Genomic DNA, 144,179 nt, shown 5'->3' with positions numbered 1-144,179 from the left:
AGTTCCTGGTCCTGTGCCCATTATGAGGGGTTCCCACCATCCCTGTGCAGAGTTCTTGAGTCTGTCCACCCGCTGTGCCCACTATGAGGGGTTCCCACCATCCCTGTGCTGAGTTCCCGGGTCTGTACCCCCGCTGTGCCCATTATGAGGGGTTCCCACCATCCCTGTGCTGAGTTCCTGGGTCTGTACACCCGCTGTGCCCATTATAAGGGGTTCTCACCATCCCTGTGCTGAGTTCCTGGTCCTGTGCCCATTATGAGGGGTTCCCACCATCCATGTGCTGAGTTCCTGGGTCTGTACCCCCGCTGTGCCCATTATGAGGGGTTCCCACCATCCCTGTGCTGAGTTCCTGGGTCTGTACACCCGCTGTGCCCATTATAAGGGGTTCTCACCATCCCTGTGCTGAGTTCCTGGTCCTGTGCCCATTATGAGGGGTTCCCACCATCCATGTGCTGAGTTCCTGGGTCTGTACCCCCGCTGTGCCCATTATGAGGGGTTCCCACCATCCCTGTGCTGAGTTCCCGGCTCTGTACACCCGCTGTGCCCATTATGAGGGGTTCCCACCATTTAGGTTGATAGGGGATCTCCATGTCATGTGATCTCAGCAGTAAGAGTCCCGGATTCCTGACCCTCCGCACACCACATGTCATCGATGTAACTGTAGACGATGGCGTGCTGCTGGCGTCTCCTTAGAAGACGATCGTGTTCTGAGATCACTTCTATTATTACATCAGACCGAGAAATATCCAAAATATCACCCATTACCTTTCTTCCCTCTGAGAGGCTCATTTCATAGACTCGGAATGATGTAAACATCGCTATGAATATTTATATTTAATATAATCACACAAGTAAGTACACCCCTCACATTTCTTGTATCTTTTCATGTGACAACACTGAAGAAATGACACTTTGTATCTACAATGAGTGAGTGAGAAACTTATATAGCGCTACACATGCGAACTGAATCGCCTCTGGGCGCTTGTTTGACCATTTCTCCTCTGACCTCAGAAGAGGTGGGTTTGATCTTTCTCCTGAAGGCCGAGTGGTTCTCCTCCAACCGAATGGAGGTTGGCAAAGTGTTCCAAAGTCGCGGGCCCAGGAGCGCAAATCTTCTTCCTCCTTTGGACTTGTATCTGGTTTTGGGGATTTGTCCAGTGAGATGTTGTGTAGTGAGTGTACAGATTGTATAACGGTGTCAATTTTCCATCCCCTCAAAATAACTCAACACACCGCCATTCATGTCTAAAACTTCAGGCGATTCAGTTCGCATATACAAGTTTTTCACTCACTAAACCGCTGGCAACAAAAGTGAGGACACCCCTAAATGAAAATGTCCAAATTGGGCCCAAAGTGTCAGTATTTTGTGTGCCCGCCATTATTTTCCAACCCTCTTGGGCATGGAGGTCACCAGAGCTTCGCAGGTTGTCACTGGAGTCCTCTTCCCCTCCCCCATGATGACATCACAGAGCTGGTGGATGTTGGAGACCTTGCGCTCCTCCCCTTCCCCCCACAGATGATCAATAGGGTTTAGGTCTGGAGACATGCTTGGCCAGTCCATCACCTTTACCCTCAGCTTCTTTAGCAAGGCAGTGGTGGTCTTGGAGGTGTGTTTGGGGTGGTTATCATGTTGGAATACTACCCTGCGGCCCAGTCTCTGAAGGGAGGGGATCATGCTCTGCTTCAGTGTGTCACAGTACATGTCGGCATTCATGGTTCCCTCAATGATCTGTAGCTCCCCAGTGCCGGCAGCACTAATGCAGCCCCCAGACCATGACCCTCCCCCCACCATGCCTGACTGTAGGCAACACACACTTGTCTTTGTCCTCCTCACCTGGCCCCTTCCCCCCCGCACAAGCCTGACACCATCTGACACCAAATACCTTTATCTTGTCTCATCAGACCACAGGACATGGTTCCAGTAATCCCTGTCCTTAGTCTGCTTGTCTTCAGCAAACTGTTTGCGGTCTTTCTTGTGCATCATCTTTAGAAGAGGCTTCCTTCTGGGACGACAGCCATGCAGACCAATTAGGTGCAGTGTGCAGCGTATGGTCTGAGCACTGACAGGCTGACCCGTCCCCACCCTTCACCCTCTGCAGCAATGCTGGCAGCACTCATACGTCTATTTCCCGATTGCCGATTGCAGCTTTGTACGGGTCTCCAGCCAGTCGGCAGACATGTCAGCTGGTCGCTCGGGTCTCCCGGTGGGATGGTGGGGCGGGAGACCTGGGTGGAGCAGCAGAGGGCGCTGGGAGAGGGGGGGTGGGGGGGTGTAAATTTTGGAATGTATATGATAATTCAGATTTGGATGATGAATGGATCCGAATTTCGTTCCAGACGATATTGTCCAATCAGCTCATGCCAATTTTTCAGGGTGGGTTGGGCTAGCGTCCGAAAATATAAAATCCGACTTTGAATATGTAGCAATTGTCCGGGAAAAACTGTTAAACTATTTTTTATTCCTTTCGGACCGAGGAATATATAAAATTAGTGCCGGGCGCCAATCGGTTGAACGTCAGAAATATGGCGAAATTCCGCAATGAGCGAACGCGTCCGAAACGAACAAACGTTTCCGGGGTGCAGAATCTCTACTGAGCGGTTTTTAGGTGATTGTTGGCGTTTTTATTTAAACAAAGCATCTTAGCAGGAAGTGAATAGATGTGAATTCAAGTGTCTCCTGTTCTTGTTTTAGCCGATGGAGAGCGCGAGAAGAACGGATTTTATTGGCTCAAAATACACAAAAAACAATACAAACCGCTTCAGGCTCTCCTATTATAGAGTCTATGGCAGTGATCTCCAAACTGTGGCCCTTGGCTTTCTTCTATCTGCCCCTTGGGACACTATTCCTCCCACTGATATCAATGATGGGACACCATTCCTCCCACTGATATCAATGATGGGACACTATTCCTCCCACTGACACCAATGATGGGACACTATTCCTTCCACTGACACCAATGATGGGACACTATTCCTCCCACTGACACCAATGATGGGACACTATTCCCCCCACTGATATCAATGATGGGACACCATTCCTCCCACTGATATCAATGATGAGACACTATTCCTCCCACTGACACCAATGATGGGACACTATTCCTCCCACTGATACCAATGATGGGACACTATTCCTGCCACTGATACCAATGATGGGACACTATTCCTCCCACTGACACCAATGATGGGACACTATTCCTCCCACTGATACCAATGATGGGACACTATTCCTCCCACTGACACCAATGATGGGTCACTATTCCTCCCACTGACACCAATGATGGGTCACTATTCCTCCCACTGACACCAATGATGGGTCACTATTCCTCCCACTGACACCAATGATGGGACACTATTCCTCCCACTGACCCCAATGATGGGACATTATTATATAGCACAACTATATATATATATATATATATATATATATATATATATATATATATATATATATATATATATATATATATATATATATCATTATTATAATACAGGACTTATATTAATATTACTATTATCATAATTATTATTATTATAGAATTTATATTATTATTATTCAGGATTTACATTATTATTACTATTATTATTATTATTATTATTATTATTATACAGGATTTATATTATTTTTATTATACAGGATTTATATATTATTATTATTATTATTATTATTATTATAAAGGATTTATATTATTATTATTATTATTATTATTATTATTATTATTATTATTATTATTATTATTATACAGGATTTATATTATTGTTATTATACAGGATTTATATATTATTATTATTATTATTATTATTATTATTATTATTATTATAAAGGATTTATATTATTATTATTATTATTATTATTATTATTATTATTATTATACAGGATTTATATTATTATTATTATTATACAGGATTTATATTATTATTATTATTATTATTATTATTATTATTAATATACAGGATTTATATAGTGCCAGCAGTGTGCGCAGTGCTTTACAACACGAGATCGGACAGAACATTTACAAAACAATTCAGATATTAAATAATATTTCCATCCCAAAGTGATCGATGGCGCGGCGGAGATAACTTACCGGGATGGCGCGGCGCTGAGTGATGTCCCGTCCGATCCGCCCGTCTTCGCTGACACTGTAACACTCAAACGATACAAAGCGAAGCGCGCCGCCCCGCTGTCACATCCCATTGTCTGGCCCTCCGGCGCGCTCAGGGGCTCAGCATTGTCCCGCGGTCACTCGATGCGGCACGAGGACGCCGATCGCGGATGAAGTTACAGGTAAGCGTGCCGATGTCTCCGGCAGGTAATGTGAGCCCGGCTCTCCATCCAGCTCCTCATCACCCAATCCTCCCCCCCCCCCTCCCCGGGGGACACGCCCTGCTACCTGCGGGAGGGACGGCCGGGGTGTTGATGTCGCCCTGGAGACCTCGCCGCTGTCACCCACCTGATGCCGGTGACAGGGATGGGACTAGTGACAGACGGGATCCTGTCTAGCAGGTCCGGGGTGATTGATGACTCTCCGCAGAGATCACACAACAAAACACCACCACTCCGGAGCGCATCGCCGCTTACCTGACATTTGCAGAGCTATTCGTCCTGTGAGACTGCGTGTACATTCGTTCTGTGCGAATGGGGCAACATCGAATGTCACTGGGCTATTTCCTCTCCAGGTCGAATGTACTTCTTTCATAAGAAAATGATAAAAAATACTAGGGTTGTCCCGATACCGATACCAGTATCGGTATCGGGACCGATACCGAGTATTAGCGGGAGTACTCGTACTCCCGCAAATACGCCCGATGTCAAAATAGAATACTTCGTCCCCCCCCGCCGCCGCCGCCGCCAAAGCAACCGCCGCTGTCGTGTGTCGCAAAGCCGCTGCCGCGTTAATCACCGCGCGGGGAACATTACAGTCAGCTTTCGTTTGAATAGCTGTTTTCCTCGCCGTGCATAGACACTCCCCCTTGGGCGGATCTGTCCAATCGCGAGCAAGGGGGAGTGTCTCTATACACAGCGCGGCGGGGAAAACAGCTATTCAAACGAAAGCTGACTGTAATGTTCCCCCGCGCGGTGATTAACGCGGCAGCGGCGGCGGCATCATTTACAATAGGTACGGGGGACATGGCTGGATATGTGGGGGACATGGCTGGATATGGGGGGGACATGGCTGCGTATATGGGGGACATGGTTGCATATGTTGGGGACATGGCTGGATATGTGGGGGACATGGCTGGATATGTGGGGGACATGGCTGCAATATGTTTGGGGACATGGCTGTGTATATGGGGGATATGGCTGGATATGTGGGGGACATGGCTGGATATGTTTGGGGACATGGCTGCATATGTTGGGGACATGGCTGCATATGTTTGGGGACATGGCTGCATATGTTGGGGACATGGCTGCATATGTTTGGGGACATGGCTGCATATGTTGGGGACATGGCTGCATATGTGGGGGACATGGCTGCATATGTGGGGGACATGGCTGCATCTGTGGGGGACATGGCTGCATATGTGGGGGACATGGCTGCATATGTTGGAGACATGGCTGCATATGTTTGGGGACATGGCTGCATATGTGGGGGACATGGCTGCGTATATGGGGGATATGGCTGGATATGTTGGGGACATGGCTGGATATGTTTGGGGACATGGCTGCATATGTTGGGGACATGGCTGCATATGTTTGGGGACATGGCTGCATATGTGGGGGACATGGCTGCATATGTTGGGGACGTGGCTGGATATGTGGGGGACATGGCTGCATATGTGGGGGACATGGCTGCATATGTGGGGGACATGGCTGCATATGTTTGGGGACATGGCTGCATATGTGGGGGACATGGCTGCATATGTGGGGGACATGGCTGCGTATATGGGGATATGGCTGGATATGTTGGGGACATGGCTGCATATGGGGGGGACATGGCTGGATATGTTTGGGGACATGGCTGCATATGTTGGGGACATGGCTGCATATGTTTGGGGACATGGCTGCATATGGGGGGGACATGGCTGGATATGTTGGGGACATGGCTGCATATGGGGGGGACATGGCTGGATATGTTTGGGGACATGGCTGCATATGTTTGGGGACATGGCTGCATATGTTTGGGGACATGGCTGCATATGTGGGGGACATGGCTGCATATGTTGGGGACGTGGCTGCATATGTGGGGGACATGGCTGCATATGTGGGGACATGGCTGCATATGTGGGGGACATGGCTGCATATGGGGGGGACATGGCTGCATATGTGGGGGACATGGCTGCATATGTTGGGGACATGGCTGCATATGTTGGGGACATGGCTGCATATGGGGGGGACATGGCTGCATATGTTGGGGATATGGCTGCATATGTGGGGGACATGGCTGCATATGTGGGGACATGGCTGCATATGTTTGGGGACATGGCTGCATATGTGGGGGACATGGCTGCATATGTGGGGGACATGGCTGCATATGTGGGGGACATGGCTGCATATGTGGGGGACATGGCTGCATATATGGGGGACATGGCTGCATATGTTGGGGACATGGCTGCATATGTGGGAGACATGGCTGCATATGTTTGGGGACATGGCTGCATATATGGGGGACATGGCTGCATATGTGGGGGACATGGCTGCATCTGTGGGGGACATGGCTGGATATGGGGGGGACATGGCTGCATATGTGGGGACATGGCTGCATATGTGGGGGACATGGCTGCATATATGCATATATGGGGGGGGCATGGCTGCATATGTGGGGGACATGGCTGCATATGTGGGGGACATGGCTGCATTTGTGGGGGGACATGGCTGCATATGTGGGGACATGGCTGCAAATGTGGGGGACATGGCTGCAATATGTGGGGGGACATGGCTGTATATGTGGGGGACATGGCTGCATATGTGGGGACATGGCTGCATATGTGGGGGACATGGCTGCATATGTGGGGGACATGGCTGCATATGTGGGGACATGGCTGCATATGTGGGGGACATGGCTGCATATGTGGGGGACATGGCTGCATATGTTGGGGACATGGCTGCATATGTGGGGACATGGCTGCATATGTGGGGGACATGGCTGCATATGTTGGGGACATGGCTGGATATGTTTGGGGACATGACTGCATATGTGGGGGACATGGCTGCATATGTGGGGACATGGCTGCATATGTGGGGGACATGGCTGCATATGTGGGGGACATGGCTGCATATGTGGGGGACATGGCTGCATATGTGGGGACATGGCTGCATATGTGGGGGACATGGCTGCATATGTTGGGGACATGGCTGCATATGTGGGGAACATGGCTGCATATGTGGGAGGACATGGCTGCATATGTTGGGGACATGGCTGCATATGTTTGGGGACATGGCTGCATATGTTGGGGACATGGCTGCATATGTGGGGGGACATGGCTGCATATGTTGGGGACATGGCTGCATATGTTGGGGACATGGCTGCATATGTGGGGGGGACATGGCTGCATATGTTTGGGGACATGGCTGCATATGTTGGGGGACATGGCTGCATATGTGGGGGGGACATGGCTGCATATGTTTGGGGACATGGCTGCGTATATGGGGGACATGGCTGCATATGTGGGGGGACATGGCTGCATATGTTTGGGGACATGGCTGCGTATATGGGGGACATGGCTGCATATGTGGGGGACATGGCTGCATATGTGGGGGACATGGCTGGATATGTGGGGACATGGCTGCATATGTTGGGGATATGGCTGCATCTGTGGGGGGACATGGCTGGATATGGGGGGGACATGGCTGCATATGTTGGGGACATGGCTGGATATGTTGGGGACATGGCTGCATTTGGGGACATGGCTGCATATGTTGGGGATATGGCTGCATATGTTGGGGATATGGCTGCATATGTGGGGGGACATGGCTGCATTTGGGGACACATTTAAAAAAAAGTATCGGTATTCGGTATCGGCGAGTACATGAAAAAAGTATTTTTTATAGATTTTTTTTCTGATTCATTCTTTTCTTATGAATGAGTAATACTCGACCTGGAGAGAAAATAGCCTGGTAACATGAATGCATAACATTTGACCTCCTATAGAAATGTGAATCAGGGAAATACCACATTATGGCCACTAGATGGAGCTGATGGTAATCAATACTTATTTTCTAGATTCATCAGCTCCATCTAATGGTCACCATGTGGCATTATCGAGATTCGTATTTTTATCGGAGGTTGAATGTTATGCATTCATGTTACTAGGCTATTTTCTCTCCAGGTCGAATATTCTTCATTCATAACAAAATAGTGAATTAAAAAAAAAAAATTACTGACATTGGACCAGCACTCGCCTTTTACCTAGGACCCAAACTGATATGCAGTAGACAGGTCAAGCAGGCTAGGAATAAAGTTAATCAAGAAAATAACACAATATGGCCACTAGATGGGGCTGATGATCCTTGGGAATCGATACTTATTTTCTAGATTCATCGGCTCCATCTAATGGTCACGATGTGGTATTTCCCCGATTCACGTTTCTGTATGAGGTCGAATGTTATGCATTCGTGTTACTAGACTATTTTTTCTCCAGGTCGGAAATGATTTATTCATAAGAAAAAAAATCAGAAATACATTTTGACCACTGGATGCTCATGAAAAAAAAAATCCCAATAAGTGAATTCTGATTGGTTTGCGTAAAAGTTATCGCTTCTACAAACTATGGGATATATACTGGAATAAAAAAAATGTATACTAGTAATGGCGCCGATCAGCGACTTATGGCGGGATCGCGATATTGCGGCGGGCAACCTGACACCTAAGTGACACTTTGTGGGAACCAGTGACACTAATACAGTGATCGGTGCTAAAAATATGCACTGTCACTGTACTAATGACACTAATGGCGCTGATGAGGCTGCACTGATGGGCACTGATAGGCAGCTGTTCTGGGGTGTCGTTAATTTAACATTGGCACGGCTATAGTAACATTTAACATTGGCGTCTATGGAAAATCTTGGTCAGCTTGGCATGGCACGGCTCCAGTAACATTTAACATTTGCGTCTCTGGAAATTCTTGGTCAGCTTGGCTTGGCACAGCTCTGGTAACATCTAACATTGGCGTCTATGGAAAGTCTTGGTCAGCTTGGCATGGCACGGCTCCAGTAACATTTAACACTGCCGTCTATGGAAAGTCTTGGTCAGCTTGGCATGACACTGCTCCAGTAACATTTAACATTGGCGTCTATGGAAAGGCTCATGGTCAGCTTGGCATGGCATGGCTCAGTAACATTTAACATTGGCGCCTATAGAAAATCTTAGTCAGCTTGGCTTGGCACAGCTCCGGTAACATTTAACATTGGCGTCTATGGAAAGTCTATTGGTCAGCTTGGCATGGCACGGCTCCAGTAACACTCCAGTAACATTGGCGTCTATGGAAAGTTTCTTGGTCAGCTTGGCATGGCACGGCTCCAGTAACATTTAACATTGGTGTCTATTGAAAGTCTTGGTCAGCTTGGCATGGCACGGCTCCAGGAAAATTTAACATTGGCGTCTATGGAAAGTCTTGGTCAGCTTGGCATGGCATGGCTCCAGTAACATTTAACATTGGCGTCTATGGAAAGTCTATTGGTCAGCTTGGCATGGCACAGCTCCAGTAACATTTAACATTGGTGTCTATTGAAAATCTTGGTCAGCTTGGCATGGTACTGCTCCAGTAACATTTAACATTGCCGTCTATGGAAAATCTTGGTGAGCTTGGCATGACACGGCTCCAGTAACATTTAACATTGGCGTCTATGGAAAGTCTTGGTCAGATTGGCATGGCCCAGCTCCAGTAACATTTAACATTGGTGTCTATTGAAAATCTTGGTGAGCTTGGCATGACACGGCTCCAGTAACATTTAACATTGGCGTCTATGGAAAATCTTGGTCAGCTTGGCATGGCACGGCTCCAGTAACATTTAACATTGGTGTCTATGGAAAATCTTGGTCAGCTTGGCATGGCACGGCTCCAGTAACATTTAACATTGCCGTCTATGGAAAGTCTTGGTCAGATTGGCATGGCCCAGCTCCAGTAACATTTAACATTGGTGTCTATTGAAAATCTTGGTCAGCTTGGCATGGTACTGCTCCAGGAAAATTTTACATTGGCGTCTATGGAAAGTTTTGGTCAGCTTGGCATGGAACTGCTCCTGTACCATTTTTTCTGTTCACTTACCTGATTTATGCCTATATCTAATTTCACTTCCTCGTTTAGCCGCCACCGTGCTGTACATCATTTATTGTTTTGCATTGGCTCCAGCTTGGCATGGCATGGCTACAGTAAAATTTTACATTGGCGTCTATAGAAAAGCTTAGTCAGCTTGGCTTGGCACAGCTCCCTTAACATTTAACATTGGCGTCTATAGAAATTCTTGGTCAGCTTGGCATGGCACTGCTCCTGTAACTTTTAACATTTGCATCTCTGGAAATTCTTGGTCAGCTTGGCATGGCACGGCTCCAGTAACATTTAACATTGGCGTCTATGGAAAGTCTTGGTCAGCTTGGCATGGCACGGCTCCAGTAACATTTAACATTGGCGTCTATGGAAAGTCTTGGTCAGCTTGGCATGGCACGGCTCCAGTAACATTTAACATTGGCGTCTATGGAAAGTCTTGGTCAGCTTGGCATGGCACGGCTCCAGTAACATTTAACATTGGCGTCTATGGAAAGTCTTGGTCAGCTTGGCATGGCACGGCTCCAGTAACATTGGCGTCTATGGAAAATCTTGGTCAGCTTGGCATGGCACGGCTCCGGTAACATTTAACATTGGCGTCTATGGAAAATCTTGGTCAGCTTGGCATGGCACAGCTCCAGTAACATTTAACATTGGCGTCTCTGGAAAATCTTGGTGAGCTTGGCATGGCACGGCTCCAGTAACATTTAACATTGCCGTCTATGGAAAGTCTTGGTCAGCTTGGCATGGCACAGCTCCAGTAACATTTAACATTGATGTCTATTGAAAATCTTGGTCAGCTTGGCATGGTACTGCTCCAGGAAAGTTTAACATTGGCATCCATGGAAAGTTTTGGTCAGCTTGGCATGGAACTGCTCCCGTACCATTTTTTCTGTTCACTTACCTGATTTATGCCTATATCTAATTTCACTTCCTCGTTTAGCTGCCACTGTGCCGTACATCATTTATTGATTTGCATTGGCTCCAGGATGATCTTGGTCAGCTTGACATGGCACGGCTCCAGTAACATTTTACATTGGTGTCTATTGAAAATCTTGGTCAGCTTGGCATGACACGGCTCCAGTAACATTTAACATTGATTTCTATTGAAAATCTTGGTCAGCTTGGCATGGCACGGCTCCAGTAATATTTAACATTGGCGTCTATGGAAAGTCTTGGTCAGCCTGGCATGGCATGGCTACAGTAAAATTTAACATTGGCGTCTATAGAAAAGCTTAGTCAGCTTGGCTTGGCACAGCTCCCTTAACATTTAACATTGGCATCTATAGAAATTCTTGGTCAGCTTGGCATGGCACGGCTCCAGTAACATTTAACATTGGTGTCTATGGAAAGTCTTGGTCAGCTTGGCATGGCACTGCTCCAGTAACATTTAACATTGGTGTCTATTGAAAATCTTGGTCAGCTTGGCATGACACGGCTCCAGTAACATTTAACATTGGCGTCTATGGAAAGTCTTGGTCAGCTTGGCATGGCACGGCTCCCGTAACATTTATCTGATAATAGCGGCTCCTTCGGAGGGTAGTCCATCAGGTAGTTTATACCGTAGAACACTTGGATTTTGTAATGCGATGGAAGTTCTCCTTTAAGGCTGACGCATTCCGCAATCCCCGGGCCCCCGCCTGCCTTGTACCGGGATTATGTCTATTCGTCAGTGACTTGTGAAGAAGTAATTCAGTGTTTTTGTGTAAACCTCGGTCCCTTAAATCTTAAGTGCTCGTCTGTCATCGAGCCGTGTCATTACTAAGATCAGACACCACACAGCTATGTACAGCCGTAATCCCAGCCAATCGCAAGGCAAGGCGGTTACAGAAGACACGCCCCCCCCCCCCCCCCCGGAAATGAAGGCAGGACATTGTACAAATGCTGTCCAGAAAAAAAAATATATATATAGTAGACGCTAAAATAAATGTCCACACCACAAAAAGTCCATAGAAAATATTATATTTTAATTCTATTTATTTGGAGATTTGGATGTATCCCGAATTCTCGAATCAAAATAGAATTTCAACCAACCCAAAACGAAAATAATTATTCGAACTGAAAGATGAATTTAAATGCAAAATAGAAACAAATTGCAATAAATACAGTGAGGTATAGAAGTGAAATAAGATGTTAATTTCTACTTAGACTACTTTGGAAAATAGAATAGAATAGTATTGAATGTAATAGAATAAAATAAAACAGAATAGAAAATAAAAGAATAGAAAGTAGAAGAATAGAATAGAATAGAAAGTAAAAGATAAGAATAGAATAGAAAATAAATAGAACAGAATATATTAGAATAGAAAATAAAAGACTAGAATAGAATGCAACAATAAAATAGAATAGAAAAGTATAGAATAGAAAATAAAAGACTAGAATAGAATACAACAATACAATAGAATGGAAAAGTATAGCATAGAAAATAAAAGAATAGCATAAAATAAAACAGAATAGAAAATAAAAGAATAGAATAGATATTAAATAAATAGAATAAAATAAAACAGGCTAGAAAATAAAAGAATAGAAAGTAGAAGAATATAATGGAATAGAAAGTAAAAGATAAGAATAGAATAGAAAATAAATAGAATAGAACAGAATATATTAGAATAGAAAATAAAAGACTAGAATAGAATACAACAATAAAATAGAATAGAAAAGTATAGCATAGAAAATAAAAGACTAGAATAGAATACAACAATAACACAGAATGGACAAGTATAGAATAGAAAATAAAAGAATAGCATAAAATAAATAACAGAATAGAAAATAAAAGAATAGAATAGAAATTAAATAAATAAAATAAAACAGACTAGAAAATAAAAGAATAGAAAGTAGAAGAATATAATAAAATAACAAGTAAAAGAAAAGAATAGAAAATAAATAGAATAGAACAGAATATATTAGAATAGAAAATAAAAGACTAGAATAGAATACAACAATAGAATAGAAAAGTATAGAATAGAAAATAAAAATAATTGCAAAAAATAAAACAGAATAGAAAAATAAAAGAATAGAATAGATATTAAACAAAAAGAATAAGTCGAATAAAATGAAACAGAATAGAAAATAAAAGAATAAATTAGAATAAAACAGAATAGAAAAGATTAGAACGGAAAGTACAAGAATATACTAGAATATAAAGGAATATAATTGAATATACTAATAAAAAAATAAAATAGAACAGAATAGAAAAGAAAAGAAAACAATACAACAATAATATTGAATAGAAAGGTATAGAATAGAACAGAGCAGAATAGAACAGAAAATAAAAGAATAGAATAAAATAGAAAATAAAAGAATAGCATAGAATAGAAAAAAAATAAAAGAATAGTATAGAAAAGAATACAGCTGTCTTTGGAAATTCGAATTTCCAATAGAATAGAATAAATTAGAAAGAATATAGCCGTCTTTGGAAATTTGAATCTGGAAAGAATAGAATAAAACAGAATAGAACAGAAAGTACAAGAATATACTAAAATATAAAGGAATATAATTAAATATACTAATAAAAAATAAAATAGAACAGAATAGAAAAGAAAAGAATACAACAATAATATTGAATAGAAAGGTATAGAATAGAACAGAGCAGAATGGAACAGAAAATAAAAGAATAGAATAAAATAGAAAATAAAAGAATAGCATAGAATAGAAAAAAATAAAAGAATAGTATAGAAAAGAATACAGCCGTCTTTGGAAATTCTAATTTCCAATAGGATAGAATAAATTAGAAAGAATATAGCCGTCTTTGGAAATTGTAATCTTGAAAGAGTAGAATAAAACAGAATAGAAAAGAATAGAATAGAACATAAAATAATATAATAGAAAATAAAATAAAATAGAAAAGAATAGAAAATAAAAGAATAGCATTGAAACTAATATAGTTGTCTTCGGAAATTCGAATAGAATAGAATAAAATAGAAAGAATATAGCCATCTTCGAAAATTCAAATTATGAAAAGAATAGAATAAAACAGAATAGAAAAGAATAAAACAGAGCAGAATAGAATAAAACATAAAAGAATATACTAGAAAAGAATAGAATAGATTTGATTATACTAGAACAGAATAAAACTGAAAGAATATAGCCGTCTTGCGAAATTCGATTTTCGGATAGAATAGAATAGAACTATTCTTCGCAATGAATTCGGATCAATTCTATATTTTTGATTCGAATTGGATTTGAATACTTTGAATCTGTTGGAAAAATTCAAATCCAGTGGAAAACGAATAAAAGAAATGAAACTGATAAAAATGAATTTTATTTACGAATGGAACAAAACAAAGTGAATAACTTAATGAATGGATCCGAAACGAAGCGGACTCTTTGGTTCTGCCCGTGTCTATTCGCACGCACGTCTGTTGGAACGTTCTATTCCATGCGGGGGCGGCGCCCTCCTCCTGGTCGGGCTGCTAGGCAAGTTTGGTTGTAGCTCCTGCTGTAGCCAGAAGAGCGGTGATCGTTGGCTCTGGTCTGCTCAGGGCTGCACTGGCTGGGAGTGTGATTGCTCCTCCCGGCCTCTAGAAGAAGTTTCCGGAGCTTAGAGAGGAAGAATTTCAATGACCAGCCTGAAAAGCTTCCCTATAGTCCCCAGCTGTGAGCCTATAGGCTGATCCAGCCTAAACATACGTGTACTACAAACTACTTCATGGTCCCCAGCTGTGAACCTGTAGACTATTTTAGTTTAACCTTTTGTTTCTACAAGCTACTTCATGGTCCCCAGCCATTCCAGTCTAGTCTGCCTGTTCTACAAGCTACTTCATGGTCCCCAGCCATGAATCTGTAGACTGTTCCAGTCTAGCCTACCTATTCTTCAAGCTACTTAATGGTCCCCAGCTGTGAACCTATAGACTATTCCAGTCTTACCTATCTGCTCTACAAGCTACTTCATGGTCCCCAGCTGTGAACCTATAGACTATTCCAGTCTTACCTATCTGCTCTACAAGCTACTTCATGGTCCCCAGCCATGAACCTGTAGACTGTTCTAGTCTAGCCTACCTGTTCTTCCAGCTACTTCATGGTCCCCAGGTGTGAACCTATAGACTGTTTCAGTTTAGTCTATCTGTCCTACAAGCTACTTCATGGTTCCCAGCTGTGAACCTATAGACTATTCCAGTCGAACCTATCTGTCCTACAAGCTGCTTTATGGTCCCCAGCTGTGAACCTATAGACTGTTTCAGTTTAGCCTACCTATTCTTCAAGCTACTTAATGGTCCCCAGCTGTGAACCTATAGACTATTCCAGTCGAACCTATCTGTCTTAAAGATACTTCATGGTCCCCAGCTGTGAACCTATAGACTGTTCCAGTCTAGCCTATCTGTCTTAAAGATACTTCATGGTCCCCAGCTGTGAACCTATAGACTATACCAGTCTTACCTATCTGCTCTACAAGCTACTTCATGGTTCCCAGCCATGAATCTGTAGACGGTTCCAGTTTAGCCTACCTGTTCTTCAAGCTACTTTATGGTCCCCAGCTGTGAACCTGTAGACTGTTCCAGTCTAGCCTACCTGTTCTACAAGCTGCTTCATGGTCCCCAGCCATCCTAGTCTAGCCTACCTGTTCTTCAAGCTACGTTATGGTCCCCAGCCATGAATCTGTAGACTGTTCCGTCTAGCCTACCTGTTTTACAAGCTACTTCATGGTCCCCAGATGTGAACCTATAGACTGTTCCAGTCTAACCTATCTGTTCTGCAAACTTCATGGTCCCCAGCTGTGAATTTTTAGACTGTTCCAGTCTAGCCTATCTGCTCTACAAGCTACTTCATGGTCCCCAGCCGTGAACCTGTAGACTGTTCCAGTCTAGCCTATCTGTTCTACAAACTGTTCTTCATGGTCCCCAGCTGTGAATTGTTAGACTGTTCCAGTCTAGCTTCTCTGCTCTACAAGCTGCTTCATGGTCCCCAGCCGTGAACCTGTAGTACATCTTCCGAAGCTGACGTGGTTAAGGGACAGAGCTGAGCCATGAAGTTGTGACTTGAACCCTGAACCTGTTCCTGGGATTGGCTTTCCCCATTGGCTCTTCACTCCGCCTCTCTTCTACTGACCCGGACTGGTTCCTGACCACGTCTTGTCTCCGCTGATTCCCTCTTCATACCCTAGACCCCGAAGGGGCCAACACAGGTAGGCATCGGGTGTCGTGGCCCCAAACTGGATCAACGGCCATCAAAAGAAATCCGTCAGGACGCAGTCAGGCCGCGGCTTGGAAGATCTGATGAAGATGCGTCCCGAATTCCAGGCAAGGGGGATCTCCATAGCGGTAATGGGCGTGTCTCCGTAATGAAGATCCTCGCTGTGTTTGGGTTGAGGGCTTCTTTGGTTCCTTTTGTCCCGTCTTACCAAAACCTGACCTTCAGTCACGAACTGCTGTCCTGTCTTACCGCTTTGTGGCCACAGGGGGGTGGCAAAGCACACTAGAACTGACCATTGTCAAGGGCAATGTGAAGGAGACTGGGCTAAATAAATGCCCCACCCCCACTTCCGTGCATTCCAGCTCGTCCGGTTGCATTCTCCATAAGTAGGGGCCGGGATCTCAGCACAGGGATGGCGGGAACCCCTCATAATGGGCACATCAGGTGTACAGACCCGGGAACTCAGCACAGGGATGGTGGGAACCCGTCATAATGGGCACAGCGGGTGTACAGACCCGGGAACTCAGCACAGGGATGGTGGGAACCCCTCATAATGGGCACAGCGGGTGTACAGACTCGGGAACTCAGCACAGGGATGGTGGGAACCCCTCATAATGGGCACAGCGGGTGTACAGACTCGGGAACTCAGCACAGGGATGGTGGGAACCCCTCATAATGGGCACAGCGGGTGTACAGACCTGGGAACTCAGCACAGGGATGGTGGGAACCTCTCATAATGGGCACAGCGGGTGTACAGACCCGGGAACTCAGCACAGGGATGGTGGGAACCCCTCATAATGGGCACAGCGGGTGTACAGACCCGGGAACTCAGCACAGGGATGGTGGGAACCCCTCATAATGGGCACAGCGGGTGTGCAGACCCGGGAACTCAGCACAGGGATAGCGGGAAGCCCTCATAATGGGCACAGCGGGTATACAGACCCGGGAACTTGGCACAGGGATGGCGGGAACACCTCATAATGGGCACAGCGGGTGTACAGACCCGGGAACTCAGCACAGGGATGGCGGGAACTCCACAAATAATGGGCACAGCATCTTTAATCTCTTCCATGTTGTCCGGATAGATCTCCACCTCTCAAAGGTTGCCTTTCCCTGATATAACATATTACTAAATCCTTTGTTATACATAAAGCCTTGGCATTACAGTAGTGAGACACCTAGTGGCAGAACTACAATACAACACTGCTCTATTCTTTGTTTTACATACAGCCTTGCTATCACAGTAATGAGAAGACACCTAGTGGCCAAACCGCAGTATAATATATTGCTACAGGAACAAGCAAACCTGATTTTCCTTCTCCCACATGTGTATTTCTGTTGAAGTGATGAAGACCCTGTAATTAGTATTTTCCATACATAGGGGTGGATTCAAGAAGAAATTGCGCCTGTGTAACCATAAGTTACACAGCACAATTGCTTACTTGCCCCGGCGTAACGAGTGCTCCTGATTCAGGAACCTCGTTATGCCGACTGCAGCCTAAAATCTGCGTGGCATAAGGCTCTTATGCCCGCATATCTTAGGCTGCATTCTTGCGATGGCCGCTAGGTGGCGTTCCCTTTGTGCTCAGCGTATAGTATGCAAATTGCATACTAACGCCGATTCACAACGTTGCGCGAGCCCTGCGTACGCAAATTACGTCGTTTCCGTACGGCGGTTTTCGCGTAAGGCTGCCCCTGCTATTAGCAGGGGCAGCCAATGTTACGTATACCCGTCGTTCCCGCGTCACGAAATTTCAAATTTACGTAGTTTGCGTAAGTGATTCGTGAATGGCGCTGGACGCCTTTCACGTTCACTTTGAAGCAAATGACGTCCTTGCGACGTCATTTGCCGCAATGCACGTCGGGAAAGTTTCCCGACGGAGCATGCGCTCTACGATCGGCGCGGGAACGCGCCTAATTTAAATGATTCCCGCCCCCTACGGGATCATTTAAATTGCGCGCGCTTCAGCCGGCGCGCATTTTGCCGGCGCGCCCACGCAATTTACAGAGCTACTGCTCCGTGAATCAAGGGCAGCGCAGTAAATTTGCGGGGGCGCAGGGCAAAAACGTTGCCCTGCGCCTCCGTAAAAATAGCACAATTCTACCTGAATCCAGCCCATTGAGTTTATCCTGTTCTTGCGATGTGGTTGGGTCACGCGGTCAGCTGATCCTGAGGGCGAGGATTCTGCGCTGACAGTCGGAGTTCCTCCATGATAAGAGCAATTAATAAGTTACAGAAGGGAAATGTTGGCGGACTTTGTACCCCGAGAGGCTATAAACCAAATCACCCCCCCTCTCATATTATCTATTCAATGGGTCAACGGGCACCAATTAAAGAGGACCTGTCATCAAACACGTTCTGTTCTGGCTTTGGTCCGCGCATGCGGAGTAATATGTCAGTGTGGCCCTTCCAGGTATTTATTATCTCTCACAGAGAACCCCCAGGTTTTAAACTATGGGGGCTCATCATGTGGCCCTGCAGCTGTTGCTGAACTACAAGAGGCATTGCAAGCTGCTGACAGAGGCATGATGGGACTTGTAGTTCCTCCAACAGCTGGAGGGCCACGGGTTGAGCACCCAAGGTAGAGGCATGATGGGACTTGTAGTTCCTCCAACAGCTGGAGGGCCGCAGGTCGAGCACCCAAGGTAGAGGCACGATGGGACTTGTAGTTCCTCCAACAGCTGGAGGGCCGCAGGTCGAGCACCCAAGGTAGAGGAATGATGGGTTTTGTAGTTCCTCCAACATCTGGAGGGCCACGGGTTGAGCACCCAAGGTGCGTCTGATTCTGTTGTGCCTCTGGGATAGGAAGTGAAGGGAAATCTCCCAAAGGGACACAGAGCCCCCAACTTCAAGTCCCATGAGGCATTGCAAGCTGCTGACAGTGACAAGCATGACTCCCAAAGGTAGAGGCATGATGGGACTTGTAGTTCCTCCAACAGCTGGAGGGCCGCAGGTCGAGCACCCAAGGTAGAGGCACGATGGATCCTGTAGTTCCTCCAACAGCTGGAGGGCAGCAGGTCGAGCACCCAAGGTAGAGGCATGATGGGTCTTGTACTTCCTCCAACAGCTGGAGAGCCACAGGTCGAGCACCCAAGGTAGAAGCATGATGGGACTTGTAGTTCCTCCAACAGCTGGAGGGCCACAGGTTGAGCACCCAAGGTAGAAGCATGGTGGGACTTGTAGTTCCTCCAACAGCTGGAGGGCCGCAGGTCGAGCACCCAAGGTAGAGGCATGATGGGACTTGTAGTTCCTCCAACAGCTGGAGGGCCACAGGTCGAGCACCCAAGGTAGAGGCACGATGGGACTTGTAGTTCCTCCAACAGCTGGAGGGCCACAGGTCGAGCGCACAAGGTAGAGGCATGATGGGTCTTGTCAAACTAAAAATGTAATTTAGGCGCTAATTAAACTGCATACATCCTAAAAATGAACATGTGCTGGATAATAAAGATTACACCCCACTGTAATAATCACTGTTGTGCAATGCCAGAAACAGAAAAAAAAATGCACCAAAACAAAATCGCACAAAAAATAAAAATCCACAAAAAATGAAAAAAATAAAATAATATGTTAATACCAGTGTTATAGAAGTGAAAATTTAGTGGATGTAGATTCAAAGATAAAATAATGTGATCATCACTATTGTGCAATTCCAAAAACCAAAAAAGCACAAAATACAAAAGAAAAGAAAAAATATATATATTTTAGGATGTATGTAGTTTAATTAGCACCTAATTTACATTTTTTGTTTGACAAAACCCATCGTGCCTCTACCTTGGGTGCTCGACCTGTGGAGGAACTACAGGACCCATCATAAAATGATTTCAAAATATAAAAAGGCGCCAACCTCGTGTAAATTACGTGTAACAGCTGCCCCTTTAAGTGTGAATCACACTAATAAATCAAACAAAAAATGTAAAGTAGGCGCTAATTAAATTAAAAAAATGTGTAAATTCGGAAATCCGAAATAATAAATAATAACTATTAAATTCTAGTAGGTAGATTCAGGTAGGGGCGCGCAAATCTAGGTCGGCGTAGCCCAGCGTGTTTACACTACGCCGCCTTAAGTAAGAGAGGCAAGTACACGATTCACAAAGTACTTGCCTCCTTACTTAGAGCGGCGTAGTGTAAACGCGGCGGGCGTAAGGGCGCCTAATTCAAATGACTGGGAGGGGGGCGTGTTTAATGGCAATGAGGCTTGACCTCGCGTTTTTGACGTTTTTTTGTCACTGCGCATGCGCCGGGCGACTGCATTTCCCAGTGTGCATTGCGGTTACGTATGCCGCGCGGGCCTATTGATTTCGACGTGGACGTAACTCCCGATTCGCGGACGACTTACGCAAACGGCGTAAAAAATTCGAACCTCGCGGCGGGAAAGGCGGCCATACTTTAACATTGTTATTCCACCTCATAGGTGGAATAACTTTAGGCCTTCTAAGGCCTTACGGAAACGGCGTAAATCGACTGCGGCGCCCGGGCATACGTTTGTGAATCGGCGTACAAACTCATTTACATATTTTACGCCGGCCGCAATGGAAGCGCCACCTAGCGGCCATCTGAAAAATTGCAACCTAAGATAGGACGGCGCAAGCCGGCGTATCTTAGATAGGTTTAAGCGTATCTCTGTTTGAGCATACACTTAAACATACGGCGGCGTAGATTCTGAGTTAGGTCGGCTTATCTACTGATACGCCGGCCTAACTCTTTGTGAATCTACCTAGTGGTATTGAAATTTCCTTACAAATTTGGTTGTTAGTGAACGTAACGGATATGAATTTATCCAAATTTATGAATTTTTCCTAAAAAAACTAATGCCAAATCTAAATGAATGAAACATAACAAAAAATGATAATAATAAATAAAACGTTTCCCCCAGGAGGGGAGACAAGGAAGGCAAAAATATAAGCAGATTCTTCGAAAAATATGTTATGAGAGAATTGTTAAAGCCGAACTCTGTGTATAAAACAACAATCCCATCCCCCGTCCCCAAAGCTGATGTTTGTTATCGAATACAGAGAAGTATGTCCCGTACTCCACAGTCATGCAGATCTTCCTCCTGACCATTCTGTGTAATAACGACCGGGTCTTCTTTAGTCTTTCTTCCTTCAGGTCTTGTTGCCGCCCCTTTTTTGCTGACATCATTACATACAGTGCAGTACCAGTGACCACCAGAAGGAGCACCAGAGCACATTCCAACACTAGAGAGAAGCAGACTGTTGGCTTCTGGAAATAAGTAAATATTCCCAATACAACAAACATATTCTCGGGGGTGGAAGATAAATGATATATGGATGCCCAGAGTTGCCCTTTAACCACTTGACAACCGGGCCTATTTTGGCACTTCTCTCCATGTAAAAAAATCAGAACCCCCAAACATTATATATATATATATATATTTTTTTAGCAGACACCCTAGGGCAGTGATGGCGAACCTTGGCACCCCAGATGTTTTGGAACTACATTTCCCATGATGCTCCTGTTCTCTGCAGTGTAGATGAGCATCATGGGAAATGTAGTTCCAAAACATCTGGGGTGCTGAGGTTCCCCATCACTGCCCTAGGGAATAAAATGGCGGTCATTGCAAAATTTTTTCTTGCACGGTATTTGCACAATCATTTTTCAAACGCCTTTTTTGGGGGGGAAAAAAACGGTTTCATGAATTAAAAAAATAACAAAACAGTAAAGTTAGCCCAGTTTTTTTGTAGAATGTGAAAGATGATGTTACGCCGAGTAAATATATACCCAACATGTCACGCTTTAAAATTGCGCACTCTCATGGAATGGCGCCAAACTTCGGTACTTAAAAATCTCCATAGGCGACGCTGTAACATTTTTTACAGGTTACCATTTTCGAGTTACAGAGGAGGTCTGGAATTGTTGCTCTCACTCTAACGCACACGACGATACCTCACATGTGGGGTTTGAACAGCGTTTACATATGTGGGCGGGACTTGCATGCGTGTTCGCTTCTGCGCACGAGATAACGGGGACATCCCTTGTAATATGAATCAGTGTGACAGGTCCTCTTTATGGAGAGATGTGGGGTCAATAGGACCTCACATCTCTCCTCCAGGCTTACAAGCATGAAATCTGTGAAAAAACAAAAACAAAAAAAAAAAAACACAGATAACATGCCGACAGCCGCGATCGCGGCTTTGTTTACTTCCGGGTACCGGGTGTGACGTCATAACGTCGCGCCCGGGCCTCCGACGGTCATAGAGATGAGTCATCTCTATGGTTTCCAGGCAGCGCCGACCGATTCGCTCTCCGGGCCCCCGATGGCACGGGAGAGCCCGGAGACGCCCTGGATGGCGGCGGGGGGGGGGGGCATCCCCTCACGTTGCCTATAAGAACGATCAAGCGGTGCACCCATCATTCAGATATCACCGCACAAAGTCGAGGGCGTCATATGATGTCCTCCCGTGGACAAGTGGTTAAATTAAGAATGTATTAATACCTTAAAATGGTACTTTATGACCGGTTCTCCTTAAAGTGACACAAACAATATTCTCCTAAAATATTCCATACACATCCACTACTTCTTAATAGTCCTGTAATTTATTTTTCATTAAATTGTTTTTTATTGTGTTTTTTTCCCCCTTGTAACATCTTCCATGAGCTCCTGGAGCCCACCCCCCCCCCCATCCTAATCCCACTTCCCTTTGTTTGGAACGAGCAGGGCATATTAGTTTTAGTCATGTACACTGCTCTAAGAAGACTACACGTCCCATAGTCCATCACAGGAACAAGCAAGGCAGGGTGGCTACCTTCCCACATACAGTATGACCAAGGGAGGGTGGCTATGCTTCTACCACAGTGGCACAAAGACAGGATGGCTACCTTCCCATATACAGTATGACCAAGGGAGGGTGGGGTTATGCTTCTACCACAGTGGCACCAAGACAGGGTGGCTGCATTTCAACATAATTGTGCTGATGTACACGGCTCTATGAAGACCACACGTCCCATAGTCCATCACAGGAGCAAGCAAGACAGCGTGGCTATGCTTCCCCATACAAGGCAGGGCGGCTACCGTCCCACCTACACTGGCACCAAGGGAGGGGGGCTACCTTCGCTAATACAGTGGGACCAAGGGAGGGGGGGCTTCATTTCAACATAGTTGTGATGATGTACACTGCTCTATGCGTACTACACATCCCGTAGTCCATCACAGGAGCAAGCAAGACAGGTTGGCTATGCTTCCACATACACTGGCACCAAGGCAGGGTGGCTACACTTCCACTGGCACCAAGGAAGGGGGGCTACCTTCCCACATACAGCACTACCAAGGCAAGGGGGGGGGGGGCTCCTGCATACAGCGGGGCCAAGGCAGGGGGGGTGGGCCTGCCTTCTCACTAGGGAAGTACCGATACTATTTCTAAAACTGAGAAACCCCAAAAAAAAATTAAGTATTCGCCGATACCACTTATGTAGGTCGCTGGGGGGGGGGGGGGGTCATTGGGAGATATGGGGGCAGAGGTGACAGCTGGTGGAGGGAAGAAGGCAACAGGCAGAAGTGAGAGCTGGCTAGAGGGGAGGAGGAGGCGGGAATGGCACATGCCAGAGAAGACAGCTGGCCGGAGGGGAGGGGGAGGAGAAGGCGAGGATGGCATGCACCAGAGATGGCGGTTGGCCAGAGGGGAGGAGGAGGCAGGGATGGAACCCACCAGAGATGGCGGTTGGCCGGAGGAAGCAGGGATGGAACCCACCAGAGATGGCGGTTGGCCGGAGGAAGCAGGGATGGAACCCACCAGAGATGGCGGTTGGCCGGAGGAAGCAGGGATGGAACCCACCAGAGATGGCGGTTGGCCGGAGGAAGCAGGGATGGAACCCACCAGAGATGGCGGTTGGCCGGAGGGGAGGAGGCAGGGATGGAACCCACCAGAGATGGCGGTTGGCCGGAGGAAGCAGGGATGGAACCCACCAGAGATGGCGGTTGGCCAGAGGGGTGGAGGAGGCAGGGATGGAAACCACCAGAGATGGCGGTTGGCCGGAGGGGAGGATGCAGGGATGACAGCCGGCCAGAGGGGGGAGGCGGGGATGGCACCCGCCAGAGAAGACAGCCAGCCGGGAGGAGATGGCAACCGCCAGAAAAGACAGCTGGCCAGAGGGGAGGCGTGGATGGCAGTTGCCAGAGAAGACCGTTGGCCGGGGTGGGGGGGGGGGGGGGAAGGAAGAGAGGGCGTTCTGCTCCCAAGCCGACGTCCCTTCTGGTATCAGAGCATTTGTGCGAGTACCGATACTAAGCATTTGCACGAGTATCGGTATCTGTGCAATCCCACTTCTCACATACAGCGGAACCCAGGGAAGGGGGTTACGTTCCCACCTACAATGGGACCAAGGCAGAGGGGCTGTGTTCCCACATACAGCAGCACCAAGGCAGGGGAGGGGCTATGTTCCCACATACAGCAGCACCAAGGCAGGGGGGGGGGGCTACGTTCCCACATACAGGGGCACCAAGGCGGGGGGCTACGTTCCCACATACAGGGGCACCAAGGCCGAGGGGCTACGTTCCCACATACAGGGGCACCAAGGCCGAGGGGCTACGTTCCCACATACAGGGGCACCAAAGCAGAAGGGCTACGTTCCCACATACAGTCGCACCAAGGCAGAGGGGCTACGTTCCCACATACAGTGGCACCAAGGCGGGGGGGGGGGGGGGGGGGGGCTACGTTCCCACATACAGTGGCAACAAGGCGGGGGGGGCTACGTTCCCACATACAGTGGCACCAAGGCGGGGGGGGGGGCTACGTTCCCACATACAGCGGCACCAAGGCTGGGGGGGGGGGCTACGTTCCCACATACAGTGGCACCAAGGCTGGGGGGGGCTATGCTTCTACATACAATGGGACCAAGGCATGGTGGCGACATTTCTACATATAGTGGGACCATGGTGATTGAATGTAGCTACCCTCTACCAGGAAGTCAGATCACAGTTTTAAAAATAAAGAAAAGAGGCTGAGAGAAACAGAACTTGTATACTTTTTTATTTTTTTTTAAGTATTGTTAATTAAATTAGAGTTTAGTGCCACCTTAGGCTCTGTGGATAATAATTAATACCCAAGCATCTCCTTAATGTCCACGGCACTATCGTATTAAAGTGAGCTCCCCTACAAGGGAGCGGCCATCTTTCAGCACTACCCCCCAATGGCAGTTTTAACCACTACAACATCATGGAAGCCGCCGGGTCACGCCAAGTCACCTTCGGACAGGCGCAGCGCATAGACATTAATATAAGGTCTATTTGTTAAGATTTATAAAGACCCGGTCCAATTAGGAAATGCTGGAGACTACAAACATCGCACAGAAAAAAAAAGACAAAAACGGCGAGCGATGTTTGTACGATGAAATGTCATTGGCAGTTTTTTTTTCCCATTCTACACACAAAAAAAACGTCATTATTCCGTCAGAAAACAGAAATATTCAATCGTTTATGAGAGTCCAGATGTGCGTGGCGTGCCCAGCGGGTAATCTGTCCAATCGTTTTCAGTCCTTCTACTTTCTCCATTAAAGTAAACCAATAGATCAGCAATCTTTGGGCAAACAGCGGCAGACTGCTGGCCAGTGTACAGTCAAAATGGCCGACACGCCGCGACACATGTTCCGCGAGATAAACTTAAGGTTGTAGCGAAGGTCCAGCAGGCGCAGCGCCCATATTGCGCCCTTTAAGGACAGCCAGCGAGCTCCGCATCATTAGTCCAGAGCGGAGGCCCGCATGGCGTCCACATTTCTGTCCATGGAAGACAAACGCTTTTGGCGGTCTTCGTTGAGTAACCCCGCGCCTTCAGCCTAAAAGTACTTTCTGCATCCTGCGCGCCGCCACCATGGCTTCGTCCTCCGAGTCCGATTCGCTTTGGGAGGAGGCGGAGCTGCAGGGGGAGGAGCATTCCGGGGAGCAGAGATAATGCATGAGGGGGAGGCGGTACTTCCCACAGAAATCCACAAACTTGATCTGACGCACGCACGAGTCGAAGTACACACCTGCCGAGGGGAGAGGAGGATTTAGTAACTGGAAAAATAATTGATTTAATGCCGATAGAACAGAAAAAAAAAAAACACATCAAATCTGGTAATAAACGCATTACAGAAAAATCACTTAAAGTGGAGTTCCACCCACCTTTACAACTCTTCAGCATCCCTCACTAGACTGTGCACTGCAAACTAATTGGATATTTTTTTTCTCAGCACCTACTGTATATCTGCTGTATTATTTTTCACTTCCTCCTCCCTGGTCGTGGTCCGTCACATCATTTCCTGTTTGCAATGCCTCCTGGGAAGGGGCGGCAACTTCCTTACACTGCCATTGCTATGGAAACCTGACCTGAAACCTATTACACTGCGTGTGCTGCACCGAGCATGTGCGAGATCTGCAAGGAGGAGATCCAGGAAGAAATACAGTCTGGCTTCAGATGCCCACACTTAAGATGGCCATGGCCTGCTGTAAGTTTATAAAATAACAAACTACTGCTATAAACTAACAAAACGGACCTTAGTTTACTAGAATACATTAAAGCGGGGGTTCACCCAAAAAATAAATTTTTAACATCACATTCAGCCGAGTTGTCCTAATGACAATCGGCTGTTTTTTTGTTTTTTTTTCGTACATACCGAATTTTCACCGCCGCTTCCGGGTATGTCTTCTGCGGGACTGGGCGTTCCTATCTGATTGACAGGCTTCCGACCGTCGCATACAGCGCGTCACGAGTTGCCGTAAGAAGCTGAACGTTGGTGCGCAGGCGCCGTATAGAGCCGCACCGACGTTCGGCAACTCGTGACGCGCTGTATGCGATGGTTGGAAGCCTGTCAATCAATTAGGAACGCCCAGTCCCGCAGACGACATACCCGGAAGCGGCGGTGAAAATACGGTATGTACGGGAAAAAAAAAAACAGCTGATTGTCATTAGGACAACTCGGCTGAATGTAATGTTAAAAATTTATTTTTGGGTGAACCTCCGCTTTAAGCTTGTGCATTATAGGGGTATTTTTATTTAAAAAGTATCATTTTGGCCCCGGAGCACCGCTTTATTATTTGATGTAGACTAGCACAAGTATCTGCATTTATCTTTATATTCGCTTCCTGCCATTGCTGTACAATCTGGATCTACTGCACATAACTGTAATGGAGAGGGAGAGAGAGCAAAGTCATGACTACAGTCAGTGTGCAATTGGTGACCAAGCTGGAAAGCGTCACCAAATGTGGAGAAAAGTGAGGAGACAGAGAAACAGATTTATGTCAGCTGTGCATTTAGTGGTCTAAAGTTTATATCTGGGGCCCATTGATATTGCTGCAGTGCGTTCAGTCACATGCGTTGTGCCAAGGCACTTCGTTCATTGGAATGGTCTGCCTAACTTATCGGAACACGCCAAAAAGGAGAAGGAGAAGAAAGACAAAAAGGAGAAGGAGAAGGAGAAGGAGAAAGACAAAAAGGAGAAGGAGAAGAAAGGACAAAAAAGGAGAAGGAGAAGGAGAAGGAGAAGGAAAGACAAAAAGGAGAAGGAGAAGGAGAAGAAGAAGGACAAAAAGGAGAAGGAGAAGGAGAAGGAAAGACAAAAAGGAGAAGGAGAAGGAGAAGAAGAAGGACAAAAAGGAGAAGGAGAAGGAGAAGGAGAAGGAGAAGGAGAAGAAAGACAAAAAGGAGAAGGAGAAGGAGAAGGAGAAGAAGAAGGACAAAAAGGAGAAGGAGAAGAAGAAAGACAAAAAGGAGAAGGAGAAGGAGAAGAAAGGACAAAAAAGGAGAAGGAGAAGGAGAAGAAAGACAAAAAGGAGAAGGAGAAGGAGAAGAAGAAGGACAAAAAGGAGAAGGAGAAGGAGAAGAAAGACAAAAAAGGAGAAGGAGAAGGAGAAGGAGAAGAAAGACAAAAAGGAGAAGGAGAAGGAGAAGGAGAAGGAGGACAAATGGGAGGAGAAGAAGGAGAAAGACGAAAGACAAAAAAGGAGAAGACAGACTAAAAAGGAGGAGAAGAAGAAAGACAAATGCAAAGGAGGAGAAGGAAGAAAAAAGGAGGAGAAGGAAGAAAAAAAAAGGGAAGGAGAAGAAAGACAAAAAGGAGAAAAGAAGAAGGAGAAGTAAGACAAAAGAGAAGAAAAAGTGAAAAGAGAAGAAGGAGAGGAAAAAGAGGAGAAGGAGAAAAGACAAAAAGGAGGAAAAGGAGAAGACAAATAAAAGGAGGAGAAAAAAGACAGATGAGAAGGAAAAAAAAAAAAAAAAAAAAAATAAAAAAATAAAAAAAAAAAAAAAGGGACAAAAAAGGGGAGAAGAAAGACACAGAAGGGGAGAAGAAAGACACAGAAGGGGAGAAGAAAGACACAGAAGGGGAGAAGAAAGACACAGAAGGGGAGAAGAAAGACACAGAAGGGGAGAAGAAAGACACAGAAGGGGAGAAGAAAGACAAAAAAGGGGAGAAGGGAAAAAAAAAAAAAAAAAAAAAAAAGACAAAAAGGAGGAGAAGAAAAAGAAAAAGATTCAGGAAACAGATGAGATTTGCTGAATGCAGAGTTGGGATTGTATCGCACCCCAGTGCGGCACGGCACGCACTGACAGCTTGTTCACAACTGATGGGCTGCTTAATGCAACAGGCCTCACAACACGCAAATGCATGAGCACTGCAGCGCACTGAGCGGCGCTGTGAGTGAATCTCACTTCTCACCTGCACACTTGGGGTTGGGACATTTGCTGGACAGGTCCAGGTATCGGACGAGGTTCTCTGGAAGCTCCCACGGGGTGTATGGGAGTCCCCGGCTCCTGATGGTGCGTCCGGCCAGCTCCAGCAGCGTGGGCGGGGTGTAGGTCAGATCCCGCACAAACCTCACTACCAGCGGGTTCCCGCGCAGGCTGAGCTCCTGCAGGTGGACCAGACTGAGGATTTCCCTCGGGAGGAAGGTCAGGAGGTTGTTGTGAAGGCTGAGCGACCGCAGAGAGTGGACCCTGGAAGAGAAATGGAGAGGGTCAGTTTGCCCAGAGGGGGGGGGGGGGGGCACTAATAATAAAAACCCAACAGGGGTTCTAAGAATAGACTTTACATATGTATATAAAGGGGGGGGGGGGTGACAACACACACACTCTGAAGCCATCATACTCACTGTGCCAGCTGTGGCGGGACGCTATGGATGCGATTGTCGCACAGGACCAGGCAGCTCAGGTAGGGCAGGTTGGCGATCTCCGGCGGGATGTGGGAGATGAAATTTCCACCCAGATAAAGGAACTCCAGACTGGAAGACAAAGAAGAAGAAGAAGAATTATGTTACATTAGATCAGCAAGATACTCCAAGGTTGTTACATTGTTTGGCTCAACACTGGAGAAGCAATTATTATATCCAAAGCAACCAGACGTTACAGGTACGGCACACGTCCCATCACTACAATGCCCGTTATACCCAGACGTTACAGGTACGGCACACGTCCCATCACTACAATGCCCGTTATACCCAGACGTTACAGGTACGGCACACGTCCCATCATTACAATGCCCGTTATACCCAGACGTTACAGGTACGGCACACGTCCCATCACTACAATGCCCTTTATACCCAGACGTTACAGGTACGGCACACGTCCCATCACTACAATGCCCGTTATACCCAGACGTTACAGGTACGGCACACGTCCCATCACTACAATGCCCTTTATACCCAGACGTTACAGGTACGGCACACGTCCCATCACTACAATGCCCGTTATACCCAGACGTTACAGGTACGGCCCACGTCCCATCACTACAATGCCCGTTATACCCAGACGTTACAGGTACAGCCCACATCCCATCATTACAATGCCCGTTATACCCAGAGGCTACAGGTACAGCATGTCCCATCACTACAATGCCCGTTATACCCAGACGTTACAGGTACGGCACACGTCCCATCACTACAATGCCCGTTATACCCAGACGTTGCAGGTACGGCACACGTCCCATCATTACAATGCCCATTATACCCAGACGTTACAGGTACGGCACACGTCCCATCACTACAATGCCCGTTATACCCAGACGTTACAGGTATGGCACACGTCCCATCACTAAAATGCCCGTTATACCCAGACGTTACAGGTACGGCACACGTCCCATCATTACAATGCCCGTTATACCCAGACGTTACAGGTACGGCACACGTCCCATCATTACAATGCCCGTTATACCCAGACGTTACAGGTACGGCACATGTCCCATCATTACAATGCCCGTTATACCCAGACGATACAGGTACGGCACACGTCCCATCACTACAATGCCCGTTATACCCAGACGTTACAGGTACGGCACACGTCCCATCACTACAATGCCCGTTATACCCAGACGTTACAGGTATGGCATGTCCCATCACTACAATGCCCGTTATACCCAGACGTTACAGGTACGGCACACGTCCCATCACTACAATGCCCGTTATACCCAGACGTTACAGGTACGGCACACGTCCCATCACTACAATGCCCGTTATACCCAGACGTTACAGGTATGGCACACGTCCCATCACTACAATGCCCGTTATACCCAGACGTTACAGGTACGGCACACGTCCCATCACTACAATGCCCGTTATTATACCCAGACGTTACAGGTACGGCACACGTCCCATCACTACAATGCCCGTTATTATACCCAGACGTTACAGGTACGGCACACGTCCCATCACTACAATGCCCGTTATACCCAGACGTTACAGGTACGGCACACGTCCCATCACTACAATGCCCGTTATACCCAGACGTTACAGGTATGGCACACGTCCCATCACTACAATGCCCGTTATACCCAGACGTTACAGGTACGGCACACGTCCCATCACTACAATGCCCGTTATTATACCCAGACGTTACAGGTACGGCATGACCAATCACTACCAAGACACTGACATGTTGCTGTAGACCATGGGTGCTCGACCTGTGGCCCTCCAGCTATTGCCTCAGGTTTCCTACCCTTGCCATCAACCATGGGTGCTCGACCTGTGGCCCTGAAACTGTTGCCGAACTACAAGTCCCATGAGGCATAGCAAGGCTGACAGTTACAATTACCCTCAGAGGCATGATAGGACTTGTAGTTCTGCAACAGCTGGAGGGCCCCAGGTTGCCTACCCTTGCTATAGACAATGGGTGCTCGATGCCATAGCTCCCCTTGGTCCAATTACTGTCTTTGCTGACCCAGCTCCTCGACCACTCCTCTCATCTCCCTTCACAACCTTACATGCAGCTGCTGGAGGAGCGAAGAGGACCAGGGGTAGGCAACCCGGGGCCCTCCAGCTGATGTGGAACTACATTTCCCATGAGGCATTGCAAGGCTGGCAGTTACAATTACCCCCAGAGGCATGATGGGATTTGTAGTTCTGCAACAGCCGGAGGGCCCCAGGGATGCCTACCCCATGGGTGCTCGACCCGTGGCCCTCCAGCTGTTGCGGAACTTCAAGTCCCATCATGCCTCTGGCTTTGGGAGTCATGCTTTGTAACTGTCAGCCTTGCAATGCCCCATGGGACTTGTAGTTCGGCAACAGCTGGAGGGCCACAGGTCGAGCACCGATGGTCGATGGCAAGGGTAGGAGACCTGAGGCAACAGCTGGAGGGCCACAGGTCGAGCACCCATGGTTGATAGCAAGGGTAGGAGACCTGAGGCAACAGCTATCAACCATGGGTGCTTGACCTGTGGCCCTCCAGCTGTTGCCGAACTACAAGTCCCATGGGGCATTGCAAGGCTGACAGTTACAAAGCATGACTCCTCCCAAAGCCAGAGGCATGATGGGACTTGAAGTTCCGCAACAGCTGGAGGGCCACAGGTCCGGCACCCACGCTATAGACCCAAGTCCGCTCTGCGTTTGGCAATATGCAAACAGCAGCCAATCACGTGACCCGGTCATTCCGGCAGCACAAAAATCAGACCATTTACCGCTGGGCAGGGGGGTGCTTACAATGATCAGCTTTTATTTATCCCCAAGAAAGGAAAAAAAGCTGTTACTAGAACTGGTTATAAAGTGTGACCTGGGGTTCAGGTTCAATTTGTTAGTTTATCTAAATCTGCTAGTACACCCCCAGACTAACAATGCCGCCGTCTGATGTGCCTCCTGTGCTCATTCATCCAGAGTTGTGTTGCTGGCCAGATCACCAAGTGAAAATAGAGGATTAAAAAAAAAAAAGTAAAACTAATGCAGCCACCACCTCTAATGATCGGTAAGGTACAAACATTGGTTTGGGGCTTAAATACCACTTTAAGCCCATCGGCGCGAACTCGCTTTGCTTTGTACCGACAGCCCAGCCCCCCGAATTGTGATGCAGAAAAATAACAGGTCGTTGTGGCGCAGCGAGTTGAACGCGGCGATTTGCCCCCCCCAGGGGGGACAGGCGGTGCGGGAACATTGGGTCTCGTGGTGTTCTATACATTCCATACACATTCTGTACGTTTCCAGGAAGGAAGGTTCTAGGAATCCTCAGCAGGCCTCACATTCCGCCTCCTGAACTTTGTACAGACTTCACTGGACCCCATGAACCTGCCAGGAGCTGGAAAAAGAGGGGAGGGGGCCAGGGGGAGGGCGCTGCGCTGGATTAACTCTGTATACACCGGGGGGGGGGGGGCCCCGGGGGCCACATTCCTGGCGGGTGTCACCGGGGACAATCATCGTATAGCAGATATATACGGCTACAGACCAGCCCCATAATCCTGTGCAATATTCGGGGTACCTGTACCCCCAAAGGGGGGGGGGGCAAACAAGTCATAGCGGAGCATTCCGGAGCAGCAGGTGGGGGGAATCGGCAGAGCTGGGGGTACTGCTGAGCGGGGGGAATCGGCAGAGCTGGGGGTACTGCTGAGTGGGGGGCTCAGCAGTACCCCCAGCTCTGCCGATTCCCCCCGCTCAGCAGTACCCCGAGTTCTGCCGATTCCCCCCGCGCAGCAGTACCCCCAGCTCTGCCGTATCTCCCCCACTCAGCAGTACCCCCAGCTCTGCCGATTCCCCCCGCTCAGCAGTACCCCCAGCTCTGCCGATTCCCCCCGCTCAGCAGTACCCCGAGTTCTGCCGATTCCCCCCGCGCAGCAGTACCCCCAGCTCTGCCGATTCCCCCCCGCTCAGCAGTACCGCCAGCTCTGCCGATTCCCCCCACTCAGCAGTACTCCCAGCTCTGCCGATTACCCCCGCTCAGCAGCACCCCCAGCTCTGCCGATTCCCCCCGCTCAGCAGTACCCCCAGCTCTGCCGATTCCCCCCGCTCAGCAGTACCCCCAGCTCTGCCGATTCCCCCCGCTCAGCAGTACCCCCAGCTCTGCCGATTCCCCCCGCTCAGCAGTACCCCGAGTTCTGCCGATTCCCCCCGCTCAGCAGTACCACCAGCTCTGCCGATTCCCCCCGCTCAGCAGCACCCCCAGCTCTGCCAATTCCCCCCGCTCAGCAGTACCCCCAGCTCTGCCGATTCCCCCCGCTCAGCAGTACCCCCAGCTTTTCCAATCCCTAGCTCAGTAGTACCCCCAGCTCTGCCGATCCCCAGTTCAGTAGTACCCCCAGCTCTGCCGATCCCCAGTTCAGTAGTAACCCCAGCTTTGCCAATTTCCCCCGCTCAGCAGTACCCACAGCTCTGCCAATTCCCCCCGCTCAGCAGTACCCCCCAGCTTTGCCAATCCACAGTTCAGTAGTAACCCCCAGCTCTGCCAATTTCCCCCGCTCAGCAGTACCCCCAGCTCTACCGATACACACACACACACCCCCCCCCCCCAGCTCAGCAGTACCCCCAGCACTGATTCCCCCTGCTCAGTAGTACTCCCCTCCTAGCACTAATACCTCTCAATCATCCCTGCAAGCACAACTAATCCCCCCTCCCCCCAAAAAAAGAATAATAATAAAATAAAAAAAAGAAGGGGTTCTCGCTTCCATATTTTTTTTTTTGCACAAACTCCCCAAATCCCCTCTCCTAACACAAATCCTCTTCCCCAATTTCCCTTGCCAACATAAATCTTGCCAAATCACACACACACACACACCTCTCCAAATCTGCCCTCCTAGAACAATTCTTGCCATCCCCCAAGTTCCCCTTCTCAACACAAATCCCCCCAATCTCCTTGTGGCACCCCCCCCCCCCCACATGATACTATGGTGCCCAGAGCTGCTGCTGCCCCTCCTGCCCATACCTTGTCTCAGCCCTGCCCCATGTCAGTTGTAATCCCCAGCTCTGCTGAACCCCCGGCTTTACACTTTAGGGGGCCTTGTGGATGCATCTAGGAGGAGGATTACAAGCCCCAGCCGAAGCTGAACAGAAGATAATTATCCAGGCCAGGTATACGTGCCGACACACACTCCTCCACCGCCAGTCAGAGCCGCTGCGGCCAGATCCCCCGACAATGAGCTTCTGTCACTCACAGCATGAGCAGCTCTGGGATGAAAGCCACAGAATTCATAAGAGACTCCAAACACTGAGCCTCTGAAGGATGAAGATCCCAAACACTGAGCCTCTGTGATCCTCCGGAGGATGAAGATCCCCAACACAGAGCCTATGAAGGATGAAGATCCCAAACGCCGAGCCTCTGAAGGATGAAAATCCCAAACACTGAGTCTCTGAAGGATGAAGATCCCAAACACTGAGCCTCCGGAGGATGAAGATCCCAAACACAGAGCCTCTGAAGGATGAAGATCCCAAACGCCGAGCCTCTGTGATCCTCCGGAGGATGAAGATCCCCAACACAGAGCCTATGAAGGATGAAGATCCCAAACGCCGAGCCTCTGAAGGATGAAAATCCCAAACACTGAGTCTCTGAAGGATGAAGATCCCCAACACCGAGCCTATGAAGGATGAAGATCCCAAACGCCGAGCCTCCGAAGGATGAAGATCCCAAACGCCGAGCCTCTGAAGGATGAAGATCCCAAACACCGAGCCTCTGAAGGATGAAGATCCCAAACACCGAGCCTCTGAAGGATGAAGATCCCAAACACTGAGCCTCTGAAGGATGAAGATCCCAAACGCCGAGCCTCTGAAGGATGAAAATCCCAAACACTGAGCCTCTGAAGGATGAAAATCCCAAACACTGAGTCTCTGAAGGATGAAGATCCCCAACACCGAGCCTATGAAGGATGAAGATCCCAAACGCCGAGCCTCCGAAGGATGAAGATCCCAAACGCCGAGCCTCTGAAGGATGAAGATCCCAAACACTGAGCCTCCGGAGGATGAAGATCCCAAACACAGAGCCTCCGGAGGATGAAGATCCCAAACACCGAGCCTCTGAAGGATGAAGATCCCAAACACTGAGCCTCTGAAGGATGAAGATCCCAAACGCCGAGCCTCTGAAGGATGAAGATCCCAAACACCGAGCCTCTGTGATCCTCCGGAGGATGAAGATCCCAAACACTGGAGCCTCTGTGATCCTCCGGAGGATGAAGATCCCAAACACCGAGCCTCTGAAGGATGAAGATCCCAAACACTGAGCCTGCGGAGGATGAAGATCCCAAACACTGAGCCTCCGAAGGATGAAGATCCCAAACACTGAGCCTCCGAAGGATGAAGATCCCAAACGCCGAGCCTCCGAAGGATGAAGATCCCAAACGCCGAGCCTCCGAAGGATGAAGATCCCAAACACTGAGCCTCCGAAGGATGAAGATCCCAAACACAGAGCCTCCGGAGGATGAAGATCCCAAACACAGAGCCTCCGGAGGATGAAGATCCCAAACACAGAGCCTCCGGAGGATGAAGATCCCAAACACCGAGCCTCTGAAGGATGAAGATCCCAAACACTGAGCCTGCGGAGGATGAAGATCCCAAACACTGAGCCTCCGAAGGATGAAGATCCCAAACACCGAGCCTCTGAAGGATGAAGATCCTGGGACTGTGATCACCAGACAGCCAGCGGGTCCAGGGAGAGGAACCAGGAATGGTGGTGTACATACAGAGGACATCAGACTCCTAATAGTAGAACATCCAACACATCTCCAGTTTTCTGAGAAACATATTGTGGGTTCCCCATTGTTGGTGTCATGGGAGGAGGAGTGCCCCATCATTGTGTCAGTGGCCTATCGTTGGTGTGAGGAATGGCACCCCAGCATTGGCTTCATGAAAGGAAGAGTGCCCCATCATTGGCGTCAGCTGAGAGGAACAGTGCCCCATTATTGGTGTCAGTGGCCTATCGTTGGTGTGAGGAATGGCGCCCCAACCTTGGTGTCGGTTGGGAGGGGGGGGGGGGAGGGGATCTGTATACATTGTATTCTATATACACTTCTAGATTGTAAACTCTAAGAGCCAGGCCCTCTGATCCCTCCTGTATTGATTTGTATTGTAAGTGTACTGTCTGCCCCCACGTTGTAAAGCGCTGCGCATACTGTTGGTGCAATATAAATGCTGTATAATAATAATATACAGTGCCTTGAAAAAAGTATTCATACCCCTTGACATTTTCCACATTTTGTCATGTTACAGCCAAAAACGTAAATGTATTTTATGTGAGAGACCAACACAAAGTGTCACGTGACGTGGAAGGAAAATGATAAATGTTTTTCAAAAATAAATATGTGAAAAGTGTGGGGGGGAGGGGCATTTGTATTCAGCCCCCTTTACTCTGATACCCCCAACTAAAATCTAGGGGAATCAATTTCCTTCAGAAGTCACCCAATTAGTAAGTAGAGTCCACCTGTGTGTCATTTAATCTCAGTATAAATACAGCTGTTCTGTGAAGCCCTCATAGGTTTGTTGGAGAACCTTAGTGAACAAACAGCATCATGAAGGCCGAGGAACACACCAGACAGGTCAGGGATAAAGTTGTGGAGAAGTATAAAGCAGGGTTAGGTTATATAAAATAATCTCCCAAGCTTTGAAGATCTCACGGAGCTTCTGTTCAATCCATCAACCGAAAATGGAAAGAGTATGGCACAACCGCAAACCTACCAAGACACGGCCGTCCATCTAAACTGACCGGGCCGGGCAAGGAGAGCATTCATCAGAGAAGCAGCCGAGAGGCCCATGGTAACTCTGGAGGAGCTGCAGAGATCCACAGCTCAGGGGGGAGAATCTGTCCACAGGACAACTATTAGTGGTCTCTCCACACATCTGCCCTTTATGGAAGAGTGACAAGAAGAAAGACATTGGAGAGAGAAAGACATAAGAAGTCCTGTTTACAGTTTGTGAGAAGCCATGTGGGGGAGGGGACACAGCAAACATGTGGGGGAGGGGACACAGCAAACATGTGGGGGAGGGGACACAGCAAACATGTGGAAGAAGGTGCTCTGGTCACATGACACCGAAATTCAACTTTTTGGCCTAAAAGCAAAACGCTATGTGTGGGGAAAACTAACACTGCACATCACCCTGAACACACCATCCCCACTGTGAAACATGGTGGTGGTGGCAGAATCATGTGGTGGGGATGCTTTTCTTCAGCAGGGACAGGGAAGATGGTCAGAGTTGATGGGAAGATGGATGGAGACAAATACAGGACAATCTTCGAAGAAAACCTGCAAAAGACTTGAGACCGGGGTGGAGGTTCACCTTCCAGCAGGACAACGACCCTAAAGTACAGCCAGAGCTACAATGGAATGGTTTAGATCAAAGCCTATTCATGTGTTAGAATGGCCCAGTCACAGTCCAGACCTAAATCCCATTGAGAATCTGTGGCAAGACTTGAAAATTGCTGATCACAGATGCTCTCCATCCAATCTGACAGAACTTGAGATATTTTACAAAGAAGAAGAATGGGCAGAAATGTCCCTCTCTAGATGGGCAAAGCTGGTAGAGACACCCCCAAAAAGACTTGTAGAGAAAGGGGGGTTCTACAAAGTATTGACTCCGGGGGGCACCATACAAATGCCCCCTCCCCACACTTTTCACATATTTGTATCATTTTCCTTCCACTTCACAATTATGTGACACTTTGTGTTGGTCTCGGAGGAGGAGGAAGCTGATGCAACATCTCGGGGGCATTGGTGACACTCCCCAACCTGGAACATGAACAGATGATCGAAAGCACATTCTCCAAATGTCACAACTGATGGTCAGCCCCTCCCCCCCTCCACCCAATACATGGAACTCCACCAAACACCTTACCCTTCAGTACCCATTGAACACCGGCAACCAACTTATCCCTCATTGCCCACCCACTACATGCCACCCAGCTTACCGCTCCTTGCCCACCCAATACATGCCACCCAGCCAACCAATGTACTGCTCCTTGCCCACCCGATACATGCCACTCAGCCGACCAACTTACCGCTCATTGCCCACCCAATACTTGCCAAACAGTGTACTGCTCCTTGCCCACCCAGCCAACCAACGTACTGCTCATCGACTACCCAATACATGCCACCCAATGTACCGCATCTTGCCCACCCTAAACATGCTACCCAACCAACTTATCGCTCTTTGCCTACCCAATACAAGCCACCCAATCAACCGCTCCTTGCCCACCCAGCCAACCAACATACCTTTCTTTGTCCAACCAAAACATGCCACCCAGGCAACAAACTTGCCTCTCCTTGACCACCCAATACAGCCACCCAGCAAACCAACATACATTGCCCACACAATACATACCACTCCTTGCCCACCCAATAGATGCCACCCAGTCAACCAATGTACCACTCCTTGACCACCCAAAACATGCCACCCAGCCAACCAACTTACCGCTCATTGCCCACCGAATACAAGCCACCCAACTTATCGCTCCTTGCCTACCCAATACATGCCACCCAACATATCACTCCTTTCCCACCCAATACATGCCACCCCGCCAACCAACTTACCACTCCTTGCCTACCCAATTCATGCCACCCAGCGAACCAACATACTGCTCTTTGCCCACCCAATACATGCCACCAAGCCAACCAACTTATTGCTCCTTGCCCATCCAATACATGACACCCAACCAAGCAATGTACCGTTCCTTGCCCACCCAATACATGCCACTCAGCCAACCCATGTACCGTTCCTTGCCTACCCAATACATGCCACCCAGCCAACCAACATACTGCTCCTTGCCCACCCAATACATGCCACTCAACGTACCAATCCTTTCTAACCCAATACATGCCACCCACCAAGCTTTCTGCTCCTTGCCCACCCAATACATGTCACCAGGCCAACCAACCTACCTGATCATGTTCTCGATCTCGGCCGGGATGCTCTTGAGCCGGTTGCCCCCCATGGACAGGGTATTCAGAGTCTGCATCTGGAGGATCTGGCTGGGGATCTCCTCAAACTGGTTCCCGCTGAGGTTCAGCACCTCCAGCTTCATGGTTCCGATCTCTTTGGGTAAGGAGAACTCATCCAGCCGGTTGTTCTTGGCCATCAGGGTCTTCAGCCTGGTGAGCCCCAGGATCTCCTCCCCAATGTAGGCCATGGTGTTGTTGCTGATGTCCAGGTGGGAGATCTGGGAGAAGGTGGCCACAGTAGGGGGGAGGACCACCAGGCGGTTGTGGGGCAGCAGCAGGTGGTGGACCTCTTTCTTCCGATCTTCGGTCATCTGCTCCAGGTTCAGGTTGTCCAGGCCGAGGTGGGAGAGGTTCAGGACGTGCTCCCCCTCCGCTGGCTCTGGGCCCTCCATGGTGGGGGGGGGGGGGAGATACCCTCTACTGGGGCAATCAGAGGACACCCCAAAATCTGGGGACCTCGGGGCAAACTGAGCCGAGTCTTGGGGCCCCTCAATATAGATACAGCAAAGTACAGAGTGCAGGGGCCCCTCAGTACAGGGGGAACAGAGTGCAGGGGGCCCTCAGTACAGGGGGAACAGAGTGCAGGGGCCCCTCAGTACAGGGGGAACAGCGTGCAGGGGCCCCTCAGTACAGGGGGAACAGCGTGCAGGGGCCCCTCAGTACAGGGGGAACAGAGTGCAGGGGCCCCTCAGTACAGGGGGTAGCAGAGTGCAGGGGCCCCTCAGTACAGGGGGTAGCAGAGTGCAGGGGCCCCTCAGTACAGGGGGTAGCAGAGTGCAGGGGCCCCTCAGTACAGGTATAGCCGAGTTCAGGGGCCCTGCTCAGTAGAGGGGGAGCAGAGTACAGGGGCCCCTCAGTACAGGGGTAGCCGAGTTCAGGGGCCCCTCAGTACAGGGGTGGCAGAGTTCAGGGGCCCCTCAGTACAGGGGTGGCAGAGTTCAGGGGCCCCTCAGTAAAGGGCTAGCCGAGTTCAGGGGCCCCTCAATAAAGGGCTAGCCGAGTTCAGGGTCTCCTCAGTAGAGGGCTAGCCGAGTTCAGGGGCCCCTCAGTAAAGGGCTAGCCGAGTTCAGGGTCTCCTCAGTAGAGGGCTAGCCGAGTTCAGGGGCCCCTCAGTAAAGGGCTAGCCGAGTTCAGTGGCCCCTCGGTACAGGGGAAGCCGAGTGCAAAGTCCAAGGGCCCCTCAGTACAGGCAGTGTGGCTCCCCGGGGCCCCTCCGTATCCTATTCCTCTCCGGGCTTTGTACGGTGTATTCAGCAATCTCCTGGCTTATGCAAGTCTCCGGAACGTGAACACAGAGCTCAGCCCGCCGCCCCGGAACCTGCACCGAACACAACACCGCCGACACCGCGAGGGGGAGAGGTATGTGTTATACAGGGGGCGGGGCCTTCCGAGGGGCGGGGACACTGGGCTTGAAGAGTGTTGCCATGGGGCGGGGGAAAGCTGTGTAGGGACTGGGGGCGGGGCTGGACGGGAGCCATGAATTGGGGGCGGGAAGTAGCAAATTTTTGACGTCACGTGATGGATCCGGAGCGATGATACAATGTAACAGATGATTGTTCAGCATTACTCAGCGATTTCCGGCCCGACAGATCGTCTGTATACATTGTATCCTATATATAGATCTGTATACATTGTATCCTATATATATATAGAGATCTGTATACATTGTATCCTATATATATATAGAGATCTGTATACATTGTATTCTATATATAGAGATCTGTATACATTGTATTCTATATATAGAGATCTGTATACATTGTATCCTATATAGAGATCTGTATACATTGTATCCTATATATATATATATATAGAGATCTGTATACATTGTATCCTATATATAGAGATCTGTATACATTGTATTCTATATATATAGATCTGTATACATTGTATCCTATATATATAGAGATCTGTATACATTGTATCCTATATAGAGATCTGTATACATTGTATCCTATATATATATATAGAGAGATCTGTATACATTGTATCCTATATATAGAGATCTGTATACATTGTATTCTATATATATAGATCTGTATACATTGTATCCTATATATATAGAGATCTGTATACATTGTATTCTATATATAGATCTGTATACATTGTATCCTATATATAGAGATCTGTATACATTGTATCCTATATAGAGATCTGTATACATTGTATTCTATATATATAGATCTGTATACATTGTATCCTATATATATAGAGATCTGTATACATTGTATCCTATATATATAGAGATCTGTATACATTGTATCCTATATAGAGATCTGTATACATTGTATTCTATATATAGATCTGTATACATTGTATCCTATATATATAGAGATCTGTATACATTGTATCCTATATATAGAGATCTGTATACATTGTATTCTATATAGAGATCTGTATACATTGTATTCTATATATAGAGATCTGTATACATTGTATTCTATATATAGAGATCTGTATACATTGTATTCTTTATAGAGATCTGTATACATTGTATTATTTATATATATATAGAGATCTGTATACATTGTATTCTATATAGAGATCTGTATACATTGTATCCTATATATAGAGATCTGTATACATTGTATTCTTTATAGAGATCTGTATACATTATATATAAAGAATACAATGTATACAGATCTCTATATATATATAAATAATACAATGTATACAGATCTCTATAAAGAATACAATGTATACAGATCTCTCTATATATAGAATACAATGTATACAGATCTCTCTATAAAGAATACAATGTATACAGATCTCTATATATAGAATACAATGTATACAGATCTCTATATAAAGAATACAATGTATACAGATCTCTATATATAGGATACAATGTATACAGATCTCTATATATAGAATACAATGTATACAGATCTCTATATATAGAATACAATGTATACAGATCTCTATATAGAATACAATGTATACAGATCTATATATATAGAATACAATGTATACAGATCTCTATATATAGAATACAATGTATACAGATCTCTATATATAGGATACAATGTATACAGATCTATATATATAGAATACAATGTATACAGATCTCTATATATAGAATACAATGTATACAGATCTCTATATATAGAATACAATGTATACAGATCTCTATATATCCTGTTTTTGTATGACCCTCTTATGTTTAGTGTTTATTTTTCCCTTTTTTTTCTTTTTTGTGTTGTTACTTGACACGTGTCATGCTTATAAATAAACAAATAATTTTACAAAATAAATAAAAACGCATGGACAGTAGATTACATGGATTTTAATGTTCACGCCGTTGCAGCGCAGTCAACGAAAGTGGAGCGTGCTTAATTTTTTTCTACAAAGAACTGCAATGGAACGCGGCAAAACACGCGGGACACATCACAGAAAGAAAAAAAACTTTGTGTAAAAAAAAAATAAAAAGAAGAGGGGAAAAAACATACGGGAACATCGAAAACACATCAAGAACGCACGCCAGCGCACATCAAAACGCACATTCTGAGACACACCAGATTGTGTTTCTGTAAACCGGCCCCTGAGTGTGACTTCTCCGTTGAGTTCGGCTGGCGTGTCGCAGTCATGCGGAGAGCACGGTTTGCAGGCGTGTTCAGGCCTGTGATTGGCGTGTTGTAGATTCTCCGATGGCGTTCTCCTTGCCACATGTGAACCTGATGACTCTTCCTTGAACTTCTTTTATTATCCTCGGCGATTAGATAGAACGGCTGATTTTGCTGAGCCTCCAGGAACCGCCGTGACCCGTCCCCGACACTATGGGGGTTGATTTACTAAAGGAAACTCCCGGTAGTCCCTGGGCAGGGAGAGAGAGGGGAAGAGAAGCACATTACATGGTAAGACCTACCCCGAAAATAAGCCCTACTGTGTCTTTTGTTGCCCAAAAAACCCGGGCTTATTTTCGGGGGAAACACAGTGGGCCAGATTCAGATAGGTTAGCGGATCTTTAGATCTGCGTAACCTATTCGATTTACGATCCACCGCCGCAAGTTTTTGAGGCGAGTGCTTTATTCACAAAGCACTTACCTCAAAACTTGCGGCGGCGTATCGTAAATCCCCCGGCGGAATTCAAATTCTGCGGCTAGGTGAAGTGTAGTATTCAAATCAGACTATCGAACAGCGCATGCGCCGTCCGGAAATTTTCCCAGCGTGCATTGCTCCAAATGACATCACTAGGACGTCATTGGTATCGACGTGAACGTAAATGACGTCCATCCGTATTCGCGACCGACTTACGCAAACGACGTAAAAAATTCAAAATTCGACCCGGGAACGACGGCCATACTTAACATAGGATACGCCGCATATAGCAGGGGTAACTATACGCCGGAAAAAGCCGAACGCAAACGACGGCGGGCGGTCGTTCGTTTCTGAATCGGCGTAACTCCTCATTTGCATATTCGTCACGTATACAAACGGAAGCGCCACCTAGCGGCCAGCGTCAGAATGCAGCCTAAGATCCGACGGTGTAAGTCACTTACACCTGGCGGATCTTAGGGAGATCTATGCGGAACCTGATTCTATGAATCAGTCGCAAAGATACGACGGACGGAACTCAGAGATACGACGTATCTCTATCTGAATCCGGGCCAGTGGGCTAGATTCAGAGACGTTTACGCCGGCGTATCAGTAGATACGCCGTCGTAACTCTGAATCTACGGCGTCGGAAATTTAAGCCTATTCTGGAAACCAGATACGCTTAAATTAGGCTAAGATACGAGCGGCGTAAGTCTCCTACGCCATCGTATCTTAGGGTGCATATTTACGCTGGCCGCTAGGTGGCGCTTCCGCTGAGTTCGGCGTAGAATATGCAAATGACTAGATACGCCGATTCAGAAACGTACGTGCGCCCGGCGCAATTAGTTACGCCGTTTACGTAAGAGATACGCCGGCGTAAAGATAAAGCTGCTCCCTAGGTGGCGAAGCCCATGCAAGGTATGGACGTCGGAACAAGCCTATCTTTTTACGTCGTTTGCGTAAGTCGTACGCGAATAGGGCTGTGCGTAAGTTACGTTCACGTCCTAGGCAGTGTTCGACGTATCTTAGGCATTCTATCCGACGCATGCACACTGGGATACGTCCACGGATGGCACATGCGCCGTTCGTTAAAAACGTCAATCACGTCAGGTCACAAATCATTTACATAAAACACTCCCCCCTGTTCCTTATTTGAATTAGGCGCGCTTAGGCCAGCCCCATTTACGCTACACCGCCGTAAGTTAGGAGGCAAGTGCTTTGTGAATACAGCACTTGCCTCTCTGACTTACGGCGGCGTAGCGTAAAGACTATACGCTACGCCGGGTCAAAATTAGGCCGCCCTACCTGAATCCAGCTATATATTTTTTCAGTGCATTATGCCGTAAATAATTCACGCCCGCTAGTGTGCTTTGTTTATGGGTGATGTGATACAATGTTGCAACACAACACTTTTTCCTTTTTTTTTTCTTTCAACTGTATTGAAATGTCTTTTAGCTCTATGCACCACAGTGTGTGGTAATGTGTTGTACAATGTGTCACAATCACTATGGAAAAACAACCCGTTCTACTTTCTTTGCTGTTCATGTGCTAAGCAGTGTGAACTTTTCTTTTTTTTCTTTTGTTTGTTGCTTTGTTCAATTGTTTACACTTTTCTTTCCAATTGTTTACACTTTTTGTTTGTTGCTTTGTTCAATTGTTTACACTTTTTCTTTCCGAAACTGATTGGAACTCAGGGTATTATAATGCCGTGCTTCCCATTCTTTAGTTAGATACGTTGTCTATACAGTTACTACCATTCATTTATTGTTATGAGGATTGCGACTCCCGTGTTCTATGCAGAGACGCGTCTCTAGGCTTTGCGAGGCCTTAGGCAAATCTTAGACATGAGGCCCCCCACTCACGCCCCAAAATGGGAAAAATAATTCAAGCAATAGAAATTAAGGGCCAGATTCTTAGAGGAGACGTATCTCCAGATACGCCGTCGTATCTCTGCGTCCGGCCGGTCGTATCTATGCGCCTGATTCTTAGAATCAGTTACGCATAGATATCTATTAGATCCGACAGGCGTAAGTCTCTTACGCCGTCGGATCGTAACTGCATTTTTCCGCTGACCGCTAGGGGCGTGTACGCTGATTTACGCGTCAAAATATGTAAATCAGCTAGATACGCAAATTCACGAACGAACGCCCGGCCGACGCAGTACATTTACGCCGTTTACGTTAGGCTTTTCCCGGCGTATAGTTACCCATGCTATATGGTGGCGTAAGTGCGGCGTACCAATGTTAAGTATGGCCGTCGTTCCCGCGTCGAATTTTGAATTTTTTACGTCGTTTGCGTAATTCGTCTGTGAATGGGGCTGGACGTCATTTACGTTCACGTCGAAACCAATGACGTCCTTGCGGCGTACTTTGGAGCAATGCACACTGGGAAATTCCATGGACGGCGTATGCGCCGTTCGGGAAAAACGTCAATCACGTTGGGTCAAGCCTAATTTACATAACACACGCCCACCTCTTCACTATTTAAATTAGGCAGGCTTACGCCTGCCTATTTACGCTACGCCGCCGCAACTTTCTTTTAAGAATTCGGCACTTGCCTGTAAAAGTTGCGCAGGCATAACGTAAATAGGATACGTTACGCCCGTACAAAGTTGCGCCATTCTACGTGAATCTAGCCCTAATTGTATAAATTACATATATTAACCGCTTAAGACCTGGACCATTACGCAGCTAAAGTACCTTGCCCTTTTTTGCGATTCGGCCGCTTTAACTGACAATTGCGCGGTCGTGCGACGTGGCTCCCAAACAAAATTGGTGTCCTTTTTTTCCCCACAAGTAGAGCTTTCTTTTGGTGGTATTTGATCACTTCTTGCGGTTTTATTTTTTGCGCTATAAACAAAAATAGAGCGACATTTAAAAAAAAAAATGCAATATTTTTTACTTTTTGCTATAATAAATATCCCCCAAAAAGATCTAAAAAAAAATCTTTTCCCTCAGTTTAGGCCGATACGTATTCTTCTACCTATTTTTGGTAAAAAAAATAAAAATAAGCAATAAGCGTTTAACGATTGGTTTTGTGCAAAATGTATAGCGTTTACAAAATAGGGGATAGTTTTATGGCATTTTTATTAATATTTTTTTTTTTTACTACTAATGGCGGCGATCAGCGATTTTTTTCATGACTGCGACATTATGGCGGACACTTCGGACAATTCTGACACGTTTTTGGGGCCATTGTCATTTTCACAGCAAAAAGTGCTATAAAAATGCATTGTTTATTGTGAAAATGACAATTGGAGTTTAGGAGTTAACCACTAGGGGGGCGCTGTAGGTTTTATGTGTGACCTCATATGTGTTTCTAACTGTAGGGGGGCGGGGCTGGACGTGTGACCTCATTGATCGTGTTTCCCTATATCAGGTAACAGACGATTAATGACATTGCCACTGTGAAGAACGGGGAAGCTGTGTTTACACTCACCTCTCCCCGTTCTCCAGCTTCTGTGACCGATTGCAAGACACCGGTGGCGATCGGGTCTGCGGGTCCCGCGGTCGCGGAGCTTTGGACCGGGTCGCAGGCGCACACCCATGACCCATGGCTGGGCACTTAAAGGGAACGTACCTGTACGTGCTTGTGCCCAGCCGTGCCATTCTGCCGACGTATATGTGCAGGAGGCAGGAGGAGGATACTGCAGATTATTACCGCTTACTGATTGGTTGCTAGAGGTTACTGCGCATTATTACTGCTCACTGATTGTTTGCTAGAGGTTACAGCACATCAATACCTCTCACTGGCTAGCAGGCAGTATTGTGGTTCGTAATGCAACTGTTAGGGTACAAGTTGGTTGGATGACAGGATACAGTTTGGGGTGATGGTGGCAGCACTGGTGTGAGGGGCAGAGATCATATCTCCCCTATAATAATTGGGGGTATGGTGATAAGATGCTAGAGGTGGAATACAGGAGGGGTGAGGATGATAGTGACAGGAGGCAATTGTAGGGGTTGTAGGAAGCTGGCAGTGGGGTACAGAGGGGATGAATATGAGTATGACGATGGGGGTAGAGGTGGGGTACAGGGGGATGATGGGAATATTGATGACAGGGGGTGGTAGGATGCCAGGCACAGGGGGATGATGAGGATGGAGATGATGGTGACAGGTGGTGGCAAGTTGCCAGGCACAGGGGGATGATGAGGATGGAGATGATGGTGACAGGTGGTGGCAAGTTGCCAGGCACAGGGGGATGATGAGGATGGAGATGATGGTGACAGGTGGTCAGGGCCGCCATCAGGAATTATGGGGCCCCTTACACAGCTTTAAGCATTGCCCCCCCCTGGAGCAGAGAACCGGGGGGGGGGGGGGGCTGCCGCCTTAAATTGAGAGGTCCCTTTAATAAAAAAGAATATATAAACAAAAATAAAAAACCAAACATTTATAAAAAAAATAAAAAAAGGGGGGTTTGCCACATGGGGCCCTGGGGACCTCTGAGCCCTTTAATAATAATAATAATAATAAAAAAATATATATATATATATATATATATATATATATATATATATATATATATATATATATATATATATATATATATAATATAAAAAATGTTTTAATTTGTTTATAAAAGGGGGGTTGCCATCTGGGGCCCTGGGGACCTCTGGGCCCTTTAATAATAATAATAATAATAATAATAATACATATATACATATATATATATATATATATATATATATATATATATATAATAAAAGAAATACAAAAATATTAATATATTTTTTTTATAAAAAAAAGGGGGGTTGTCATCTGGGGACCCCTGGGGACCTCCGGACCCCTAAAAAATAAAAATTTGCCCTTTAATAAAAAATTAAATAAAAATATTTTAAAAATACTGTATATATATATATATTATTATAAAAAATAAATAAAAAAAAGGGGGGGTTGCCCCCTTAAAAAAAAATAGCCCTTTAATAAAAAATAAAATAAAAATATATTAAAAAATATATTTTTTTTTATAAAAAAAATAATAAAAAAAGGGGGGTTTCCATCTGGGGCCCTGGGGGGCTCCGGGCCCCTGGGGACCTCCGGACCCCTAAAAAAAATAAAAAATATATATATATATATATTAAGGGGGTTGCCATCCGGGGCCCCTGGGGACCTCAGGCCCCCTTACAGGTGTACTGCCTGTACCCCCCTGATGGCGGCCCTGCAGGTGGTGGGGTGGTGGGATGCCAGGCACAGGGCATGATGAGCATGGAGGTGATGGTGACATCATATGCCAGATGGCATACATATCGTCAGTGCTCTGTGTGTGTGTGAGGTCACATGCGGTTGGCAGTGGTGATTTTCAGGACGCTCTTGCCCGGGATGCTGTCAATGTCGGGCTGCAGGACTAAGTGTATGCAATACCTCGATGCTTTGGCAGACTGCTTTGTGGCGCCAGCTTTGACAGGCGACGGTCCATCCTGGAAAAGAGATCAGGGAGCTGTTCGGCTGCGGCTATTATCTGCGCTCTGCACATGGCAGTGATCTGAGGAGCGCGGCAGAAGAGGAGGGAGAGGGCAGTACTAGAGCCATCCACTGACCATGGGACCTCGGGCACAGTGCTGCTTGCTGAGTGCTCAGTGCTCCAACGCATAGGCCCCAGCCAGGATAGCTGGGCCTACTGGACAGGAACACAGCCTCAGACCAGCGTGGTCCCGAGACTGAGATCACGCCCACCCACCTCGCGCCAGGAGGGCCACGAGGCGAAGGACCCCCGAAAAATGGCATCTGCTCCTTAAGTATCCCCTCCCAGCATGCACAGCGGGGTCACCACTCCCACTGCATCGCTGCCGAGGAGGGACACCCAATACACCATGATACACCTGCGTTCCAACAGGGGCCTGAAGTGGTAACACCACCCGCAGGCAACAAGGGAAATTACTACCCGGCAGTACCACAGCCAGAACAGAGGCAAATGTGTATATAATTCAACAGGTCTGGGCCCAACTATAGGCCCAGACATCCCTTAAATTGGAAATAGCGCCCCCATCTTTGGGAGCAGGGCGCTACATGTATACATATATACATCTATATATATAGACACACGGGCCCAGATTCTCGTATCTGGGCGTAAAACTGTGCGGGCGTAACGTATCTGGTTTACGTTACGCCGCCGCAAGTTTTACAGGCAAGTGCTTTATTCACAAAGAACTCGCCTGTAAAGTTGCGGCGGCGTAGCGTAAATCACCCGGCGCAAGCCCGCCTAATTCAAATTAGCCGGCTAGGGGGCGTGGAGCATTTAAATTAGGCGCGTTCCCGCGCCGAACGTACTGCGCATGCGCCTTCCTGAAAATATCCCAGGGTGCATTGCTCCAAATGACGTCGCAAGGACGTCATTGGTTTCGACGTGAACGTAAATGGCGTCCAGCCCCATTCACGGACGACTTACGTTAACAACGTAATTTTATACATTTTCGATGTGGGAACGACGGCCATACTTAACATTGGCTGCGCCTCATATAGCAGGGGCAACTTTACGCCGGGTAAAGCCTAACGTAAACGTTGTAACTTTACTGTGTCGGCCGCGCGTACCTTCGGGAATTCGCGTATATCTAGCTAATTTGCATACTCGACGGGGAAATCGACGGAAGCGCCACCTGGCGGGGGAAAAAAATGCGCGACGGCGTCAGAGCCTTACGCCTGTCGGATCTAATGGTTATCTATGCGTAACTGATTCTAAGAATCAGTCGCATAGATACGACGGCCCAGATTAGGACTTACGACGGTGTACATTGCGTTGCGCCGTCGTATGCCCTTTCAGAATCTGGGCCACTATATTGACAAAAGTATTGGGATGCCTGCCTTTAGGCCCCTTTCACACAGGGGCGGGAGGTGCAGTGGCGGTATAGCGCTGCTATTTTTAGCGGCACTATACCGTCGGAATTGCGGCGGTATTCGGCCGCTAGCGGTGCAGTTTTAACCCCCGCTAGAGGCCGAAAAAGGGTTAATACCGCCGTATAGCCACGGTATCCCATTGTTTTCAATGGGAAGGAGCGGTAAACACACCGCTCCAAAGATGCTGCTGGCAGGACTTTTGGAGCAGTCCCGCCAGCGCATCGCCTCGGTGTGAAAGCACTCGGGCTTTCACACTGAGACTGCAGGGCAGGAGTTTTTCAGGCTCTATTTTTGGCACCAAACTGCCTGAAAAACTCCTCAGTGTGAAAGGGGTCATGGAATTTTTAACTATTATTATTTTTTTATTTTTTTTATGTTCTTGTTTAAACAGAAGCCCAGAAGGCATAATAATAAAATTTCTATAACACAATGATAATAATAATAAATAAATGATAGCCACGCCTACAGGTTTTAAGATTTTTATTTGGTTGTTGTAGAATAAAAAACAAAATTACAAATATAAAAACAAATATGGGGTGACTTATATGCAAAAAATGAAAAACAACAAAAAAAAGTAAACAGCGTCTGGAGCATGGAGCTTCGGCAGTTCTCAGAGCAGAGGCAGCGCAAAGAGTTAATACTGAGCATCATCGATATCCGTGGGTTTCTATTGGACATCTTGAGGGGGGGGGGGGAGCCTAGGCGTGAAGATTTGTGTCATGTGCTCATTGGATGTGATTTATGAAGAAGGATTCAAGCACCAACCAATCAGATGTTTTTAAATAACCAGTGCAATGAAGAAAAAAAAACAACAGAGCCCCACCTCACATTAGGGTGTCTATCAGAGCCCCCCTTACGTCATGGTCCCCTGCAGAGCCCCACCTCACATTAGGGTCTCTATCAGAGCCTCCCTTACATCATGGTCCCCTGCAGAGCCCCACCTCACATTAGGGTGTCTATCAGAGCCTCCCTTACATCATGATCCCCTGCAGAGCCCCACCTCACACTAGGGTTCCTTTCAGAGCCCCCCTTACATCATGGTCCCCTGCAGAGTCACCCCTTACACCAGGGTTCCTTTCAGAGCCCCCCTTACATCATGGTCCCCTGCAGAGCCCCACCTCACATTAGGGTCTCTATCAGAGCCTCCCTTACATCATGGTCCCCTGCAGAGCCCCACCTCACACTAGGGTTCCTTTCAGAGCCCCCCTTACATCATGGTCCCCTGCAGAGCCCCACCTCACACTAGGGTTCCTTTCAGAGCCCCCCTTACATCATGGTCCCCTGCAGAGTCACCCCTTACACCAGGGTTCCTTTCAGAGCCCCCTTACATCATGGTCCCCTGCAGAGCCCCACCTCACACTAGGGTCCCTATCAGAGCCCCCCTTACGTCATGGTCCCCTGCAGAGTCACCCCTTACACCAGGGTTCCTTTCAGAGCCCCCCTTACATCATGGTCCCCTGCAGAGCCCCACCTCACATTACGGTCTTTATCAGAGCCCCCCTTACATCATGGTCCCCTGCAGAGTCACCCCTTACACCAGGGTTCCTTTCAGAGCCCCCCTTGCATCATGGTCCCCTGCAGAGCCCCACCTCAAATTAGGGTCTCTATCAGAGCCCCCCTTACATCATGGTCCCCTGCAGAGCCCCACCTCACATTAGGGTCTCTATCAGAGCCTCCCTTACATCATGGTCCCCTGCAGAGTCCCCCCTTACACCAGGGTTCATATCAGAGCCCCCCTTACACCATGGTCCCCTGCAGAGCCCCACCCCACATTATGGTCTCTTATCAGAGTCATTCTTGCACAAGAGTCCCCCCCCCCCCAATACATCAGGGACCCCATCAGAGCCCACGTTACATCGTGGTCCCTTGCAGAGGCAGAGTATCCCCTCACATTAGGGACCCCATTAGAGCCCCTCTGTTATATACCGGAGGGGGGGGGGGGTGTGTAGCAAAGACCATAGGAAACCTCTACAGGCCTTGAGCATCAATGTGCACATTAAGGGCACACTACCTACCAGATAAAATCTTGTGATGGGCCAGGTGTGGCCCATGGGCTGCAGTTTGGAGACCCCTGTTCTAGAACACCCCCCCCCCTCCACCCTATTGTCATTTCTGAAAATCAATCTTTGTGGAGGATATGATAATATGACAGGGAAGCTGCAGGGGCCCCCTTGAGCTAGGGGGTGGGGTTTGCGATTGTGACCCCTGCAACCCCTTATGCTACGCCCATGAACCGACCTCTAATTTTTAATTTGATGTAAAATTTCTGACAACATTTTTAATGAAAACAAGGATTTTTTAAAATTTTCATAAACACCCAAAACCTTCAGAATCAGTCAAATCAGCTAAAAATTAACGTTCGACCTTTAATGATGAAGCCCAGTAGCACTGCCCTGCCTCCTCCTGCCAGTGTCTCCGAGGGCCCCTCTGGTGGGTCTGCGTATGTCCCATGTCCTGACACCAGGGGGAGTGTATAGCAAATAAAACACTAAAAAACTACAATATCACACCTAAATACTAATAACAGACAATACAGAAGGGACCGACCCGGACTTGTTTTTGGGGTCCCTAGAAATCAAAGCACCTTAATTAGGGATCAATAATGATAAGATGGGACCAGGTCAATGGACCTTTCCCGGGGGGGGGGGGGGGGGGGGGGAGTCAAACGGGTGACATCTTGTTAAATCACTTCTGGCCTTTGGTATATATAACGAACGCGCTCTTCTTTGAAAAAATGGGGATCACTCTGAAACAAAGTAGCACACTGGAAATTCAACCAATCAGATGACAGCAATCCTTTTTTTTATTTTTTCTTGAGCAGGTTACAATAGGAAAGCTCTAATTGGGCCATTGTAGGCAACTCGCTGCTCCACTGTGCTACTCTTAAAGGGTGTCCCCACTCTCTAAAGGGCACCCCCAACACCATAAAATATCTGTAAAAACCCGAACAGGGCAGGATCAGGATGACTCGGGCCGTCTTTAATATGGATTGGACCCTTGGTCTCTCCCAAATCCACTTATCAACTATTTGCGGGCAGTGGGGGCTCAAGAGACAGCTGCGTTGGGCCCAACAACAATGACTAGGCCCGGGGCAGCTGCCCCTTTTGCCCTGTGTTAAAGTCGGCCCCAAAAATCTGCCCTTCGGGGAGACCTACCGAACCCTCCCAGACCCTTGCTTGCGTGGCACCTCTCTTGGTAAACATTCTCTCTTGCTTTGACCGTGACACTCCTTCACCCAGATTGAGGCTGGAGGGGGACTCAGAATCTTCTTGTAGTGAGATAACACAGGAAGGAAAAAAATTGGGGACGCAATAAGGCACTCGGCGATGGCAGAAGAAAAAGAGGGTTGTGCCCCCTGCGGGCAACGCGTAGGCAATGGCCACCATGCTGCTGGTTTAATGGATGAGGGCCCATGTTCACCCTCTGATGGGTAATGGCACAGTTTAAGCCGAGTGCCTTATTGCCTCCCAGATCAAGGGAGGGAGGGGGGGGGGGAGCACGGCTAAGCGATCTCAAAAAGGCGCGGAATGGTAAAGTGATTGGATAGTTTTTGGCGGGGGAAGCCCACTCCCCTCGTGTTATTATTTTTTTTTTTTTTGCACCTATGCCCTACAAAGATTGATTTGTCATCGACAGCTAAAAATCAGATTCTCCTGCCCGTCCCTATAGACTAAGTAATGGAGAGGTGGGCGGCACGGAGCCCTGCCAGCGCAGGGGATCTGCGGCCTCTTCAGATGTCTTTGCTGCCGGCCTGCTTGGATTTCTCAATCGTCTCCTGCGAAGGCAAAGAAGAAACAATCGGTCGGTATACAAAATGTATGTAAGTGTGCCCCTGTGTCTCTAAGTGCACCCCTGTGTCTCTGAGTGCGCCCCTGTGCACCCCATGTCATCTGGTGACTCTCATTGTGCTCCTATGCACCCCCTCCCCCCATGACTCCAGTGCACCCCTGTGTTTTCAAGTGTGATCCTGTGTGCCCCATGTCATCTAGTGACTCTCATTGTGCCCATGTGCACCCCCCATGACTCCAGTGTACCCCTGTGTCTAGGAGAGTACCCTTGTGCAGCCCCTAAACTTTAAGTGCATCCCCAATACCTCCGAGTGACCCACTGTGCAGTGTGCACCCCATGTCAAGTAGTTATTTTATTTGCGCCCCTGTGCACCCCCCATGACTCTAGTGCACCCCTGTGTCTCTAAGTTCACCCCTGTGTCTCTCTGTGAGCCCATGTGCACCCAATGTCATCTACCGACTCTCACTGTGCTCCTGTGATCCCCATGACTCCAGTGCACCCCTGTGTCTCTAAGTGAACCCCTGTGTCTTTGAGTGAGCCTCTGTGCACCCCATGTCATCTACCGACTCTCATGTGACCCCCATGACTTCAGTGCACCCCTGTGTCTCTATGTGAGCCCCTATGCACCCCATGTCATCTACTGACTCTCATTGTGCCCCTGTGAACCCCCCATCACTCCAGTGTTCCCCGGTGTCTCTAGGTGCACCCCTGTGTCTCAATGTAAGCCCCTCTGCACCCGATGTCATCTATTGACTCTCACTGTGCTCCTATGCACCCCCATGACTCTAGTGCACCCCTGTGTCTCTAAGTGCACCCCCTGTGTCTCTAAGTTCACCCCTGTGTCTCTCTGCAAGCCCATGTGCACCCAATGTCATCTACCAACTTCTCACTGTGCTCCTGTGACCCCCATGACTTCAGTGCACCCCTGTGTCTCTGTGTGATCCCCTGTGCACCCCATGTCATCTACTGACTCTCATTGTGCCCCTGTGAACCCCCCCATCACTCCAGTGTGCCCCGGTGTCTCTAAGTGACCCCCTGTGTCTCAATGTAAGCCTCTCTGCACCCAATGTCATCTATTGACTCTCACTGTGCTCCTGTGCACCCCCCATGACTCTAGTGCACCCATGTGTCTCTAAGTGCACCCCTGTGTCTCTAAGTTCACCCCTGTGTCTCTCTGCGAGCCCATGTGCACCCAATGTCATCTACCGACTCTCACTGTGCTCCTGTGACCCCCATGACTCCAGTGCACCCCTGTGTCTCTATGTGAGCCCCCGTGCACCCCATGGCATCTACTGACTCTCATTGTGCCCCTTTGAACCCCCCATCACTCCAGTGTGCCTCGGTGTCTCTAAGTGCACCCCTGTGTCTCTAAGTTCACCCCTGTGTATCTCTGTGAGCCCATATGCACCCAATGTCATCTACCGAACTCTCACTGTGCTCGTGTGACCCCCATGACTCCAGTGCACCCCTGTGTCTCTATGTGAGCCCCTGTGCACCCCATGTCATCTACTGACTCTCATTGTGCCCCTGTGAACCCCCCATCACTCCAGTGTGCTCCGGTGTCTCTAAGTGCACCCCTGTGTCTCAATGTAAGCCCCTCTGCACCCGATGTCATCTATTGACACTCACTGTGCTCCTGTGCACCCCCCCATGACTCTAGTGCACCCCTGTGTCTCTAAGTGCACCCCTGTGTCTCTAAGTTCACCACTGTGTTTCTAAATGCACCCCTGTGTCTCTCTGCGAGCCCATGTGCACCCAATGTCATCTAACGACTTCTCACTGTGCTCCTGTGACCCCCATGACTTCAGTGCACCCCTGTGTCTATGTGAGCCCCCGTGCACCCCATGTAATCTACTGACTCTCATTGTGCTCCTGTGCACTCCCCATGACTCCAGTGCACCCCTGTGTCTCTATGTGAGCCCCCGTGCACCCCATGTCATCTACTGGCTCTCATTGTGCTCCTGTGCACTCCCCATGACTCCAGTGCACCCTTGTGTCTCTATGTGAGCCCCCGTGCACCCCATGTCATCTACTGACTCTCATTGTGCTCCTGCGCACTCCCCATGACTCCAGTGCGCCCCTTTGTTTTCAAGTGAAGCAACGCACAAGTGGCTCAGTGCTCAAGTAACACAATGGTACACATTAGCTTGGCCCCATGCTGCAATGCCTTATCTGTATCCCCATGCCTCCTGTGTCCTCCATGCCTGCCTCCATCCTCTGGGTACTCAGTGTCATCAAGTGTGCCCCTGTAACTCCAGTGCAACCCTGTGCACCCCCTAGACTCCAAGTCTGCCTCTGTGCAATCTTCAAGTGAACCCCTGTGTGCCCCATGTCGTCTAGTGACTCTCACTGTACCCCCCGCGCACCCCTCATGACTTCAGTGTGCCCATGTGTCTCCAAGAGTGCCCCTGTGCAGAAGCAGTGATCTCTCTGCAGAGATCAGACCCACCCCCTGCTGAGTCAAAGCTAGAGCTCTCCAATCAGCAGGGAGTATGAGTTGTGCTGATTGTAGAGCTATAGCACTCCTAAGTGTAAGAAATGCCCACGATTGAGGTGAGTTGTGCCATGCACGAGCGCATTGTGGTGATGGTGGAATCGGCTGCTCTCTCATTGGCTGTACAGAGGACTGTGAGGACGGACGCGTCTCGCTCACCTGGTGCTTTCTAAGTTCATCCACATATCGGCTCATATCTCCCTCTGGGTGGCCGTCTTTGTCTGGAAGGAGATAATGTTTAATTAATGACAGAATATTGTGTGCAATGTCCCTGCAATTCACAAAATGACTTTCCACCTGCTGAAAGTAAAAGTTTACAGCTGACCTTCAGCCTTCCCTCCAGTCTTGCACAGTTGACTGAAACAGCTTCCTCTGATTTCACTGCACACTGTGAGCTTCTCAGAAGCTGTAGAAATTCAGATAGTGACCACCTCCTTTCTTGGTTGGAGGACATCCATCGTCATCTAACCCTTTGCTCCCCAGCCTGACTCTCCCTGGCCGGCCCCATTTCATTCATTGGATTTCAGTTCTTTTTCTTTCAATCCTGGAGGCTCAGCATCACACCCGGGCTTATGCAGACCTCCCAACCGTCCCGGATTTCGTGGGAATGTCCCACGATACGCGTTAAATCCTGCGGTCCCTCCAGCAGTGCTATTGTCCCGCAAATTCGAGGCCCCCCCCCCCGCTCAACAACTTTGATCCGCGGAACCCCCCCCCGCTCAACAACTTTGATCCACGCCCCCCCCGCTCTCAACAACTTTGATCTGCCCCCCCCGCTCAACAGCTTTGATCCGCGGAACCCCCCCCCCGCTCAACAACTTCGTTTGGGGGGTATGCTCATTTGTCCCTCATTCTGAAGTTGAAAAGTTGGAAGGTATGGCTTATGTAGAGTGGCCTGCATGCCAATGTAACTTGCCTAGGAGCCTGGCTCAGTGTTCACGTAATTCTTTTGCAGCACCTTCCTAGTTAGGCCTCTAGCTAGCCAGGGCAGGTAAGGGGCCCTGGGGACCATTGGGCCCCTTACAGGTGTAATGCAAAAAAAAACGGGAGGGGGGCCAGCCAGGCCCCTGGGGACCATCGGGCCCCTTACAGGTGTAATGCAAAAAATAAATAAATAAATAAAAAAATGGGAGGGGGGCCAGCCGGGCCTGTAAGGGGCCCTGGGGACCATCGCCCCCTTACATGTGTAATGCAAAAATTAAATAAATAAATAAATAAATATAAAATGTAATTAAAAAAACGAAAAAAAAAAAAAAAAAAAAGGGGGAGGGGGGCCATCCGAGCCTGTAAGGGGCACTGGGGACCATCGGGCTCCTTACAGGTGTAATGCAAAAATTTTTTAAAAAACCGGGAGGGGGGCCAGCCAGGCCCCATGGGGACCATCGGGCCCCTTACAGGTGTAATACCTGTACCCCCCTGATGGCGGCCCTGCTCACTTGTTGCAGATTTGATTGCTTCCCCCTGCTTTCTGGAGGCTTCTGGAATGTAGAGGGCTAGGTAAGTCAAATAGGAAGCCTGAATATTTACAGTATGTAGTCCCAGCCAATCCCTGGGAGAGGATGCCCAGTAGGTGGCTGGGAGAGTGCTTAAATAGTTTGAGGCCTAGAGCAAGGGGGGGTTCTTGTCAAGAAGGAGGAGATCCCAGCCTGAAGGGCTGCTGCCTGGGCAGTCCAGCTGTACTTCTTCATTGCTCATCAACTAGGTCCCAGCTGTGGTAAGCTGGGGGGCGCTATTCTAATGAACGTTGCTGGAGCTGATTGAGGGATTTATTTTAGGCTGGGTTACCCCGCATCCAATTCACATAACATTTTAAAAATCTATTCGCTTGAATGCATCTGGTGCACTGCATTCACACTCCTAATTTCAGAAGATGGTTATATTATTTTCTATGTTATTCTATTTGTTTCTATTATATTCAAGTCTATTCTGATATTTTATTTTCTACTCTATTTTGTTCTGTTCAACTCTATTATATTCTATTCTTTTCTATTCTGTTATATTCTCAACATTTCTACCCCAGAGGAACCTTTGAAATAATTTTCAGGTCTTGAGGCACCCTTACTAAAACCAATTGATTGGTGGTCAGTGAAAGAAAAAATGCCCCTTACATTTGTGGTCATGTGGAATAAGGCAGCCCTTACAGTGGCCCAGATTCAAAGAGATTTGCCCCTTTTTTTTACGGAGGCACAGGGCAGCGTTTTTGCCCTGCGCCCCCGCAAATTATCTGCGCTGCGCGCGATTCACGGAGCAGTAGCTCCGTAAATTGCATGTGCGCTCTTTAAAATTGCCCTGCGTAAGGGCGCCTAATGTAAATGATCCCGTAGGGGGCGGGAATCATTTAAATTAGGCGCACTTCCACGCCGAGCGTAGAGCGCATGCTCCGTCGGGAAACTTTCCCGACGTGCATTGCGGCAAATGATGTCGCAAGGACATCATTTGCTTCCAAGTGAACGTGAATGGCGTCCAGCGCCATTCACGAATCACTTACGCAAACGACGTAGATTTCAAATATCGCGACGCGGGAACGACGGGTATCCTTTAGCATTGGCTGCCCCTACTATTAGAAGGGGCAGCCTTACGCTAAACACGCCGTACGAAAACAACGTAACTTGCGTACGCAGGGCTCGCGCAACATTGTGAATTGGTGTTAGTATGCAATTTGCATACTATACACTGAGCACAATGGGAGCGCCCCCTAGCGGCCATCGCAAGAATGCAGCCTAAATTATGCGTGGCATAAGAGCCTTATACCACGCAGATTTTAGGCTGCAGTCGGCGTTACGATGTTCCTGAATCAGGAGCATTCGTAACGCCGGCGCAAGTCAGCAATTGCGCTGCGTAACTATGGTTACGCAGGCGCAATTGCTCTCTGAATCTGGGCCAATGGCGGTAAAAATGCAATCCCTATGGATGGCTTAAAAGATTTGTTGGCTTCCTGCAACTGGCTCTACCTACAGAATTGTGAAGACACCTTGAGATAGGGGGCCAATCAGACACAGCTTATGGAACCTCTATCAACCTTTGGAGGGACCCTAGTGTTCCACGGAACCCAGGTTGAGAATGGCTGCTATAGATGACAGGTCCTCATTGAGTGTAGACAGGCTGGTTGTGCGGGAAGTCTGGGCTCACTTACCATCACAGGACATGGCGGTGCACACCCAGTTCCCACAGGCGCATACACAGCGGTTACACTGCACCTGGGTCTCTGCTCCATCTTCGTAGGTCTCATCCTCCAGGGCGCACTCTGTAAGACAACAACAGACATTGACCTACAAAGCCTTTCCACAGTCCCCTCCTAGATCAGGAGCCCTCCTTTAGGTCAAAGTAGAGCAGAATCTCCCCTTGGATCAGATGACCCCCTTAGATTGGAAGACCCCCTTTAGATCAGACCCCCCCCTTCCTTAGATTTGAAGTCCTACTTTAGATCAGGAGCCCCCCTTAGATTTGAAGTTCCCCTTTAGATCCGAGTTTCCCCCCTTAGATTGGAAGTCCTCCTTTATATCCGGAGTCCCCCTTTAGATCAGAGTTTCCCCCTTAGATTTGAAGTCCTACTTTAGATCAGGAGTCCCCCTTTAGATCAGCGTTTTCCCCTTAGATTGGAAGTCCCCCTTTAGATCAGAGTTTCCCCCTTAGATTTGAAGTCCTCCTTTAGATTAGGAGCACCCCTTTAGATCCGAGTTTCCCCCTTAGATTTGAAGTCCTACTTTAGATTAGGAGCCCCCCTTTAGATCCGAGTTTCCCCCTTAGATTTGAAGTCCTACTTTAGATTAGGAGCCCCCCTTTAGATCCGAGTTTCCCCCCTTAGATTGGAAGTCCTCCTTTAGATTAGGAGCCCCCCTTTAGATCCGAGTTTCCCCCCTTAGATTGGAAGTCCTCCTTTAGATCAGGAATCCCCCTTTAGATCCAAGTTCCCCCCCTTAGATTGGAAGTCCTCCTTTAGATCAGGAGTCCCCCTTTAGATCCGAGTTTCCCCCCTTAGATTGGAAGTCCTCCTTTAGATCAGGAGTCCCCTTTAGATCAGAGTTCCCCCCCTTAGATTTGAAGTCCTCCCTTAGATCAGGAGTCCCCCTTTAGATCAGAGTTCCCCCCTTAGATTGGAAGTCCTTCCTTAGATCAGGGGTCCCTCTTTAGGTCAGAGTTTCCCCCCTTATATTGGAAGTCCTCCTTTAGATTAGGAGTCCCCTTTAGATCAAAGTTTTCCCCCTTAAATTTGAAGTCCTCCCTTAGATCAGGAGTCCCCCTTTAGATCAGAGTTCCCCCCCTTAGATTGGAAGTCCTCCCTTAGATCAGGAGTCCCCCTTTAGATCAGAGTTCCCCCCTTAGATTGGAAGTCCTCCTTTAGATTAGGAGTCCCCCTTTAAATCAAAGTTTCCTCTTTAGTTTTGAAGTCCTCCTTTAGATCAGGAGCCCCCCCTTAGATCAAAGTCCCTCTTTAGATCAGAGTCTCCCCTTAGATCAGGAGCCCCCCTTTAGATCAGAGTTCCCCCCTTAGATTGGAAGTCCTCCTTTAGATTAGGAGTCCCCCTTTAAATCAAAGTTTCCTCTTTAGTTTTGAAGTCCTTCTTTAGATCTGAGTTTCCCCTTTAGTTTTGAAGTCCTCCTTTAGATCAAGAGCCCCCCCTTAGATCAAAGTCCCTCTTTAGATCAGAGTCTCCCCTTAGACCTGGAGTCCCCCTTTAGATCAGAGTCCGCCTTACCTTACAGGCGGAAGGCAGAGTCGGGGGGGGGGGGGGGGGCAAAGCAGTTTTGCATAGAGGAGTTTCCGTCCTGCTGTGCGTGATGGGAAAGCATATCATTGGTTCAGGGACGTCTTTAACACAGGGCAAAAGGGGAAGCTGCCCCGGGCCCAGTCATTGTTGTGGGGCCCAAGGCAGCTTCCCAAAAAAGGGCCCAAAAAAAATTATATCCAGGGTCCAATTAATATTAAAGACTGCCCTGGATTGGTTGCTAGGGCACCGACAGTCCTAGCAACCGTTGATGGCAAAAATTATTGTTGCTGGTGGAACCTGTAAAGAAGCCCGCAGGGGAGAAGCGGAGAAGGCAGGCAGCCATTGCTAACAGGAATCCTCCAATGAGTGCAGTGTGTGAGAACACAGTGGGCTCCATCGTCCTCGGGGGGGCCCGTGTGCCTGGCACACACTGCACACATTGACGATATGCCATTAATAGGTACCAACCCAGAAGCCCCCCACAGGTACTGGGATGGCCCCATCAGGCCAAGTCCGTCCACACTTGGCAGGTGCACAGCTTTGGCCATCTGCTCTTTCCTCCTGTATTACTGTAGGGGCATGAAGACCGTAGATGGGCCCCCTTTAACACACCTCCATGAGGTCCTAGTTTGCAGCCCAGGTTGCTTATTGGATGATCTGGCTCAGGTCCCACCCTACTCCAGGTTATGGAGGAGAAGTAGGAAGTCTAGTAACATTATTACATAAAATACCCCAGCTACGTACTTTTCTCCGGAGGGTTGAAGCCGGGGTTCAGGCACTTCAGGAACTCGTTAAAGCTCAATTTCCAGTCTGCATTCTCATCGGACAGTTCAATAAGAGCCTCAACGCACAGACCCCTGAGAGACAACCAAATGGATTAGTACTGGTCCATCAGCTAGAATACTGATGAATAATACAACGCTAAGAAACTAAGCAAAATAAGACACAATCCAATTACAGGTTATAACAGTAAAAACACTCAAATAGATGGATTACAGGGTCCATCCAACAAAAACATTATATTAACTTCTGTCTGGACAGTTTACCTCCCTAAGGCTGGCCATCGATCGATCTCTCATGAACGGGAATGGGTAAAAATTTGCCAATTTTCCGATGAAACGGCTGAATTTTGATCCATGTATGGCCAGATTTAGAGTCCATTCACACTTGTGCGACTTAAAAATTGTGCGATTTCCATTGCGACTTTACCATACGACTTTGATGTGATTTTGGAAAAGTGCGACTTTGTTGCGACTTTGGCTTTGACCAATGTGATCGTTTGGTTGTGCTCCACAAAGTCGCTAAACACGTGCAGAACGGAAAATGTGTTTAAAGCGGAGTTCCACCTAAAAATGGAACTTCCAGTAGTTTGTGTCTCTGCCCCTCCCACAATGGTGAGATTTCCCTGCAGTAGTTTGTGTCTCTGCCCCTCCCACAATGGGGAGATTTCTCTGCAGTAGTTTGTGTCTCTGCCCCTCCCACAATGGGGAGATTTCTCTGCAGTAGTTTGTGTCTCTGCCCCTCCCACAATAGGGAGATTTCCTGCAGTAGTTTGTGTCTCTGCCCCTCCCACAATGGTGAGATTTCCTGCAGTAGTTTGTGTCTCTGCCCCTCCCACAATAGGGAGATTTCCTGCAGTAGTTTGTGTCTCTGCCCCTCCCACAATGGTGAGATTTCCCTGCAGTAGTTTGTGTCTCTGCCCCTCCCACAATGGGGAGATTTCTCTGCAGTAGTTTGTGTCTCTGCCCCTCCCACAATGGTGAGATTTCCTGCAGTAGTTTGTGTCTCTGCCCCTCCCACAATGGTGAGATTTCCTGCAGTAGTTTGTGTCTCTGCCCCTCCCACAATGGTGAGATTTCCTGCAGTAGTTTGTGTCTCTGCCCCTCCCACAATAGGGAGATTTCCTGCAGTAGTTTGTGTCTATGCCCCTCCCACAATGGTGAGATTTCCTGCAGTAGTTTGTGTCTCTGCCCCTCCCACAATAGTGAGATTTCCTGCAGTAGTTTGTGTCTCTGCCCCTCCCACAATGGTGAGATTTCCTGAAGTAGTTTGTGTCTCTCCCCTCCCACAATGGAGAGATTTCCTGCAGTAGTTTGTGTCTATGCCCCTCCCACAATGGTGAGATCTCCTGCAGTAGTTTGTGTCTCTGCCCCTCCCACAATGGTGAGATTTCCTGCAGTAGTTTGTGTCTCTGCCCCTCCCACAATGGTGAGATTTCCTGCAGTAGTTTGTGTCTATGCCCCTCCCACAATGGTGAGATCTCCTGCAGTAGTTTGTGTCTCTGCCCCTCCCACAATGGTGAGATTTCCTGCAGTAGTTTGTGTCTCTGCCCCTCCCACAATGGTGAGATTTCCTGCAGTAGTTTGTGTCTCTGCCCCTCCCACAATGGTGAGATTTCCTGCAGTAGTTTGTGTCTCTGCCCCTCCCACAATGATGAGATCTCCTGCAGTAGTTTGTGTCTCTGCCCCTCCCACAATGGTGAGATTTCCTGCAGTAGTTTGTGTCTCTGCCCCTCCCACAATGGTGAGATTTCCTGCAGTAGTTTGTGTCTCTGCCCCTCCCACAATGGTGAGATTTCCTGCAGTAGTTTGTGTCCCGGCCCCTCACACATTGGAACTTCCGCTTTTCGGAATCCCCCCCCCCCCCCTGTCACATTTGGCACCTTTTAGGGGGGAGGAGGGAGCAGATACCTGTGTAATACAGGTATTTTCTCCCACTTCCGGGCATAGATACCCGTGGGTGGCTCGGGTATCTATGCCACTTCCTTCGCCCCCCTGCTGTCTTCTGGGAGACACACAGGTCCCAGAAGACAGCAAGGACCAGTGAATTTGCACAGCGCGAGTCGCGCATGCGCAGTAGGGAACCCTTAACGTAGATGGCGGCGGCAGCACACGAGAGCCAAGCTATACATCAGCTTCGGGTGCTGACATTGCGGGACACCCTTGACAGGTAAGTGTCCATAAGTCAGCAGATGCAGATTTCGTAAATATTGGCGGATCTCCGCTTAAGAATTTTCAGAACAATTTGAATCGCTCAAAAATTGATTGTCCGATTTGAATTCTGTACTGGCTGTTAAGAAGGGGGCAGGGAAGCCGGCCGCCGGCTGTCAGCGGGTTTCTTCACTGGCAGCTGAATGTAAACAAAAATGGCAGCAATGAAAAATAATAAAAAAAATTGTGCGGGGTCCCTCCCTGCATACCAAACCCTTAGGGTCTGGTATAAATTTGAAGAGGAACGCCAATGCCAAAATAAAAAAATACCAGCTTTCTTATCTGAGCATGCAGCCCATCCTGCTGTGCATGCTGGGAAAGCATGTCATTCGTTCAGGGCCGTCTTTAACACAGGGCAAAAGGGGCTGCTGCCCCGGGCCCAGTCATTGTTGTGGGGCCCACTTTTAATTTCTAACGAATTAAAAATGTTCAGAACAATTCGAATCGCACGAAAATTGATTGACCAATTTTAATTCTGTACTGGTTGTTAAGAAGGGGGCTGGGAAGCCAGCCGCCACGTCCCGATGATTCCATAGCTGTCAGCGAGTTTCTCCCCTGGCTGAATGTAAACAAAAATGCCGGCAATGCTCGTCCCCCCTTTCCTGACCTGCCAGGCTGTATGACTGGATAAGGGTCTGGTATGGATTCTAGGGGAGGGCCCCGCGCCTTTTTATTTTTCGAAAATCCAGAAATCCGAAAGTAAGAATGAATATTCAAAGGAACATAAAATACAAAAATAAGAAACGAAAATACAAAAATTTGAAATCCGAGAGTCTGAAATAACGAACTAATAATAACTTAACTATTACTAACTATGGGCCAGATTCAGAGAGAACTGCGGCAGCATAACATATCGTCTTTAAGTTACACCGCCGCAAGTTTTCCTCGTAAGGGCTTGATTCACAAAGCACTTGAGTATAAACTTGCGGCGGAGTAACGTAAAGACGTCCGGCGCAAGCCCGCCTAATTCAAATGGGGCGTGTACCATTTAAATTAGGCGCGTTCCCGCGCCGAACGTTCTGCGCATGCTCCGTTAGGAAATTTCCCGACGTGCATTGCGTGAAATTACGGCGCCCCGACGTGTTTTTTGAATGGCGACGTGCGTAACGTACTTTCGTGTTCCCAGACGTCTTACGCAAATAAAAAATTGAAATTCAACCCGGGAACGATGGCCATACTTTAACATGGCTCGTCTAAAGTTAAGCCATGAAAAAGCAGGCCTAACTTTGCGACGGGAAAAACCGACTAGCGACGACGTAACGAACGCGCGTACATTCGTGGATCGCCGTAAAAGCTAATTTGCATACCCGACGCTGGAAAACGACGCGAACTCCACCCAGCGGCGGCCGAAGTATTGCATCCTAAGATCCGACAGTGTAAGTCAATTACACCTGTCGGATCTTAGGGCTATCTGTGCGTAACTGATTCTATGAATCAGCCGCATAGATACTCTCAGAGATACGACGGCGTATCAGGAGATACGCCGTCGTATCTCTTTTGTGAATCTGGCCCTATTAAATTATAGTGATTGGAATTTCCTTTCAAATTTGGTTGTTAGTGAATGTAACGAATACGAATTTATCCGAAGTTACGAATTATCCTAAATAACGAATGCATCTAAACAAATGGAACGGAACAATTTGCTTCTGGTAGATTGCAATAAGTTTCTATCTGTATCAGATTCTCACTTCAGAATCTTGTTGGTCTCCTGGTCCTGGTAGGTGGTGATGTTAATGGCGGTCTGGTTCAGTTCCAGGAACTTCAGGAATTCGGTAGAGTCCAGGCGGGAGTCACCATCGTCGTAGTTCTGTAATATCAGAGAAATTTGATGTTATTCCAAGGTTCCCTCAGAAAAGATGTCGGCCTTACATTCGCAGATCGCAGTGTACAAATACAAATAGTCTTGCTGGGGAGATTTCCCCTGACTTCCTGTTCAAGAGATACAATAGGAAGTCAGAGGAAATCTGTCTGAAGTTAGCGCTGAACTCTTACCCTTGCGGTAGGGCCCCCAGACATACCGCAAGGGGTAAATGCTTGTTTTTCTCAAAGGGGCAACACAAAAGGCCCTAGCTGCTGCATGACTTGTCCCTTGAAGCAGGTCTGGCCCAAGACATTGTGCTACCTGGGTCCAAGAATGAATTGCCCCCCCCCCCAAAAAAAAATCACGCCCATCAAAAGGCCCCCACATCCATTATTTCATATCATGATAATTCAAATGAAATTTATCAGGAAGTCAGATTTACATGCAACAGCACCTTGTCTATATGCAAAACTATATGTGGGCTAGGGTAGTATATAGACAGGCTAGGGCAGTATATAGACATGCTAGGGTAGTAGATAGACAGGCTAGGGTAGTATAAGAGCAGGCTAGGGTAGTATATGGACAGGCTAGGGCAGTATATAGACATGCTAGGGTAGTAGATAGACAGGCTAGGGTAGTATAAGAGCAGGCTAGGGTAGTATATGGACAGGCTAGGGCAGTATATAGACAAGCTAGGGCAGTATATAGACAGGTTAAGGCAGTATAAGGGCAGGCTAGGGTAGTATATAGAGAGGATAGGGTAGTATATGGAAAGGCTAGGGTAGTATATGGACAGGCTAGGGTAGTATATGGACAGGCTAGGGTAGTATATGGACAGGCTAGGGCAGTATAGGAGCAGGCTGGGGTAGTATATCGGCAGGCTAGGATAGTATTTGGACAGGCTAGGGCAGTATATATAGACATGCTAGGGCAGTACATGGACATGCTAGGGCAGTATATAGACAAGCTAGAGTAGTATATTGACAGGCTACAGAAGTATATAGACAAGCTAGGGTAGTATATGGACAGGCTAAGGCAGTATAGGGGCAGGCTAGGGTAGTATATAGAGAGGCTATGGTAGTATATGGACAGGCTAGGGTAGTATATGCACAGGCTAGGGTATTATATGGACAGGCTAGAGTATTATATGGACAGGCTAGAGCAGTATATGGACAGGCTAGAGCAATATGGGGCACACTACTGGGGTAGTATATAGAAAGGCTAGGGTAGTATATGGACAGGCTAGAGTAGTATATGCACAGGCTAGGGTATTATATGGACAGGCTAGAATATTATATGGACAGGCTAGAGCAGTATATGGACAGGCTAGAGCAGTATATGGACAGGCTAGAGCAGTATATGGACAGGCTAGGGCAGTATGGGGCACACTACTGGGGTAGTATATAGAGAGGCTAGGGTAGTATATGGACAGGCTAGAGCAGTATATGGACAGGCTAGGGTAGTATATGGACAGGCTAGGGTAGTATATGGACAGGCTAGGGTAGTATATTGACAGGCTAGAGTAGTATATGGACAGGCTAGAGCAGTATATGGAAAAGCTAGGGTAGTATATGGACAGGCTAGGGCAATATGGGGCACACTACTGGGGTAGTTTATAGAAAGGCTAGGGTAGTATATGGACAGGCTAGAGTAGTATATGCACAGGCTAATGCAGTATAGGGGCAGGCTAGGGTAGTATATAGAGAGGCTAGGGTAGTATATGGACAGGCTAGGGTAGTATATGGACAGGCTAGGGTATTATATGGACAGGCTAGAGCAGTATATGGACAGGCTAGAGCAGTATATGGACAGGCTAGAGCAGTATATGGACAGGCTAGGGCAGTATGGGGCACACTACTGGGGTAGTATATAGAGAGGGTAGTATATGGACAGGCTAGAGCAGTATATGGACAAGCTAGGGTAGTATATGGACAGGCTAGAGCAGTATATGGACAAGCTAGGGTAGTATATTGACAAGCTAGGGTAGTATATGGACAGGCTAAGGCAGTATAGGGGCAGGCTAGGGTAGTATATGGACAGGCTAGGGTAGTATATGGGCAGGCTAGGGTAGTATATGGGCAGGCTAGGGTAGTATATGGACAGGCTAGAGTCGTATATATGGACAGGCTAGAGCAGTATATGGACAAGCTAGGGTAGTATATTGACAAGCTAGGGTAGTATATGGACAGGCTAGGGCAGTATAGGGGCAGGCTGGGGTAGTATATAAAGAGGCTAGGGTAGTATAGGGGCAGGCGGAGCGACGTGGGGGGCAGTTGTCATCATGACATACAAAACTGCTGGAAAAAAAAATGTTGATCATCATGGGTAAATAGAAGAGAAGGAGAGGCGGCTGTGGTTCAGTTTGCTGCCCCTCTCAAAGTGCTGCCTGGGTCCAATGGACCCACTGGGACCCATGGTATGGCTGGCCCTGCCTTAAAGGCCCTTTTCACCGGTTGCAGGCATGCTGGTGTCATGGCCTACAATAAAGGACAAGTAGCCTTGCATTTGTAAGTGAGGATGCCAAGGGCCTGTCCACAACCTCGAGGGTCGGTTGGTAGAGGAGACAGGCGGCTCTCCTCTGCCAACAAGGGATAAGTTAAGTAAAACTGTTGTTCTTGTTCCCCCTAAATAAGCACTTAACCCTTGCAGTCCAGGGAAAAGCCCCGCTACGTGGGTAACATTTGATTTTACTGAGAGTTCAGCTTGAAAGGAAATCCCCCTATTGGACATTTGTCACCAAATCAGGTGTCCCCTTAGGAAAATTTCCAATCACTTCCTGTCTAGGAGGCACAACAGGAAGTGAAAAGGAATATCTCCAAAGTGAGCTGATATCCAGTCCAGTTGTCATCAGAACAGGTGTCCCCAGTAGAAGATTACCTTCTATTTCTGAATTGGTGACAACTGTGACATCACACTTCTCCACTCCTATCTCCAAAACCAAATGAACAATTTTAGATATGCAGCTTTTTTTCCGAGAAGCCGCCAAAAAACAATCTAGTTTTCGAAATAATGCAAACACAATTCTGGGGAATATTTTCTCCAGGAAGTGAACAGTTCTAACTCGTCTGGTAGTCTACTAGTTAGACTCATTCAGAGTTCTCACAGGCCCCGAGGACTACACATATCTCCGGGCAGATGCATCCTGCTCTGTTCCCAAGCGCTGGTTGCCATAGTGATGGAATGTGATCTCCAGCACCACAAATAAAAAGGCTTTATCTACCGCTAGGCCTCAGCCTGTAACCCTTTCAGGTCCAGGAGGCCTGATATAAGATCAACGGCCCAATATACAGGAATAGGCCTCATATAAGAGCCCAGGACCAATAAACAGGAATAGGCCTCAAATGAGAGCCTGTGCCCAATAACTGGAATAGGCCTCAAAAAAGTGAGGAGGCCCAATAAACAAGGAATAGGCCTCATATAAGAGCCCAGGACCAATAAACAGGAATAGGCCTCAAATGAGAGCCTGTGCCCAATAACTGGAATAGGCCTCAAAAAAGTGAGGAGGCCCAATAAACAGGAATAGGCCTCATATAAGAGCCCAGGACCAATGACAGGAATTCAAATGAGAGCCTGTGCCCAACAACTGGAATAGGCCTCAAATAAGTGAGGAGGCCCAATAACAGGAATAGACTTTATATAAGAGCATGGGCCACAAAAACAGGGATAGGCCTCAAATGAGAGCCCAGGACCAATAAACAGGAATAGACTTCATATAAGGTCCCCCATGTACACGGGACGCTGCTAAACGTACGTTCAATGGCAGCTGGACGCTTTTTTCAACTGCCCCTGAACTCATTCAATGTTAACCTATGTGACCATGCACACAGTCTCGCTTATTGCCGTCTTTAGGCAGTTGCGTTTAACAGCGTTTCTTTGAAAGCAAAAAAAAATGGGTTCAGACGCAGAAGATTTCCACGTTTCAGACCCCAAAACGCGTCTGGCCCACGTTTAGAAGCGTTTTGTTTATCGGCGTTGCTTCTAAACGCAAATGCGGCAAAACGCACCAAAATGTTTAACGGCATGTAAATTTACGTTTTTAAACGTGGGTCACATGATCTGTCAAGTTTAAGGAGCAGTTGTAAAAACATCCCATGTACATGTAGGTAGATTCACAAAGAGTTAGGCCGGCTTATCAGTAGATAAGCCGACCTAACTCCGAATCTACGCCGCCGCATGTTTAAGCGTATGCTCAAACAGAGATACGCTTAAACAAAGCTAAGATAGGACGGCTTGCGCCGTTCTATCTTAGCTTGCAATTTTTCAGATGGCCGCTAGGTGGCGCTTCCATTGCGGCCGGCGTAGATTATGTAAATGAGTTTGTACGCCGATTCCCGAACGTACGCCAGCCCGCCGCAGTCGAATTACGTTGTTTCCGTAAGGCCTTAGGCGGCCTAAAGTTATTCCACCTATGAGGTGGAATAACAATGTTAAAGTATGGCCGCCGTTTCCGCCGCGAGGTTCGAATTTTTTACGTCGTTTGCGTAAGTCGTCCGCGAATCGGGAGTTACGTCGTTTACGTCCACGTCAAAATCAATAGGCCCGTACGGCGTACTTAGCCGCAATGCGCCTTGGAAAATGTAGGCGCCCGGCGCATGCGCAGTAGCAAAAAACATGAGGTCAAGCCTCATTTCCATACAAAACGCCCCCCTCCAACCAATTTGAATTAGGCGCCCTTACGCCCGCTCGTTTTAGGCTACGCCGCCGTAGATTAGCAGGTAAGTTGATTTAGAATCATTACTAGCCTAGCTAATTTACGGCGGCGTAGCCTAAAAAGGCTAAGCTACGCCGCCGCAAGTTTAATCCTATCTACCTGAATCTACCTAATGGAGCCTAAGAGTCCAGGACCAATAAACAGGAATAGGCCTCATATAAGAGACGATGCCCAATAACACAAATTAGCCTCATATAAGAGACGAGGCCCAATAACAGGAATATGCCTCATATAAGAGACGAGGCCCAATAACAGGAATATGCCTCATATAAGAGACGAGGCTCAATAACAAGAATAGGCCTCATATAAGAGACGAGGCCCAATAACAGGAATAGGCCTCATATAAGAGACAAGGCCCAATAACAGGAATAGGCCTCATGTAAGAGACAAGGCCCAATAACAGGAATAGGCCTCATATAAGAGACCCAAGGCTCAATAACAGGAATAGGCCTCATGTAAGAGACGAGGCCCAATAACAGGAATAGGCCTCATGTAAGAGACGAGGCCCAATAACAGGAATAGGCCTCATATAAGAGATGAGGCCCAATAACAGGAATAGGCCTCATATAAGAGATGAGGCCCAATAACAGGAATAGGCCTCATATAAGAGACAAGGCCCAATAACAGGAATAGGCCTCATATAAGAGACGAGGCCCAATAACAGGAATAGGCCTCATATAAGAGACAAGGCCCAATAACAGGAATAGGCCTCATATAAGAGACAAGGCCCAATAACAGGAATAGGCTTCATATAAGAGACGAGGCCCAATAACAGGAATAGGCCTCATATAAGAGACGAAGCCTAATAACAGGAATAGGCCTCATATAAGAGACAAGGCCCAATAACAGGAATAGGCCTCATATAAGAGACGAGGCCCAATAACAGGAATAGGCCTCATATAAGAGACAAGGCCCAATAACAGGAATAGGCTTCATATAAGAGACGAGGCCCAATAACAGGAATAGGCTTCATATAAGAGACAAGGCCCAATAACAGGAATAGGCCTCATATAAGAGACGAGGCCCAATAACACGAATAGGCCTCATATAAGAGACGAGGCCCAATAACAGGAATAGGCCCCATATAAGAGACGAGGCCCAATAACAGGAATAGGCTTCATATAAGAGACGAGGACCAATAACACGAATTAGCCTCATATAAGAGACGAGGCCCAATAACAGGAATAGGCCTCATATAAGAGACAAGGCCCGATAACAGGAATAGGCTTCATATAAGAGACAAGGCCGAAAAACAGGAATAGGCCTCATATAAGAGACGAGGCCCAATAACAGGAATAGGCCTCATATAAGAGACGAGGCCCAATAACAGGAATAGGCCTCATATAAGAGACAAGGCCCAATAACAGGAATAGGTTCATATAAAAGACGAGGCCCAATAACATGAATAGGCCTCATATAAGAGACGAGGCCCAATAACAGGAATAGGCCTCATATAAGAGACAAGGCCGAATGACAGGAATAGGCCTCATATAAGAGTCGAGGCCCAATAACATGAATAGGCCTCATATAAGAGACGAGGCCCAATAAAAGGAATAGGCTTCATATAAGAGACGAGGCCCAATTTCTTTTTTATTCTCTCTCTTTTTTTTTTAGAGCAACCATTGTACAGCATTGCACATTTCAGAATTGTCTATGCTGGATGTTCACTTGCCCGACGGCTGTAAATGGCCTTGACTATGTGACATAAACTTACTAGTTACCATGACAATGCCGAGCGCAGCCGCTGGAATTTATTCCTCACTACAGAAAAGAAAAAACGCCAATCCTGCGGTGACCGCGGTAAATCAATTTTCAAGAATTACATAATAAATCTGCTGATGTGTAATTAGACTTCCCTCGTATAGAGGGGCCGAGGATAAGAGTCACCATTAATCATATGATTAGGGCCCCTTCACACTCGTCCATCTCCTCGCAGAATACTACAAAAAAACGCATGACAGGCAGAAATCCCGGTCACTCCCGTGAGCTGAGGTGATAGAAATTAGGATAGGAAGCTTTCTTCTCTGTTAAGGGGCATAAAACGGACACATTGCCACCAATGGCAGACGTCTCACCACATCCGCATAATGGAAATCTCCATCCTGGATGTTTCCCCTTCTCTTTGTATAATGAATAAACAAAGCACAGTGTAAAAATCACACAATAATGAATATACATCCATTTTTTTATTCTTTCTGTGCTGCTGCTAGGGAGATTTTCCCTCACTTCCTGTCCTGGGGACAATCTTTTCATCAGACAGGAAGTGAAGGAATGTCTCATCAGGGAGGAAGTGAAGGAATGTCTTATCAGACAGGAAGTGAAGGAATGTCTCATCAGACAGGAAGTGAAGGAATCTCTCATCAGACAGGAAGTGAAGGAATCTCTCATCAGAGAGGAAGTGAAGGAATGTCTCATCAGACAGGAAGTGAAGGAATCTCTCATCAGAGAGGAAGTGAAGGAATCTCTCATCAGACAGGAAGTGAAGGAATGTCTCAGACAGGAAGTAAAGGAATGTCTCATCAGAGAGGAAGTAAAGGAATGTCTCATCAGAGAGGAAGTGAAGGAACCTCTCATCAGACAGGAAGTGAAGGAATGTCTCAGACAGGAAGTAAAGGAATGTCTAATCAGAGAGGAAGTAAAGGAATGTCTCATCAGACAGGAAGTGAAGGAATGCCTCATCAAGAAGGAAGTGAAGGAATATCTCATCAGAGAGGAAGTGAAGGAATGTCTCATCAGGCAGGAAGTGAAGGAATCTCATCAAGAAGGAAGTGAAGGAATGTCTCAGACAGGAAGTGAAGGAATCTCATCAGACAGGAAGTGAAGGAATGTCTCATCAGACAGGAAGTGAATGAATCTCTTATCAGAGCGGAAGTGAAGGAATCTCTCATCAGACAGGAAGTTAAGAAATCTCTCATCAGAGAGGAAGTGAAGGAATCTCTCATTAGACAGGAAGTGAAGAAATGTCTCATCAGAGAGGAAGTGAAGGAATCTCTCATTAGACAGGAAGTGTATAAATCTCTTATCAGAGAGGAAGTGAAGGAATCTCATCAGACAGGAAGTGAAGGAATGTCTCATCAGAGAGGAAGTGAAGAAATCTCTCATCAGACAGAAAGTGTATAAATCTCTTATCAGAGAGGAAGTGAAGGAATCTCATCAGACAGGAAGTGAAGGAATGTCTCATCAGAGAGGAAGTGAAGAAATCTCTCATCAGACAGGAAGTGTATAAATCTCTTATCAGACAGGAAGTGAAGAAATCTCTCATTAGAGGAAGTGAAGGAATCTCTCATTAGACAGGAAGTGAAGAAATCTCTCATCAGACAGGAAGTGAAAAAATCTCTTATCAGAGAGGAAGTGAAGGAATCTCTCATCAGAGAGGAAGTGAAGGAATCTCTCATCAGAGAGGAAGTGAAGGAAACTTTCCAATGAAGCCTCCGATGGCAGAAAAACTTGTCAGTTCTAATCCTCCCCACTCTATCCTAAACTAGAAAAAAGTGCTAAGATTACAGGGAGGGTTGGTGTTAGGATTACAGGAAAGGTTAGTGTTAGGGTTTTAGAAAGGATTAGGGTTACATGGAGGGTTAGTTTTAGGGTTATAGGTAGGGTTAGTGTTGGGGTTACAGAAAATGTTAGTGTTAGGAGCTCAGGGAGGGTTAGTGTTGGGGTTACAGGGAGGGTTAGTGTTGGGATTACAGGGAGGTTAGGGTTACAGGGAGGGTTAGTGTTAGGGTTACAGGGAGGGTTAGTGTTAGGGTTACAGGCAGGGTTAGTGTTAGGGTTACAGGGAGGGTTAGTGTTAGGGTTACAGGGAGGGTTAGTGTTAGGGTTACAGGGAGGGTTAGTGTTAGGATTATAGGGAGGATTAGTGTTGGGGTTACAGGGAGGATTAGTGTTGGGGTTACAGGGAGGATTAGTGTTGGGGTTACAGGGAGGATTAGTGTTGGGGTTACAGGGAGGGTTAGTGTTAGGGTTACAGGGAAGATTAGTGTTAGTGTTACAGATGGGTTAGTGTTAGGGTTACAGGGGGGGTCAGGCCCCATACACACGAGAGGATTTATCCGCAGATACGGTCCAGCGGACCGTATCCGCGGATAAATCCTCTCGAGGATTTCAGAAGATTTCTATGCGATGGCGTGTACACACCATCGCATTGAAATCCGCGCTGAAATCCTCTGGCGATGACGTGCCGTCGCCGCTATTATGACGCGGCGACGGGCGCGACGCTGTCATATAAGGAATTCCACGCATGCGTCAAATCATTACGACGCGTGCGGGGAATCCCTTTGGACGGATGGATCCGGTAAGTCTGTACAGACGAGCGGATCCATCCGTTGGAATGGATTCCAGCAGATGGATTTGTTGTGCATGTCAGCAAATATCCGATCTGCTGGAATCCATCCCAGAGGAGATTTATCCGCGGAAACAGATCCGCTGGCGTGTACACACCATAGAATCTATCCGCAGAAACCCATTTGCTGGGATTTATCTGCAGATGGATTCTATCGTGTGTATGGGGCCTTAGTGTTAGGGTTACAGGCAGGGTTAGTGTTAGGGTTACAGGGAGGGTTAGTGTTAGGAATGCAGGGAGGGTTAGTGTTAGGGTTACAGGAAAGGTTAGTGTTAGGGTTACAGGGAGGGTTAGTGTTAGGATTACAGGGAGGGTTAGTGTTAGGGTTACAGGGAGGGTTAGTGTTAGGGTTACAGGGAGGGTTAGGATTACATGGAGGGTTAGTGTTAGGGTTACAGGGAGGGTTAGTGTTAGGGTTACAGGGAGGGTTAGGATTACAGGGAGGGTTAGTGTTAGGGTTACAGGGAGGGTTAGGGTTATGGGGAGGGATGATATTAGGCCCTAAGAGCTAGCACTCTAAATCAGAAGCACAGGTGACTTGCCTTGAAGTATCTGTTGAGGATTTCGCTGTAGTTGCTGCCCTTGGAGAACCAGCCGTCGGGGATGATCTCGGCCTCCAGCCATTGGATGATGCGTCGGCGCAGCTCATCGCGATCGGTCTGGTAACACACAACTGTGCAGAGATAGAGAATAAAGAGTTATTATGATCCACATTCTTTATATATATGGGGGGGGGGGGGGGATAATCATATCATTGGGATGTTCTCTAGAATAATACAATGATGGTTACCTGGGGTGGCAGCCGGGGCCTCTGATGTCTTCTCTGAAAGAAACAGACAACATAAATGTTAATAAACAGAAGGATGAGCTCATCAGCTTGCTGCTTCTCCTTCACTGACCAATCACAGCCCGGGGGAAAGGGACAGGGACCTGTGCAGAGAGTGTGGCAGAGCTGTGCAAATCTCAGGACAGGATGGACAGACACAACGGCTCCCATATTTATCCCTCACCTTTGCAGTGACCGTCATGGTCCACCTGGATCTTGGAGCCGGTGAGGCAGGCGTCGCGGTGGAGCTCGCAGTGGTTCAGGTAAGTTTTGCCGTTGCTGCCGCAGACGGGTCTTTTGTGAGACTTACATTTCTGGAGGAAGGGCGAGAAGAAAGCAAGAGCTGCAATCAGAGGGACATCTACCAAATCCACACACACCCCACCGGGGGCCAAGAATCATTCCCAGAATTACCCCCCCCCCTCCAATGATCAGCCTTACAGGAGACATTGAAATACATTCACGTTTTTTAACCGTAACATGGCAAAATGTGGCAAATTTCAAGGGGTACGAATACTTTTTCAAGACACTGTTAGTGCCCGGTGCGATTGGATAGAAATCGATCGAATTTATTGTCGTCGTCTCACCTCAATACACAGACAGGTGGGGTCTCCCTTCTCCGTCACGGCGCACTCCCGGCCGGCTCCACAGAACACATTGGCGCAAACCTTGGATTTGCTCTTCGGCTCTTCCTGATGGCAGAAGAAAAACAGAGACGGTGAGACTCTCCGGTATATGTCAGAGCTACAGTGTATACAAGTATAATAATAGTAATAATCTGTGAGGGAGGGGACATTAGAGTGTAAGCTCTTGTGGTGCGGAGACCGACGTGACTGTACAGCACTGCAGTATATGTCATAGCTATATAAATGTATAATAGTGAGTGACTGTGGGGGGGACATTTAGGGGCAGATCCTCAAAGATCTGCACCGGCGCAGCGTATCTGAGATACGCTACGCCGCCGTAACTTACCTGGCTTTGGTTTGAATCCAGAAAGAATTTGCGCCGTAAGTTACGGCGGCGTAGTGTATTTCTCGCGGCGTAAGGGCGCGGAATTCAAATGCGGCGAGTAGGGGGCGTGTTTCATTTAAATGAAGCGTGTCCCCGTGCCGAACGAACTGCGCATGCCCTGTACGTCCAAACTCCCAGGGTGCATTGCTCCAAACGACGTCGCAAGGACGTCATTGTTTTCATCGTGAAAAGCCCCATTCTCGGACGACTTACGCAAACGACGTAAAATTTTCAAAATTGTATGCGGGAACGACGGCCATACTTAACATTGAGTACACCACCAGATAGCAGCTTTAACTATACGCCGGAAAAAGCCAAACGGAAACGACGTAAAAGAATGCGACGGCCGTTCGTGCGTTCGTGGATTGTCGGAAAAAGCTAATTTGCATACTCAACGCGGATTACGACATGAACGCCACCCAGCGGCCGCCGGAAAATTGCATCTTAGATCCAACGGCGTACTAAGGCGCACGCCTGTCGGATCTAACACAGATGCCGTCGTATCTTGTTTGGTGGATACCAAAACAAAGATACGATGCGCAAAATTTGAAATTACGCAGCGTATCAACAGATATGCCGCCGTAATTTCTTTGAGGATCTGCCCCTTAGAGCGTAAGCTCCTTTGGTACAGAGATTGACGTGACTGGCTCAGTGTTCTCTGTACAGCGCTGCGGTATATGTCAGAGTTATATAAATGTATAATAATAATAGAGTGTGACTGTGGGGGGAGGGGACATTAGAGTGTAAGCTCCTCTGGTACAGAGACTGATGTGACTGGCTCAGTGTTCTCTGTACAGCGCTGCGGTATATGTCAGAGTTATATAAATGTATAATAATAATAGAGTGTGACTGTGGGGGGAGGGGACATTAGAGTGTAAGCTCCTCTGGTACAGAGACTGATGTGACTGGCTCAGTGATCTCTGTACAGCGCCGTGGTATATGTCACAGCTATATAAATGTATAATAATAATAATAGTGTGTGACTGTGGGGGGACATTAGAGTGTAAGCTCCTCTGGTACAGAGACTGATGTGACTGTGGGGGGGGGGGCATTAGAATGTAAGCTCCTCTGGTACAGAGACTGATGTGACTGTGGGGGGGGGGGGGGGCATTAAAATGTAAGCTCCTCTGTACAGAGACTGATGTGACTGTGGGGGGGGGGACATTAGAGTGTAAGCTCCTCTGGTACAGAGACTGATGTGACTGGCTCAGTGATCTCTGTACAGCCACCCTGACAGGTTCTCTTTAAGCCTTCAGGCTGAGTGATTCAGCAGGACTCGCAGTGATAAGTTATCTGCAGGTTTATAGCTCTGCCAATAACACGCTCTGATATATTTGGCTATATGGACTGCACACCATGTTCTGCCATCTGTGTCGGTTCTCGGAAATTCCTGCGGATAGCGTATCAGTATCTGACGGAACACTTTCCCAGGTAATGGGCAATTATTGAGATATCAGACTTCTGCAAGATTAACTGAGACAGCGTTGTGGTACTGGAGGTGGCCAGCATGTGGCAGCACTGAGCTACTGAAAAGAAAACCTCTGCCTGTATAGGGAGGGGGATGTGTGACCTCATCGAAATTTAGGGAAAAAAAACTTTTTTGAAGCTCAGGGAAAAGCAACGCAAGATATTTTAGCTGCGCTCTTACTGCCGTTATATATACTCTACAATAAAACCTTGGATTGCGAGGATAATTCGCTCCAGAAGCATGCTTGTAATCCAAAGCACTTGTATATCAAAGCAAATTTTCCCATAGGAAATAATGGAAACTCAGATGATTCGTTCCACAACCATTTATTCATAAATCCTTCAGTCCATATAAAAAGATTATAGCGATGTGATTTGGTTGTGTGACCATAAAATGTCCTTCCACAAATGGAAGCCTCCCCAAGGGGATTAGAAACAAAATCCAGCAGGAGCTCCAAAGTATAAAAGAGAAGAGAGGCGCCTCTAAGTGTAGCAATATGTTGCTAAATGTTGTCCCTTCATTAAATGCAACCATATTGCTACACTTAGGCCCCATACTCACGAGCAAACATGTCTGCTGAAACTGGTCCGCAGGCCAGTTTCAGCAGACATGTTTGGTCGTGTGTGGGCGCGAGCGGGCCGAATTCCAGCAAACATTTGCCCGCCGGGCCTTTTCCCAGCGGACAAATATTCCTGGACTTGTTTTAAAACAGTCCGCTGGAATCCTGCCCGCTCGGACATGTACGGTCGTCAGTACAGACCTACCGTACATGTCCAGGCGCCCGCCGTCCCTCGCATGCGTCGAATGACTTCGACGCATGCGTGGAAGCATTTTAAAGGCGGGCAGCCCACGTCGCCGCGTCATTGTCGCGGCGACACCGCGTCATCGACGCGGCGACACCGCGGACACGCCCCGCGTATTGGTTACGCGCGGACTTCTGTACGATGGTGTGTACAACCATCGTACAGAAGCCCTCTGGCAGACATGTATGGTGAAAACGGTCCGACGGACCGCTTTCACCATACATGTTTGGTCGTGAGTACCCGGCCTTAGAGGCGCCTCTCTTCTCTTTTATACTTTATAGTTGTGACATGACGCTGCTCTTATATCAAGACATCGCTTGTATATCAAGGCAACATTTATTAAAACATTTTGCTTGTCTTGCAAAACGCTCTCAAACCAAGGATTTACTGAAGTATTTAAAAAAAAGAATTAAAATTCAGCAGGGGTGGTGGGAACTCCTCATAATGGGCACAGCAGCTGTACAGACCCGGGAACTCAGCACAGAGATGGGGGGAACCCCTCATAATGGGCACAGCAGGCGTACAGACCTGGGAACTCAGCACAGGGATGGTGGGAACCCCTCATAATGGGCACAGCGGGGGTACAGACCCAGGAACTCAGCACAGGAATGGTGGGAACCCCTCATTATGGGCACAGCGGGTGTACAGACCCAGGAACTCAGCACAGGGATGGTGGGAACCCCTCATAATGGGCACAGCAGGCGTACAGACCCGGGAACTCAGCACAGGGATGGTGGGAACCCCTCATAATGGGCACAGCGGGTGTACAGACCCGGGAACTCAGCACAGGGATGGTGGGAACCCCTCATAATGGGCACAGCGGGGGTACAGACCCAGGAACTCAGCACAGGGATGGTGGGAACTCCTCATAATGGGCACAGCGGGTGTACAGACCCGGGAACTCAGCACAGGGATGGCGGGAACCCCTCATAATGGGCACAGCGGGTGTACAGACCCGGGAACTCAGCACAGGGATGGTGGGAACCCCTCATAATGGGCACAGCGGGTGTACAGACCCGGGAACTCAGCACAGGGATGGTGGGAGCCCCTCATAATGGGCACAGCGGGTGTACAGACCCGGGAACTCAGCACAGGGATGGTGGGAACCCCTCATAATGGGCACAGCGGGTGTACAGACCCGGGAACTCAGCACAGGGATGGTGGGAACCTCTCATAATGGGCACAGCGGGTGTACAGACCCGGGAACTCTGCACAAACAAATATAAAAAACGCTCCTGATCGGGATAGGATGGGATGAGGATGATGGGGAAGTAGTTCAGGGACAGAACGATACTTTGTAGAATTATTTTTATTATTTTCACTTTTTTTTTTCCTTAACGCTACAGGCCTCTTTATGTCCTCGTTACATAGTAACTAAAAAAATCTTATAAAATGAAATAAATCCTACGATCCTATACCCGCAAAGTCCCCTTTATCTTTGTAGTCGGGGGGGGATTGGTGGAGGCCCCTCCCCCCTCCCTGTAGACGATCGGAGGACCATGTAAGGAATTACAAGCCTGCAGCCTGGAATGTATGGAAGTGTGAGAATTGGGCGCCCTCTAGGGGGGGGCGGCCGGTGAAACAGCTCCCGAAATTCCCTCCATCCTTATAATAACTTCCAGCTGCAACTTCACCTCTGGAGCAGAGAGAGGTGGACCAATCACAAGGCTCCAACCCTCTTTCACAGGCCAATCACAGGCTGCCAAGTACAGCTGCTGCAATAGGGGGGAAGGGGACCTAGAGGTGGGGGGGGGGGAGGGGGGGGTAACCCTTTTCCTGCCATCACTGAGTCTGGGGCCCGTCAGGACTGGGTGTAACATGTACACAGAGGACAATGTAACAACACAAAGTACTAAAAGTCACTTTCACAACTTTTTTCCAGTACAGATTTGTTTAAATGCAGAAAAAACGCGTCACCAAAGAAACATTATAAAAAGTTCATTTCAGACATTCTTCCCACTGATCACCAATGTAAGGGACATTCTTCTCACTGATCACCAATGTAAGGGACATTCTTCCCACTGATCACCAATGTAAGGGACATTCTTCCCACTGATCACCAATGTAAGGGACATTCTTCTCACTGATCACCAATGTAAGGGACATTCTTCTCACTGATCACCAATGTAAGGACATTCTTCTCACTGATCACCAATGTAAGGAACATTCTTCTCACTGATCACCAATGTAAGGAACATTCTTCTCACTGATCACCAATGTAAGGAACATTCTTCCCACTGATCACCAATGTAAGGAACATTCTTCTCACTGATCACCAATGTAAGGAACATTCTTCCCACTGATCACCAATGTAAGGAACATTCTTCTCACCGATCACCAATGTAAGGGACATTCTTCTCACCGATCACCAATGTAAGGGACATTCTTCCCACCGATCACCAATGTAAGGGACATTCTTCCCACCGATCACCAATGTAAGGAACATTCTTCTCACTGATCACCAATGTAAGGGACATTCTTCTCACTGATCACCAATGTAAGGGACATTCTTCTCACTGATCACCAATGTAAGGAACATTCTTCTCACTGATCACCAATGTAAGGAACATTCTTCTCACTGATCACCAATGTAAGGGACATTCTTCCCACTGATCACCAATGTAAGGAACATTCTTCTCACTGATCACCAATGTAAGGAACATTCTTCCCACTGATCACCAATGTAAGGAACATTCTTCTCACCGATCACCAATGTAAGGAACATTCTTCTCACTGATCACCAATGTAAGGGACATTCTTCTCACTGATCACCAATGTAAGGGACATTCTTCTCACTGATCACCAATGTAAGGAACATTCTTCTCACTGATCACCAATGTAAGGGACATTCTTCCCACTGATCACCAATGTAAGGAACATTCTTCTCACTGATCACCAATGTAAGGAACATTCTTCTCACTGATCACCAATGTAAGGGACATTCTTCCCACTGACCACCAATGTAAGGGACATTCTTCTCACTGATCACCAATGTAAGGACATTCTTCTCACTGATCACCAATGTAAGGAACATTCTTCTCACTGATCACCAATGTAAGGAACATTCTTCTCACTGATCACCAATGTAAGGAACATTCTTCTCACTGATCACCAATGTAAGGGACATTCTTCTCACTGATCACCAATGTAAGGGACATTCTTCTCACTGATCACCAATGTAAGGGACATTCTTCTCACTGATCACCAATGTAAGGGACATTCTTCCCACTGATCACCAATGTAAGGGACGTTCTTCTCACTGATCACCAATGTAAGGGACATTCTTCCCACTGACCACCAATGTAAGGGACATTCTTCTCACTGATCACCAATGTAAGGACATTCTTCTCACTGATCACCAATGTAAGGAACATTCTTCTCACTGATCACCAATGTAAGGAACATTCTTCTCACTGATCACCAATGTAAGGGACATTCTTCCACTGATCACCAATGTAAGGGACATTCTTCTCACTGATCACCAATGTAAGGGACATTCTTCTCACTGATCACCAATGTAAGGGACATTCTTCTCACTGATCACCAATGTAAGGGACATTCTTCTCACTGATCACCAATGTAAGGGACATTCTTCCCACTGATCACCAATGTAAGGGACATTCTTCCCAATTTTGTTTATTAAAAGTCTTGCAAACAAAAAGCATAAAATCACTATAAGATATACATAAATATACACATATTTACATAAAGGAAAATAAATATAGCAAATCTGCTCTCAAACAAAAGACTTTACAGCAAAGCAAAAATCATGTAATCATCAGGAAAATAAATCCTAATACAAACTCACACCACTACACCAGACAAACCTGCAAGGTCAAGAAACAAACCCGCACCCATTATGCATGCAGCCCTTCTAAGAAACGTCCAACACCATACATCTACCTATTTCTACCTCAATTACCCGCCGGCGCGTTACCATATCGGTTTCAAAAAGTACCGCAACTCCGCTGCAGGGCTCAGCCGCAAGAGACCAAAAGGAGGGACCGCATCTCCACTCCCTTTTTGCCAGATGGACATCGGCCAAAGTATGGAGCCAGGTCTCTTGCAAAAATAAAATCTCGGCATCAAACTCGCTGAGCAAAAATAAGGCCATATCACGAGCTCTTGCAGATTTAATGCTGGCGACATTAATGGTCGCCACCTTTATCGGAGGGGGAACTGCCATCAGGATGATTGGGGTAGTCGTTTCTTGACCTTCACCACACTCTCATCACCAGAAACCGCTCTCTTCAAACTACGTGACTCATCCATAGATGAAAAAGAGGAAGACAAAGACATCTTTTCACCTGACAACACATTAAAGGTGTTACCAAGGGGAACCCCTCCTGGATCCGACTCTGAGGAAGAGACGACCGGGTTTCTAGTCTTTCTCTTCATTTTTTTCCTCCTCCTAATCTTCTCCCACCCCTCCTCATCCGAATCCCCATCAATGGAATGTGAAACATGGGGTATGGACACCCTTCCATCAGCCCCACCCCCATCCAGCACCCCCACATTCCCCTGACCACGCTTGCGCTGCCGAGGGGCAGGGACTGGAGGCTGAGTGGGAAGATCCGCTAAACCTGCCCCCCCAGCAGCCTCCGCCAGTCTGGAGGATCTACGAATAGATGGATTAGGGACAGGAGGGACAGATTTAGGGACCACATCTCTAGGGGGAACAGAAACAGATGTCACAGACACAGAAGGGACAGACTCAGGGACCACATCACTAGGGGGAACAGAAACAGATGTCACAGACACAGGAGGGACAGACTCAGGGACCACATCACTAGGGGGAACAGAAACAGGTGTCACAGACACAGGAGGGACAACAACAGTTTCAGTGGCCACATCCTCCTTATCCAGCCTCTGCAGCTCAGCCTCCAACCCTGGCAGGTTATGTAATGCCTCCGGGCATTGACTGTAGGGGTGACCAAGTTTTTGGCACAAATTGCACCGAATGTCAGTACAGTCTTTAGCCAAATGGCCAAGCTCCTGGCACAAAGAACAGTTCTTGCGGGTGCAGGTGGAGGCAAAATGGCCCTTGTCACCACATTTATTGCACACCTTAGGCTGACCCTGGTAAAAAATGGTCAGCCTGTCCCTCCCCAGAAAGGCTGAACAGGGCAGATGTTGAACAACATTTCCCTGCACCCCCAATTTTAGTGACACTGTCCAGGCCCCTGTCCATATCCCATGCTGATCAAGGACCTTCCGCAGTGGAGCGAGGACTTCACCATAGCGGCGTAACCATACTACCAAATCAGCCTCTGGGATGGATTCGTTACGCACAAGGATCGTCACTGATTTTATTAGAGGCTGCCTGGAAACCACCTTTGGCATCCAACCATTCCACTGCGGAAGGTCCCTGCGCCCCCTAAAACGTTCCCAAAACAAATCCAGACCCTCAGGTTTTACAAAGGATAAATCAAATTCCCAACTCCCAACAGGACAAATCAAAGCAAAAATGTCTGCGACTTTGAACCCCATTTCCAGGATCAACTCTGCCACCCTCCCCCTTACTGGTGGGGTCCCCTCCCCCTCCCACTTCAACTGGACCACATTTCTCCGCTTATACCCACCAACCATCCCACCACTAAACCCCCCCAAATTGTGACCACCAACATTTGCACCATTCCCCCCACCCTCCTTGGTGCGATTCCCCAAAACCGACGCGTAACTCCCAGCAGATAAACCATTGGTTTGTTTTGAACCATCTGACACATTTGCAGCAGATATCGATTGCACAGATTTGGTCTGAACAATCGGTGAGTCTTTCCTCTGCTGAGCAGGGGGAGGAATGTCATTTTTATTTTTCCCAGCAGTATTAACCCCTTCACCACCCACCACATCCATTGTTTTATCATTACTGTCATTTTTAGAACTTGCTGGAATATTCACAGTTCCTGCAGTCTTCCCAGCAGTGTCAGTTCCCACTGCTGTGCTTGTAGAAGCTTCAGCTGGTCGGTTCTCTTCTGTCAGGACAGGGTTGTCATCAGGGGATAGTGCAGGCTGGTCTGACACTGCAACAGGTGAAACCTCCATTGCTTCTTCCACTACACATGGTGCAATATGCTGATCCCCTCCCCCACCACAGGGAGGCTCAGGTGAGGCAATCTCATTGCTGGTAACAGGCATACCTTGTACAGAGGAACTACAGGTCCCAGCAGAAACTCCAGGCAGCGCTCTGCACAAGGCCTTCCCTTTCTGCTCCTCAGTCAGGACACCGTCCACCACAGCAGGTTGGGCAGACATGTTGGAAGGCAGTGAGGGGTGCTGACATTTCTCCACCTGTACTGGCTTGGCTTCAGGGACTTCTGTAAAAGCAAGCTTGTTTGCTCTCAGGGGTGACTCCATCTCCTGGATACATTTCAGGGTGCCATGCTCACTCTCAAAACCCTGGCTGGTTGCCGTCGGCGATTCCAAGCCCTGACATGGAGGGAGAGGTGCAGAGGCAGATGGACCCGCGTCATCCATTATCTGAGGCTGGTCCCTGGAACTTGCTGTCTGGCTGGCAAATCTCCTCTCATTATCAAACTTTTCTCCACTTTTATCTTTCAGCTTTTCCAATAATAAAGATTGTTCCTTTACCTTTTCCTCCAATTCCTGCAACTCAGGCTTCATGGCCAAACGATTTTTACTCCAGGCCTGGAAATACTTGATTTTGAAGGATTTGTGTTCAGCCTTCAAAATTTTAAGTTTTTCTTCAGCTCTTCCAATCGCCCTAAAACGATCAATGCTCTTCTGACTGAAGACATTCGCATCCACAGCAGGGCCTGGACCTACAGACAGATCCTCCACCTCCTCCTCACTAGGCCCCGTATCATCAGGGGGATCCGTCCCGGGGCCTCCCCCAGGATCAGGCATTATTCCTGGGCCAAGCTAGCAGGCAAGGCCCAGGCTTGGAAAAGGTTGGATCTCTCAGAGAGCTCCTTGGGTGTGTCCTCCTCCTTCTTCCCACTGATCACCAATGTAAGGAACATTCTTCTCACTGATCACCAATGTAAGGGACATTCTTCCCACTGATCACCAATGTAAGGGACATTCTTCCCACTGATCACCAATGTAAGGAACATTCTTCTCACTGATCACCAATGTAAGGAACATTCTTCTCACTGATCACCAATGTAAGGGACATTCTTCTCACTGATCACCAATGTAAGGAACATTCTTCCCACTGATCACCAATGTAAGGGACATTCTTCCCACTGATCACCAATGTAAGGACATTCTTCTCACTGATCACCAATGTAAGGAACATTCTTCTCACTGATCACCAATGTAAGGGACATTCTTCTCACTGATCACCAATGTAAGGAACATTCTTCCCACTGATCACCAATGTAAGGGACATTCTTCTCACTGATCACCAATGTAAGGGACATTCTTCTCACTGATCACCAATGTAAGGGACATTCTTCCCACTGATCACCAATGTAAGGAACATTCTTCTCACTGATCACCAATGTAAGGGACATTCTTCTCACTGATCACCAATGTAAGGGACATTCTTCTCACTGATCACCAATGTAAGGGACATTCTTCTCACTGATCACCAATGTAAGGGACATTCTTCTCACTGATCACCAATGTAAGGGACATTCTTCTCACTGATCACCAATGTAAGGGACATTCTTCTCACTGATCACCAATGTAAGGGACATTCTTCTCACTGATCACCAATGTAAGGAACATTCTTCTCACTGATCACCAATGTAAGGGACATTCTTCTCACTGATCACCAATGTAAGGGACATTCTTCTCACTGATCACCAATGTAAGGGACATTCTTCCCACTGATTACCAATGTAAGGGACATTCTTCCCACTGATCACCAATGTAAGGAACATTGGGGGTTATCCACAAAGCCGCGGCGCAACGTAACTTTTCGGATTTAAGTTACTCCGCCGCAAAATTCCCAAGTTAGGTGCCGATCCACAAAGCACTTACCTGGAATTAAATGAGGCGCGCTCCCACGCCGGACGTACTGCGCATGCTCCGTCAGGTAAATTACCAGACGTGCATTGCGCTAACTGACGTCGCTCCGACGTCATTTGCTTAGACGTTAACGTAAATGGCGTCCAGCGCCATTCACGGACGTCTTACGCAAACGACGTAGAATTTAAAATTCGACGCGGGAACGACGGCCATACTTAACATGGCTTAAGACAACTAGGGCTTAGCCCTAGTTTTACGCGGCGAAACTCGACGTAAACGACGTAGATTTAGAGCGACGGGCCCGTCGGAACGTTCGTGGATCGCCGTAACTGGTCATTTGCATATTCTACGCCGGCCGGAATGGCCTCGCCACCTAGCGGCCGGCCTAGAATTGCATCCTTAAGATCCGACAGTGTAATTCAATTACACATGTCGGATCTTCGTCCTAACTATGGGAAACTGAGTCTGTGGATCAGTTCCATAGTTAGGACCAGGGATACGACGGAGTAACAGCAGTTACTCCGCCGTATCTCTTTTGAGGATCTGGCCCATTCTTCCCAAAATTTACGTAAAATAGGTTAAAAAGCTAATTATTGGGTGGGGGGGGGGGGGACAGTCTTTTGGTACTTATATAAGTTAACTTTTGTGGATTTTGGGCCTACGTGTCGCCATGCTGAGTGTTACCCCCCCTCCCCCCCTCCCAGGGAGGTATCGGGGGTCCGCATGACAGAATCCAGGTCCTGGTCAGCAGACAATAGGGCTCAGTAAGTCTATGTTTAGGGAAAAGAACAGGCCCCGGTCTCTGTGCAGCAGAACACGGCGCCAGACATGAGCTCACGGAAAACTCGCAGAGTCCCGCCAGGCCCACCTTTCAAGAAGAAGAAGGAGGAGGAGGGGCTTAACTGTTTACTGGCCAGACCCAGACGTCTTTTGGTGCTCAGTGCTGAGTAATTATTTTTTTAGAGATGAAATTAGTCAGTTTCGCCCCCCTGAAATGTTACTCCCCCCAAATCTCAGCACCCATCCTCCCCCCCAGACCTATATTCCCAACACTAATAACTGACTAAAATTAGAAGAAAAGATGGGACTTTTGAGGCTCCGTACCCAAAGGCAACAATATCTAAGCCGTGCGACTTTTTATTATAAAAGAGTTAAACGAGAAAAGAGAAGATCACTGATTGGTCATCATTCTGATATTCATCTCATAACATAGCCTGATAATCAGTGGCGGCTGGTGCTCAAAAATGTTAGGGGGGCGCAAAAAAAATGAAAAAAAAAAACCCCCCATCAATTGCAGCCTCACTGTGCCCATCAAGTGCAGCCACTGTGCCTATCAAATGCAGCCACTGTGCCCATCAATTGCCACCACTGTGCCATCAAATGCAGTCACTGTGCCCATCAATTGCTGCCACTGTGCCCATTAATTTCTGCCATTGTGCCCATCAAATGCTGCCACTGTGCCCATTAATTGCTGCCACTCTGCCCATCAAATGCTGCCACTGTGCCCATTAATTGCTGCCACTCTGCCTATCAAATGCTGCCACTGTGCCCATTAATTGCCGCCACTGTGCCCATTAATTGCCGCCACTGTGCCCATCAATTTCCGCCACTGTGCCCATCGATTTCCGCCACTGTGCCCATCAAATGCAGCCACTGTGCCCATCAAATGCAGCCACTGTGCCCATCAATTGCCACCAGTTTGCCTCATCAAATGCCGCCAGTTTGTTCCATCAATTGCCGCCAGTGTGTGCCCCATCAATTGCCACCAGTTTGCCCCATCAAATGCCGCCAGTACGACGAGCGACGAGCCGAGATCAATGAAGTTCAATAGGCAGTTTGGTTCCTCTGCTTGATTCAGAGCATGCATGTTTTTTTTTTGCGCGTCGGAATTGCATACAGACGATCGGAAATTTCCGACAAGAACTTTTCTTGTCGGACAATTTGAGAACCAGCTCTCAAATTTTTGTTGTCGAAAATTCCGACAGAAAATGTCCGATGGAGCCTACACACGGTCGGAAACTCCGCCAGCAACAGTCCAAAGTGAGCTTTTGGGGGGGGGGGGGTTGTAAGATTCCTGGGGGTGCAGTGAGCTGGGGACCTGAAGATAAGTAGAGCGTCTTCTAGGCATTTGGCTTATGCCCGGTACACACGATCGGATTTTCCGTCGGGAAAAACCTTGGACGTTTTTTTCCGACGGTATTCCGCTCAAGCTTGGCTTGCCTACACACCGTCACACAAAAGTTCTCGGAACTTTTCGACCGCCAAGAACACGGTGACGTGCAACCCTACGCCGAGCCGAGACAATTAAGTTCGATGCTTCCGAGCATGCGTCGAATCGTTTCCGAGCATGCGTCTGAATTTTGCGCGTCGGAATTGCTACAGATGATCGGGATTTTTTTTTCCAGTCGAAAAAATAGAGAACCTGCTCTCAATCTTTTTGCTGGCGGAAATTCCGATAGCAAAAGTCTGATGGGAGCTTTTGTATGGAAAATTCCGAGCCGTGTGTAGGGCTCCATCGGACTTTTGCTGTTGAAATGTCCGCCAGCAAAAGACTGAGAGCAGGTTCGCTATTTTTCCGATGGAAAAAAATTCCGATCGGAAGATCCGATCATCTGTGGCAATTCCGGTGCGCAAAAATTCAGACGCATGCTCGGAAACAATTCGACGCATGCTCGGAAGCGTTGAACGTAATTTTCTCGGCTTGTCGTAAAGTGATGTACATCACGGCGTTCTTAACGCTCGAAAGTTCCCGAGAACTTTTGCGCGACGGTGTGTAGGCGAGCCAAGCTTGAGCGGAATACCGTCGGATAAAACCGTCCAAGGTTTTTCCGACGAAAAATCAGATCGTGTGTACCCAGGGCCGCCATCAGGGGGTACAGGCAGTACACCTGTAAGGGGCCCGGATGGCAACCCCCTTTAAAAAAAAAAAAAAAATGGCACCCCTCTTTTTTTTTATTTATTTTTTATAAAAAAATATATATTTTTTTAATATATTTTTATTTTTTATTAAAGGGACAATTTTTTTTTTTTTTTTTTTTTAGAGGTCCGGAGGTCCCCAGGGGCCCCGGATGGCAACCCCCCTTTTTTTATTTATTTTTTATAAAATATATATATTTTTTTTTTAATATATATATATATATATTTTTTTTATTAAAGGGCCAATTATTTATTTTTTATTTTTTTATAAATGTTTATTTTTTTTTTTATATACCGGTATATATATATTTTTTTTTGAAGGGCCCAAAGGTTTATTTTTTTTATTTTTTATTAAAGGGCCCAGAGGTCCCGGATGGCAACTCCCTTTTTAAAAAATGATTTGTATATATATATATATATTATTAAAAGGCCCCAGATGGCAACCCCCCCCTTTTTTAAAAAAAAAAGATATATATTTTTTTCTTTATTTTTTTATTTTCATTATATTATATATATATTTTTTTCTTTATTTTTTTATTTTCATTATATTATATATATATATTTTTTTCTTTATTTTTTTTTTGTAAAGGCCCCCCTCGCTTCTCAATTCGCGGCAGCCCCCCCGCTGCAGCCCCCCCGCTTCTCCCCCATGCCTGAAGCTGTGTAAGGGGCCCCATAATTCCTGATGGCGGCCCTGTGTGTACCGGGCATAAGCCAAATGCCTAGAAGACGCTCTACTTATCTCCAGGTCCCCAACTCACTTACCCCCCCCCCCCCCCCCCATAGACTTTCACAGATTCTTCGGGCTCCTGAATGTCTGAGCCGCATTTATTTTTTCTCTATTCCGTGACACTTTGTCACGATGAGCAGAAAATAGTCCCCTAAGTGCCCCATTTGTGAGGATAAACGCACAGCTACCATTAGGCTAAGTGGTCCTTCAGACTCAGAGCGGGGCTCTGCCTTATCTATAAGTGTCCCATTATCTACATTCCACACTGACCCCCCCAGGAGCGGGCCCCGGGACGGTGAGAAGCTGACGGCACCGCAGGAACCACCGGGGGGGAGGGGACCCCGGAATGGTAAAAATGGAACCACCGATTGTGGCTGAGGCTAGGTTCACACCTGAGCTTGGCGTCAGATTCCGATAAGCCCCCCTGCCCGCAGACCCCCACATCCACCGGCCAGGGTTGTGGGGAAGAGGCTCTTGTCCTTGAATTATTTTTCCCATCGTGGGTGTGAGTGGGGGCCCCATGTCAAGTTTTGCCTAAGGCCTCAAAATGTACCATGTAACATCTGCGCATGCGTGGGGGTTTCCTTGCGCAATAGCGCGAGGACGGCGCGGTGGGAGAGGTCTTGACCTCTTTTTTCTTGTGCCTGAGTGTGCAGATGTGCGCAGGTCCCGAAAGGCCGGGGTGGAATCCTTTGGCACATGTTGACGAACAATCGAAAAATGAGCGATGCCGTTGGATGGGGCGGAGCCACAATCAAGAGGACTGAAGCTCCGCTTTAAAAAATGCCAAAAGACATGGGATGACCAGCGGCGACTGGTCAATATGGGGTGCAGGGGCGCAGTCCCCCCTAATCTCTATGCGCCGGTGATCTGACGATATGGTTCTGGCTATCGAGATGGTTCCTGTAAGGACTGCGCAGGCGCAATCCTTGCCGACGGAAATCTCGGAACCTCCAGGGCGATGTGGAATTTGAGGTAAGTGGCCAATCGGCCTCTTTCCTGTAGCAGCCAATCGGGTGTGAGATTTTATTCCATAGCAGCTGCAATGTGCTCCGGGCAGCAAAGTCGCATGCTATACAATGGGCTATGTGTATAGAACACATCTGGGGAGCGTCGGTGATGTCACCGCCCGATGAATACAGGACACACCCAGATAAACCTTGGACGCCTTTTCACGGTAAATGTACAACAATGCCGACTGCGGCTCAACCACAAAAATTACGGGGGGAGGGGGAGGTCCTCACCACAGATCAGTCGGGTTCACACAGGCAGGCTGGGTGTTTTTTTCTGGCACCGATCGATCGGTTAGGATTTTGTTCTAAAATTCAATCTGCTTATATTTTACCCTTCCCTGGTTCCTCCCTCCCATCTTATGCGCCATTCTCTATGTCGGCGACATACCGCCGGTCGCTTTACGCTCTGAACTCTCTTCCATTTAAAAAAAACGCCTCCACGGCGGCGGGGAAATTTTTATTTCTCATTTTTGTAATTCAATTAATTTCTTTACTGAACCACCAAAAAAAGTGCGGCGCGGCGAGATTGTACGCCATCGCTAACCCAAGACAACCCATAAGGACTGTAGAGGGCTATTCATTTCTATATGTCGGCGACATACCGCCGGACGCTTTATGCTCTGAACTCTCTTCCATTATAAAAATACGACTGCGCCCATTTTCCACGGCGCGCGGCGAGATTGTACGCCATCTCTAACCCAAGACAACAGATCAGAAGCCGCAGGACGAACATGGCAGCCAGGAACCCGAGGAGCGCAGATCCCCGCACCCACTACTCCGGCTCTCCCCGCAGGAAACGCGCTGGGTCACACCGTGTCTGATTGCTGGGATACCGGCGTCTGCGCTTCCTGCGGTTTTCAGCCGCATTCCATTCTCCCAGACATTTGGTTGTCGTTAAAATGCCTCAATAACCCGGGTTAACCCGTTCACTCCCGGGCAGAAATGCATCCGGCCGCGTTTACTCGGGGACAATTTCGGAAACCAGCGCCTGTGACCAATAAAATTGGAGCGCGCTGACATTATATAACCTCGTAAAAAAAATACGACCTGCGCTCAATTTAAGGCTCCGATCACAGCAATGCGTTTTTTTTTTTTTTTTATGCCTTTTGCAGAAAAGCGAGACATCTCTTTTTTTTAGCATGGGTTCCTATGGGACACGTTCTCGTCAATGCATTTTTGCATCTCTGCGTTTTTTTGGAAAAGGTCGGGGGACTTTTTTTTTTAAAACGCAAAACGCTATTTTTTTTGCTTCAATAAACTTTAATAGAGAAGCTGCAGAAAAGCATGTAGTGCGTTTTTTTTACGTATTTGCAGCGGCTCGAGTCTTGCCCTTTTTAAATCTGTCCAACAACAAAATCCCCCCCCCCCCAAAAAAAAGCATAAGGTCCCATTCGCACTTTTGCGACCTAAAAAGTTGCGCGACCTTGACGCGACTTGATATATATATATATATATATACTGTATGTAGATAAATAGATATTATAATAATTTATTTATATTGCCCAGTGTTAAACACAGATGGGAATGCAAATCTGCATTAAAAAAAAAAAAAAAAACAATAAGCATCTAAAAAAATAAAATTTAAAAGATAAAAATAAAATAAATGAATAAACATAGTGGGGAACCTCTTAGGATTTATTTTTTCCTTCTATAATCATCAGCTCCATCTACTGGCTATAATGTGGTATTTTCCTGAAATACCTTCCTATGGAACAAAATCCCACCATATGGCCACTAGATGGAGCTGATGAGCCCTTATTTTGTCTAATATGTTTATTTGTTAGGATCAAGCAGCTCCATCTACTGGCTATAATGTGGTATTTTCCTCAAATACCTTAATATGATAAATACCACCCTATGGCCACTAGATGGAGCTGATGATCCTTTATTTTGTCCAAAACAATTTTTTCTTGCTATAATCATCAGCTCCATCTACTGGCTATAATGTGGTATTTTCCTGAAATACCTTCCTATGGAACAAAATACCACCATATGGCCACTAGATGGAGCTGCTGATCATAGCAAATAAACAGGCAAAATACTGGGATTATCCATAATGACTGCGCGCACTTTATATGGATAGACCCACATGACAGGGGTCACCGGGATGAATAGAGAGAGAGCTGACAGAGATTCTAACCCTTCTCTCTGTTATCCAATGCAAAAAAATAAAATAAAAAAACGTTACCCTGCGTTCACACCTATGCAGTTTTTTCTTTGTGTGCGTTTCTATTTTACCACTGTATATAGCTGGTTGCTAAGCAGGGGGCTCGGAAAATCCATCCGCTGCGTCCTTAGCAACCGATGAGTCATCAGCTGTCAGCGGCGGTTCCATGTTGAGGGCATGCGTCCTGATATGGTTCAGGAGGGGGGAGGGGTGGCCTGCTCGTTCGTCCCCTCCCTTTCTCGGAAAAGGGTCTGGTATGGATTTTGGGGGGGACCCCCCATGCCGTTTTTTGTTAAAAATTTTGACGTGGGGGTCCCCTCCGAATCCATGCCAGGCCCGAAGGGACCTGGGGGGGGGGAGACTCCTGGGGTGGGAACCCCGCTGACAGCTGATTGGTTTTCGGAAAGGGTCTGGGACTTTTTTCCTGCGATTTGCGACTAATAGACTTCAATGGAGCTGCACCAGAAACGCAAGTGGTGCGTGTTTTATGTGTTTCGCGTTTTTTTTGTGTTTCTTATTGTTTCTTATTTTACCGCTGGATATAGCTGGTTGCTAATCAGGGGGGTCGGAAAAGCCGTCGGCCGCATCCTTAGCAACCGATGGGTCATCAGCTGTCAGCGGGGTTCCATGTTGAGGGCATGCATCCTGATATGGTTTAGGAGGGGGGGTGGCCCGCTCGCTCGTCCTCTCCCTTTCTCGGATAAGGGTCTAGTATGGATTTTGGGGGGGACCCCACGCCGTTTTTGGTTTAAAATATTGGTGTGGGGGTCCCCTCCGAATCCATACCAGTCCCGAAGGGACCTGGGGAGGGGGGGGACCCCCAAAATCCACACCAGACCCTTATCCGAGAAAGGGAGGGGACGAACGAAGCCCCCCCCCCCCCACTGAACCATACCAGAATGCATGCCCTCAACATGGAACCCTGCTGACAGCTCATGACTCATCGGTTGTTAGGGACGTGACGGCCGGCTTCCCAGCCCCCTCCTTAGCAACCAGCTTTATACAGCGTGTTTTACAATGCGTTTGAAGAGAAAAAAAACGCAACAAAGCATAAAAAACGCAAATTTAAAAAAAACGCAGAATGCACTGAAAAAGCAGCCGCATAGATTTGAACCTGGACTCGGTCATTATTTATCTTCAGAGGCGTTGCTAGGTGGGTGCGGTCCGCACCGGGTGACACCCGTTAGAGGGGTGACACCATGCCGTTTTTTTATTTATTTATTTTTTTATTTTTAGCTGACATGCCCAGCCTGCCCTGTGCAATCCCAGCCTGCCCTGTACCACCCTAGCCTGCTCTGTGCCACCCCAGCCTGCCCTGTACCACCCAGCCTGCCCTGTGCCACCCCAGCCTGCCCTGTACCACCCCAGCCTGCCCTGTACCCCCCAAACAGCCCTGTACCACCCCAGCCTGCCCTGTACCACCCCAGCATGCCCTGTACCACCCAGCCTGCCCTGTGTCACCACAGCCTGCCCTGTACCACCCCAAACTTTCCCATGCCACCCCAACTTGCCCTGTGCCACCCTAACTTGCCCTGTACCACCCCAATCTGCCCTATGCCACCATAACTTGCCCTATACCACCCCAAACTACCCTATATCACCCCAACATGCCCTATACCACCTTAACCTGTCCTATACCACCCCACTACACCAACCTGCCACTATACCACTCTATACTACCCTAACCTGCCACTATACTGCCCTATACTATCATTTACAGGGGCTGGTTTGTGGTGCGCCCCGTGCGCTGACTGCTTGGTGCTGGGCAGCCTAGACAGAGGGGGAGTGACACCATGTTTTACCGCACCGGGTGACACCAACCCTAGTGACGCCACTGTTTATCTTCCTATTAATTTTATCTCGGCGGGGGCCGCTCACTGTTCCGTTCAGAAGAATGAAATTTATTTTTTAGAGTCTTAAAGTGATCACATGAAAGGGTTAATCAGAGTGCGTGACGGAGCAGGAATAATTCCAGGAATGGAGGGGCCCGTCCCAACACGCTCCGTGGGGGGGGGTTGGGAATAAAAGAAATCTACGACCTCCGCCCGGCTCACCCACATCTGTAATGTGACTCTCTCTGGGGGGGGGGGGGGGTCAGATCACATCCCAGGCTGTACAGGACGGAGGAACTACAAGCCCCAGCAGGTCTGACTTCACTGGCTGCATGCTTGTTCTGGGTCAGTGACTGTGGAAGTACTGATGCCAGAGGCATTTTCAGAGGAAGGTCAACCGTAGTGGGTTGTCACACAGCCCCCCCCCCCCCCTTGTATGGTTGCTGGCTTCATCACAGACAGTCCTTATTTCAGACAGTGTGAAGTCACCATTGATTTGCCCTGGAGGTCACAGCTGGCTTCACCCTGTAATTTGGAGGTTTTGTTCAGACACGGATCGGCATGCCGGCCCTTTAATCTACCAATATTACCCCCCCCCCCCCTATTACCCACCCCCACCGGGGGGGCAGAAATACCAGCAAAGGTTAAAAAGCGACCAATAACGGCGATTTTCCTTCTCAGTATTTTGTTCATTTTTAAAGAAAGAACGGCGAATGGCTCGAGGGAAAACTTAAAGTAGTACTTTTTTTTAACCACTTTTTTCACACCACATGCAGTCCAGTGCGTTTTTTTTTTTCCTGCATCAAAAACGCATTGGAAAGCAGGATATATGGTATTCATTGGCAGAGTTCGCACCAGTGCGTTCCAGTTCCAGGAAAAAAAATGGAAAATGCTGCATTTTTACTGTACTGGGCTGTACTGGAAACGCATCAAAAACGCACTGGAACACACATGTCCTTATTTAGGGCCAGTTCACACCATAGAAACCAGTGCACCATGCTATGTGGGGTTCCATGGCCCAGATATGGGGGTACAGTACAGGGACAGGGATGCAAAATGTTAGAACAGTTATGTTGGGGTACAATGCCCAAGAGATGGGGTACAGGAACAGAGATGGGGTTACAGTACAGTGGTATAGGGACAGGGGGTGCACAGGCTGTAACAGTTATAGGGGGGTACCATTGCCAGATATGGGGATATTGTACTAGGAACAGGGGGTGCAATATGCTAGAACAGATATGTGGGGTACAATGGCCCAGAGATGGGGGTACATTACAGAGACAGGGGGTACACTATGCTAGAACAGTTATGTTGGGGTACTATGTGCCAGATATGGGGGTACAGGGACAGGAGGTGCACTATGCTAAAACAGATATGTGGGGGTACAATGGCCCAGAGGTGGGGGTACAGTACAGTGGTATAGGGACAGGGGGTGCACCATGCTGTAACAGTTATATGGGGGTACCATGGCCCAGATATGGGGATATAGTACTAGGAGCAGGGGGTGCAATATGCTAGAACAGATATGTGGGGGGTACAATGGCCCAGAAATAGGGATACAATAGTAATGTATGGAACCCTGCAATCTGTATATGCATTTCCTATGAATGAAGTGATATAGAATTATGACCTTCTCCTATGAGGACTTTGGTGTCTGTACAGGAACTGCCCTCTCTGAATTCCCCCCCCAGAGGACGGATTATTCTCTGTAGCCAAAACATTCCCCAGCAGCTGCGGTTGGGTGGAGGGGCCCGCAGAGGGAGAGTCACGGGGCCCGCAGAGGGAGAGCCATGGGGCCCGCAGAGGGAGAGTCATGGGGCCCGCATAGGGAGATTCACGGGGCCCTCAGAAGGAGAGCCATGGGTCCCTCAGAGGGAGAGTCACGGGGCCCTCAGAGGGAGAGTCATGGGGCCCTCAGAGGGAGAGACACGGGGCCCTCAGAGGGAGAGCCATGGGGCCCACCATGCCTAAGGCTCGTCACACATAGTAAAGCTCTCCATCCTGATCCCTGGGCAGGACAAGGATCAGAACAGACTGTACGTCTCTATAGGAGCCGCGGCATTGGCTGATACCCCCCTATTAGAAATGGCGTACAAATCGGCGCCGTGTTCCAGCTGGATCGTCCCCGCTCCCCTCCATCTGCTTCGGATAAATCACAAATCATTTTCTTACTAATTAGGAGCAAATTAAAGGCAATTAGTGTGAGAGTAATGAGGCCAGACAGGGAAATCAATGTGCGTTTAAGAGCCAATCAGACGTTGCGCATCAAGCGGCGAGAAGCGACCGGTGACAACGCACGAGGGGACTTCTCTGAGATTCAAAAACCCCCCCCCCCCCTCTAAATATTTCTCTATTTTCTAAAAGTCTGACTTAGAGGTTGTACCGTCAAAACGCGTCAGTGCCATGGCCGGAGCAGCACTGGCCGAGGCCGCATAATTGAATACACTTCATTAGCACCTCCCCCCGTCTCCTAATATACAACAATATAAAAATTATTATATAAACTATTACAAAATAAACAATGATAAAATAATATCAAATATATAATAATAAAAAAATGTCGGCCATAAGGCCCCTCCTACACGGGGACGGATCCGTCAGCGATGCCCGCCAGCTCAGCGGGAGATCTCTCCGATGACAGGTCCCTGAGCGGGGAGGGGCTTGTCGAGCGCCACTGCTTGCTACAGCATGTCCGTTTTCATCAGATCTCGCCCGATCCGATAGGACGGATGGCGACGTATCGCCATCCGTCTGATTTTAGAGGATCGGATCAGATGTGAGCGGACATGTCACCGCCGACCACACATAGAGCGATATGACTGCGCCTCAGAATGACGTTGTGTCAAGCATTTTAAAAATGTGTGACTGCCATTGAGAATGTAAACCAACTCTGTGTATAAGGGGCGCCCCCCCCCCCCCCCGAACCTGAGGTGCGCTGGGCCACCCCCAAGGTCTAAATCTGGCCCTACCCTTGTCTTTCACAAAGAGAAAAATGCCAGAACGGCTTTGGCACCAAAACGGTGGTTTGAAGGATCCGTCTTGCCGGCAGGAACCAAATTCTCCTATCTGCTTACGAATGAATGAAAGAAAGTGACAACCTGATTGGATGTGAGGAGCAACACTGACAGTTGTTGTTTCAGACACTTTCGCTAAAGGAGGTTTGCTGTGTGTCACAGGCAGGCTTCCATCTCTGGTGCCGGTGATCTGACGATATGGTTCCGGCTATCGAGATGGTTCCTGTAAGGACTGCGCAGGCGCAATCCTTGCCGACGGAATACTCCGAACCTCGGCCGGCATCCAGGGCGACAGGGAATTTGAGGAAAGTGGCCAGTCGGCCTCGGACGGCTCGCTCCGCTCGCTCGGCCTCCTGGTTCTTTTTTTAACATCCTCCAATCCACGGGGATGTTAAAGAATGAGCCTGGATGCCAGCCGAGGTTCGGAGATTGCGCCTGCGCAGTCCTTACAGGAACCATCTTGATAGGGGAACCTTAACGACAAGTCACCGGCTATAACCTCTGAGCAGCAATGCCTTTCCTTCCAAACAGGACATCCAATAATGGAGCACACATGGGACACGGCTATTCCCACAACATGTTTCCTCGCTGAACTTTGTGCTGCTTCAAGTTCTCTTATGTAAATACATCTTGAAATCAGTTTTCAAGCTCTAAGTTGAAAGGAATTTACAGTCCGTTTAAAGCTGAACTCCGGACGTAAATATTTTTTTCATCTACATATGTTCCCTTAACAGCCACAAAGGATATAAATCCACTTTATGTGCACCAAAAGCCTTTGCAAAGCCAGATGTTACCTTGACCTCAACCCTACTGAACAGCTATGGGATGAATTGGATGAAGCCGGGTCTTGGCCAACATCTCCATAAATACATGGTTTGATTAGTCTGGTGTGGAGAAACTCAACATCTCCATAAAGACCTCAACCCTACTGAACAGCTATGGGATAAATGGGATGAAGCCGGGTCTTGACCCACATCTCCATAAATAAGTGGTTGGATTTGTCTGGTGTGGAGAAACTCGACATCTCCATAAATACGTGGTTGGATTTGTCTGGTGTGGAGAAACTCGACATCTCCATAAAGACCTCAACCCTACTGAACAGCTATGGGATGAATTGGATGAAGCCGGTCTTGACCAACATCTCCATAAATACGTGGTTTGATTTGCCTGGTGTGGAGAAACTCAACATCTCCATAAAGACCTCAACCCTACTGAACAGCTATGGGATAAATGGGATGAAGCCGGGTCTTGACCCACATCTCCATAAATATGTGGTTTGATTTGTCTGGTGTGGAGAAACTCAACATCTCCATAAAGACCTCAACCCTACTGAACAGCTATGGGATGAATTGGATGAAGCCGGTCTTGACCAACATCTCCATAAACATGTGGTTTGATTTGTCTGGTGTGGAGAAACTCGACATCTCCATACAGACCTCAACCCTACTGAAAAGCTATGGGATAAATTGGATGAAGCCGGTCTTGGCTAACATCTCAATAAATACGTGGTTTGATTAGTCTGGTGTGTAGAAACTCGACATCTCCATAAATACATGGTTTTACTTGTCTGGTGTGGAGAAACTCAACATCTCCATAAATATGTGGTTTGATTTGTCTGGTGTGGAGAAACTCAACATCTCCATAAAGACCTCAACCCTACTGAACAGCTATGGGATGAATTGGATGAAGCCGAGTCTTGACCAACATCTCCATAAATATGTGGTTTGATTTGTCTGGTTTGGAAAAACTCGACATCTAAATAAATACGTGGTTGGATTTGTCTGGTGTGGAGAAACTCGACATCTCCATACAGGCCTCAACCCTACTGAACAGCTATGGGATGAATTGGATGAAGCTGGGTCTTGGCCAACATCTCCATAAATATGTGGTTTGATTTGCCTGGTGTGGAGAAACTTGACATCTCCATACAGATCTCAACCCTACTGAACAGCTATGGGATGAATTGGATGAAGCCGGGTCTTGACCCACATCTCCATAAATACGTGGTTTGATTTGTCGTGTGTGGAGAAACTCAACATCTCCATAAAGACCTCAACCCTACTGAACAGCTATGGGATGAATTGGATGAAGTCGGGTCTTGACCCACATCTCCATAAATACGTGGTTTGATTTGTCTGGTGTGGAGAAACTCAACATCTCCATAAAGACCTCAACCCTACTGAACAGCTATGGGATGAATTGGATGAAGCCGGTCTTGACCAATATCTTCATAAATACGTGGTTTGATTTGTCTGGTTTGGAAAAACTCGACATCTCCATAAATATGTGGTTGGATTTGTCTGGTGTGGAGAAACTGGACATCTCCATAAAGACCTTAACCCTACTGAACAGCTATGTGATGAATTAGATGAAGCCGGGTATTGGCCAACATCTCCATAAATACATGGTTTGATTTGTCTGGTGTGGAGAAACTCAACATCTCCATAAATACGTGGTTGGATTTGTCTGGTGTGGAGAAACTCGACATCTCCATAAAGACCTCAACCCTACTGAACAGCTATGGGATGAATTGGATGAAGCCGGTCTTGACCAACATCTCCATAAATATTTGGTTTGATTTGTCTGGTTTGGAAAAACTTGACATCTCCATAAATACGTGGTTGGATTTGTCTGGTGTGGAGAAACTCGACATCTCCATACAGGCCTCAACCCTACTGAACAGCTATGTGATGAATTGGATGAAGCCGGGTCTTGACCAACATCTCCATAAATACGTGGTTTGATTTGTCTGGTGTGGAGAAACTCAAGCACAGAGCCCTGACCTCAACCCTACTAAACAACTTTGTTTAGTAGGGTCCAGTTTGATGAACTGGACCGCCAATGGTGAACCAGGTCTTCTCATCCCACCTGACCTCACAAATAGGTACAAGTTACTACAGACACCCTCTAAACACTTTTGACAAGACCCTTTTCTGTCCCAGCATGACGAGGCCTTTGTGTACAAAGCCTGATCCATAAAGACATGATGTGGCCAGTTTGGTGTGGAAGAACTGGAGTGTCCTACACAGAGCCCTGACCTCAACCCAACTGAACACCTTTGGAATTAACTGGAACGCCAAAGGTGAGTCATGTCCAGGGCTGACTTAATGCCTGGGCACACTTGGGCACTGCCCAGGGGCCTCAGGTGCATTGGGGGCCCCATGATAATCTTGCATTACATCATATTTGGCAACTGTCCCATATCTGCTAGGATAGTCATGCATTTTACTAAGTTATCCCAGGATGATGGCCTTGTCCTGAGCGGAATCCCAGAACTTGTACTTTGCCCTCCTGATGCCCTTCTGCCCTGTGCTCTTTGTGCTGAATTTGTCTTTTGATTTATGGCATGGTTTCTTATTGTCTAAAATCTATTTTATTGAAAGTACTAATATATATATATATATATATATATATATAATGTGTATGTATGTATACAAGTTGACTTTCCTGGCATAGAAGGGTGCACAACGTTCAGCAGGTGCTCATGACAATGCTGACGAGTGCAAATGCCGGGTGTGTGACCCATATCAGATGGCCGCAAGAATATGGAAGCGTCAACAGAATAAACTGGAATAGCTATAGGGTGACAACAAAGGGAAGGCAAAGTTACTAGCGCTAGTGTGATGATTGTCAGCTCTGCAGCCCACCGCGACATCACAGATCACATACTGCGGCCACACACAGAGGGACAGTACACAGTGACTATATGGTAAAACAAAGAGAAGGCTCACATAATGACAGCTGTGTTTGCGGGGGGGGGGGGGGGGGGGGGGGTCGCCATTCCTCACACCTGCATTGACTGCTCTTTCACACAATTACACGTTCCACAGATTGCCACCTCGGGGGGTTTACAGAGTAAACAGGTGTGGGGCTCTGGAATCCCCCAACGCACACACAGACACGTACTCTGAGACCACCAGGTGACCCCCCCATTAGAACTGGTCATCCATGGGCGGATATTCTCTGACCATAGAACATACTTTCTTAGTAATTGATTCACGCAAGTGCACCGCCACCCTATAGAAAGCTCGCTTACCGGATAGCAAGCAAACCAGGCATGTGGCTATAGGCCAGCCAAGGTCTTGGCTTGTGCAGAAGATCTCAGGAAGCCCTGGATGGATGGTTGCAATGGATGGATGGTTGCAATGGATGGATGGTTGCAATGGATGGATGGTTGCAATGGATGGATGGTTGCAATGGATGGATGGCTGTGATGGATGGTTGCAATGGATGTATGGTTGCGATGGATGGATGGCTGCGATGGATGGATGGCTGCGATGAATGGATGGTTGCAATGGATAGATGGTTGCAATGGATGGATGGTTGCAATGGATGGATGGTTGCAATGGATGGATGGTTGCAATGGATAGATGGTTGCAATGGATGGTTGCAATGGATGGATGGCTGCGATGGATAGATGGTTGCAATGGATGGATGGCTGCGATGGATGGATGGTTGCAATGGATGGATGGTTGCGATGGATGGATGACTGCGGTGGATGGATGGTTGGCTGCGATGACTCACAAGCCAATAACACCATAAGCTTTGTATCGTAATATCCGTAGTAAGCCCAAAAACGGGGAAAAAACTGACCATGGCATAATAATGTCTATGTCATAGTTTATTGCTCAATATATAATAGATCCACTTACATTTCAAAGTTTTAAACTCGCGCAGAAATAGTAAAGCCGTCCTCCTAACGAGACAGCGTGGTGACGTCAGTACGCGTTTCGTCATACGTGACGTTGTCAGCGGGGAACGGGCAGCGTACTGACTCACCACCTTATTAAATACAGCCACAGCTCGGTCTGAGTCCTTGAGTGAGGGAAATCTCCCTCTAATTGCCCCGTACACACGATGGGAATTTCAGACTGACTTTTTCCATCGGAAATTCCGACCGCGTGTATGTCCATTAGAGTTTTTCCCATCGGATATTCAGAGGAATTCCGTCAGGGTTTATATAGAGAACATGTTCTCTTTTTCTCCATCGGAATTCCTGATGTGAGTTTGGCCGGGCAAAAGCCCCGATCGTGTGTACGGGGCAGTGCCGGGACAAGGTTCTCTGGAGCCCAGGGCGAACATGTCAAATTGCACCCCACCCCAAGATGTATGATTATGTGTCAGCAAAAATCCCCCCTCCCCCCCCAAAAAAATTGAGCACTAATCTGCATGCTCCCCCTAAGTAGAAACCCCCCTTCCTCCCAGTACAAAGCCACACCCCCTCTGCTGAAATCCCCTCTCCTGGCACAAATCTTTGCCCAACCCCCAGCTCAAATCCTCTCTCTTCCCATATGCCCTCAGAAAGCCCACCCCCAAAAAAAGGCCCCCCTAGCACAAGTTCTCTACCCCTCAAATTCCCCCTCCGAGCACAAAACCTCTTCCCCATTACAAATCCCCTCGCCCTAGCACAAATACCCCCAATCGTCCCTACTAGCCTAAATCCCCCCTCCAAATTTAGTTTTTCGATCTTAGCACAAATCCCTCCTCAGAACTATATTGCCTTTTCTAGCACAACCCCCACCCCCCTAAATCACTCCCTCCTAGCACAAATCCTCTTCACCCATCCCCCTTCCAACACAAATCCCCCCAAATTACCGCTCCCAGCACACCTACCCAAAATATTGTAAAATCAATGATAAAATGCACTACAAAAGGCAGCAAAAATAGGGAAAACAGCCTACGCGTTTCACACCGGATCAGTGCTTAAACATGGCTGGGCCATGATTAAGCACTGATCCGGTGTGAAACGCGTAGGCTGTTTTCTCTATTTTTGCTGCCTTTTGTAGTGCATTTTAAAGACAACTCAAGAGTTTTTTTTGGAGTGCGGCTGTCCATCTTTCCGAAGTTTCTACTAGAACAATTCTTACCCCCGACCACCCACCCCCAAAATCCCCCGTCCAACACAAATTCCTTCCCCCCCCCCAAATCTGCTTGTGGTGCCCCCCCCCCCCCCACCCCACATGATACCACAGTGCCCAGGGCAGCCTCCCCTCCTGCCCACCTCTTGTCCCGGCCCTGGTACGGGGCATTAGGGATCGCCATGCACTCTTCAGATTTGACCAATTTCGTAGTATGGTGACCCTTAGACGGCTGTCGCTGGAACAAATGTCCCCTCCAACTCAAATTTTGTGCTGGGAAACCGCTAGTGAGAAGAACACAAAGGCCACCGTCACTGATGTGAAAATGCCAGTTCCCTGGCTGCCTTTGGCACCTGGATACACCAAACCAAAGCCACTGGACCACTGGTTCTGAAGCCACTGGACCACCATGACAGGACCGAGGACCTTCTAGGAGAGGCTGTGACAACCTCCATACTTCTTCACCACCTTTATAGGAGGAGGATGTGTTACCGCCCTCTGGCAGATTGCATGCAGATAGATTGCTAGCTCTTCAGACCAGTGGCGGCTCCTGTGCAGGTAGCGCTGTAGCCGTCTCCTTTTGTGACCATTTGTGTAGAAGGGTTACATGATCGCAGCGAACACCCAGAGCGCCTCGAAGGGCGCGGTACGCCATGTTGTAAGAGGGAATAATTCGGGGTCACGCCGCGCTCTCTTCCCAATGACTCAGCCTCTGGCCAGCTCCGCGTGCAGCTGGTGGGAACGCAGGAGGGTGCGGCCGCAGGCTCAGCCCAGATGTGGATGAAGAATTTGGCTGCGGACATTGAGGCATTACATGCACAGTACATTATTATTATTATTATTATTATACAGGATTTATATAGCGCCAACAGTTTGCGCAGCGCTTTACATCAGGACATGGAAAATCTTCATATTATCTCCACCGATGAGTAGACATTCCTCCCAGAACTGACGCTTTAGAGCTAGATTCAGGAAGCCTTTACGTCGGCGTATAGATTGATACGCCGCGTAAGTTAGAAGATGCGCCGTCGTATTTATGTGCGCCATTCTGGGAGCTAGATAGGCCTCTGAATTTCAGCTTCCTCCGACCGACGTAAGTGTTAGTACGCCGTCGTATCTAGGGTGCATATTTATGCTGGCCGCTATGGGCGCTTCCGTAGATTTACGCGTAGAATACGTAAATGACCTAGATACGCCAATTCACGAACGTACTTGCGCCTGCTACGCCGTGTACTTAAGGCTTACGTCCGGCGTAACGTTACCCCTGCTATATGAGGCGCAGCCAATGTTAAGGTATGGACGTCGGAACAGCCGTCAAATTTTACATCGTTTACGTAAGTGGTACGTGAATGGGGGTGTGCGTAGGTTACGTTCACGTCGAAAGCATTGAGCCGACGTATCTTAGGGAGTATTTGCGACGTTAATCTGAGCATGCGCGCGAATGCACCGTACGAACGGCCATTCATTTACATGGGGTCACGGCTAATTTACATGGAGCACGCCCCCTACCTGCCTATTTTGAATTAGGCGGGCTTACGCCGGCCTATTTACACAACGCCAGCGCAACGTACGGCGCCAGATGTTTGTGAATACTGGTCTGGGCTCCCTATTTTACGTCGGCGTAGCGCATATGAGATGGAAAGAATTGTGCCCAATTATTGGTATCAGTGGAAGGAATAACGCATCAAGGGCATTACAGGTAAGCAAAGGGCCGTATCCGGCCCCCCAGGGCCACATTTTGGAGAGCACTGCTTTAAAGTATCAACAATGCAACACGTCATTTCACAAGCTTGATACATTCATAAGGTAAAGGCGATGATCACCTTCCCTCCAAACACACAAAGCCATGGACACGGATCTGAAAACTATTTTCCGATATCGGCATAACCGCCAAGGACCGCAAACCCCTAAAGTACTTTTTGAAATGATATAATAAAATGATTTAAAAAAACAAAACACAACGATAGGAATGAATAAAACTTTGAAGGGTCACATTTCCAGGGACAAACGCTGCAGAGCTGGAAGCGTCCCCGGTAATGAGAGAAGGAATGAGGGGGGAGGGGAAGGAGGGGGGGGGTAAATGTTTGAGGCCTGAGCTGTGTGATGTCCCTCCCTCCCTCAGGCCCAGCTGTGTAATCAGTGCACAGATGTGGTCAGGAATGAGGGAATGAGGGCAGAGTGGGGGGGGGGGGGGGGGGGGGGGGGGGGCCCGGTTTACTAACACACCTATATCATGTCCTCGGCTCCCTGCGCTGACTTATGTCTTCCAGCTTCCCCAGAGTCACGTTTAATGGATCTCGCGTACGCGGCGCACAATATGGCGAAACGCTCCCAGTAACCCTTACACAGCCAAGCTGGAGTACCATGCAGGAACTGCAATTGTTTTGTTGCTGCTACATTATAACTTTTTTTGTTTTTGCTACATTATAACTTTATTTTTATGTTTTTTGCTACATTATAACTTTTTTTGTTTTTGCTACATTATAACTTTTTTTGCTGCATTAAACTTTTTTTTTTCCACATTATTACTTTTTTTGTTGTTTTTGTTACATTATAACTTTTTTTGTTTTTTGCTACATTATAACTTTTTTTTGGCTACATAATAACTTTTTTTTGTTTTTGCTACATTATAACAATGCCAAGGAAAGCACTATTAAATCATGTGGTTTTTGTTACATTATAACTTTTTTTTGTTTTTTGCTACATTATAACTTTTTTTTGTTGTTTTTTGCTAAATTATAACTTTTTTTGTTTTTGTTACATTATAACTTTTTTTTGTTTATTGCTACATTAAACTTTATGGGCCAGATTCACGTACTTGCGCTGCGGCGTAACGTATCCCCTTTACGTTACATTGCCGCAAGTTTTCATCGTAAGTGCTTGATTCACAAAGCACTTGCGTGTAAACTTGCGGCGGCGTAGCGTAAAGCCGTCCGGCGCAAGCCTAATTCAAATGGGGCGTGCACCATTTGAATTAGGCGCGTTCCCGCGCCGGACGTACTGCGCATGCTCCGTTTTGAAATTTCCCGCCGTGCTTTGCGCGAAATGACGTCGCCCCGACGTAATGTTTTGAATCCGGACGTGCGTTACGTACTTTCGTATTCCCGGACGACTTACGCAAAAAAAAATTGAAATTCGACGCGGGAATGACGGCCATACTTTAACACGGGCTGTCTATTGTTACACCACCTAAATAGCAGCCGTAACTTTGCGACGCAAAAAGCTGACTAGCGACGACGTAAGAGAATGCGACGAACGCGCGTACCTTTGTGGATTCCCGTAAACAGCTAATTAGCATACCCAACGCTGAAAACTACGCGATCTCCACCCATCGGCCGCTGAAGTATTGCATCCTAAGATCCGAAGGCGTACGAAGTCGTACGCCTGTCGGATCTTAGCCAAATGCCGTCGTATCTTTGTTTGTGAATTACAAATAAAGATACAACGCGGCAAATTTGAAAGTACGCCGGAGTATCAGCAGATACTCCGGCGTACTTCTTCTCTGAATCTGGCCCTATTTTTTTTGTTTTTTGCTACATTATAACTTGTTTTTGCTACATTAAACTTTTTTTTTTTTTGCTACATTATAAAAAACATTTTTTGCTGGTTGCAGCACACCACAATGTCAGGGAGAGCACTATTAAACCATGTGGTGCGCCTTGCTGAAAATAGGGCGTGTCCTTTTTTTGGGGGGGGGGGGGGCATTTTGGTGCCTTGCCAGCCCATTCGTTTAAATGTGCTGCCGTAATGCAACGCATGTTTTACACAAGGAAAAAAACGTTAAAGCACGTGCGTTGACGCAATGCACCCGGGAACGCCGAGGTCTAAATGGGCCGCTTAAAGCACAGAGATGTTGTGGCGAAAAAACAGGGAAAAGAGCTGCAAAAAAACAAAAAGTAATTACTTGGCCAATCATTACAGACAGGCCTCATAAAACCGCCGAGCTTTCACGCTGAGTAATGTTGGCGCTCTCAGGAGACGAGGCCAGGGAACATTCTCATAAACACAGGAAAAGGCTAATGCATGAAGCGGGGGCTCGCTGACTCGGACTCGGGGCCCTTTCTTTGCTGCCTGGCATTTAAAGGGGCCAGGCATGGCAGAGGAGAGAAGATGAAGACTAGAGCCGTTGGGTCGGATGCCGATGATCTTACCAGGAAGCCAACTTTAGACGACATACAACTTCCATGTCCTGAGTGGGAACTGAAGCCAGGGCCACAGTGCTGCACCTCTCAGCCACCGTGTGGCCCCTCCACCTGTGATCCATGAAGGCATCACCCACCCTTATGAGTGAAGTGAGAAGGGAAGAGGGGGGGTGACCAGAGTACAATGACTTCAAGAAGAGGTCACATTAGGTCCACTGAAGGTCGTGAATATAACACGAGCTTCTATACTTAGCCAAGTCCCTCCCACTCCGCAGGGAAAAGGAACGCCAAAAAGGGCCAATCAACGAGGAGGCTAGGTGCCAATAACTTTTTTTATTACTAATTTCAAGCCAACATGTTCCGGGGCAGCAGAGTCCGCTTTCTTCAGGTCTTGGATGCAACACGTTCCAGGGCCACAGAGTCCCCCTTCTTAAGGTCTTGGATGCAACACATTCCAGGGCCACAGAGTCCCCCTTCTTCAGGTCTTGGATGCAACACGTTCCAGGGCCACAGAGCCCCCCTTCTTCAGGGCTTGGATGCAACACGTTCCAGGGCCACAGAGTCCCCCTTCTTCAGGGCTTGGGTGCAACACGTTCCAGGGCCATAGAGTCCGCTTTCTTCAGGACTTGGATGCAAAACATTCTAGGGTAAAAGAGACCCCTTTATTCATGACTTGGATGCAACTTGTTCTAGGGTAGCAGAGTCCTCTTTCTTCCTGGCTTGGATTCAACACGTTCTGGGGTAACAGAGACCCCTTTCTTCAGGGATTGGATCCAACATGTTTTGGGGTAGCAGAGTCCCCTTTCTTCAGGGCTTGGATCCAGCATATTCTGGGTTGCAGAGCCCCCTTTCTTCAGGTCTTGGATCCAACATGTTCTGGGTTGCAAAGCCCCCTTTCTTCAGGGCTTGGATTCAACACGTTCTGGGGTAACAGAGACCCCTTTCTTCAGGGATTGGATCCAACATGTTTTGGGGTAGCAGAGTCCCCTTTCTTCAGGGATTGGATCCAACATGTTCTGGGGTAACAGAGCCCCATTTCTTCAGGCATTGGATCCAACATGTTCTAGGGTAGAAGAGTCCCCTTTCTTCAGGACTTGGATCCGACATGTTCTGGGTTGCAGAGCCCCCTTTGTTCAGGGATTGGATCCAACATGTTCTAGGTTGCAGAGCCCCCTTTCTTCAGGGCTTGGATCCAGCATGTTCTGGGTTGCAGAGCCCCCTTTCTTCAGGGCTTGGATCCAACATGTTCTGGGGTTGCAGAGTACCCTTTCTTCAGGGATTGGATCCAACATGTTCTGGGGTTGCAGAGTACCCTTTCTTCAAGGATTTGATCCAACATGTTCTGGGGTAGGAGTCCCCTTTCTTCAGGGCTTGGATCCAACATGTTCTAGGTTGCAGAGCCCCCTTTCTTCAGGGCTTGGATCCAACATGTTCTGGGGTAGGAGTCCCCTTTCTTCTTGGCTTGGATGCAACACATTCTGGGGTAACAGGGTCCCCTTTCTTCAGGACTTGCATGCAGCATGTTCTTGGGTAGGAGTCCCCTTTCTTCGTGACTTGGATGCAGCATGTTCTTGGGTACGAGTTCCCTTTCTTCCCGGCTTGGATCCAACACATTCTGGGGTAACAGAGCCCCCTTTCTTCAGGGCTGGGGTGTGCAGGAGACCAATTGACCCAGCAGAGGAATGTTCAACTGATAGTAAAAGATAATTGTTGGCACCTCACCACCTCACGGATTTGTCTTCTTGGAGCTCCTGGTTTATTTTCTTGACCTCAAGTTTTCGCCCAAGGTGAGTAGAGGAAAACCCCAGTTGAAGAGCCGCCTAACTGTTATATTAAAACTACCAAACCTAAAGTTCTTCATCTTTAGGACCTAAGAAGCTCCTCAGACCCATCACCTAACAGCCCCCCCTTCCCCCCCCCCACCTCACATGATGCCACATTGCCCAGGGCAGCTTCCCCTCCTGCCCACCCCTTGTCCCAGCAAGTTTTTTTTTTTTGGAGGGGGTTGTTGTTTTTTTTGGAGGTTTACAACCTCTTTAAGTTGTCTGTTGGGCTGCCTATCTGACACGTCTGACAGGCAGCCCAACTGAAGGAGAGCACATGGCAGGCTGACAACGTTGCTGCTGATTGCGAGGCAGTGGCTTAGCGTTGTCAGCCTGCAACAGGAAGTGCTGTTATTGGCGGGATCTCCGAGTAAGCAAAATAATAACCAAATACTATTCGCTTAAGAAATCTACATAAAGTGAGACATCAGAAAAATGGATTTAGGGAAAGGTGACTACGTGCGTCTCCAAAACCACCCGCCGGCCCCCGTCTACAGAGAGAGAGGTGCTTCTAATGGCACAACCATCAGTATAGTGTACACGGCTCACATGGCCTGCGGGTGTTTTCTTTGCGCGCTACCCCCCCCCCCTTAAAATAATAAACTCTGTGTTTACTGTATGACATCACCCACCGCTTCCTCTGGATGGGGGAGGGGGGGGGCAGGAGGTCTGTTTCCAATTACTAGGCAGAGGAGAGCATGAGCCCCCCCCCCCCCCCCAGGCCAGGAACAGGTTAAAATTCTCTCAGATTTTCCCCAGACATGTCGGTATAGAAAGTTCTCAGCAGACAATTACTGTAACATTCCTGGACGGCGAGTAGAGGCCGTGTTATACGCCGTAGAGCGCCGCAACGCGTCCGGTCGGCCAACTGCCAATAACCCTTTCGGTGACGGCAAAGGGGACCAATCTACGCAGCTCCCCCATACAGAAAAGAGAATTAAGGGCCTGACTTAAAAATAGGGGGCACTCACCGACCAATCATGTGCAAGCAAATTGCTGTTTGTTTTAATTTTTTTTTTTAACTCCCTTGCATGTGATTGGGTATTCTTTGCAAAGTGAAGCTTCACCTCATTTCCTAAGCTCTGGCACAACTGCAGAGCACACAACCAGGGCCGATCCACCCTATAGGCTCACTATGCAAGCCGCAAAGCTGCAGAGGGCGCCCCAAATGGCCCTGATGCACCCCGCTGGCTGCATCAGGGCCATCTTAATAGCATCATGGGCCCCTGGGCAAGGTAATGCTCTGGGGCCCCTACAATGATGACAGTGCAGGTAAACAGACATCAAGTAGGTAGGAGGCAGACTGCCTCCCCTGTGTATTTATCACTCTCAGTGCCATCATGGGGCCCCCAATTTCGGGGCAGTGTGGGCTCAAGGACCAGCTTCGGGGAAAGTACAGGGGCCCCCCATGCAGTTGGGGCCCCTGGGCAGTGCCCAGGTGTGCCCTCTTATTAAGACAGCCCTGGGCTGCATGGGAGAAGAGGTAAGAAGTCAGCACCCCCCGCTTCTCACTTTAATGTAAGAAGTCATTTCCAACAGCAACAGCCCCCATACCCCCCCCCCTTTGTCAACTTTAATGTGACATGTCATTTTGCTTAGGGCCCCAGGGAGGTCAGGATCGGCACTGCGCACAACCTTTAGTCACTCAAACCCAATGTACCTATATACTGTACAGTGGAACCTCGGATTACGCGCATAATCCGTTCCAGGAGAACGCTCGTAATCCAAAGCACTCGCATATCAAAGCGAGTTTCCCCATTGAAGTCAATGGAAACTAAAATAATTTGTTCCGCATGGACTTCAATGGCATGCAATACCGCATGCGGCCTGAGGTGGGGGGCGCCAGAGAGCCCAGGAAACAACCAGAAAGGTCAGAGGACAGCTCGGCTGAACTCGGGAAAAGCTCAAGAACTGAGTATTTCTGTGTCATTTGGAGCATTTCCGAACGGCGCTAATCGGCGCCGTTTTGGCTCCAGCGCGCCCCCCCCCCCCCGACTCAGGCCAAATGCGGTACTGCACACCGTTTTGGCCTGAATCCAGCTCGTTTTGTGAGAAAACACTCGTGAACCGAGTTAGGATTTTTAAAAATACAGTAAAACCTTGGTTTGAGAGTAACTTGGTTTGAGAGCGTTTTGCAACATTTTTTAATACATTTTGCCCTGATATACATTACAAGCGATGTCTTGATATAAGAGTAGCGTCATGTCACAACTGAGTATAGAAGAGAAGAGAGGAGCCTCTAAGTGTAGCAATATGGTTACATTTACAGGTACAACATTTAGCAACTTATTGCTACACTTAGAGGCGCCTCTCTTCTCTTTTATACTCTGTGGCTCCTGCTGGATTTTGCTTCCAACCCCCTTGGGGAGGCTTCCATGTGTGGATGGACATTTTATGGTCACACAACCAATCACATCGCTATAATCTTTTTATATGGACTATAAACTGAAGGATTTATGAATAAATGGCTGTGGAACGAATCGTTTGAGTTTCCATTGTTTCTTATGGGGAAATTTGCTTTGATATACAAGCGCTTTGGATTACAAGCATGTTTCTGGGCGCACTGTGGCCAGTGGGAGTAGAAAATGCCCCAATGATTGGGTTTTTATTGGAAGGAATAGTGTCCTATTGTTGGTATCAGTGGAAGAAATAGAGCCCCGTCATTGGTGTCAGTGGGAGGAATAGTGTCCCATCATTGGTGTCAGTGGGAGGAATAGTGTCCCATCATTGGTGTCAGTGGGAGGAATAGTGCCCCCATCATTGGTGTCAGTGGGAGGAATAGTGTCCCATCATTGGTGTCAGTGGGGGGAATAGTGTCCCATCATTGGTGTCAGTGGGGGGAATAGTGTCCCATCATTGGTGTCAGTGGGAGGAATAGTGTCCCATCATTGGTGTCAGTGGTAGGAATAGTGTCCCATCATTGGTGTCAGTGGGAGGAATAGTGCCCCGTCATTGGTGTCAGTGGAAGAAATAGAGCCCCGTCATTGGTGTCAGTGGGAGGAATAGTGTCCCGTCATTGGTGTCAGTGGGAGGAATAGTGTCCCATCATTGGTGTCAGTGGGAGGAATAGTGTCCCATCATTGGTGTCAGTGGGGGGAATAGTGTCCCATCATTGGTATCAGTGGGAGGAATTGTGTCCCATCATTGGTGTCAGTGGGGGGAATAGTGTCCCATCATTGGTGTCGGTGGAAGGAATAGTGTCCCATCATTGGTGTCAGTGGTAGGAATAGTGTCCCATCATTGGTGTCAGTGGGAGGAATAGTGCCCCCATCCATGGTGTCAGTGGGAGGAATAGTGTCCCATCATTGGTGTCAGTGGGAGGAATAGTGTCCCATCATTGGTGTCAGTGGGAGGAATAGTGTCCCATCATTGGTGTCAGTGGGAGGAATAGTGTCCCATCATTGGTGTCAGTGGGAGGAATAGTGTCCCATCATTGGTGTCAGTGGGAGGGATAGCACCCCATTATTAGTATCAGTTGTGGATGGAATAGTTCCCCAAGGGCCGCATAGAGGCACGCAAAGGGCCAAATTTAACCCCAGGGCCACAGTTTGGACACCACTATTCTATAATATGCTATACAAGCTCTTTGTGAAGAGGTCACCCCAGTAGCGAGAGGTGCCTATAGGATATCAAGCCCTGTATATACATTATTATACTATAGAGGAAGACTGCTCCCCTCCACTGAGATTCATTATTCGGGATTGAAGAGTTGAATGATAAATCTCCACATATAACATTCTCAGGGTCATTGTACAGGGAGGGGGGACAGACATATAGAATTACTTTAACAATCCCCATTCTGGGGTACAGCGAGGACTGCAGAGCCAGATGGCGGGAGGATAGAGATCATCTCCATGATCAAGTGTCATATATTCTATAGATCATTGGAATGAGAATCACACACAATGTACAATGTATCTGCATCTTACAGTGCTCCGTGTCCCATATATAATCCATATATAATCCATATATAATCCATATATAATCCATATATAACTGAGAGTGCATTACACAGAACAGAGTGCTCAGTGTTTCATATATAATCCATATATATACATTATACACAGTGCTGGCTGTTCAATACTCTACTGAGAACTCATTATATCTCCGGTCATTCTATAAATCACAGATGGTGCCGGGTGTCCTATATACTGCAGATGATACATAATAAGATATATACAATATTGTTTATCCCCAATACACAGTGCTGGGAGTTCTATACATAATAAGGAGGAATCACACAGACACACATATAGAGTTTGGGTGTTCTGTAGACAATGTATCTATACACAGATCACACGGGATACAATGTATCTATACACAGATCACACGGGATACAATGTATCAGTAACTCATAACATTTAATAACAATTTATTACAATGTTTGTACACAGAGCAAGTGTTTGGTGTTCTGTATTATATGTACAGACAGGGGACACCCAGCACCCTATATACAGACAGGAGACACCCAGCACCCTATATACAGACAGGGGACACCCAGCACCCTATGTACAGACAGGGGGACACCCAGCACCCTATGTACAGACAGGAGACACCCAGCACCCTATGTACAGACAGGGGACACCCAGCACCCTATGTACAGACAGGAGACACCCAGCACCCTATGTACAGACAGGGGACACCCAGCACCCTATATACAGACAGGAGACACCCAGCACCCTATGTACAGACAGGGGACACACAGCACCCTATGTACAGACAGGGGACACAGCACCCTATGTACAGACAGGGGACACCCAGCACCCTATATACAGACAGGGGACACCCAGCACCCTATATACAGACAGGGGACACACAGCACCCTATATGTACAGACAGGGGACACCCAGCACCCTATGTACAGACAGGGGACACCCAGCACCCTATGTACAGACAGGGGGCACCCTATATACAGACAGGAGACACCCAGCACCCTATGTACAGACAGGGGACACCCAGCACCCTATGTACAGACAGGAGACACCCAGCACCCTATGTACAGACAGGGGACACACAGCACCCTATATGTACAGACAGGGGACACCCAGCACCCTATGTACAGACAGGGGACACCCAGCACCCTATGTACAGACAGGAGACACCCAGCACCCTATGTACAGACAGGGGACACACAGCACCCTATGTACAGACAGGGGACACAGCACCCTATGTACAGACAGGAGACACACAGCACCCTATGTACAGACAGGAGACACCCAGCACCCTATGTACAGACAGGGAACACCCAGCACCCTATGTACAGACAGGAGACACCCAGCACCCTATGTACAGACAGGGGACACCCAGCACCCTATGTACAGACAGGGTACACACATAGCACCCCTTATGTACAGACAGGGGACACCCAGCACCCTATGTACAGACAGGGGACACACAGCACCCTATGTACAGACAGGAGACACACAGCACCCTATGTACAGACAGGGTACACACATAGCACCCCTTATGTACAGACAGGGGACACCCAGCACCCTATGTACAGACAGGGGACACCCAGCACCCTATATGTACAGACAGGGGACACCCAGCACCCTATGTACAGACAGGGGACACAGCACCCTATATACAGACAGGAGACACCCAGCACCCTATATACAGACAGGGGACACACAGCACCCTATGTACAGACAGGGGACACAGCACCCTATGTACAGACAGGAGACACACAGCACCCTATATACAGACAGGGGACACCCAGCACCCTATGTACAGACAGGGGACACACAGCACCCTATGTACAGACAGGAGACACCCAGCACCCTATGTACAGACAGGGGACACCCAGCACCCTATGTACAGACAGGGGACACACAGCACCCTATGTACAGACAGGGGACACACAGCACCCTATGTACAGACAGGAGACACCCAGCACCCTATGTACAGACAGGGGGACACCCAGCACCCTATATACAGACAGGGGACACCCAGCACCCTATATACAGACAGGGGACACCCAGCACCCTATGTACAGACAGGGGACACAGCACCCTATGTACAGACAGGAGACACACAGCACCCTATATACAGACAGGGGACACCCAGCACCCTATATACAGACAGGGGACACACAGCACCCTATGTACAGACAGGGGACACAGCACCCTATGTACAGACAGGAGACACACAGCACCCTATATACAGACAGGGGACACCCAGCACCCTATGTACAGACAGGGGACACACAGCACCCTATGTACAGACAGGAGACACCCAGCACCCTATGTACAGACAGGGGACACCCAGCACCCTATGTACAGACAGGGGACACACAGCACCCTATGTACAGACAGGGGACACACAGCACCCTATGTACAGACAGGAGACACCCAGCACCCTATGTACAGACAGGGGGACACCCAGCACCCTATATACAGACAGGGGACACCCAGCACCCTATATACAGACAGGGGACACCCAGCACCCTATGTACAGACAGGGGACACCCAGCACCCTATATACAGACAGGAGACACCCAGCACCCTATGTACAGACAGGGGACACCCAGCACCCTATATACAGACAGGGGACACACAGCACCCTATATACAGACAGGGGACACACAGCACCCTATGTACAGACAGGGGGACACACAGCACCCTATGTACAGACAGGGGACACCCAGCACCCTATATACAGACAAGAGACACCCAGCACCCTATGTACAGACAGGGGACACCCAGCACCCTATATACAGACAGGGGACACACAGCACCCTATGTACAGACAGGGGGACACACAGCACCCTATGTACAGACAGGGGACACCCAGCACCCTATGTAAAGACAGGGGACACCCAGCACCCTATATACAGACAGGGGACACACAGCACCCTATGTACAGACAGGGGACACCCAGCACCCTATATACAGACAGGGGACACCCAGCACCCTATGTACAGACAGGGGACACACAGCACCCTATGTACAGACAGGGGACACCCAGCACCCTATATACAGACAGGGGACACCCAGCACCCTATGTACAGACAGGGGACACACAGAACCCTATATACAGACAGGGGACACCCAGCACCCTATATACAGACAGAGAACCCCGTATATTAGAGGGGGGGGGGGACACATACCTGAGCCCGGCAGAGGGAGGCGGCGAGAAGCAGCAGCAGGGGAGAGCACCGGAGGATCTAGGAGAAGAGGGAGCACATTAGAGGGGATGAGGATGGGGGGAGGAGGGGAGGATGATGATGGGGGTCTCGGGACCTCTTACCATGTTGGATGAGAAGTGGATCGGTCCGTACAGAAGAATGATTGTCCGGAGGAGATTGCTGCAACTGTATCCCAAATCTCTATCCCCTCCCCCTCCCCCGGGCTCCTCCCACTGTATACCACCCAAATCTCTATCCCCTCCCCCGGGCTCCTCCCACTGAATACCACCCAAATCTACTGCGCCCCTCCCCCTCCTGTCTGCTCTGCGCCCTCCTACTATGTCCTCCGACCGGCAACGACCCTCTGATTGTATATACTACATTCCTTCTATATACTCCCCATCCCCCATCCATACCCCATCTATCCCATCCCCCCCATCCATCCCATCCCATCTACCCTATCCCCCCCCCCCCAAAACACATCTACCCCATCCTCCCCCCCATCCATACCTCATCCATCCCATCCCCCCCATCCATCCCATCCATCCTACCCCCCCCCCCCCCAAAACCCATCTACCCCATCCATTCCATCCCCCCCATCCATACCCCATCCATTCCATCCCCCCCATCCATCCACCCCCCCCCCCCCCAAACCCATCTACCCCATCCATCCCATCCCCCCCATCCATACCCCATCCATCCTACCCCCCCACCCCCAAAACCCATCTACCCCAACCCACCCCAATCCATCCCCCATCCCATCCTCTATGTACCCCATTCCCCATCCATCCCCCATCTACCCCATCCATCCCATCCCCCCGTCCCATCTACCCCATCCTCCTATGTACCCCATCCCCCCCCCCCCCCCACCCCATCCTCCACCCCCCATCCCATCTACCCCATCCTCCTATGTACCCCATTTCCTCCTATATACCCCATCCATACCATCCTCCACCCCCATCCCATCTACCCCATCCTCCTATATACCCCATCCTATCCTATATTCCCCGACCCTCTCCTATATACCCCATACCCTCCTATATACCCCATCCCCCCTCCTATATACCCCATCCTCCTGTATCCCCCTCCTATATACCCCATCCTCCTGTATCCCCCATCCTCCTGTATCCCCCATCCTCCTGTATCCCCCATCCTCCTGTATCCCTCATCCTCCTGTATCCCTCATCCTCATGTATCCCCCACCCTCCTGTATCCCTCATCCTCCTGTATCCCCCATCCTCCTGTACCCCTTATCCTCCCGTATCCCTCATCCTCCCGTATCCCTCATCCTCCTGTGTCCCTCATCCTCCTGTATCCCTCATCCTCCTGTATCCCTCATCTTCCTGTATCCCTCATCCTCCTGTATCCCCCACCCTCCTGTATCCCTCATCCTCCTGTATCCCCCATCCTCCTGTACCCCTTATCCTCCCGCATCCCTCATCCTCCTGTACCCCTCATCCTCCTGTATCCCTCATCTTCCTGTATCCCTCATCTTCCTGTATCCCTCATCCTCCTGTATCCCCCATCCTCCTGTATCCCTCATCTTCCTGTATCCCTCATCCTCCTGTATCCCCCATCCTCCTGTGTCCCTCATCCTCCTGTGTCCCTCATCCTCCTGTATCCCCCACCCTCCTGTATCCCTCATCCTCCTGTATCCCCCATCCTCCTGTACCCCTTATCCTCCCGCATCCCTCATCCTCCTGTATCCCTCATCCTCCTGTACCCCTTATCCTCCCGTGTCCCTCATCCTCCTGTGTCCCTCATCCTCCTGTATCCCCCATCCTCCTGTATCCCTCATCCTCCTGTACCCCTTATCCTCCCGCATCCCTCATCCTCCTGTATCCCTCACCCTCCTGTACCCCTCATCCTCCCGTATCCCTCATCCTCCCGTATCCCCCATCCTCCTGTATCCCTCATCCTCCTGTATCCCCCATCCTCCTGTATCCCCCATCCTCCCGTGTCCCTCATCCTCCTGTGTCCCTCATCCTCCTGTGTCCCCCATCCTCCTGTATCCCCCATCCTCCTGTATCCCCCATCCTCCCGTATCCCTCATCCTCCCGTATCCCCCATCATCCTGTATCCCTCATCCTCCTGTATCCCTCATCCTCCTGTACCCCTTATCCTCCCGCATCCCTCATCCTCCTGTATCCCTCACCCTCCTGTACCCCTCATCCTCCCGTATCCCTCATCCTCCCGTATCCCCCATCCTCCTGTATCCCTCATCCTCCTGTATCCCCCATCCTCCTGTATCCCCCATCCTCCCGTGTCCCTCATCCTCCTGTGTCCCTCATCCTCCTGTGTCCCCCATCCTCCTGTATCCCCCATCCTCCTGTATCCCCCATCCTCCCGTATCCCTCATCCTCCCGTATCCCCCATCATCCTGTATCCCCCATCCTCCTGTATCCCCCATCCTCCTGTATCCCTCATCCTCCTGTATCCCCCATCCTCCCGTGTCCCTCATCCTCCTGTGTCCCTCATCCTCCTGTATCCCCCATCCTCCTGTATCCCTCATCCTCCTCTCTACCCAATCCTCCTCTCTACCCCATCCTCCTCAGTCTCTATCCCATCCTCCCCTTTACTCCATTCTCCTCTCTACCCCATCCTCCTCTCTACCCCATCCTCCTCTCTCCCCCATCCTCCTCTCTACCCCATCCTCCTCTCTCCCCCATCCTCCTCTCTCCCCCATCCTCCTCTCTCCCCCATCCTCCTCTCTACCCCATCCTCCTCTCTCCCCCATCCTCCTCTCTCCCCCATCCTCCTCTCTACCCCATCCTCCTCTCTACTCCATCCTCCTCTCTACTCCATCCTCCTCTCTACCCTATCCTCCTCTCTACTCCATCCTCCTCAGTCTCTATCCCATCCTCCCCCCTCCCCTTTACCCCATTCTCCTCTCTCCCCCATCCTCCTCTCTCCCCCATCCTCCTCTCTCCCCCATCCTCCTCTCTACCCCATCCTCCTCTCTCCCCCATCCTCCTCTCTACCCCATCCTCCCCTTTACCCTATTCTCCTCTCTCCCCCATCCTCCTCTCTCCACCATCCTCCTCTCTCCACCATCCTCCTCTCTACCCCATCCTCCTCTCTCCCCCATCCTCCTCTCTCCCCCATCCTCCTCTCTACTCCACCCTCCTCTCTACTCGATCCTCCTCTCTACCCCATCCTCCTCTCTCCCCCATCCTTCTCTCTACCCCACCCTCCTCTCTACCCCATTCTCCTGTCTACCCCAATCCTCCTTTCTACCCCATTCTCCTCTCTACCCCATTCTCCTCTCTCTCCCATCCTCCTCTCTCCCCCATTCTCCTCTCTCCCCCTTCCTCCTCTCTCCCCCTTCCTCCTCTCTCCCCCATCCTCCTCTCTCCCCCATCCTCCTCTCTACCCCATCCTCCTCTCTCCCCCACCCTCCTCTCTACCCTATCCTCCTCTCTACCCATCCTCCTCTCTCCCCCATCCTCCTCACTACCCCATCCTCCTCTCTCCCCCATCCTCCTCTCTCCCCCATCCTCCTCTCTACCCCATCCTCCTCTCTTCCCCATCCTCCTCTCTACCCCATCCTCCGCTCTCCCCCATCCTCCTTTCTCCCCCATCCTCCTCTCTACCCCATCCTCCTCTCTCCCCCATCCTCCTCTCTACCCCATTCTCCTCTTTACCCCATCCTCCTCTCTACCCCATCCTCCTCTCTACCCCATCCTCTTCTCTACCCCATCCTCTTCTGTACCCCATCCTCCTCTCTACCCCATTCTCCTCTCTACCCCATCCTCCTCTCTACCCCATCCTCCTCTCTCCCCCATCCTCCTCTCTACCCCATCCTCCTCTCTCCCCCATCCTCCTCTCTACCCCATCCTCCTCTCTACCCCATTCTCCTCTTTACCCCATCCTCCTCTCTACCCCATCCTCCTCTCTCCCCCATTCTCCCCTCTCTCCCATCTTTCTCTCTACCCCATCCTCCTCTCTCCCCCATCCTCCTCTCTCCCCCATCCTCCTCTCTCCCCCACCCACTGATCAATTATCCTATATTCCTTGTATACAGACCAGCACATTATACCAGCCATGACTGTCCCAATTCTTCCCATCACACAGAGTACAGACCTCCTGATCCCACCCCTGCATAGAGCTTCAACCTCTCCATTATCACTGTACCCTCTTTTATTATATCCCCCATCAGTATGTACCCCACTCATCATTATCCCCCCCCCTCTTATCTTCATTCCATACCCCCCTCCTCTCCCATCACTATTTCCTCCCCTCTCCCCATTGTTATATCTAATTCTCTCCCATCACTATCCTCTCCAGAGTGAGATCGGGGGTCAGTAGTATAAACACTAAGTGCAGAGGTCAGGAGTAAGTAACACAGAATGTAGGGGGTCAGTGAGGAGTAACACACAGTGTAGGGGTCATCCGTAAGTAACGCAAGGGGTCAGGAGTATGTAATGCAGAGCGTAGGGATCAGCAATAACTCAGAGTTTGGGGATCAGTGGTATGTAATGCAGAGTGCAGGGGTGAGGAGTAAGTAATGTACAATGTATGGGTCAGTAGTATGTAATGTAGTTGAAGGGGTCAGGAGAATGTAACATAGAATGTAGACGTCAGTATTATGTAATGCGGAGTAGAGGGTGCAGGTGTAATCCACACAGGAACTCAAAGGTCCGTAGTGCAGGAGTCAGTAGTAAGGCACAGTGTGGAGGTCAATAGTAGCACAGAGTGCAGGTATCAGCATTAAGTAATGAAGAGTAGAGAGGTCAGTAGTATGTAACACACAGTGGAGAGGTCGGTAGTGTGTAACACACAGTGGAGAGGTCAGTAGTATATAACACACAGTGGAGAGGTCAGTAGTATGTAACATACAGTGGAGAGGTCAGTAGTATGTAACACACAGTGAAGAGGTCAGTAGTATGTAACACACAGTGGAGAGGTCAGTAGTATATAACACACAGTGGAGAGGTCAGTAGTATGTAACATACAGTGGAGAGGTCAGTAGTATGTAACACACAGTGGAGAGGTCAGTAGTATGTAACACACAGTGGAGAGGTCAGTAGAGTGTAACACACAGTGGAGAAGTCAGTAGTATGTAACACACAGTGGAGAGGTCAGTAGTATGTAACACACAGTGGAGAGGTCAGTAGTATGTAACACACAGTGGAGAGGTCAGTAGTGTGTAACACACAGTGGAGAGGTCAGTAGTATGTAACACACAGTGGAGAGGTCAGTAGAGTGTAACACACAGTGGAGAAGTCAGTAGTATGTAACACACAGTGGAGAGGTCAGTAGTATGTAACACACAGTGGAGAGGTCAGTAGTGTGTAACACACAGTGGAGAGGTCAGTAGTATGTAACACACAGTGGAGAGGTCAGTAGTATGTAACACACAGTGGAGAGGTCAGTAGTATGTAACACACAGTGGAGAGGTCAGTAGTATGTAACACACAGTGGAGAGGTCAGTAGTATGTAACACACAGTGGAGAGGTCAGTAGTATGTCACACACAGTGGAGAGGTCAGTAGTATGTAACACACAGTGGAGAGGTCAGTAGTGTGTAACACACAGTGGAGAGGTCAGTAGTATGTAACACACAGTGGAGAGGTCAGTAGTATGTAACACACAGTGGAGAGGTCAGTAGTGTGTAACACACAGTGGAGAGGTCAGTAGTATGTAACACACAGTGGAGAGGTCAGTAGTGTGTAACACACAGTGGAGAGGTCAGTAGTATGTACCACACAGTGGAGAGGTCGGTAGTGTGTAACACACAGTGGAGAGGTCAGTAGTGTGTAACACACAGTGGAGAGGTCAGTAGTATGTAACACACAGTGGAGAGGTCAGTAGTATGTAACACACAGTGGAGAGGTCAGTAGTGTGTAACACACAGTGGAGAGGTCAGTAGTATGTAACACACCGTGAAGGGGTCAGTAGTATGTAACACACAGTGGAGAGGTCAGTAGTATGTAACACACAGCAGAGAGGTCAGTAGTATGTAACACACAGTGGAGAGGTCAGTAGTATGTAACACACAGTGGAGAGGTCGGTAGTGTGTAACACCCCGTGAAGGGGTCAGTAGTATGTAACACACAGTGGAGAGGTCAGTAGTATGTAACACACAGCAGAGAGGTCGGTAGTTGCTGGATAACTCATGACATGGCTGCCATCGATGGGTAGACGGTGATCTGTTGCTGACCCCCCAACCTAGACTGTCTTTATGACAACATTTTGGCACCGGGACTGAAAGTGACTGAGAAGAGACTGGAATAGAAACCTGACAGGGGGTCCAATCCTTCTCCACTCCATCCAAAACTACAGAAACATACATGGACGGTTCTGGAGCCAATCAGACATGGGCGTCCGCTCCATAGGGCAAGGGAGGGCGTTTGCCCCCCCCCTAGAAATCAGTGCCATGATTCTCGGGGATGAAAAGAGCGGGCAGGAAGCAAGGCGGCGGCACGACAAATCCAATTAGAGCCGCTCTCTCTCTCTCTTCTAGCTCCAGCTGACAGAGGGCGATCGGGGGAGATATACAGTATAGCCAGCCCGCGGCTCTCCTCTCCCTGTCACAGCGCCGCTGCTTCATTTACCAGAGGACTCGGCAGCGGCGCTGTGACAGGGAGAGGAGAGCCGCGGGCTGGCTGTACTGTATATCTCCCCCCATCGCCCCCTCCCCCTCCCCCGATCGCCCCCTCCCCCTCTCTGTCAGCTGGAGCTAGAAGAGAGAGCGGCTCTAATTGGATTCACTGTGTGCCGCCTTGCTTCCTGCTTTCCTCGCCATGATTGGTCACAGCAGAGAGCCAATCAGAAGACACTGGGGACAGGGGGCATCATGGGAAATGTAGTCCCTTAGGAGTGGCGGCCCCAGCGTACTCTGCTGTGGGGGGGTTACAAAAGGAAAAAAGAGAATAATGTGCTCATGCTGGGGGATGCCAGAGAGAGAGCCACGCTGTACCCACACCAGCCAGAGAGCCACGCTGTACCCGCACCAGCCAGAGAGCCCCGCTGTACCCGCACCAGCCAGAGAGCCACGCTGTACCCGCACCAGCCAGAGAGCCCCGCTGTACCCGCACCAGCCAGAGAGCCCCGCTGTACCCGCACCAGCCAGAGAGCCACGCTGTACCCGCACCAGCCAGAGAGCCACGCTGTACCCGCACCAGCCAGAGAGCCACGCTGTACCCGCACCAGCCAGAGAGCCACGCTGTACCCGCACCAGCCAGAGAGGGACGCTGTACCCACACCAGCCACGCTGTACCCGCACCAGCCAGAGAGCCACGCTGCACCCGCACCAGCCAGAGAAACACGCTGTACCCGCACCAGCCAGAGAGCCCCGCTGTACCCGCACCAGCCAGAGAGCCACGCTGTACCCGCACCATCCAGAGAGCCACGCTGTACCCCCACCATCCAGAGAGCCATGCTGTACCCACACCAGCCAGAGAGCCACGCTGTACCCGCACCAGCCAGAGAGCCCTGCTGTACCCGCACCAGCCAGAGAGCCCTGCTGTACCCGCACCAGCCAGAGAGCCCCGCTGTGCCCGCACCAGCCAGAGAGCCACGCTGTACCCGCACCAGCCAGAGAGCCCCGCTGTACCCGCACCAGCCAGAGAGCCACGCTGTACCCGCACCAGCCAGAGAGCCACGCTGTACCCGCACCAGCCAGAGAGCCACGCTGTACCCGCACCAGCCAGAGAGCCACGCTGTACCCGCACCAGCCAGAGAGCCACGCTGTACCCGCACCAGCCAGAGAGGGACGCTGTACCCACACCAGCCACGCTGTACCCGCACCAGCCAGAGAGCCACGCTGCACCCGCACCAGCCAGAGAAACACGCTGTGCCCGCACCAGCCAGAGAGCCACGCTGTACCCGCACCAGCCAGAGAGCCACGCTGTACCCGCACCAGCCAGAGAGGGACGCTGTACCCACACCAGCCACGCTGCACCAGCCAGAGAGCCACGCTGCACCCGCACCAGCCAGAGAAACACGCTGTGCCCGCACCAGCCAGAGAGCCACGCTGCACCCGCACCAGCCAGAGAAACACGCTGTGCCCGCACCAGCCAGAGAGCCACGCTGTACCCGCACCAGCCAGAGAGCCACGCTGTACCCGCACCAGCCAGAGAGGGACGCTGTACCCGCACCAGCCACGCTGTACCCACACCAGCCACGCTGTACCCGCACCAGCCAGAGAGCCACGCTGCACCCGCACCAGCCAGAGAAACACGCTGTGCCCGCACCAGCCAGAGAGCCACGCTGTACCCGCACCAGCCAGAGAGCCACGCTGTACCCGCACCAGCCAGAGAGGGACGCTGTACCCACACCAGCCACGCTGTACCCGCACCAGCCAGAGAGCCACGCTGTACCCACACCAGCCACGCTGTACCCGCACCAGCCAGAGAAACACGCTGTGCCCGCACCAGCCAGAGAGCCACGCTGTACCCGATGTGGGGGGGTTATTGTTGTTGCTACTGACACCAATGCTGGCGATTTTTTTTTTTTTCCGGAAACTGACAGCAAAGCTGGAGATTGTTATTGCAGAAACTGGCACTGATCCTGGGGGGTTGTTATTTCCTTGGGGGGGGGGGGGACTTAATTTTTTTATGATATTGTTATTCAAAGTTGCTAGTTGCTTGATAGTTGCATCAAACCTTTGCATGCCTGCGCTTTATGTGATAATGACTAAGCCCCTCCCCTTCATGACATTGTCAAAAAGGGACCGAGCATGGATGACCTTAAAATGATGCCCCCCCCCCCCCCTGAAAAAAGTTCAGCGGACGCCCATGGAATCAGATTTCGGTGTACGGCGGAATTTTCTATCTTTTTACCAACCAGCATTGCTGAGGAGATAAACATCATGTAATAGATAACAGCTGCTTTCCGCCGCGAGACCCGGGGCCCCGCGTGTGTGCGCCGCCCATGTAACCCCCATGGAGTACAAGATTGTGTGCGAGCCACGGAATGCGACTTCCCAACTGCGATATACGGAACCGCCGAAATCCACCGCATCACGACTACAGACCCTGGCTGTATACTGCAGATATAGGGCCAGATTCACGTAGAATAGCGCAAAACTGCGGCGGCGTAACGTATGACATTTACGTTACGCCGCCGCAAGTTTTACAGGCAAGTGCTTTATTCTCAAAGAACTTGCCTGTAAAGTTGCGGCGGCGTAGCGTAAATCCCCCGGCGCAAGCCCGCGTAATTCAAATGAGCCGGGTAGGGGGGCGTAGAACATTTAAATTAGGCGCGTTCCCGCGCCGAAAGTTCTGTGCATGCGCCGTCCCTAAAATTTCCCGACGTGCATTGCGCTAAATGACGTCGCAAGGACGTCATTGGTTTCGACGTGAACGTAAATGGCGCCCAGCCCCATTCACGGACGAGTTACGCAAACGACGTAAAATTTTCAAATTGCGACGCGGGAACGACGGCCATACTTAACATTGGATACGCCACCTAGGGGGCATGTTTATCTTTACGCCGCGTATGTCTTACGGAAACGGCATAAATTTACTTGCGACGGGTAAGCGTACGTTCGTGAATCGGCGTAACGACTCATTTGCATATTTTACACCGACCTCGGTGGAAGCGCCACCTAGCGGCCAGCGTAAATATTGCACCCTAAGATACGACGGCGCAGGCCGTCGTATCTTAGGCATGTTTAAGTGTATCTCAGTTTGAGAAAACATTTAAACATACGACGGGCTTAGATTCGGAGTTACATCGGCGTATCTACTGATACGCCGGCGTAACTCTTTGTGAATCTGGCCCATATACAGGAGTGACATCACCGCTCTCCAGATATAAGATATATTATACAGGAGTGACATCACCGCTCTCCAGATATAAGATATATTATACAGGAGTGACATCACCGCTCTCCAGATATAAGATATATTATACAGGAGTGACATCACCGCCCTCCAGATATAAGATATAATTCACCTACACAAATATCACATGTATGATTAGCAATAAACCCGGGTCTCGTCGTTTCCCTCCCTCCGAAGGGTTAATCGCAGTCCTGGCGCCCCCTCCTGACGTGTCCGGGCAGACTGGGAGAGGAAAGCGCGTTTTTTTTTTCTGTGTAATTGTTGGCCGGATCCCAAATCGCAATCCGACCTTCCCAGATCCCACCCAACAAAAGAACAAAGCTGCAGAAACATGGAACGTACAGCGCTGACTTCATCGCACCCCCCCCCCAGACGCCGGGCGAGGGGGGCGAGACACGGGCGTGGGGGTGATGAGATGCGGGCCCAGGCGGGCGTGGGCCTCCCGTCTTTACTTACACTTTTCAGTTTATAACTCAGAACTGCTGGGGGGGAGGGGGGGTTTGACCCGATCTGCCTGGCGCAGTATATCCACTTAAGCCCCGGACCAATATGCTGCCTAAAGACCCAAGGTGTTTTTACAGTTCGGGACTGCGTCGCTTTAACAGACAATTGCGCGGTCGTGCGACGTGGCTCCCAAACAAAATTGGCGTCCTTTTTTCCCCACAAATAGAGCTTTCTTTTGGTGGTATTTGATCACCTCTGCGGTTTTTATTTTTTGCGCTATAAACAAAAATAGAGCGCCAATTTTGAAAAAAATGCAATATTTTTTACTTTTTGCTATAATAAATATCCCCAAGGGGCGCATGCGCGGCGCGATGCTAGCAGGACGCGGCTGAGCTGAGCTCCGTCAGACCGGCTCTTCTAGGCTAACATCCCGGGGCCATCCGCTCTCTACAAACACCTAAAAACAGCTCCAGCACCCCCGCGGAACATCCCGGTGCATGCCAGCCAAAAAAAAAGGGCGAAACAGCCGCTCCACCAACTCGCTCACAAATTACCTCCTGGGCCTGGAGCGCTCCATAAGCCCTAAGAAGAAGATGTCCCAAGATGGCGCCATCGTACACGCGGCCTCCGGCGGCTCCAAGCAGCCTGCAGCTCTGCTCCCAGGCAACAGTGAGTACTCACCTCATCTCACTAAATCGGACTTAGATGCCAGCTTGGCTGCAATATATGAAAAGCTGGTGGGCAAGCTGGAGTCAGAGCTCCATAGATCCACCAGTGTACTCTCACAAGAGATAGCCTGTATTGGAGGCCGCACAGATGTGCTAGAAACCAAACATGAAGAACTATCCCTAGCTCATAAGGATCTCAGAAAAGATTATGAAAATCTAGCTGACAGTTTCTCCTTTATGCAAGCCCATATAGAAGATTTAGACAACAGAAACAGGAGAAATAATATCAGGGTGCGTGGCATACCAGAATCCATCACTGATATTAAGCAAGCCATCACTACGTTGTTCCACAACCTAGTTCCTGACAAGCCTCTATCTGCCTTTTCATGCGACAGGCTCCATAGAGCCCTGAGGCCTAAACCTGCCCCAGACAAACCCCCGCGTGATGTTATCATGTGCATGAGAGACTTTATTGTCAAAGAAGAAATCATGAGAGCTTCCAGAAACGCACATAATATAGATCTTGATGGAGTTAGGTTACAAATATACCCTGATATTTCCCCTGCTACACTGGACAGAAGGCGTAGAATGAAGGAGGTCACCAGCGTACTACAGGCTGCCAGAATAAAATATAGATGGGGTTTTCCATTTAAACTCTCCATTTTACACAACGGTAACACACATGTGGTTTACAACGTCATTGAAGGTAAAGAGCTCCTAGCTAAGCTTGGTCTACTGGAACACTCTCCTCCCAGACGATTCCCTCCCACTCCAAGATCCTCCTCCGGATGGTCCACTCCTGCTTCCAGGCGCTCACAACGTAACCAAGACGGATGGAATGGATGGAATCGACTCTTCGACCCGATACACCCTGCGGCCGGAATCCCCCCTTTGGGGTGACCCATCTATGCTTAGAGACCTCTCCGTGATCAAATAAGAAATCTTGAAACAGATCTTCAAAATTGAAATACCTTATATTTTTTTTTTTTTTTTTTCTCTCTTCTCGTCTACCCTCCTTATTGGAGACTATGACTTTTTTTTTTTTTTTTTTTTTTTTTCCCATCTCCCCCCCCTCTCCCCTTTTTTTTTCTTTTATAGGTATCTCCAATCCGGTTTGGGTACCCCACTCTGTGGTGTTGGCCGCTTGGACTGCAACGTGAGCTTTTTTGATACTTAACATTTTTTTTCTTTTTTTCAGGCAGGAACAAAAATGTTCCCAGTTATGGATCCATACATTTATACTAGACCACCCAAATATTTCATTGTTTATATGATGCAATTGTATCACCATGCACTTAAAAACTTCTGTAGTTCATTCTGTTATATAGCCTAGAGCACGTGCTGGCGCTGGTTTGCCCCACTTCTGCCCTTGAGTGCTCCCTCTCATCCTGATTTAGAGATGCAGCAGGGATCCCCACTGGCAGATTCAGGACAGTTTTGTCCTCTTGTTCAATTTCTATGGCTGTTGGGCCTTTTTTCCCACAGCCCCCTTTTTCTTTTTCAGTTTTTTGTTAATATTTTTTTTATTCATAATGGAAGACTCATTATGTTGAATATGTTTGGTATGTTGCTGACAGATATAACTTGTTTACATGCTTGCAAAGTGAAATTCCTTAATCCACACTATAGACCATCGTACATAAATCTACTTTCCCCCTCCACAGACGAGACCTGCAGTCCACACATTTTAATAACTACATCTACATACTTACCGACCCCACCGGGCATTCCACTTCTCACCTCACCCACCCATCACGGCTACTCAACTAAACTTCATAATGGGACTTAAAATCTTTTCACACAATGTGCAGGGATTCAACTCCCCAAATAAACGCAAAAAAGCCTTCAAGCACTATAAAAGATTGGGTGCAGACATCATCTTATTGCAAGAGACACACTTCTCCTCCAATAACCATCCCAAATACTTTGATAGATCCTTTAACCAGGTTCACTATACCACATTCGCCAATAAATCCAGAGGGGTTGCCATCATGGTTCGGAACACAATTGTGCTAGAAATCTCCAATGTCTACAAAGATGCAGACAGCCGCTTTATTATTTTAAAAGGTAAATTGAACAGACGCTCTCTCACAATAGCCTCAGTATATGCCCCCAATGACTCACAAACATTATTCTTTAACACATTTTTTGATGTCCTAGACCAATACATCTCCCCACATATGATCATCGGTGGCGATTTCAACCTTGCTGCCCATCCGGCATTAGACAGAAGTAGAGTTGTTCCCTCCTCCAAAGCCTTCACCAAATCCATCAATCGCTCACTTAGTAATCGCCAATTAATAGATGCATGGAGAGCTCACAACACAGGTGTCAAGGAATATACTCATTACTCCCACCCACATGATTGTTATGCAAGGCTGGATTACATATTTTGTACTCCCGTCTTGCTGGCTAACTCCCCCTCTGCCACTATACATCCTTGCCCATGGTCGGACCACAATATGGTGGTCTTTGAAACAACTCATATAGGACTTCCTCCTACGACATTCAGCTGGAGAATAAATGACTCATTGCTATCGGACCAACCCACATTTCAAAAAATCTACACACACATAGAGGAATACTTTACGGACAATAAGCCAGAGGACTCACCCCCCACGGCTATTTGGGCCGCGCATAAGGCTGTCTTGAGAGGTCATTTTATTAGCATTGCTGCGGCTAAGAAAAAGGCCAAATTGGCGGACATCAAATGTCTCACCAAAGAACTCCACGACCTCTATAACAAGCTCAGTCTTTCCTCTACCCCAGAGCTAACCAACCTAATTCAAACGAAACGTCTAGCTCTAGACACATTGTTGTCAGAGGACACAGAAAAATCAATGAGATTTTCCAAATCCAAATTTTTGCTACACGGAAACTCTGCCTCCACAATGTTCGCCAGAAAGCTGAATTCAGAATCCAAACCCCCACACCTTTATAAATTAAGAAACTCAAATGGCCATTTAGTTTCTCATCCCCAAGAAGTTATGAAAATCTTCACATCCTTTTACAAAGACCTACTATCTGGCCCTCAATCACACCCCTCCCCTGATTCACTGAAATGGCTAGAAAAAATCCATCTCCCTACCCTCACGGTGGAACAAATAGCTAGTTTAAATGAACCATGCTCTGACCTAGAACTTATAGATCTCATAAAATCTCTAAAAACTTCAACTGCCCCAGGCCCTGACGGTTTCTCAACCACATATTATAAAAAATTTGCCACCCTCCTTGTCCCAAATCTTACCAGACTGTTTAATCATGTCCTAATGGGTGGACATTTCCCAGATGACATGCTACTAGCCAATCTATCACTAATCCCAAAACCCCAAAAAGACCATTCCTTACCTCAAAATTTCCGTCCTATATCCGTCCTAAATAATGACCTCAAACTATTCGGAAAACTTCTTGCCAATAGATTAGCCTCGGTCATCACATCCCTCATTAAAGCCGACCAATCTGGTTTTATACCAAGCAGACAATTGACGGACAACATAAGACTTGCAACTAACGTAATACAAGATGCTATCCTCTTCTCTCTCCCGGTCTGTCTATTGAGCCTAGACATACATAAGGCCTTTGATAGTGTCAATTGGTCTTATTTAAATCTCCTCCTTCCCAAATTTGGGATTTCTGATAAATTCATTCATGGATTTAATGCCCTATATCAAGCCCCTCAGACTAGGATTAGAATCCCAGGACACAACTCAGACTTTTTCCCTCTTAGCAGAGGCACTAGACAGGGCTGTCCCCTCTCCCCACTTTTATTCGCCCTAGCAATTGAACCTCTTGCCCAAGCAATTAGACAAAACGATTTAATTAAAGGATATCGAAAGGACCCCGACCAATTTAAAATAAATTTATATGCTGATGACGCACTGCTCTTCATAACAGACCCTATGATATCACTACCCAACCTCCTATCTGAATTAGATTCCTTCCATAAGCTCTCAGGTTTGTTTATTAACATTAAGAAATGCTCAGCCTTACCAATCAATTACCCCCTAGACACTCTCTCCCTCCTCCAAAAGAATTTTAATTTTACATGGTCTTCCACTTCGCTCAAATATTTGGGTGTCAATATTACCCCCTCCTATAAATTACTATATAACGCAAACTACCTCCCCCTCTTTTCCCATATAAAAACACTGCTTAAAAACTGGTCCTCCTTCCACATTTCCTTTTTGGGGAGGATCTGTGCTGTCAAGATGACAATATTACCCAAACTCCTTTTTTACTTCAGAGCTCTCCCCATTAACGTACCGAAAACCCGCATAGCTGCCTTACAGAGAGATATAAATAAATTCATCTGGTTGAATAAAAAACCAAGAAGTAGTTACAATCTTATGCACGAAGCACAAATCAATGGTGGCCTGGGCCTCCCACACCTTTGGTACTACTTTTTATCAGCTAGACTCACGCAAATAGCTCAATGGCACTCCCCAGATAGAGCCATCCCATGGCTGAGATTTGAATCTTCAGCCCTATCCCCTTTTTCTTTAAAAAATTTACTATGGTCCAACTCCAAAAAATATTTCAACGCCTCAAAGAAAAATGTAATTGTTGCCCACTCTTTGCAGTTGTGGAATAGGATTAAAGAACCTCTCAACCTCTCTTCATTGATCCCCCCTCTGTCTTCATATATAGGGGACCATAGATTCCCACCTGCTTATCCTGACGGCTCGGGGTTCCATGAATGGACACACAGAAAACTGACAGATCTTAACTCCATACTCCTAAATAAAAAATTCTCCTCTTTTCCCTCATTACAATCAAGATTTAATCTTCCCAGCACGGAGATATCTAACTATAATCTAATCAAAAATTTCTATGCAAAACACTATTCCCTCTCAGTTACATCCTCCCGTACCATTTTTGAGGACATTTGCCTTACATCACCCAGGGATCGTGGTCTGATCTCTCGTATATACAAATTCTTAAATAATCTTTATCAACCTGATAAAACCGCCCCCATGCTTAGCTGGGAAAGAGATCTAAACTGCACTCTGCCCATAGAAACATGGCATAAAATGATTGACAATCTTCGTAAAAGTAATCTGGCCACCAACTTTAGAGAAACCCCACTGAAACTCTTTACCAGATGGTATCTGACACCTACAAAAATCCACACATTTTACCCCTCCTCCTCACCACTGTGCTTCAGGGGCTGCCCTGTTGAGGGCTCCTATATCCACATTTTCTGGAGCTGTGACCTCCTGGAACCCATATGGCGGGCAGCTGTGAATAGGCTGGAGGCCTCTTCGGGTTGCAGAGTCATTCTCTCACCCTTGACTTGCTTGCTGTTCGCAGATGTTCACAATATCCCCCCACCATGTAATAGATTGCTCCACTCCCTTATTGGTTCAATTCAGTGGATGATTGCTTGTAATTGGAAATCCAAAAATCTACCATGGCCGCAGGTCCTATCCAGAATGGATATGCTCAATTTATCCGAGAGGATCTTTCATACTCTCTCGGATAGTATGCAAACATATAATGATAAATGGAATTATTGGTTGCTACCTTAAAAAATATCCACCTGTCTATAATGCTAACTACTCAGGTTTGAAGTACACACTAAATATTGAAACAATGAATGTCTGGCATTATCCCCCATCCTATGTACCATCACTGCCCTTAGGAATGTCTTATAATCACTGTAAGATCCCTGCATTATGTATTACGTTTTTCAACTTTTACATTTTCATACTGTAAGCGAAATTATTCTGTCTTGTCATTATCTTCCAAATAAAGCTTTTGTAAACAAAAAAAAAATAAATATCCCCAAAAACATATATAAATTTTTTTTTTTCCTCAGTTTAGGCCGATACGTATTCTTCTACCTATTTTTGGTAAAAAAAATCGCAATAAGCGTTTATCGATTGGTTTGCGCAAAATTTATAGCGTTTATAATATAGGGGATAGTTTTACTGCATTTTTATTATTTTTTTTTTTTTTTACTACTAATGGCGGCGATCAGCGATTTTTTTTCGTGACTGCGACATTATGGCGGACACATCGGACAATGTTGACACATTTTTGGGACCATTGTCATTTTCACAGCAGAAAATGCATTTAAATTGCATTCTTTATTGGGAAAATTATAGTTGCAGTTTGGGAGTTAACCACAGGTGGCGCTGTAGGATTTAGTGTACACTTAGTGTGTGTTTACAACTGTAGGGGGGTGTGGCTGTAGGAATGACGTCATCGATCGAGTCTCCCCTATAAAGGGGATCACTCGATCGATGCAGCGCCATAGTGAAGCACGGGGAAGCCGTGTTTACATACGGCTATAAACAAATAGCCGCGCCGTCGTCCCGGATCGCTCCCCGAGGGAACCCAACTGCCGCGTGTAGCGGGGGGGGTCCCGATCGGACCCCCGACCCACGTCTAGGCAGGCACGTACAGGTACGCCAATGTGCCTGTCCGTGCCATTCTGCCAACGTATATGTACATGAGGCGGTCGGGAAGTGGATATACAGCCTCTAAGGCCCCGTACACACGGTCGGACCGAACCGATGAGAATGGACCAAAGTTCATTTTCATCGGACCAAACCGACCGTGGGCCGGATTCAGATAGGTTAGCGGATCTTTAGATCTGATTTACGTTACGCAATTTTTTGAGGCAAGTGCTGTATTCAGAAAGCACTTACCTCAAAACTTGCGGCGGCGTACCGTAACTCCCCCGGCGGAATTCAAATTCCGCGGCTAGGGGGAGTGTAGTATTTAAATCAGGCGCGTCGCCGCGGCCGATTTAACTGCGCATGCGCCGTCCGCAAATTTTCCCGGCGTGCGTTGCTCCCAATGACGTCGCTAAGACGTCATTGGTTTCGGCGTGAGCGTAAATTACGTCCGGCCGTATTCGCAAACGACTTACGCAAACGACGTAAAAAAACTCGAAACTCAGCGCGGGAACGACGGCCATACTTAACATAGGATACGCCGCACTTACCGCCGGAAAAAGCCGAACGCAAACAACGTAAAAAAAAAAGCGCCGGGCGGTCGTTCATTTCTGAATCGGCGCATTTCAGGCGCTTCGGAAGCGCTGCCCATTCATTGCAATGGGCAGGGGCGTTGTGGGAACGATGTACACAGCGCTCCCAAACCGCTCCAAAGATGCTGCTTGCAGGACCTTTTCTAACGTCCCGCAAGAGCACCCCCCCCCCCCCAGTGTGAAAGCACCAATTGCAATGAATGGGGGTGGGTTTTCAGGTGCTTTACAGGCGCTATTTCTAGCACTAAAACGCATGAAAACCGCCTCAGTGCGAAAGGGGGGTCTCATAAAAATTTGCTGTGTGAATGTCTCAAGCATTTCGCACGGCCGTCATGATTAATCCCCATATTGTCACACAACTGGGTGGGCTCAGTTCTCTGCGCCCCGAGTCCATCCTTTTTTAAGCTAATTAGAACCTCAGGCTATAATCATGTGCTTTAAAATAAAAATAAGCCCCCATTGGAATCCATTTGTCCGGCTCCCTGCATGTAGATTAGGGGCCAGGCGGTGCCCCTGCGCGCCTAATGGAGTGGCCGCCACTGAGTATATATGCCCTTAAGCGTTACTCAATCTGGAAAACTGATGCTCGTCAGCTCCATCTAGTGGCCATAATGTGGCATTTTCTGTGTTATTATTTTCCGGATAAAATACCGCCTTATGGCCACTAGATGGAGCTGACGAGCATCAGTTTTCCAGATTGAGTAACGCTTAAGGACATATATACTCAGTGGTGGCCACTTCATTAGGTGCGCAGGGGCACCGCCTGGCCCCTAATTTACATGCAGGGCGCCGGACAAATGGATTCACAATGGGGGCTTATTTTTATTTTTAAGCACATGATTAGAGCCTGAGGCTCTAATTAGTTTAAAAAAGGATGGACTCAGGGAGCAGAGAACTGAGCCCACCCAGTTGTGTGACAATAGCAAATATATATTTACTATTGTCTTTCTGATTCTCCTCCTGGCCAATCAGGAAGGGGGCCAAGAGGAGAAGCGACCGTTTTAACTGCTGAGGAAGAGACACAGGAGGAAGCCTCCAAGGAGGAGACACAGGGGGAAGCCGCAGAGGACGGGACACAGGGGGAAGCTGCCGAGGAGGAGACACAGGGGGAAGCCGCCGAGGAGGAGACACAGGGAGAAGCCGCAGAGGAGGGGACACAGGGGAAGCCCCCGAGGAGGAGACACAGGAGGAAGCCGCCGAGGAGGAGACACAGGGGGAAGCCGCCGAGGAGGAGACACAGGAGGAAGCCGCCGAGGAGGAGACACAGGGGGAAGCCGCCGAGGAGGAGACACAGGGGGAAGCCGCCGAGGAGGGGACACAGGGGGAAGCTGCCGAGGAGGGGACACAGGGGAAGCCGCCGAGGAGGAGACACGGGGAAGCTGCCGAGGAGGGGACACAGGGGAAGCCGCTGAGGAGGAGAAACAGGGGGAAGCCGCCAAGGAGGAGACACAGGGGGAAGCCACCGAGGAGGAGAAACAGGGGGAAGCCGCCGAGGAGAAAACACAGGGGGAAGCCGCCGAGGAGGAGACACAGGGGAAAGCTGCCGAGGAGGGGACACAAGGGGAAGCCGCCGAGGAGGAGAAACAGGGGGAAGCCGCCGAGGAGGAGACACAGGGGGAAGCCACCGAGGAGGGGACACAGGGGGAAGCCGCAGAGGAGGAGACACAGGGGGAAGCCGCCGAGGAGGAGACACAGGGGGAAGCAGCAGAGGAGGGGACACAGGGGGAAGCCCCCGAGGAGGAGACACAGGGGGAACCCACCGAGGAGGAGACACAAGAAGACACAGGGGGAAGCCGCCAAGGAGGAGACACAGGGGGAACCCGCCGAGGAGGGGACACAGGGGGAAGCCGCCGAGGAGGAGACACAGGGGGAGACCGCCGAGGAGGGGACACAGGGGGAAGCCGCCGAGGAGGGGACACAGGGGGAAGCCGCTGAGGAGACACAGGGGGAAGCCGCTGAGGAGGAGACACAGGAGGAAGCCGCCGAGGAGGAGACACAGGGGGATGATGCCGAGGAGGAGACACAGGGGGAAGCCGCCGAGGAGCGGACACAGGGGGAAGCTGCCGAGGAGGGGACACAGGGGGAAGCCCCCGAGGAGGAGAAACAGGGGGAAGCCGCAGAGGAGGAGACACAGGGGGAAGCCGCCGAGGAGGAGAAACAGGAGGAAGCCGCCGAGGAGAAAACACAGGGGGAAGCCGTCAAGGAGAAAACACAGGGGGAAACCACCGAGGAGGAGACATAGGGGGAAGCCGCCGAGGAGGAGACACAGGGGGAAGCCGCAGAGGAGGAGACACAGGGGGAAGCCGCCGAGGAGGAGAAACAGGAGGAAGCCGCCGAGGAGAAAACACAGGGGGAAGCCGTCGAGGAGAAAACACAGGGGGAAACCGCCGAGGAGGAGACATAGGGGGAAGCCGCCGAGGAGGAGACACAGGGGGAAGCCGCAGAGGAGGAGACACAGGGGGAAGCTGCCGAGGAGGAGACACAGGGGGAAGCTGCCGAGGAGGGGACACAAGGGGAAGCCGCTGAGGAGGAGAAACAGGGGGAATCCGCCGAGGAGGAGACACAGGGGGAAGCCGCCGAGGAGGAGACACAGGGGGAAGCCGCAGAGTAGGAGACACAGGGGGAAGCCGCAGAGGAGGGGACACAGGGGGAAGCCGCCAAGGAGAAAACACAGGGGGAAGCCGCCGAGGAGGAGACACAGGGGGAAGCCGCTGAGGAGGAGACACATGGGGAAGCTGCCGAGGAGGAGACACAGGGGGAAGCCGCCGAGGAGGAGACACAGGGGGAAGCCGCCGAGGAGGAGACACAGGGGGAAGCCGCCGAGGAGGAGACACAGGGGGAAGCCACAGAGGATGAGACACAGGGGGAAGCCGCCGAGGAGCGGACACAGGGGGATGCTGCCGAGGAGGGGACACAGGGGGAAGCCGCCGAGGAGGAGAAACAGGGGGAAGCCGCCGAGGAGACACAGGGGGAAGCCCCCAAAGAGACACAGGGGGAAGCCGCCGAGGAGGAGACACAGGGGGAAGCACGCCGATGAGGAGACACAGGGGGAAGCCGCCGAGTAGAAGACACAGGGGGAAGCCGCCGAGGAGGAGACACAGGGGGCAGCCGCCGAGGAGAAAACACAGGGGGAAACCGCCGAGGAGGAGACATAGGGGGAAGCCGCCGAGGAGGAGACACAGGGGGAAGCGGCAGAGGAGGAGACACAGGGGGAAGCTGCCGAGGAGGAGACACAGGGGGAAGCCGCAGAGGAGGAGACACAGGGGGAAGCTGCTGAGGAGGGGACACAGGGGGAAGCGAAACTGATCAATGTTCCCAATGACAGGGAGCTGTGATCAGTGTTCTGTCACTAGGCAGAACGGGGAAATGCCTTGTTTACACTGGCATCTCCCTGTTCTGCCGCTCCGTGAGACGGTCGTGGGACATCGAGTATGTGGGACACGCGGTCAGACTCACAGAGCTCGCGGCGGGCGCTCGAGGGTTGTGGCGCGCCCACAACCCCGGGCCTTAAAGGCGACGTATATATATATACATCGATCTGCCCAGCCGTGCCATTCTGCCGACGTATATAGTCGTGCAGCGGTCGGCAAGGGGTTAAGAGGCACCGGCCTTCTCCCCCCAAAAACTGGTACTATTTTTTTTTTTTTTTAAAAAGCTTTATTTAAAACTTCACATACACTTGGTCAAAGCTCAAAGGCTGAGAAGCGGGGCCCCCCCCCATTGGACAGTTGTCCCTGTTGGAAAATTCCCCCCCTACATTTCATTCGCTGTGAGATTTGCCGTGTTTGTAAACATCGGACGCGGGACGCAGCGAGCGGGGGAGGGGAGGGCGTCGTGTTTTGGCTCGAGATGGACGAAATGAAAATTATTGGCGGGGACACTGGAATTCTGTCCTGGATGGAAAGCGCCTGACTCTCCACCCAATCACAGCGTGACGTCTGTCCCGGGGCAAGGGGACCGCCCGGCGTTCATATCGGGGGAGACGAGGGTGGGGACACATGGAGATATATACTGTATGATCTATAGAACTATGGATGTTACATTGTTTCTTTATAATAATCTATAGAACGTTGGATGTTACATTGTATCCTCATAATAATCTATAGAACATTGGATGTTACATTGTATCCTCATAATAATCTATAGAACGATCGATGTTACATTGTATCCTCATAATAATCTATAGAACATTGGATGTTACATTGTATCCTCATAATAATCTATAGAACGATCGATGTTACATTGTATCCTCATAATAATCTATAGAACGTTGGATGTTACATTGTATCCTCATAATAATCTATAGAATGCTGGATGTTACATTGTATCTTCATAATAATCTATAGAACGATCGATGTTACATTGTATCCTCATAATAATCTATAGAACGTTGGATGTTACATTGTATCCTCATAATAATCTATAGATTGTTGAATGTTACATTGTATCCTCATAATAATCTATAGAACGATCAATGTTACATTGTATCCTCATAATAATCTATAGAATGTTGGATGTTACATTGTATCCTCATAATAATCTATAGAATGCTGGATGTTACATTGTATCCTCATAATAATCTATAGAACGATCAATGTTACATTGTATCCTCATAATAATCTATAGAATGTTGGATGTTACATTGTATCCTCATAATAATCTATAGAATGTTGGATGTTACATTGTATCCTCATAATAATCTATAGACCTTTGGATGTTACATTGTATCCTCATAATAATCTATAGAACGATCGATGTTACTTTGTATCCTCATAATAATCTATAGACCTTTGGATGTTACATTGTATCCTCATAATAATCTATAGAACGATCGATGTTACATTGTATCCTCATAATAATCTATAGAACGATCAATGTTACATTGTATCCTCATAATAATCTATAGAATGTTGGATGTTACATTGTATCCTCATAATAATCTATAGAATGTTGGATGTTACATTGTATCTTCATAATAATCTATAGAACGTTGGATGTTACATTGTAACTTCATAATAATCTATAGAATGTTGGATGTTACATTGTATCCTCATAATAATCTATAGAATGTTGGATGTTACATTGTATCCTCATAATAATCTATAGAATGCTGGATGTTACATTGTATCCTCATAATAATCTATAGACCTTTGGATGTTACATTGTATCCTCATAATAATCTATAGAACGATCGATGTTACTTTGTATCCTCATAATAATCTATAGACCTTTGGATGTTACATTGTATCCTCATAATAATCTATAGAACGATCGATGTTACATTGTATCCTCATAATAATCTATAGAACGATCAATGTTACATTGTATCCTCATAATAATCTATAGAATGTTGGATGTTACATTGTATCCTCATAATAATCTATAGAATGTTGGATGTTACATTGTATCCTCATAATAATCTATAGAACATTGGATGTTACATTGTATCCTCATAATAATCTATAGAATGCTGGATGTTACATTGTATCTTCATTAGAAGATTATTATAAAGAAACAATGTAACATCCAGAAATCTATAGATTATTCTGTAGATACAATGGGGCAGATTCACGTACATCGGCGGGCGCAGCGTATCTAAGATACACTACGCCGCCGTAACTTATTTTTAATTTTTTCGAATTCTCAAAGAATTTGCGCCGTAAGTTACGGCGGCGTAGTGTATCTTTGGCGGCGTAAGGGCGCGCAATTCAATGTGATGGGGGCGTGTTTTATGTAAATACGTCGCGACCCGACGTAAACAACGTTTTTTTTTTGGAGTATCCCAGTGCGCATGCTCGAAATTAACCCGCAACAAGCCAATGCTTACGACGGTGACGTCATTCTACGCAAATCCCTATTTGCGAACGACTTACGCAAACGACGTAAAAAATTCAAATTTCGACGCGGGAACGACGGCCATACTTAACATTGAGTACGCCTCATAATAGCAGCTATAACTATACGCCGGAAAAAGCCGAACGCAAACACGTAAAAAAATGCGCCGGCCGGACCTACGTTCGTGGATCGCCGTATCTAGCTAATTTGCATACTCGACGCGGAATTCGACGGAAACGCCACCTAGCGGCCGCCGGAAAAATTGCACCTTAAGATCCGACAGCGTACGAAGATGTACGCCTGTCGGATCGATCCGAGATGCCGTCGTATCTTGGTTTTGTGGATACCAAACAAAGATACGACGCGGGAAACTTAAAATTACGCGGCGTATCAAGAGATACGCCGGCGTAATTCTTCTGTGGATCTGCCCCTGTGTAACATTTTCAAGCACAATGGGCCAGATTCACAAAGAGATACGACGGTGTATCTACAGATACACCATCGTATCTCTGACTTACACTGGTCCTATCTATGCGCCTGATTCATAGAATCAGTTACGCATAGATAGGGCTAAGATCTGACAGTGTTACAATGTGTTACACTGTCGGATCTTTTTTTCAATTTAAAAATGGCGCCGGGGGCGTTCCCGCTGATTTACGATAAATAATATGTAAATCAGCGAGATACGCAAATTCACGAACGTACGTGGACCCGTCGCAGTCTTCTTACGTCGTTTCCGTAGCGGTTTTCCGTCGTATACTTACCCTTTCTTTTATCAGGCGCAGCCAATCTTAAGTATAGCCTGCGTTCCCGTGTCGAATTTGAATTTTCCAACGTCGTTTGCGTACGCCGATTCACGAACACGCGCGTCGCAAGTCCCGCTAACGTCGCAACCACTGACGTCCTGGTGACGTCAGTGGGAGCAATGCACGTCGGGAAATTCCCCGGACGACGCATGCGCATTTAAATCGGCGCGGGAACGCGCCTGATTTAAATGTGACACTCCCCCTAGCCGCGGAATTTGAATTCCGCCGGGGGATTTAGGATTCGCCGTCGCAAGTTTGGAGGTAAGTGGTTTGTGAATTAGCCACTTGCCTCCTAAACTTGCGGGAGCGGATCTTAATTCACGTAGATGGAGCGGATCTATAGATCCGCTGAGCTACGTGAATCTGGCCCAAAATTCTGATTTAAACTTGTAAAAAAAAAAAAAAAGAGCCAGAAAAGGTCTGATCGGGAAGTGGCTCTGTAGTGATCACTAGAAGTATTGAATTGTATTGGACTCCATCTAGCGGCTGCCAGTGGTAATGTATTGTACAGGATTCATCTTGAAGCCATAAATGGTATTGTGCTTTGTTGAGCGCCATCTAGCGGCAAAACGTGGTATTGCTCTTAAGGGAGATTTATCTAGCTTTCATAAGTGGTATTGCGCGCCATCTAGCGGCCATAAGTTGTATCGCGCTGTACTCCGCGCCATCTAGCGGCCATACGTTGTATCGCCCTGTATTGCGCGCCATCTAGCGTCCTCAGTTGGTATCGCGAGGTACTGCGCGCCACCTAGCGGCGGCCCCCGGTAGGGCGCTGTGCTTTTTGTCCGCTGTGAATAAAGCTGTGTGAGGCCCGGTGGATGTCCGGGGTGTCCTTTCCTTGTGTCATGGCGGATTACAAGGAGAGCCGATTTGTGAGCCGCCCGGAGGCGCTGGACCCGGCCCGGTACTATGAACTGACCCCGGAGAGGAGGAAGCTCCAGGAGGAGAGAACGGCCATCCGAGCCGGACTCAAGAGACAGTATCAACTACAACTCAATGACCCCCGGAGGAAGGGGCTGGTGGTGGGTTATGGGGGGGAAGGAGGACAGGGCATATGGTGGGCACAACACAGAACATGACATGGTGGGCACAGGACATGATATGGTGGGCAGAGGACATGGCATGATATGGTGGGCACAGGACATGATATGGGGGCACAGGACAGGGCATGATATGGTGGGGACAGGGCATGACATGGTGGACACAACACAGGACATGACATGAAATGATGGGCATGATATTTGGGGCAGAGGACAGGGCGTGATATGGGGGGCAGAGGACAGGGCATGATATGGTGGGCACAGGACATGGTGGGCACTACACAGGATGGAACATGGCATCGTGAAGACAGGGCATAGTACATGACATGATGGGCACAGCATAAGACATGGTGGGCACAGGAAATGACATGGGCACTGCGCAGGTTGGCACATGGCATGGTGGGCACAGGGGAGAGTGAAGGATTATAGGTTTAATGGGGGGTAGAGGTCCTCAGGTGTAGGGTGATGGGTATAATGGGTGGTAGAGGTCCTCGGATGGAGGGTGATGGGTATAATGGGCAGTAGAGGTCCTCAGGTGGAGGGTGATGGGTATAATGGAGGGTAGAGATTCTCAGGTGGAGAATGATGGGTATAATGGGCGGTAGAGGTCCTCAGATGGAGCGTGATGGGTATAATGGGGGGGGGGGGTAGAGGTCCTCAGGTGGAGGGTGATGGGTATAATGGGGGGGGGGGTAGAGGTCCTCAGGTGGAGGGTGATGGGTATAATGGGCGGTAGAGGTCCTCGGATGGAGGGTGATGGGTATAATGGGCGGTAGAGGTCCTCGGATGGAGGGTGATGGGAATAT

General features: G+C 48.4%; 3 protein-coding genes across 3 annotated transcripts in view; 1 reads left to right on the top strand and 2 right to left on the bottom strand.

Moving 5' to 3' along the window:
- Positions 1-25,296: 25,296 nt before the first annotated feature.
- LRRC58 (leucine rich repeat containing 58) lies at positions 25,297-40,763 on the bottom strand. Its single transcript, XM_040339204.1, has 4 exons — positions 39,368-40,763; positions 29,412-29,540; positions 28,979-29,256; positions 25,297-26,311 (listed from the first exon to the last, which is right to left on the bottom strand). Exons 1-4 carry the CDS (start codon positions 39,817-39,819, stop codon positions 26,115-26,117), a joined length of 1,056 nt encoding a protein of 351 aa, XP_040195138.1. The 5' UTR covers positions 39,820-40,763; the 3' UTR covers positions 25,297-26,114.
- An 11,831-nt stretch (positions 40,764-52,594) lies between these two features.
- FSTL1 (follistatin like 1) lies at positions 52,595-118,029 on the bottom strand. Its single transcript, XM_040339202.1, has 11 exons — positions 117,919-118,029; positions 117,779-117,835; positions 76,543-76,647; positions 76,140-76,269; positions 75,920-75,952; positions 75,672-75,802; positions 65,961-66,079; positions 62,027-62,139; positions 59,707-59,817; positions 56,733-56,794; positions 52,595-54,065 (listed from the first exon to the last, which is right to left on the bottom strand). Exons 1-11 carry the CDS (start codon positions 117,919-117,921, stop codon positions 54,021-54,023), a joined length of 909 nt encoding a protein of 302 aa, XP_040195136.1. The 5' UTR covers positions 117,922-118,029; the 3' UTR covers positions 52,595-54,020.
- A 25,089-nt stretch (positions 118,030-143,118) lies between these two features.
- The window catches only part of NDUFB4 (NADH:ubiquinone oxidoreductase subunit B4), a 2,789-nt gene continuing 1,728 nt past the window's right edge, over positions 143,119-144,179 (top strand). Inside the window, exon 1 of the mRNA XM_040339201.1 lies at positions 143,119-143,355. Coding sequence (XP_040195135.1) covers positions 143,152-143,355 — 204 coding nt within the window. The 5' untranslated portion in view covers positions 143,119-143,151. The remainder of the gene's footprint in view (positions 143,356-144,179) is intronic.

This window comes from Rana temporaria, chromosome 2 (genome assembly GCF_905171775.1).
Source record: "Rana temporaria chromosome 2, aRanTem1.1, whole genome shotgun sequence".
In the NCBI taxonomy this organism is placed as follows: Eukaryota; Metazoa; Chordata; class Amphibia; order Anura; family Ranidae; genus Rana; species Rana temporaria.
Note: the sequence above shows the minus strand (reverse complement) of the source record. Positions and strands in the feature narration are given on the sequence as shown.

Excerpts from the sequence above, each read along its gene's own strand:
- FSTL1 (XM_040339202.1), bottom strand. Across the intron at positions 76,648-117,778 it reads CCTCCCTCTGCCGGGCTCAG|GAAGAGCCGAAGAGCAAATC; the intron begins GTATGTGTCCCC and ends TTCTGCCATCAG. Across the intron at positions 75,803-75,919 it reads GGCCCCGGCTGCCACCCCAG|TTGTGTGTTACCAGACCGAT; the intron begins GTAACCATCATT and ends ATCTCTGCACAG.
- LRRC58 (XM_040339204.1), bottom strand. The coding sequence starts at position 39,819 with ATGGAGGGCCCAGAGCCAGCGGAGGGGGAGCACGTCCTGAACCTCTCC. Across the intron at positions 29,541-39,367 it reads GAGATCGAGAACATGATCAG|TCTGGAGTTCCTTTATCTGG; the intron begins GTAGGTTGGTTG and ends TTTGTCTTCCAG. Across the intron at positions 26,312-28,978 it reads TCCCAACCCCAAGTGTGCAG|GTGTGTACTTCGACTCGTGC; the intron begins GTGAGAAGTGAG and ends TCCCCTCGGCAG.